The sequence below is a fragment of the Bufo gargarizans genome, unplaced genomic scaffold (genome assembly GCF_014858855.1).
Source record: "Bufo gargarizans isolate SCDJY-AF-19 unplaced genomic scaffold, ASM1485885v1 original_scaffold_2225_pilon, whole genome shotgun sequence".
NCBI lineage: Eukaryota > Metazoa > Chordata > Amphibia > Anura > Bufonidae > Bufo > Bufo gargarizans.
Window position 1 is genome coordinate 228,811 of NW_025334700.1, and position 144,179 is coordinate 372,989.

Consider the following 144,179-nt stretch of genomic DNA (forward strand, 5'->3'; position numbering starts at 1 on the left):
TTCCTGCTTCAGTGTCCCTTTAATACAGAGGTATACAAACGGGTGGGCGCATCCATTGGCTGGCCTAGGCTAGCCAACCTCTCCTATGCGGAATGGGCTTATGGAGCATTCAAAGGTTTGGGAAGAAGGGACCCATGCACAGCTTTTGTAGTTAGCATAGTGGTCAGGTACTTCACATGGAACGCACGGTGTTTAGTTTCAACCCAGCAGAAAGTCCTCCCTGTGGAAGAGGTGTGTAGGAACATTCTAGGTGACCTGGCGAAGGTTCGCTCTCTTGAGTGCGAGAAGGTGGGTACGGATGGGGTCTCTTACCTCTGGAGAGGCTTCACCTTTGATGTAACTTAGCCTCAGTAGCACTTTTCCTGGTGTTGGGCTGAGGCTTTCACATTAGGTTTTTGTTTTGTATTTAAGGTGAGTTTTTGAAGAAAGGTTTGCAAATGACTGAATTTGGGCCTTCGGGTGGATTTTAATATTGGTTTGTATAGATAGATATGGTTGTTATAAGATGTATATATTGTATGATAGGGTAAGTGGGGTGTAGTTAGGTTGGGTGGGATGGGGTGGGGGGGGTTCATATTTATTTATTTATTTTCGTGTGGGGAGGCCTGCATCCAGCCCTGGACTATGCGGACATAGGAGGACATAAGGCGAGGGGCTGGGTGTGGGTGGTGGAGGAAAGGCTGGCCTCATGGAGGGACAAGAGGCCGAGGCGGAGGTTGGCCCTGGGTGAAGGTGATGGGATAGATAGATTGGTAGGGTTAGTATAGGTTTGTGTTTGTTTTTCTCATATATGTGTGTGTATATAAAAAATATTTAAAAAAAAATACAAAAAATACAAAAAATAAAAAAAATATAATAAAAATAATAATAAAAAAATAAAAAAATATGTATATAAAAAAAAATAAATATGTTATTATTTATTGTGACAAGTTGTCATTTATTTTCTGTTAGAAACCATTTGTATAAATTTGTATATAGTCGGGGTTCAGCCGGATCGGATGTTTACATTAGGCTAGGTTTTATTTTCTCTTTTCAGCAGGAATGAATGAGATAGTATGCATGGAGCTGGGCCAGTAGGGTAAGTGTATATATATTTGTTTTATATATTGTTTGGAAATTTTATGGCAAAGTTTTTGTATTTTTGTATAAAATTAAAAAGAGTTCCTCAGTATCTGCTCTTATTCTGTATATATGGACGCTGCACAGTACCACTTCTCCTGTCCTGTATACTGGGTGTAATCCTCAGTGTCTGCTCTTATTCTGTATATATGGACACTGCACAGTACCACTTCTCCTGTCCTGTATACTGGGTGTAATTCTCAGTATCTGCTCTTATTCTGTATTTATGGACACTGCACAGTACCACTTCTCCTGTCCTGTATGTGAGGTGTGATGCTCAGTATCTTATCCTGTATATAGAGAGAGTACACTATACAATTTCCCTGATTATTTATTATTGACTTTTGTTCCTCATCAGCATCCTGAAGAGAAATCTCAATGCATAGCCACCAATGAACAGACAGATCTGTGAATTCATGAAGGTCTCAGTCAGCAGTTGATCAAGGATGTAATCCTGGAATGAAATGACAGTTGTAAATATGGGGCCTCCCTGGTGTCTACTGGGCATTTAAAAGCTTAAAACATATGTTGGTTGTACCTGGAAGCTGTGGATGAGGCAGCCATTGTTCCGATGGGAGTACCCCACAGTGTTTAGAGCTTCCCGGGCAAAGTCATCACTGGTCTTTACCATAATATTGGTCTTCATGTTGTAGTTCATGTTGGTGGACACCAAGTGCGGCATAATAGACTGAGGAGACAGAAGATAACCGTCACTTTATGTAGCTTCTTTTTTTATACACAGTATGTAAATAATGAGGGCTAGAGATGACCTTGCGGTTTGCCCAGCAGTCGTTTCGCAGCGAACTTTGCTCGTCAGCGATTCGCCGAACATGCGAACATATGGCGATGTCCCCGGTGCCATATTCTTTTGCATTGCGCCGAACTTTGACCCATGACACATCAATCAGGTAGGACAGAACAGTCAATTGAGCTGTTTCAGCACATGGACACAGCCCCACCCTATAAAAGATCCCGATCCGGCAGCCATTTTACATTCAGTGTTTTGCCAGTGTAGGGATAGGTTGCTTTGTAGAGCAGGGACAGGCTGTTAGGGACACCAAATGCTAGCTAATAGGGCCACAAAAGTCCTTTTAAGGACTGGTATAGGTGTGCTATCGATAGGTGTGATATACTGAGGGGTGTGATATACTTATAATATACTTTCTAACAGAAAGTATATTATAGTGCATTTGTATAGTGCAGCAGTTGTGCGAGGTTCTGCTGCAATACCACAGCTATATAGAGGGACAAATGCTATTGGAACAACTAATTTCAAAGTGTGTGATATACCTGTTGCCCAAAAAAAACTGATTGAGGGGTGTGATATAACTTCCTCCACAAAATACTGATCAATACCGGTTTAATACCTGTTTCCCCAAATAAAGAGGGTAGTGTGATATAACAGTTGTGGCAAAAATAATAATTGAGGGATGTGATATAAGTGCTTCCACAAAATACTGATTAAGGGGTTCAATATACCTGCTTCCACCAAATATTGATTGAGGGCTGCGATATACCTGCTTCCACAAAATACTAATTAAGGAGTTCGATATACCTGTTTCCACCAAATATTGATTGAGGGCTGCGATATACCTGCTTCCACAAAATACTGATTAAGGGGTTCGATATACCTGCTTCCACCAAATATTGATTGAGGCCTGTGAAATACCTGCTTTCACAAAATGTTGATTAAGGGTTTGATATACCTGCTTCCACAAATTACTGATTGATGGCTCCAATATAACTGCCTCCACAAAATACTGATTAAGGGGTTTGATATACCTGCTTCCACCAAATAGTTATTGAGGCCTGAAATATACCTGCTTCCACAAAATACTGATTAAGAAGCTTGATATATGTGCTTCCACAAAATACTGATTGAGGGCTGTGATATACCTGCTTCAACAAAATACTGATCATGGGGTTCGATATATCTATTTCCAACAAATAATGATTGAGGCCTGCAATATACCTTCTTCCACAAAGTACTGATTAAGGGGTTTGATATAGCTGCTTCCACGAAATACTGATTGAAGGCTGCTATATACCTGCTTCCACAAAATACTGATTAAGGGGATTTGATATAGCTGCTTCCACAAAATACTGATTGAAGGCTGCTATATACCTGCTTCCACAAAATACTGATTAAGGGGTTCGATATACCTGTTTCTACTAAATATTGATTGTGGCCTGCTATATACCTGCTTCCTCAAAATACTGATTAAGGGGTTTGATATTCCTGTTTCCACCAAATATTGATTGAGGGCTGCGATATACGTGCTTCCACAAAATACTGATTAATGGGTTTTATATACCTGCTTCCACCAAATATTGATTGAGGCCTGCGATATACCTGCTTCCACAAAATACTGATTGAGGGCTGCGATATACCTGCTTCCACAAAATACTGATTATGGGGTTTGATATACCTGTTTCCATCAAATATTGATTGAGGCCTGCAATATACCTGCTTCCACAAAATACAGATTAAGGGGTTTGATATACCTGTTTCCACAAAATACTGATTTAAGGCTGCAATATACGTGCTTCCACAAAATACTTATTAATGAGTTTTATAAATGAGTTTTATATATCAAAATACTGATTAAGGGGTTCGATATACCTGCTCCAACCAAATATTGATTGAGATTGAGGCCTGTGATAAACCTGCTTCCACAAAATACTGATTAAGGGTTTCAATATACCTGTATCTACCAAATATTGATTGAGACTTGCGATATACCTGCTTCCACAAAATAACGATTAAGGGGTTCGATATACCTGTTTCTAGATATGGCCTTGCTGGTTCGCCCAGTGGTAGTTTTGCGGCGAACTTTGCTCATTCGCAGATCGCTAAACAGGTGTACATATAGTGATGTACGCTAGCGCCAAATTCTTTGCATTGTGCAGAACTTTGACCCATGACACATCCATCATGTGGGACAGGACAGCCAATTGAAACATGTCAGCACATGGACACACCCCCTACCCCTATAAATAAACCCGATCTGGCCGCCATTTTACATTCTGTATTTTGCTAGTATAGGGACAGGTTGCTGTGTGGAGCAGGGACAGACTGTTAGAGACACCAAATGCTAGCTGATAGGGCCACAAAAGTCCTTATAGGTGTGCTATCGAAAAAGTGTGACATACTGAGGGGTGTGATTACACTTTCTAACATAGAAAGTATATTATAGTGCAGTTGTATTGTGCAGCAGTTGTGTGCAGTTCTGCTGTGATACCGCAGCTATACAGAGGGACAAACGCTATTGGAATAACTAATTGCAACTGGTGTGATATACTTGTTGCCCCCCCAAAAAAACTGATAAAGGGGTTTGATATACCAGCCTCCAGCAAACACTCATTAAGGGGTTTAATATACCTGTTGCCACAAAATACTGATAGAGGAGATTGACATACTGGCTTCCACCAATTATAGATTGAGGTCTGCGATACACCGGCTTCCACCAAATATTAATTAAGGGGTTTGAAATCCCAGCTTCCAGCAAATACTCATTAGAAACATAGAAACATAGAATGTGTTGGCAGATAGAACCATTTGGCCCATCTAGTCTGCCCAATATATCTGAATCCTATGACTAGCCCCTGGCCCTATCTTATATGAAGGATGGCCTTATGCCTATCCCATGCATGCTTAAACTCCTTCACTGTATTTGCAGCTACCACTTCTGCAGGAAGGCTATTCCATGCATCCACTACTCTCTCAGTAAAGTAATACTTACTAAAATTACTTTTAAACCTTTGCCCCTCTAATTTAAACTATGTCCTCCTGTAGCAGTTTTTCTTCTTTTAGATATTCTCTCCTCTTTTACCTTGTTGATTCCCTTTATGTATTTAAACGTTTCTCAAACACAGAAATATAGTGGCAAATCTGGGGGAGCTGCTCAACCCCTAACACTGTAGCGTGTTTTTCATTGCGGGAGCAGCCCCACCGCATGTGGACCGCAGCATGATGGGCTCCGATATTTTCCTGACAGGAATATATTGGCAAAAGTCTCAGCTTTTAATATCTGCTTGTATGACTAGCTAGTATAGTCAGTGGCATATCCGTTTGGTGCATTTTTTATGTGATTTATATGATTATATTTTCATCCGCACAATGCTCCATTTTGTGTAGGAGGCCTCTGTGGTGCATGTGGACCGTGCCGACATCCTCCACCGTATGCATTTTTTTGCTGGGGATAGTCGTTTGCTGCGGTCCACATGCGGTGGGACTGCTCCCCCAATGAGAAACACGCTACAGTGTTTGGGGTTTGAGCAGCTCCCCCAGATTTGCCACTATATTTCTGTGTTTGTGTCTTGTTTTATATGTAGTGTATGTGCCTTTACCTGACATTCAAACACTCTTTGCACCTGGTAACCTCCATCACATGGTCTGATATGGGTGTGGCTTACAGTCTTGCTTTGTTCACATTGCATTAGTTGTCCTGCTAGGCGGTTGTGTGGAAGCTTGGCTGTGAGCTGGATCTCATCACCTTCAGACCTTGTTCACACCATAGGTAGCTTAGTGGTAGGACCCCTTGCCATGCTGAGTGACCGTGACGTGGTGCATGATGGGCTCCGATATTTTCCTGACAGGAATATATTGGCAAAAGTCTTAGCTTTTAATATCTGCATTTATGACTAGCCAGTATAGTCAGTGGCATATCCGTTTGGTGCATTTTTTCTGTGGTTTATATTTAAACATTTCTATCATATCCCCTCTGTCTCGTCTTTCTTCCAAGCTATACATGTTAAGTTCCTTTAATCTTTCCTGGTAAGTTTTATCCTGCAATCCATGTACCAGTTTAGTAGCTCTTCTCTGAACTCTCTCCAAAATATCAATATCCTTCTGGAGATATGGTCTCCAGTACTGAGCACAATACTCCAGATGAGGTCTCACTAGTGCTCTGTAGAGCGGCATAAGCGCCTCCCTCTGTCTACTGGTAATGCCTCTCCCTATAAACCCAAGCATTCTGCTAGCATTTCCTGCTGCTCTGTGACATTGTCTGCCTACCTTTAAGTCTCCTGAAATAATGACCCCTAAATCCCTTTCGTCAGATACTGAGGCTAGGACTGTATCACTGATTTTATATTCTGCTCTTGGGTTTTTACGCCCCAGGTGCATTATCTTGCACTTATCAACATTACATTTTAGGTGCCAGATTTTTGACCATTCCTCTAGTTTTCCTAAGTCCTTTTCCATTTGGTGTATCCCTCCAGGAACATCAACCCTGTTACAAATCTTTGTGTCATCAGCAAAAATACACACCTTACCATCGAGGCCTTCTGCAATTTCGCTGATAAAGATATTAAACAATATGGGTCCCAGAACAGATCCCTGAGGTACCCCACTGGTAACAAGACCTTGGTCTAATTATACTCCATTGACTACAACCCTCTGTTGCCTGTCCCTCAGCCACTGCCTAATCCATTCAACAATATGGGCGTCCAAGCTCAAAGACTGCAATTTATTGATAAGCCTTCTATGTGGGACAGTATCAAATGTCTAGATAAGCGATGTCTACTGCTCCTCCGCCATCTATTATTTTAGTCACCCAATCAAAAAAATCTATAAGATTAGTTTCACATGATCTCCCTGAAGTAAACCCATGCTGTGTTTCATCTTTCAATCCATGGGATTTTAGATGTTCCACAATCCTCTCCTTAAGTATGGTTTCCATTAATTTCCCCACTATTGATGTCAGGCTTACTGGCTATAGTTCTATATACCTGTTTCCACAAAATACTGATAGTGGGGATTAATGCAGATAAAGGCATGGTTAGCACTCCAGCTCTTAACTCAAATTTCTTAACTCATTGCATTATCTTGAGACTAAAGCCATTGAAAAGCAATTGAAGGTGTTTGCTTAGATTCGATAACACAACTCAGAAATTGCAGAAAACAGGAGTGTTAACTCTACTCCATCCGTATACCAGCTTCCATCAAATATAGATTGAGGCCTGCGATACACCGGCTTCCACCAAATATTGATTAAGGGGTTTGATATCCCAGCTGTCACGCCTTGCCCTGTGAATGTGTGGAGATCTGCCAGGCTGGCTGCACATATTTGACTCGTCTCTTTGTTTTGGTTTGGGTTTGAGCTAGATCCACCTTCACTCAGGTGTACTGGGTTGATTGTTAGTGAGGCTATTTATTCCTCCTTCTCCCAGTGGCCTGTGCGGGTTAAAGTTAATTCCTGTGGGCTTTGGATGTGTTGTGGATTGTCTGCTCCAGCTCAGCTCAAGATAAGTCCTCTCTGTTTCTTCCCTTGTTGTCGTTTGTCTAGGCCTCTAGGGAGACGCTTGCCTCCTCCTGTTTGAGGAAGCAGGTCGCCTCTTCCCTGTTCCCTACTGCTCAGGGTTTTCCCAGGGTATATAGACGTAGGCACAAGGGCATGTGCATATCCACCATAAGGGTATGCACATGTGCACAGCAGTATAGGGAAAGTTTCAGGGATCGCTAGGAGGTGACCCCTTTTCCCTAGCTTTTGGGCCTAGCCTATTGTTCTGTTTGTTTTCCCTGTGTTTGGTTATTTCCCTGCTTACATACCTTCCGTGACATTATAACCCGCCATAAAAAATGTCATATCCCTGGAGGCTATGGATGCCTTGGTTGATCGCATGCAGGGATTATTGCTGGAGGTTGCTGATCTCCGCAGTTCTGTTGCACGGGGTCAGAATGCTCTGGTGTTTGGCGCTGTTGGAGGAAATCAGGTCTGCTTATAGCCTAAAGTAGCTCTCCCTGATAGGTTCTCAGGGAGTGATGATGACTTTATATGGTTCAGGGAGTCCTGCAGGTTGTATTTTCGTCTGCGGCCGATGTCATCTGGTGACGAGAGTGGGGATCATTATATCTCTGCTCAAAGGGGACGTGCAGTCCTGGCCTTTTTCTCTGCCGACCGGTTCACCATCCCTCCAGTCAGTGGATTAATTTTAGATTTTAGAGCCTTGGGCTTGATTTATGATGACCCAGACCGCGTCTCTATGGCTGAATCGAAGCTGCGCAGTTTGTTACAGGTAGAACGTACTGCGGAGTCGTATTGTGCAGAATTTAGAAGATGGACAACTGACTCAGGATGGAATGATCCTGCACTCCGGAGTCAGTTTTGTCAGGGGCTATCTGAGAGGTGGAAAGATGCCCTTGCTTTTCATGATTATCCCGATTCATTGGAGACGGCCATGTCTTTGGCAGTGCGGCTTGATAGACGTCTTAAAGAAAGGTATAAGATTCCTCTCGAGTGGGGGGTCCCGTCTGTAAGTGGATCTGTTCCACCTAGTCCCCGGGGTAATATGACTTTTGAATCTGGGGCAGGAGAGGAGTCTATGCAGTTGGGCCAGGTTTCCTTTTGCTCAGGTGATAGGGATTTTAGGAAGTTGAATAAGCTATGTTACTACTGTGGTAAAAAAGGTCATTTTGTTTATGCATGTCCTTTTGTTAAATCTCTAAACGGTAATAGAAAACTACGGAGGTATTCACATAAAGAGAAAGAAAAAAACCTCCCTGACACTTGGTTGTGTGAATGGGGAGTCTGAGCAAGCTAATATGCATTCTCGCTGCAATACCCGTTTTCTCCTGCCTGCCATGGTGGCACTAAACTCCGGAAATTTTGATTTTGAGGTATTTGTTGACAGCGTGTGGGGGTAAACCTTATTGACTTTCATTTTTTTCAAAATTTTGGTTTTAGAACTAGCACATTAGAAAAGGTAAAACCAGTGTTTTCTATTGATTCCTCCCCTCTCTCACAAAAGAGTCTTACTCATATCATTCATGACATTCAGTTAAGGGTGTGTGATTCACATGTTGAGTCCATTCCTTGTTTTGTTATGAGGGGCTTGCCTGCTCCGATGGTTCCAGGTTTACCATGGTTGGTTAAGCATAACCCTACTATTGACTGGCAAACAAGACAAATCAGTAGCTAGAGTGAATTTTGTACTGACAACTGTCTCTGTGCTTCTATCTCAGCAGTGTCAACTACGATCCTACCTCAGTTTCTCTGCAATTTTGCGGACATATACTCGGAGGGTGGAACTTAGGAGCTGCCCCCCATCGAGAATATGATTGTCCGGTCAATCTCCTCCCTGGAGCTAAACTGCCAAAATCTCGGCTATACAACCTTTCCCAACCCGAAAGAAAGGCTATGCGGAAGTATATTGCCGAGAGTTTGGCAAAGGGACATATTAGGCCATCCAAGTCCCCTGTGACCGCCGGCTTCTTTTTCGTAAAAAAGAAAGATGGATCACTTAGACCATGTTTGATTTCCGGGAATTGAATCTTATTACAGTCCGTGATCCGTATCCCCTTCCTTTGATTTCTGATCTATTTGATCAAATTGTCGGAGCCAAGGTGTTCTCCAAGTTGGATTTAAGAGGAGCCTATAATTTGATCAGAATAAAGGAAGGAGATGAGTGGAAAATGGCCTTCAATACACCAGAAGGTCATTTCGAGAATCTTGTCATGCCCTTTGGTTTAACTAATGCGCCAGCGGTCCTTCAGCGATTTGTCAATGATATTTTCCATCATTGAGTGGGAAGGTTTGTTGCTATTTATCTTGATGACATACTAATTTACTCACCCGATTTGGAGACCGATCAGGATCACATGAGACAGGTGTTGTTGATCTTTCGGGAGAATAAATTGTATGCAAAATTGGAAAAATGTGTATTTGCTGTCCAGGAGCTACCGTTTTTGGGATACTTGCTTTCTAACTCTAGTTTTCGTATGGACCCCGAAAAGGTCCAGGCAGTACTAGAATGGGACCGGCCTGAGAATCAGAAAGCTCTGATGCGGTTTTTGGGTTTTACCAATTACTACAGAAAATTCATCTTAAATTAATCCACCATTGTAAAACCTTTGACAGATTTGACTGAAAAAGGCTCCGACCTCTCTGTCTGGTCAGATGAGGCATTACAGGCCTTTTCTGCTATTAAGAAATGTTTTGCGTCTGCTCCCATTCTGATGCAACCTGATGTGTCTCAACCGTTCATCGTGAAGGTTGATGCATCAGAATTGGGGCTCGGAGCAGTTCTGTCGCAGGGTCCATCCCCTAGAAAAAGGCATCCGTGTGCTTTTTTCTCCAAAAAACTCTCCGCCGCTGAAAGAAATTATGATGTAGGAGATAGATAATTACTTGCCCTTAAATTGGCCTTTGAAGAATGGCGTCACTGGTTGGAAGGGGCTACTTATCCTATTACGGTATATACTGATCACAAGAATTTGGCTTACCTGCAGTCTGCTAAGCGCCTGAATCCTAGACAGGCTAGGTGGTCACTGTTTTTTACTAGTTTCAATTTTGTGGTCACCTTTTGCCCTGGGGTTAAAAACGTCAAGGCAGATGCGTTGTCACAAAGTTTTCCTGGGGGGAGTGATTCGGACGGATCCCGCTCTGATTTTGGCTGATGGGGTGGTGGTTTCTGCTCTGTACCCCGAGTTGGAGATGGAGGTGTTGGGGGCCCAGGAGGAGGCTCCTGATTCCTGTCCTCCAGGCAAGTTGTTTGTTCCTGCTGAACTGCGATACAAGGTGTTCAAGGAACATCATGATACGGTCCTTGCGGGACATCCTGGAAGCAAATCCACCATAGATCTTATTTCCCGGAGATTCTGGTGGCCAGAGTTGCGCAAGGGTGTGGAGGGTTATGTGGCAGCTTGTGAGACCTGTGCATGGGCGAAGGTAGCTCACAGAAGGCCTTCAGGATCCCTTCTTCCTTTGTCCATCCCGTCTCGTCCTTTGTCCATGGACTTTATTACCGATTTACCGAGTTCCTCTGGGAAAACTGTGATTTTGGTGGTAAGCGGACCGCTTCAGTAAAATGGCCCACTTTGTACTGTTACCTAGCTTGCCCAATGCCAAAACTCTTGCTCAGGTTTTTATCGATAACATTGTAAAACTACATGGCATTCCCTCTGATGTGGTGTCTGATAGGGGGACGCAATTTGTTTCCAGGTTTTGGGGAGGACGTTTTGCTCTCATCTGGGAATTCAACTGTCTTTCTCTTCGGCTTTTCATCCCCAGTCGAATAGTCAGACAGAGCGCACTAACCAAAACCTGGAGACCTATTTGAGGAGTTTTGTTGCCGAGAACCAGGATGACTGGTCCTTGTTCTTGTCTCTAGCCGAATTTGCCTCGAATAACCGTAGAAAGGAGTCCACTAATAAGTCGCCATTGATTGGCGCATATGGTTTTCACCCACAGTTTGGGTACTTTTTCTGGGACAGGATCTTCTGGAATGCCAGAAGAGGAGAGATTCTCTTCCGCCTTGTCATCTATCTGGCGGAAGATCCAAGTTAATTTGGAAAAGATGGGTGAAAGATATAAACGGATGATTGACAGGATATGTATGACTGGTCCGGACCTGTGTGTGGGTGATTCGGTGTGGTTGTCCACTAAAAACATTAAGCTCAAGCTACCATCTTGGAAACTGGGTCCAAGATTTATTGGCCCTTACAAAATCTCTGCTGTGGTCAACCCTGTGGCGTTTCGTCTGGATCTTCCGCAGACCTGGACAATCCATAATGTGTATCACAGGTCCTTACTGAAGAAATATGTGGAACCTGTGGAACCATCTTCATTGCCACCTCATCCTGTCCTGGTGGATGGCAATTTAGAGTTTGAAATCTCTAGGATTCTCGACTCGCGAGTACCTAGTGCACTGGAAGGGACACGGTCCCGAGGAAAGAATGTGGATTCCGGCTTCTGATGTTAGTGCTAGCTGCCTGGTGAGGGCCTTTCACAGGGCACACCCAGAGAAAGTTGGTCCGGGGTGTCCGGAGGTCACCCGTAGAAGGGGGGGTTACTGTCACACCTTGCCCTGTGAATGTGTGGCGATCTGCCAGGCTGGCTACACATGTTTGACTCATCTCTTTGTTTGGGTTTGAGCTGGATCCAACTTCCCTCAGGTGTACTGGGTTGATTGTTAGCAAATCTATTTATTCCTCCTTCTCCCAGTGGCCTGTGCGGGTTATAGTTCATTCCTGTGGGCTTTGGATGTGTTGTGGATTGTCTGCTCCACCTCAGCTCAAGATAAGTCCTCTCTGTTTCTTCCCTTGCTGTCTTTTGTCTAGGCCTCTAGGGAGACGCTTGCCTCCTCCTGTTTGAGGAAGCAGGTCGCCTCTTCCCTGTTCCCTACTGCTCAGGGTTTTCCCAGGGTATATAGACGTAGGCACGATTGCATGTGCATATCCACCATAAGGGTATGCACATGTGCACAGTAGTAAAGGGAAAGCTTCAGGGATCGCTAGGAGGCGACCCCTTTTCCCTAGCTTTTGGGCCCAGTCTATTCTGCTTGTTTTCCCTGTGTTTCGTTATTTCCCTGCTTACATACCTTCCGTGACACCGGCTTCCAACAAATACTCATTAATGGGCTCTATATACCTGTTTCCACAAAATACTGATAGAGGGGATTGATATACCAGTGTCCACCAAATATAATTAAGGAGTTTGATATACCAGCTTCCAGCAAATACTCATTAAAGGGTTCTATATACCTGTTTCCATAAAATCTTGATAGAATGGATTGTCAGGTGTATGCCAAATTTTTGGGGCCTGTACTCCAGTGGCATAAAATAACATTTATCTAGGCTCCAGCCGGGCACATTTTTGAGAGTTTCCTTTTAAGATGCATAAAAATGGCCCCTGATCAAAATTACATACAAACCGGATTCCAAAAAAGTTGGGACACTATACAAATCGTGAATAAAAACTGAATGCAATGATGTCGAGGTGCCAACTTCGAACATTTTATTCAGAATAGAACATAAATCACGGAATAAAAGTTTAAACTGAGAAAATGTACAATTTTAAGGGAAAAATATGTTGAATCAGAATTTCATGGTGTCAACAAATCCCCAAAAAGTTGGGACAAGGCCATTTTCACCACTGTGTGGCATCTCCCCTTCTTCTTACAACACTCAACAGACGTCTGGGGACCGAGGAGACCAGTTTCTCAAGTTTAGAAATAGGAATGCTCTCCCATTCTTGTCTAATACAGGCCTCTAACTGTTCAATCGTCTTGGGCCTTCTTTGTTGCACCTTCCTCTTTATGATGCTCCAAATGTTCTCTATAGGTGAAAGATCTGGACTGCAGACCGGCCATTTCAGTACCCGGATCCTTCTCCTACGCAGCCATGATGTTGTGATTGATGCAGAATGTGGTCTGGCATTATCTTGTTGAAAAATGCAGGGTCTTCCCTGAAAGAGATGACGTCTGGATGGGAGCAGATGTTGTTCTAGAACCTGAATCCCAGATTTCCAAAAAGAACTTCGAATCGTGACTCGTCTGACCACAGAACAGTCTTCCATTTTGCCACACTCCATTTTAAATGATCCCTGGCCCAGTGAAAACACCTGAGCTTGTGGATCTTGCTTAGAAATGGCTTCTTCTTTGCCCCGTAGAGTTTCAGCTGGCAACGGCGGATGGCACGGTGGATTGTGTTCACTGACAATGGTTTCTGGAAGTATTCCTGAGCCCATTCTGTGATTTCCTTTACAGTAGCATTCCTGTTTGTGGTGCAGTGTCGTTTAGGGGCCCGGAGATCACGGGCATCCAGTATGCTTTTACGGCCTTGACCCTTACGCACAGAGATTGTTCCAGATTCTCTGAATCTTCGGATGATGTTATGCACAGTTGATAATGATAGATGCAAAGTCTTTGCAATTTTTCGCTGGGTAACACCTTTCTGATGTTGCTCCACTATCTTTCTGCGCAACATTGTGGGAATTGGTGATCCTCTACCCATCTTGGCTTCTGAGAGACCCTGCCGCTCTGAGAAGCTCTTTTTATACCCAATCATGTTGCCAATTGACCCAATTAGTGTTAATTGGTCTTCCAGCTCTTCGTTATGCTCAAATTTACTTTTTCCAGCCTCTTATTGCTACTTGTCCCAACTTTTTGGGGATTTGTTGACACCGTGAAAATTTGAATCAACATATTTTTCCTTTAAAATGATACATTTACTCGGATTAAACGTTTGATCCGTCATCTACGTTCTATTACAAATAAAATATTGCCATTTGCCATCTCCACATCATTGCATTCAGTTTTTATTCACAATTTGTTTAGTGTCCCAACTTTTTGGGAATCCGGTTTGTATTTTTTGTGGGAATTTTTGCCAATGATCCGATGACCTGAAGGTTTTACAGGTTCGCCTGCCATTAAAGTCAATGCTGCCTGCCGCGAACATGCGGTTTGCGAACATTTGATCGCGAACGAGCATTCGCGAACTGTCCCGGCCGATGTTCGTCCATCACTAGTGAGGACTAAGTTTCCTTTGGAATATGAGTTGGGCTACTGTATCATTAGAGGGGACTATTGTTATGTCAGGCCTTTTACTCCAGTCACATCCAGAGCTGTTTTTACAATGTTTCTGTTACGTGATGTCATGTCTTATAGTAGTTTTTTCTTCATGCCATTCAAGCCATGAGAAAACAGGTGGACATAATACTGTGGGCAGTGTTGTGTAGGTAATACTGGTACCTGAACTGTAATCCCATCAGATCTGTACTCGTAGTAGAGGGAGCGGGAGAAAAAGTCCATGAAAGCCTAAAAAAGAGACAACGTGGTGGTGAGATGATGAGAGTGATAACATCACACAGGTTCTATCGACAACCGGTAACAGATAGAGTCTCCTCCTCCTATGGCTGCTCTCACTCTGGCATCCGCAGTGCTGGCAGCGCTCTCACTCTGGGATCCGCAGTGCTGGCAGCGCTCTCACTCTGGCATCCGCAGTGCTGGCAGCGCTCTCACTCTGGGATCCGCAGTGCTGGCAGCGCTCTCACTCTGGCATCTGCAGTGCCGGCAGCGCGCTCACTCTGGGATCCGCAGTGCCGGCAGCGCTCTCACTCTGGGATCCGCAGTGCCGGCAGCGCTCTCACTCTGGGATCCGCAGTGCCGGCAGCGCTCTCACTCTGGGATCCGCAGTGCCGGCAGCGCTCTCACTCTGGGATCCGCAGTGTTGGCAGCGCTCTCACTCTGGGATCCGCAGTGTTGGCAGCGCTCTCACTCTGGGATCCGCAGTGTTGGCAGCGCTCTCACTCTGGGATCCGCTGTGCTGGCAGCGCTCTCACTCTGGGATCCGCAGTGCTGGCAGCGCTCTCACTCTGGGATCCGCAGTGCTGGCAGCGCTCTCACTCTGGGATCCGCAGTGCTGGCAGCGCTCTCACTCTGGGATCCGCAGTGCTGGCAGCGCTCTCACTCTGGGATCCGCAGTGCTGGCAGCGCTCTCACTCTGGGATCCGCAGTGCAGGCAGCGCTCTCACTCTGGGATCCGCAGTGCTGGCAGCGCTCTCACTCTGGGATCCGCAGTGCCGGCAGCGCTCTCACTCTGGGATCCGCAGTGCCGGCAGCGCTCTCACTCTGGGATCCGCAGTGCCGGCAGCGCTCTCACTCTGGGATCCGCAGTGCCGGCAGCGCTCTCACTCTGGGATCCGCAGTGCCGGCAGCGCTCTCACTCTGGGATCCGCAGTGCCGGCAGCGCTCTCACTCTGGGATCCGCAGTGCCGGCAGCGCTCTCACTCTGGGATCCGCAGTGCCGGCAGCGCTCTCACTCTGGGATCCGCAGTGCCGGCAGCGCTCTCACTCTGGGATCCGCAGTGCTGGCAGCGCTCTCACTCTGGGATCCGCAGTGCTGGCAGCGCTCTCACTCTGGGATCCGCAGTGCTGGCAGCGCTCTCACTCTGGGATCCGCAGTGCTGGCAGCGCTCTCACTCTGGGATCCGCAGTGCTGGCAGCGCTCTCACTCTGGGATCCGCAGTGCTGGCAGCGCTCTCACTCTGGGATCCGCAGTGCTGGCAGCGCTCTCACTCTGGGATCCGCAGTGCTGGCAGCGCTCTCACTCTGGGATCCGCAGTGCTGGCAGCGCTCTCACTCTGGGATCCACAGTACTGGCACAACACTTGCCAGTATTACTTTTTGTTTTCTATTGGCTGGCAGCTTACTATGACATTTGCTGCCAGCCAATAGCAGAACGTCATAGGATCAAGCCCCACCCACCAACAGGAAGCTAGTGTAGAGCAGGCCGGCTGCTCCTGCCCCCGTCCTGTTCTCTGACCCCCTACAGTAGGTTACTGATTAACCCCTCCACTGCTGTCCCTGGATGGCACAGGGGGTGATGGCACCTACTTCTCCAGGCTGCCTGTGAGGACCAGACATCAGCTGTCTCAAGGAAAGGTAAGTGTTTGTGTGTAGAAATAGGTGTATAACTATGTTCATGAGTATATATATATTTATATGTGTGTATGTCCATGTATGTGGTGAGTGCATTCATATATGTGGTGAGCATGTGTACCAGTGTTTCCATGTATCTGGTGAGCATGTGTATAAGTGAGTCCATGTATGTGGTAAGTGCGTGTATGAGTGAGTCCATGTATGTGGTATGTGCGTGTATGAGTGAGTCCATGTATGTGGTAAGTGCGTGTATGAGTGTGTCCATGTATGTGGTAAGTGCGTGTATGAGTGAGTCCATGTATGTGGTATATGCGTGTATGAGTGTGTCCATGTTTGTGGTAAGTGCGTGTATGAGTGTGTCCATGTATGTGGTAAGTGCGTGTATGAGTGAGTCCATGTATGTGGTATGTGCGTGTATGAGTGTGTCCATGTTTGTGGTAAGTGCATGTATGAGTGTGTCCATGTATGTGGTAAGTGCGTGTATGAGTGCGTCCATGTATGTGGTAAGTGCGTGTATGAGTGCGTCCATGTATGTGGTAAGTGCGTGTATAAGTGCGTCCATGTATGTGGTGAGTGCGTGTATGAGTGTGTCCATGTATGTGGAGAGTGCGTGTATGAGTGTGTCCATGTATCTGGTGAGTGCGTGTATGAGTGTGTCCATGTATGTGGTAAGTGCGTGTATGAGTGTGTCCATGTATGTGGTGAGAGTGTATGAGTGTGTCCATGTATGTGGTAAGTGAGTGTATGAGTGCGTCCATGTATGTGGTGAGTGCGTGTATGAGTGTGTCCATGTATGTGGTATGTGCGTGTATGAGTGTGTCCATGTATGTGGTAAGTGCGTGTATGAGTGAGTCCATGTATGTGGTAAGTGCGTGTATGAGTGTGTCCATGTATGTGGTAAGTGCGTGTATGAGTGAGTCCATGTATGTGGTAAGTGCGTGTATGAGTGTGTCCATGTATGTGGAGAGTGCGTGTATGAGTGTGTCCATGTATGTGGTAAGTGCGTGTATAAGTGCGTCCATGTATGTGGTAAGTGCGTGTATAAGTGCGTCCATGTATGTGGTGAGAGTGTATGAGTGTGTCCATGTATGTGGTGAGAGTGTATGAGTGTGTCTATGTATGTGGTGAGAGTGTATGAGTGTGTCCATGTATGTGGTGAGAGTGTATGAGTGTGTCCATGTATGTGGTGAGAGTGTATGAGTGTGTCTATGTATGTGGTGAGAGTGTATGAGTGTGTCCATGTATGTGGTGAGAGTGTATGAGTGTGTCCATGTATGTGGTGAGAGTGTATGAGTGTGTCCATGTATGTGGTGAGAGTGTATGAGTGTGTCTATGTATGTGGTGAGAGTGTATGAGTGTGTCCATGTATGTGGTGAGAGTGTATGAGTGTGTCCATGTATGTGGTGAGAGTGTATGAGTGTGTCTATGTATGTGGTGAGAGTGTATGAGTGTGTCCATGTATGTGGTGAGAGTGTATGAGTGTGTCCATGTATGTGGTGAGAGTGTATGAGTGTGTCCATGTATGTGGTGAGAGTGTATGAGTGTGTCCATGTATGTGGTGAGAGTGTATGAGTGTGTCCATGTATGTGGTGAGAGTGTATGAGTGTGTCTATGTATGTGGTGAGAGTGTATGAGTGTGTCCATGTATGTGGTGAGAGTGTATGAGTGTGTCCATGTATGTGGTGAGAGTGTATGAGTGTGTCTATGTATGTGGTGAGAGTGTATGAGTGTGTCCATGTATGTGGTGAGAGTGTATGAGTGTGTCCATGTATGTGGTGAGAGTGTATGAGTGTGTCCATGTATGTGGTGAGAGTGTATGAGTGTGTCCATGTATGTGGTGAGAGTGTATGAGTGTGTCCATGTATGTGGTGAGAGTGTATGAGTGTGTCTATGTATGTGGTAAGTGCGTGTATGAGTGCGTCCATTAAGTTGGACCCGTAGAAAAATGTGCTGGTATATATTTATGTGTGCGAGCAGTTTATTACTATTAGCCTTTGTGAGCTACTAGTCTTACGATCTAGAAACAGTTGGCTATTATCCTTTCCTACCTTTGATTTTTAATGGGATGGGTGCGCCAATCAATTTTTTGCCTCGGGCAGCAGAAAAGCTAGAATGGGCCCTGTTCTGGGGGCATCGGCCCTGTTCTGGGGACATCGACCCTGTTCTGGGGACATCGGCCCTGTTCTGGGGGCACAATGGTTTATTAAGCTTGACCTCAGGGTTGCTCATCATCTCATTCGTTTTAAGTAGGTGGTGAGCAGAAGACAGCATTTTTAATATCTGGTCGTGCCTTTTTGTTCATGCCTCCCACTGACATGACTAAGAATGGGGCAGATCTACTTCATTGGCCACCAGAAGCAATTGCAGCCTTTGATTTATTTAAAAAACATTTTCTGAAAGCCCCTGTTGTGATCCAGCCAGAGCAATCTAATCCATCTGTGGTTGAGGTTGAAGCCTCTGAGGTGAGTGTGGGAGCGGTGTTGTTCCAGGGAACATGTTCACATACTCCTCTTAGGCTGGGTTCAGACCTGAGCGTTTTACAGCGCGTTCCTACGCGCTGTAAAACGCTCAACAGGCAAGAACCAATGATTCCCTATGGGAATGGTTCTCACCTGAGCGTTTTACAGCGCGTACGATCGCGCTGTAAAACGCCCGACGCCCCAAGAAGTACATGAGCTTCTTTGGGGCGTCTTGTCGCGCGTTCCCGTACATAGACTTTAGCAGGAACACGCGACAATGGGCGTTCGCTTGTCTCTGTATGCGCGATTGCAAACGCCCGTACAATCGCGCATACAGAGAGCTCCGTCGCGAACGCTCAGGTGTGAACCCAGCGTTAGGGTACTTTCACACTAGCCTTATTCTTTTCCAGCATTGAGTTCCATCCCAGGGGCTCAATACCGGAAAAGAACTGACCAGTTTTATCCGCATGCATTCTGAATGGAGAGTAATCCGTTCAGGATGCATCAGGATGTCTTCAGTTCAGTCTTTTTGACTTTTCAGGACGGAGATAATACCGCAGCATGCTACTGCTTCATCTCCGTCCAAAATTCCGGAACACTTGCCGGCATTAATGAAATGCATTAATGCCAGATCCGGCCCCAAGTGTTCCAGCAAAACGGATCCGGCATTGCGGTCTGCGCATGCTCAGACCGCAAAAAGTGCGAAGCAAAATAAATGCCGGATCCGTTTTTCCGGATGACACCGAAGAGACGGATCCGGCATTTCAATGCATTTGCCATACGGATCATGAACTGCCTGCCGGAATCCTCTGCCGCAGGTGTGAAAGTACCCTTAGATTATGTGCTTTTTTATCTCGTAGGTTTCTCCGACTGAAAGAAATGAGGACATTGGTGACAGAGGCTCCTTGCCATTAAGTGGGCCTTTGAAGAATAGCATCACTTTCTGGAGGGAGCTCAACATCAAGGTCCTTACTGATCACAAGAATTTAACGTTTTTACAATCGGCAAAATGTCGGAATCCTAGACCAGCTCGGTGGGCTCTATTTTTCATTACATTTAGGCTTGATTCAAAAAATATTATGGATAGTGCCTTGTCTAGGAGTTTCTGTGCCGGTCATTCCCCGGATTCCAATCCAGAATCAATCCTGCCTTGAGGGCATTCTCATTTCCACTATCTTCTCTGATTTGTCATCTGAGATCAAAAACAGAACCTACCTAAAGGTAAATAATTTTCCAGAGCCAGTTCCATCTATGCCTCCTGGGCAAGCTTCGAGATTCGGTGTTAAGTTGGCACCCAGGGATTTCTAGCACAAAAAGACGTGTATCTAGGTATAACTGGTGGTCTGCTTTGGCGGGAGACATTTCTTCATACACATGTGCTTGTGAGATTTGTGCTTGTTCAAAAAACCCCAGTACACGTCCTGCTGGTGAGCTTCGTCCTTCAATCTCATTTTAGGTTACCATATTCATATAAAATTCTGAATGTTTTTCATAGGTCTTTACCCAAGAAATATGTCACTTCTTTAATACCTCCTCGGAAACCTCCTTCTCCTGTTGAAGTACAAGGGGAGCTGAAGTATAAGGTCTCTAAAATATTAGACTCCAGGAAGGTGCGAGGCACTGTACAGTACCTGGTCCATTGAAAAGGTTATGCATGCTAATAAGCTGATCAAAACGTTTCATGGAACTCATCCTGATAATCCTGTTCCTTTGGTTAAGGGTCCAGTGATCCCTCGTAGAAGGCGGGGTACTGCCATGTACTTGCCTGTCCATGCTCCGACGGTGAGCCCAGCCTGTCTGTTGCGGCACAGCTGGGGTCATTCTGTTGCTGTGGCAAACAGCCCCTCTGACAGTCGATCTGGTTGACGTATCTGGGACACCAGGCCAATCGGGCTCGGTGTCAGCGTCACTTGCTTCCCGTCAGTGGGAGATTTAAACAGGCAGCTCGTGGCAACAGATGCCTGTGATTCATCCTCCTGCCTCGCAAACCTTGTGTAAGGGATCGATCTCTCTCAGGGGGTCGCAATCAGACTTCTCGTCTGACAACAGGGTTCAAGTCCAAATAGTGCTTTACTTTGGCACTTCAGCACCATCACACACATAAACATCGAAAATAAACCCATGCCCGTCTGGGCTCTACCTTATACACATGTTGTCTCTACCTCACCTATAGAGCTCCGTTCAGACACCGGATTAGATCCGGCTTCCTCAGCCATATACAGTCCAGCAGCCTCCAGGCTGTGACCACACCAGCACCCTTGGGGGGGAGATGGTCAAGAAGTCCTCCTGACTCTGACCGTGCAACCCTCTTTCCGTAGGCGTCGCTGGGCCCCCCAAACTTCAGCCTTTACAAAGCCGGCTCCCCGCTCTCAGACTTCCTAAGCCTTTCTCTCTCCAAGTCATACACAGAGGGTTGTTAAATGCCTCCTTGACTACAGCAGCAGGCCTCATCTGTGATCATCTCCGGCAAAAGACAATGCATGTAGTGGAAGGGTGTGGACTGGCAGATCCCACTACCAAACCTATCACCCCAGTCCACATGAAATCCAGCCCACAACAACTACACTTTGCTGAAACCACTGCAGCTTTCTGGATTTCAGTTATCTCACCCAGCTGAGGTATCTGGGTGGGATATACACACCTCCCAGCACTTATACTGTGCACATCACCACACTTGTTATACTGGTTCTCGGAATTCCTGGATTACTGACCCTCTGCTAGTTTTGAGACCTTGCTTCTGAATACTGATTTATCCTTTGACATTACCTCCTGGTTTTGACCTTGCTTCATTGTTGACTCTTCACTTGTTCAGTTGTGTCTGTCTGTGCCTTACCTGGTCAGTCTGTCTCCCCCTCTCCTCTTCGTAAGGTCCCGTGCATTTAGTCAGGGTAGGGACCGTCGACTAGTTGGGGACCATCATTTAGTGCCAATCGTCCAAGTAGGTAGGAATAGTGGTGTGGGCTACAGGGCTGTACAATTCCCTACCCAACATGACATATAGCATATTGATAGTGATGATTATATTATGGTGATAGTGATGTTGGGGATTATACTGATGACGGTAGTGACTTTGGTGATTATAGTAATCATAGTCATGTTGATGATGAAGAGAGGAATGTTGGGGATTATAGTAATAAAGATTATGTATATTATTCTGATGGTAGTGATGATGGTGGTTATAGTGATGATTATTGTAATGATTATGTTGGGGGTTATATTGATGATCATTATAATTATGATAATAGCAAAGCTGATTATCACTAAAGCCTTCTGCCTACAGCTGAATTATGAATCCATGTTCTAGGAATCCATAATACCGCCCCTATAGAAATCTATGGCACCATAATGTGCCTTCAAATGACTCTGATTTCATACAGAAACATATGCCATGTGCCATCAGATGCCATATCACGGAGGTATTCTCGTGAAGTCACCATATGGCAGCACATGCGGTGCCTGTGCCCCTGTGATTTACAGTCACTGAGATGTCGTAGATATGGTACCATCTACAGTAAGTATGATTGGTGAACAACCATTCTAATAGTTCGTGAAGATGTTTTATATGAGATCCTATAGGTACCTTAGTAGCGCAATACATTGTTAATGATGGGTAGGTACGGGCCCCGGCAGCGGAGGAGATGTTTATGATCAGGCCTTTTTTCCTATGAAGAAAGAGAGGTCAATGTCAGTCAGTCTCTCATCAGCTTCACAATTATGTCTATATATCCTCCCAGGCTTGTATGTTGGCAGTTACGTGAGGTCCGGGGACATTGATGAAGATGGTGCATTATACACTGCTCATAACAAGGGGGTTATGACCACCCTGCATTCCAGCAGTGGTGGCCGTGCTTGCACGCTATAGGAAAAGGCTTTTTCTTATAGTATGCAAGCATGACCACTGCTGGATTGCAGGGTGGTCATAACCCCTGGATACAAGCAGTGTATAATGCGATGAAAAATGAACCAAGCCAGCAAAGGAGGCAATATGGACATGGCTGGAGTTAGGAGGGGGACAAACTGGGCAATTGCCCAGGGCCCCCATCATCTAAGGGGCCCCCTGCTTCAGTGCTGCTGTTCAGCTGAATGTCCGTGGGGGACATCTGAACAGATACACTTTACAATGCAGTGTAAGGTCCCCTCTCTCACATATAAGAGAAATCATTACCCTAGGTGCTGACAGCTCCGGGCACCAGCAGCGCCTTCTACTGGAACTGTAGGACCTGCAATGATGTCATGTGCAGGAGGCGGAGCTCAGCAGTGCAGAAAAGTAATGAAGAAGAAGACCAGTGATGCATGGGAAGAAGTGAAGAAGGATGGATTCAATGTAAGTGCCAGGGAAATGCTGGGAGCTGTAGTCCTCTCCTCTTATACTTCCTGTTATGTAATATATAGTACATTACAAAAGTAGGTATGAGAAGAGGACTACAAGTCCCAGCATGTCCAAGCCACTATTATGTAATATCAGGGTATATTACAACACCCTGGATATGCTGGGAGTTATAGTCCTCTCCTCTTTTACCTCCTCTTATAATGTAATCTGATATCACATAATAACAGCTTGGACATGCTGGAAGTTATAGTCCTCTCCTGTTGTACCTCCTGCGGTAATATGCTCTGAATTAGGGCTGGGACGATGGATAGGCAAGGGTAGTTATCCTCCTATGGCGCCACTTCACTACCTATAAAGGGGGATGCAGGGGGATAGGTCATCAATATCAGATCGCCGGGGGTCCAACACCCGGCACCCCCGACGATCAGCTGTTTCTGCTGCTGTATGTCTATGGGACAGCAGCAGTGAACAGCATGCGCCGTCTCCTCAAACAGCTGATCGGCGGGGGTGTCGGACATCGGACTGTGTTGTTAGTACATTATTACAAGATTTTGATTTTTCCCAGGGCCACATTTTGTCTAAAACCGGCCCTGAATATGGACAATCACAACACATTAGTAAGTGCCTCGTATTAACTTTGTCTTCATGATAAATGCCATTTACTGAAGTGAGACAACCCCTTTTCTGCTAATTCAGCTAAACAAATTGTACTTAATGTGGCAAAAAACCTCACCAAAGCCCACCTCATACAACATATCCATACCAAACTCACTCCATCCAATGAAGGCAAAACACAGGCCAATACCACCTGCCATGTATCAGCCAGTCAATAATATAAAAGAAGGACGGATCTATTTGCTTCTGCGTGGAGTAACATAAAATCAACAACATCACACACAAAGATGTGTACCCCTTTCTGCTCAGAGAAGAATCTCTCTCAACCCTTGGATCTGCCGCTTACTTCTTGACACTGAACTTAACCAGCAGCTATTGGCAAGTGACTATGGCACCCTAAGGCAGAGAAAAGACTGCCTTCACTCTTTCTATGGGCCTGTTCGAGTTCAGTTACATACCACCTGGTACCTTCCAGAGACTAATGGAGAGATTCCTTGGACACAGAAACTTTGAGACTGTCTTGCTCTACCTAGATGATGTAATCGTCTACTCCAAGTCATATAAAGAACATCTGCAACATCTAGCGGAAGTGTTCCAGACCCTTGTCAAACATGGACTGAAGATAAAACCTTCCAAGTGTCATCTGCTCAGTACTTTAGTCAAATACTTGGGACATGTTATGGGTGAAGGAGATGTCAAACCAGATCTAGACAAAATAGCCACAGCTGAAAGCTGGCCAACTCCAACTACAGTAAAGGAAGTGAGAAGTTTTATTGGCTTTGTCAACTATTACAGATCATTTATGCCTCATTTTGCTCAAATTGCAAAGCCTCTCCAAGAACTTTTGAATGGTCCTCCTAAAGCCTATCAAAGTGCCAAAATCCCTCTTGAATGGAATATGGAACTTGAAATGGCTTTCCAACTTCTGAAAAGAAAGCCCACAGAACCACCAACCCTTAGCTATCCTGACTACAACCATTCTGTCCATATACAGACACAAGCACGAAAGGCCTAGGAGCTGTGCTATCCCAAGTCCGAATTGGAAAAGAAAGAGTCATCACCTATGCTAGCCGATCCTTGAGAGGAACAGAAAGAAATGACCAAAACTACAGCTCTTTCAAGCTGAAGTTCTATGCCTTGGTGTGACAGAAAAATTCAAGAACTACATAGCGGTCACACCTTTCACCATCTACACTGACACCAATCCACTTGCCCATATCAACTCTGCTCGACTAAGAGCCCTAGAGCAATGTTGAGTCTCCAGGCTCATGAACTATCACTTCATAATCAGGTGCCATGCTGGAAAAATCCAATGATAATGCCAAAGTCTTGTTCAGAATTCCTGAAAAAGAAAACCCTTCTTCAGCAGAAGATGTAGAAATACCATAGTTCAACTCAAGATTCACCTAACAAGATGCTAAGACCAGGGGCGTAACTACCATAGCGGCAGACCATGCGACTGCTATGAGGCCCAGGGCAGGAGGGGGCCCAGTCTTAGATGGGATTATCTCCTCTTCTACTGGAGGTGAAAACTTGGTCAGGACTCTACCCTCTAGAGGAACAACTTTTAGCAAATAAGGCAGTGGGAAAAATGGCCCAAGGGTCATTGAAAAGGGTTTAGGCAAAAAATCCTTCTGTCCGGTTTGGGGGCCTGGTTTGATACTTACTTACTTCCCTATATATGCCACTGGCTAAGACCAAAGAGCCATTAACTCTCAACAATTGCCCAATCCTGAACCACCATTACAAAAAGGACTGAGAGCAGAGTTATTAGGGAATTATTAGACTACTTCACAAGTGGGAGAATGCCTGAACGAATCCTTCAGAGGAGGAAGAGTTTATCCCAAATTGACCCACTTATGTCAGCAAGGAAAATAACTCTTTAAACAAAGGCCTACTGCTCAAAAGAACTCTTGATCCTATTACAAATGAGTGCTTACACCAAGTGGTGGTACCCCGCAGAGATACGAAACTGGTCTTGGAGATGTACCACAACCAGTCAGGACATTTCTGGACACAGTAAACTTAAAGCTACCATTAGATGTCGTTTCTATTGGACAGGAACCAGACCAGACATAGAGACTTGTTGCCAAGATTGCCCAACGTTTGCTATAAGCAGAGGTGAAAAACAAGACTAAACATCCCCTTTTCATCCAAATTGTGAGGAAACAACAACTTGAGATTGTAGCCATTAATCATATCAATCTTGAACCAAGTAGATCAAGTACACATACAAACCATATGACTATCATAGACCACTATACCAACACTGCAGTAGCACTGTGGAAAAGCTTTTGACTACTCTACAGTCTAGACAAAATCCTCACCAATTAATGGTAAGCATTTGAGTAGAGTTGAGCGAACACCTGGATGTTCGGGTTCGAGAAGTTCGGCCGAACTTCCCGGAAATGTTCGGGTTCGGGATCCGAACCCGATCCGAACTTCGTCCCGAACCCGAACCCCATTGAAGTCAATGGGGACCCGAACTTTTCGGTACTAAAAAGGCTGTAAAACAGCCCAGGAAAGGGCTAGAGGGCAAAAGGCAGCAACATGTAGGTAAATCCCCTGCAAACAAATGTGGATAGGGAAATGAATTAAAATAAAAATTAAATAAATAAAAATTAACCAAAATCAATTGGAGAGAGGTCCCATAGCAGAGAATCTGGCTTCACGTCACCCACCACTGGAACAGTCCATTCTCAGATATTTAGACCCAGGCAGAGGAGAGAGGTCCCGTAACAGAGAATCTGTCTTCATGTCAGCAGAGAATCAGTCTGCATGTCATAGCAGAGAATCAGGCTTCACGTCAGCCACCACTGCAACAGTCCATTGTCATAAATTTAGGCCCAGCACCCAGGCAGAGGAGAGAGGTCCCGTAACAGACAATCTGGCTTCATGTCAGCAGAGAATCAGTCTTCATGTCATAGCAGAGAATCAGGCTTCACGTCACCCACCACTGTAACAGTCCATTGTCATAAATTTAGGCCAAGCACCCAGGCAGAGGAGAGAGGTCCCGTAACAGACAATCAGGCTTCACGTCAGCCACCAGTGCAACAGTCCATTGGGATATATTTAGGCCCAGCACCCAGGCAGAGGAGAGAGGTCCCGTAACAGACAATCTGGCTTCATGTCAGCAGAGAATCAGTCTTCATGCCATAGCAGAGAATCAGGCTTCACGTCACCCACCACTGTAAGAGTCCATTTTCATAAATTTAGGCCCAGCACCCAGGCAGAGGAGAGAGGTCCCGTAACAGACAATCTGGCTTCATGTCAGCAGAGAATCAGTCTTCATGTCATAGCAGAGAATCAGGCTTCACGTCAGCCACCACTTCAACAGTCCATTGTCATAAATTTAGGCCCAGCACCCAGGCAGAGGAGAGAGGTCCCGTAACAGAGAATCTGTCTTCATGTCAGCAGAGAATCAGTCTTCATGTCATAGCAGAGAATCAGGCTTCACGTCAGCCACCACTGCAACAGTCCATTGTCATAAATTTAGGCCCAGCACCCAGGCAGAGGAGAGAGGTCCCGTAACAGACAATCTGGCTTCATGTCAGCAGAGAATCAGTCTGCATGTCATGTCAGAGAATCAGGCTTCACCTCAGCCACCACTGCAACAGTCCATTGTCATAAATTTAGGCCAAGCACCCAGGCAGAGGAGAGAGGTCCCGTAACAGACAATCTGGCTTCATGTCAGCAGAGAATCAGTCTTCATATCATAGCAGAGAATCAGGCTTCACGTCACCCACCACTGTAAGAGTCCATTTTCATAAATTTAGGCCCAGCACCCAGGCAGAGGAGAGAGGTCCCATAACAGAGAATCTGTCTTCATGTCAGCAGAGAATCAGTCTGCATGTCATAGCAGAGAATCAGGCTTCACGTCACCCAACATTGGAACAGTCCATTGGCATATATTTAGGCCCCGGCACCCAGACAGAGGAGAGGTTCATTCAAATTTGGGTAGCCTCGCAATATAATGGTAAAATGAAAATAAAAATAGGATTGAATGAGGAAGTGCCCTGGAGTACAATAATATATGGTTAAGGGGAGGTAGTTAATGTCTAATCTGGACAAGGGACGGACAGGTCCTGTGGGATCCATGCCTGGTTCATTTTTATGAACGTCAGCTTGTCCACATTGGCTGTAGACAGGCGGCTGCGTTTGTCTGTAATGACGCCCCCTGCCGTGCTAAATACACGTTCAGACAAAACGCTGGCCGCCGGGCAGGCCAGCACCTCCAAGGCATAAAAGGCTAGCTCTGGCCACGTGGACAATTTAGAGACCCAGTAGTTGAATGGGGCCGAACCATCAGTCAGTACGTGGAGGGGTGTGCACACGTACTGTTCCACCATGTTAGTGAAATGTTGCCTCCTGCTAACACGTTGCGTATCAGGTGGTGGTGCAGTTAGCTGTGGCGTGTTGACCACATCTCTGCCATGCTAACCCTGCCCTCAGAGGAGCTGGCCGTGACACAGCTGCCTTGGCGACCTCTTGCTCCTCCTCTGCCTTGGCCTTGGGCTTCCACTTGTTCCCCTGTGACATTTGGGAATTCTCTCAGTAGCGCGTCTACCAACGTGCGCTTGTACTCGCACATCTTCCTATCACGCTCCAGTGCAGGAAGTAAGGTGGGCACATTGTCTTTGTAGCGTGGATCCAGCAGGGTGGCAACCCAGTAGTCCGCACACGTTAAAATGTGGGCAACTCTGCTGTCATTGCGCAGGCACTGCAGCATGTAGTCGCTCATGTGTGCCAGGCTGCCCAGGGGTAAGGACAAGCTGTCCTCTGTGGGAGGCGTATCGTCATCGTCCTGCCTTTCCCCCCAGCAACGCACCAGTGATGGACCCGAGCTGCGTTGGGTGCCACCCCGCTGTGACCATGCTTCATCCTCATCCTCCTCCACCTCCTCCTCATCCTCGTCCTCCTCGTCCTCCAGTAGTGGGCCCTGGCTGGCCACATTTGTACCTGGCCTCTGCTGTTGCCAAAAACCTCCCTCTGAGTCACTTCGAAGAGACTGGCCTGACAGTGCTAAAAATGACCCCTCTTCCTCCTCCTCCTCCTCCTGGGCCACCTCCTCTTCCATCATCGCCCTAAGTGTTTTCTCAAGGAGACATAGAAGTGGTATTGTAACGCTGATAACGGTGTCATCGCCACTGGCCATGTTGGTGGAGTACTCGAAACAGCGCAACAGGGCACACAGGTCTCGCATGGAGGCCCAGTCATTGGTGGTGAAGTGGTGCTGTTCCGCAGTGCGACTGACCCGTGCGTGCTGCAGCTGAAACTCCACTATGGCCTGCTGCTGCTCGCACAGTCTGTCCAGCATGTGCAAGGTGGAGTTCCACCTGGTGGGCACGTCGCATATGAGGCGGTGAGCGGGAAGGCCGAAGTTACGCTGTAGCGCAGACAGGCGAGCAGCGGCAGGATGTGAACGCCGGAAGCGCGATCAGACGGCCTGCACTTTATGCAGCAGCTCTGACATGTCGGGGTAGTTGTGAATGAACTTCTGCACCACCAAATTCAGCACATGCGCCAAGCAAGGGATGTGCGTCAAACTGGCTAGTCCCAGAGCTGCAACGAGATTTCGCCCTATATCGCACACCACCAGGCCGGGCTTGAGGCTCACCGGCAGCAACCACTCGTCGGTCTGTTGTTCTATACCCCACCACAACTCCTGTGCGGTGTGGGGCCTGTCCCCCAAACATATGAGTTTCAGAATGGCCTGCTGACGTTTACCCCGGGCTGTGCTGAAGTTGGTGGTGAAGGTGTGTGGCTGACTAGATGAGCAGGTGGAAGAAGAGGAGGAGGAAGTCGAGTAGGAGGAGGTGGCAACAGGAGGCAAAGAATGTTGCCCTGCGATCCTTGGCGGCGGAAGGACGTGCGCCAAACAGCTCTCCGCCTGGGGCCCAGCTGCCACTACATTTACCCAGTGTGCAGTTAGGGAGATATAGCGTCCCTGGCCGTGCTTACTGGTCCACGTATCTGTGGTTAGGTGGACCTTGCCACAGATGGCGTTGCGCAGTGCACACTTGATTTTATCGGATACTTGGTTGTGCAGGGAAGGCACGGCTCTCTTGGAGAAGTAGTGGCGGCTGGGAACAACATACTGTGGGACAGCAAGCGACATGAGCTGTTTGAAGCTGTCTGTGTCCACCAGCCTAAATGACAGCATTTCATAGGCCAGTAGTTTAGAAATGCTGGCATTCAGGGCCAGGGATCGAGGGTGGCTAGGTGGGAATTTACACTTTCTCTCAAATGTTTGTGAGATGGAGAGCTGAACGCTGGCGTGTGACATGGTTGAGACGCTTGGTGACGGAGGTGGTGGTGGTGTTGGTGGTACATCCCCTGTTTGCTGGGCGGCAGGTGCCAACGTTCCTCCAGAGGTGGAGGAAGAGGCCGAGGCGGCAGCAGCAGAAGAGGCCGAGGCGGCAGCAGCAGAAGAGGTAGCAGGGGGAGCCTGAGTGACTTCCTTGGTTTTAAGGTGTTTACTCCACTGCAGTTCATGCTTTGCATGCAGGTGCCTGGTCATGCAGGTTGTGCTCAGGTTCAGAACGTTAATGCCTCGCTTCAGGCTCTGATGGCACAGCGTGCAAACCACTCGGGTCTTGTCGTCAGCACATTGTTTGAAGAAGTGCCATGCCAGGGAACTCCTTGAAGCTGCCTTTGGGGTGCTCGGTCCAAGATGGCGGCGGTCAGTAGCAGGCGGAGTCTCTTGGCGGCGGGTGTTCTGCTTTTGCCCACTGCTCCCTCTTTTGCTACGCTGTTGGCTCGGTCTCACCACTGCCTCTTCCTCTGAACTGTGAAAGTCAGTGGCACGACCTTCATTCCATGTGGGGTCTAGGACCTCATTGTCCCCTGCATCGTCTTCCACCCAGTCTTGATCCCTGACTTCCTGTTCAGTCTGCACACTGCAGAAACACGCAGCAGTTGGCACCTGTGTTTCGTCATCATCAGAGACGTGCTGAGGTGGTATTCCCATGTCCTCATCATCAGGAAACATAAGTGGTTGTGCGTCAGTGCATTCTATGTCTTTCACCGCTGGGGAAGGGCTAGGTGGATGCCCTTGGGAAACCCTGCCAGCGGAGTCTTCAAACAGCATAAGAGACTGCTGCATAACTTGAGGCTGAGACAGTTTCCCTGGTATGCATGGGGGTGATGTGAGAGACTGATGGGGTTGGTTTTCAGGCGCCATCTGTGCGCTTTCTGCAGAAGACTGGGTGGGAGATAATGTGAACGTGCTGGATCCACTGTCGGCCACCCAATTGACTAATGCCTGTACCTGCTCAGGCCTTACCATCCTTAGAACGGCATTGGGCCCCACCATATATCGCTGTAAATTCTGGCGGCTACTGGGACCTGAGGTAGTTGGTTCACTAGGACGTGTGGATGTGGCAGAACGGCCACGTCCTCTCCCAGCACCAGAGGGTCCACTAACACCACCACGACCATGTCCACGTCCGCGTCCCTTACTAGATGTTTTCCTCATTGTTATCGTTCACCACAACAACAAAAATATTATTTGGCCCAATGTATTGTATTCAAATTCAGCGGGATATAGATTTGAGGCCTAGTATTTAGGCGCTGGGTGACAGGTATGGGTTTAGTGACAGAATTAGACTTGGAAATGCACAGTAGCGTGTGTGTGAAGTTATTCTGAATGACCCTATGTGCACCTTGAATATTATATACCCTTTTAGGGATAGATTTCAAATAGCTCTGATATAGCAGAAACCACTAAATTAGGAAATTGCTAAATTGGGAATTGTATTTCAACCCAGAACAAAAAATGTGCTTTGACGGACACTAAATAACTTTCCCAGCCACAACAGGACAGCAGTAACGAGAGATTTAGCGGGATATAAATTTGAGGCCTAGTATTTAGGCGCTGGGTGACCGGTATGGATTTACTGACAGAATTAGACTGGGATATGGCCAAAAAATAACCACACTATTGCTGGTTAAATGCACTTGGTGTGACAGCTTGACCAACCACACTACTGAGGGTTAAATGCACTTGGTGTGACAGCTTCACCCTGATGTAGGATTTAGCCAAAAAACAACCACACCATTGAGGGTTAAATGCACTTGGTGACAGGCGCAGCTTGCCCCTGATTTTGTATATGGCCAAAAAATGAACAGACTATTGCTGGTTAAATGCACTTGGTGTGACAGCTTCACCCTGATGTAGGCTTTAGCCAAAAAACAACCACACCATTGACGGTTAAATGCACTTGGTCGCAGCTTGTGCTGGCGCACCACAAGACACAAAATGGCCGCCGATCACCCCAGAAAAAAGTGACTGACAAACGGTCTGGGCAGCCTAAAAACAGTGAGCAATTGAGTATCAGCAGCTCAATGATGCACAGCTGCAGATCGATCGATTAATCAAGTCCTTTGGAGGAGTTAATCTGCCTAATCTCGCCCTAACGTGGCAGCTGCAACCTCTCCCTACGCTAATCAGAGCAGAGTGACGGGCGGCGCTATGTGACTCCAGCTTAAATAGAGGCTGGGTCACATGGTGCTCTGGCCAATCACAGCCATGCCAATAGTAGGCATGGCTGTGACGGCCTCTTGGGGCAAGTAGTATGACGCTTGTTGCTTGTTGCACATGCACGTATTTTCTTTCCGTGTCCGTTCTGTTTTTTTTGCGGACCGTATGCGGAACCATTCACTTCAATGGGTTCACCAAAAAAAACAGAAGTTACTCTGTGCGCATTCCGTTTCCGTATTTCCGTTCCACAAAAAAAATAGAACATGTCCTATTATTGTCCACATTACGGACAAGCATAGTACTGTTCTATAAAGGGCCAGCTGTTCCGTTCCGCAAAATACAGAATGTACATGGATGTCATCAGTTTTTTTTGCAGATCCGTTTTTTGAGGACCGCAAAATACATACGGTCGTGTGCAAGAGGCCTTATTTGTTTCAAGAACGGTGTACAGCTGTCAAAAACTGAGGACCACTGCCTATCACCCTCAGATCAATGACCTATGCAAGATGAGTCAAACTTTGATAAAAATGCTGAAAAACCTACCACCTCACAGAAGTGACTGTCCTTTACTATCTCCAGAATACCTTTATGACAGCACCACTCATTGCTCCACTGGGTAAACCTCTTACTACATCATGTTTGAGGGTCAAGGAAGACTAAGTGCTGACATAGCTCTTGACATAGCTGTACCAGACACCAAGAATCTACTACCACAGATTGGGTGCATCCAAGAACATCAAAGACATCGAGAAGAGCAGCAGAAAATAGTTGACTCTAGAATGTTAAAGGCCCTTCAAAAACAGGACCCAATATAGTAGATCTTCATCCAACCAATAGGAATGTGAACCTATCACTGCAGTGCCATATTCTAAAGCCTATGAGATCCACTAGGAAAACAAGGGAAATCGACGTGTGTTACAAGAACCCATTTTAGATCAGCAGAAGGAAGTGGACGCGTCATCTGAGCTGTCGCTATCATCTGTTCTGTCAGAAGCGATACAAGCTTCAGTTCCAGAGCCATTACAATGGTTTCTACAGCCCTTGATCTGTTTCATCACACCAACTACCTATTCATCAGCCTTACCAGAACCGGCCACTGCACCTGATCTCTCATCAGGTCCAGACAGCCGTGATACAACAACCATGAACAATGACTCACCAATGAGAAGGTCATAGAGATACTGTAGCTAGTGCCTATGCTTTGTATTGTTTTAATTTATACATAGGCCTTATGACTTGCAGTAGATTGGGTGGGGATCCAGGATCCACCTCCAGCTCAGTTAGTTGAGAGTGAGAGTTCAGAGAGGGAGGAAGTAAGTACCTTAGGCCTCAGGCTACAGAGACTTACCAATCTCTGCAAGATCTACAGAATAAGGGCTCATGCACACGAACGTATGGGTTCCGTTTCCTTATTGCGGACTGCATATGCGGACCGCAATAAACGGACACCGTTCTGTGTGCATCCCACATCAGGGTGCGGACCCATTCACTTTAATGGGTGCGCAAATCCGGAGATGCGAAGCGGTCTGGAACGGAAGCATGCAACGGAACCCCACAGAAGCACTACCGAGTGCTTCTGTGGGGTTCAGTTCTGCAAAACATGTCCTATCTTTTAGCGGAACAGTGGAATGTGGACCCATTCCAGTTGAATGGGGCTGGATCCGTCCTGGAGGCCTCAAGAACGTTCTCTGTGCATTGGGGACCGCAAATTGCGTCCCCAATGCACAGAACGGAACACATACGTTCGTGGGAATGAGCCCTAAGAAAGACAAAGGAGAGAATTGGAGAACTTAGCATTTGCTCAGTAACCTGCTACCAAAAGCTGCTAAGACTTTGCTGCTGTGAAGGACACTGTTAAGACACCCTTCACACCTGAACAAGTCCTAGTCATATCACTAAAATCCTGTATTCCGCAGTGAATGCTGCAGCCACCATTGAAAGAGTACTATTGCTCGCCATAGATCCTACTGGAAGAGACCATCCTTGCCTAGGTCCACACATCGCTATCTGGGAAAGTTTCACTGCGTATAGTTGGAACTATTTTGTGCTACAGTAACAAAAGATGTTTATTCTGTTAAAGCTGGCCTGGTTCCTGACTCCTGCAGCAGACGCCAGCCATTGCACGCTACACGCCCATCCAAATACCGAACATTATCGGCAACCCAACTACCATCAGGCAGAAGCTTGAGCATCAGGGTGTTCCTGGAGGGAAGAAAGGGTGCGTCCTCCTTTTACTGCCCTGGTCCTAGTGAGCAACAGGGAAGCCACTGTGATAGAGCCACTACTGCTTCCATTATTCCTTTATCTGCTCTGGCTCATCAGGGGCTCGCGGAAAATGGTGAGTCATCGAAGCATAAAATATATTAGAAAACTGAAAATCTTTTCTTTTTTTTTTTTAATATAAAGATTAAAGATGATTCCTGGGATCAGAACATTAAAGACTCTATAAACACCCCCCCAACAATCAGCCGAAGCTCTGGAAATACCAAAGCGCCATATACTGCGTAGTGGCTGTTCTGAGGTACTGCAGCCCAGCTCTAACTGAAGAATACATGAGAAAAAGAAAACGGAACATACACAGAAGTTATCAATGTGTTAACCAGACACAGTCACAGTGACAGACATGTTACATTACAGCAAAATACAGCCCTCCCCTCCCACCGCTCCGTACCTCTCCACCATTCTAGGTAACACAATCCGGGTCATCTGAAAAACACAACAAACAGGAGAAATGTAAGAGCAAAACAGAGGAATATCACCCTGCAGGAGGAGGAGCAGACTCATAGCTCCTTCTATATGTATCACCCTGCAGGAGGAGGAGCAGACTCATAGCTCCTTCTATATGTATCACCCTGCAGGAGGAGGGGCAGACTCATAGCTCCTTCTATATGTATCACCCTGCAGGAGGAGGGGCAGACTCATAGCTCCTTCTATATGTATCACCCTGCAGGAGGAGGAGCAGACTCATAGCTCCTTCTATATGTATCACCCTGCAGGAGGAGGAGCAGACTCATAGCTCCTTCTATATGTATCACCCTGCAGGAGGAGGGGCAGACTCATAGCTCCTTCTATATGTATCACCCTGCAGGAGGAGGGGCAGACTCATAGCTCCTTCTATATGTATCACCCTGCAGGAGGAGGGGCAGACTCATAGCTCCTTCTATATGTATCACCCTGCAGGAGGAGGGGCAGACTCATAGCTCCTTCTATATGTATCACCCTGCAGGAGGAGGAGCAGACTCATAGCTCCTTCTATATGTATCACCCTGCAGGAGGAGGAGCAGACTCATAGCTCCTTCTATATGTATCACCCTGCAGGAGGAGGAGCAGACTCATAGCTCCTTCTATATGTATCACCCTGCAGGAGGAGGGGCAGACTCATAGCTCCTTCTATATGTATCACCCTGCAGGAGGAGGAGCAGACTCATAGCTCCTTCTATATGTATCACCCTGCAGGGGGAGGGGCAGACTCATAGCTCCTTCTATATGTATCACCCTGCAGGAGGAGGGGCAGACTCATAGCTCCTTCTATATGTATCACCCTGCAGGAGGAGGAGCAGACTCATAGCTCCTTCTATATGTATCACCCTGCAGGAGGAGGGGCAGACTCATAGCTTCTTCTATATGTATCACCCTGCAGGAGGAGGAGCAGACTCATAGCTCCTTCTATATGTATCACCCTGCAGGAGGAGGGGCAGACTTATAGCTCCTTCTATATGTATCACCCTGCAGGAGGAGGAGCAGACTCATAGCTCCTTCTATATGTATCACCCTGCAGGAGCAGACTCATAGCTCCTTCTATATGTATCACCCTGGAGGAGGAGGGGCAGACTCATAGCTCCTTCTATATGTATCACCCTGCAGGAGGAGGGGCAGACTCATAGCTCCTTCTATATGTGTCACCCTGCAGGAGGAGGAGCAGACTCATAGCTCCTTCTATATGTATCACCCTGCAGGAGGAGGAGCAGACTCATAGCTCCTTCTATATGTATCACCCTGCAGGAGGAGGGGCAGACTCATAGCTCCTTCTATATGTAACACCCTGCAGGAGGAGGAGCAGACTCCTAGCTCCTTCTATATGTATCACCCTGCAGGAGGAGGAGCAGACTCATAGCTCCTTCTATATGTATCACCCTGCAGGAGGAGGGGCAGACTCATAGCTCCTTCTATATGTATCACCCTGCAGGAGGAGGGGCAGACTCATAGCTCCTTCTATATGTATCACCCTGCAGGAGGAGGAGCAGACTAATAGCTCCTTCTATATGTATCACCCTGCAGGAGGAGGGGCAGACACATAGCTCCTTCTATATGTATCACCCTGCAGGAGGAGGAGCAGACTCATAACTCCTTCTATATGTATCACCCTGCAGGAGGAGGGGCAGACTCATAGCTCCCTTCTATATGTATCACCCTGCAGGAGGAGGAGCAGACTCATAGCTCCTTCTATATGTATCACCCTGCAGGAGGAGGGGCAGACTCATAGCTCCTTCTATATGTATCACCCTGCAGGAGGAGGAGCAGACTCATAGCTCCTTCTATATGTATCACCCTGCAGGAGGAGGGGCAGACTCATAGCTCCTTCTATATGTATCACCCTGCAGGAGGAGGGGCAGACTCATAGCTCCTTCTATATGTATCACCCTGCAGGAGGAGGAGCAGACTCATAGCTCCTTCTATATGTATCACCCTGCAGGAGGAGGAGCAGACTCATAGCTCCTTCTATATGTATCACCCTGCAGGAGGAAGGGCAGACTCATAGCTCCTTCTATATGTATCACCCTGCAGGAGGAGGAGCAGACTCATAGCTCCTTCTAGATGTATCACCCTGCAGGAGGAGGGGCAGACTCATAGCTCCTTCTATATATATCACCCTGCAGGAGGAGGAGCAGACTCATAGCTCCCTTCTATATGTATCACCCTGCAGGAGGACGAGCAGACTCATAGCTCCTTCTATATGTATCACCCTGCAGGAGGAGGAGCAGACTCATAGCTCCTTCTATATGTATCACCCTGCAGGAGGAGGGGCAGACTCATAGCTCCTTCTATATGTATCACCCTGCAGGAGGACGAGCAGACTCATAGCTCCTTCTATATGTATCACCCTGCAGGAGGACGAGCAGACTCATAGCTCCTTCTAGATGTATCACCCTGCAGGAGGAGGGGCAGACTCATAGCTCCTTCTATATATATCACCCTGCAGGAGGAGGAGCAGACTCATAGCTCCCTTCTATATGTATCACCCTGCAGGAGGACGAGCAGACTCATAGCTCCTTCTATATGTATCACCCTGCAGGAGGAGGAGCAGACTCATAGCTCCCTCTATATGTATCACCCTGCAGGAGGAGGGGCAGACTCATAGCTCCTTCTATATGTATCACCCTGCAGGAGGACGAGCAGACTCATAGCTCCTTCTATATGTATCACCCTGCAGGAGGACGAGCAGACTCATAGCTCCTTCTATATGTATCACCCTGCAGGAGGACGAGCAGACTCATAGCTCCTTCTATATGTATCACTCTGCAGGAGGAGGGGCAGACTCATAGCTCCTTCTATATGTATCACCCTGCAGGAGGAGGAGCAGACTCATAGCTCCTTCTATATGTATCACCCTGCAGGAGGAGGAGCAGACTCTTGACCTATAGTATTATGATAAGGATACTTACATGCACCATGGATAGTACGTTGCAGTTCATGATGTCGCTTATCCCCTGAAAAGTAAGCAAATGTAGAATCTCATTATTAAGGTATATGGGAGATTAAATTTCTGATTGTGATTCTTCCTCTCAGAGGTCACCGATCAGTGTTATCGAACATATGATAATCTTGTTAATATCTTATCTAACATCCCTTACAGCTTGGCTGATTCCTGGCAGTTACTGCTTCCTATTGTAGATCAGTACACAGACTGCGCAGGAATATAAATCACAGGAGCGCTGTGCAGACACTGAACAAGCAGAGAATGCTGAAGCCTGCAGAATAGTGAGTGCAGCTCTGGAGTATAATACAGGATGTAACTCAGGATCAGTACAGGATTAGTGATGAGCGGCATAAGCAATATTAGAAATTTGCGATATTTAGCTAATTTTTAGCTGAATATACGCCATAAATTCAAGATTGCAAAAATCAGCAATGTAATATGCATGTATCACTCGTGCAATTTCATTGCCTCTCACAAGCAATCACACAAAGGCTATATGGCAAAAGTCAGGTATGTGCAAACCAACAATCTATCCATGAGACAGATACAGTCAGTATACCTTACAATGGCAGCCTTGTGTACAATGAGACATTCAAAACCAGCTCATATCCTACTGAAAGCTAGTAAGCCTCAAAGTTACTTGATTTGAGTTGAATGGCTTGTAAATCCTGCGCACCTAGATCTTTATCATTAGGGTGACAAAAATGTAAATTATTATTTTTTGGATGCCAGCTCACTGCTTCGGAGGGCTGCATAAAAATTTTCAATTTTATAAATGTCCTAGCATTTATATTCAATAACTTTTTTATACTGTTTTGGTATGTAAACTCATTTACATAAACATGGGCATATGGGAAAGACATGCATAGAAAGGTTATTGAATATAAATGTTAGGATAATTAGAAAACTGAAAATTTTCATGCAGAGTTAGCTGACGTCCCAAATATTTATTTTCAATTTTTATCACCCTATTTATAATGATCTAGGTGCACAGGTCCCCTAAGCCATTCAACTCAAATCAAGCAACTTTTAGGGTTACTGGTAGAGTTGAGCGAACACCTGGATGTTCGGGTTCGAGAAGTTCGGCCGAACTTCCCGGAAATGTTCGGGTTCGGGATCCGAACCCGACCCGAACTTCGTCCGGAACCCGAACCCCATTGAAGTCAATGGGGACCCAAACTTTTCGGCAATAAAAAGGCTGTAAAACAGCCCAGGAAAGGGCTAGAGGGCTGCAAAAGGCAGCAAAATGTAGGTAAATCCCCTGCAAACAAATGTGGATAGGGAAATGAATTACAATAAAAATAAAATAAATAAAAATTAACCAATATCAATTGGAAAGAGGTCTCATGGCAGAGAATCTGGCTTCATGTCACCCACCACTGGAACAGGCCACTGTCAGATATTTAGACCCCGGCACCCAGGCAGAGGAGAGAGGTCCCATAGCAGAGAATCAGGCTTCATGTCATAGCAGAGAATCAGGCTTCATGTCACCCAACACTGGAACAGGCCACTGTCAGATATTTTTAGGCCCCGGCACCCAGACAGAGGAGAGGTTCATTCAACTTTGGGTTGCCCCGCAATATAATGGTAAAATGAAAATAAAAAGAGGATTGAATGAGGAAGTGCCCTGGAGTACAATAATTTATGGTTATGGGGAGGTAGTTAATGTCTAATCTGCACAAGGGATGGACAGGTCCTGTGGGATCCATGCCTGGTTCATTTTTATGAACGTCAGCTTGTCCACATTGGCTGTAGACAGGCGGCTGCGTTTGTCTGTAATGACGCCCCCTGCCGTGCTGAATACACGTTCAGACAAAACGCTGGCCGCCGGGCAGGCCAGCACCGCCAAGGCATAAAAGGCTAGCTCTGGCCACGTGGACAATTTAGAGACCCAGAAGTTGAATGGGGCCGAACCATCAGTCAGTACGTGGAGGGGTGTGCACACGTACTGTTCCACCATGTTAGTGAAATGTTGCCTCCTGCTAACACGTTGCGTATCAGGTGGTGGTGCAGTTAGCTGTGGCGTGTTGACAAAAGTTTTCCACATCTCTGCCATGCTAACCCTGCCCTCAGAGGAGCTGGCCGTGACACAGCTGCCTTGGCGACCTCTTGCTCCTCCTCTGCCTTGGCCTTGGGCTTCCACTTGTTCCCCTGTGACATTTGGGAATGCTCTCAGTAGCGCGTCTACCAACGTGCGCTTGTACTTGCGCATCTTCCTATCACGCTCCAGTGCAGGAAGTAAGGTGGGCACATTGTCTTTGTACCGTGGATCCAGCAGGGTGGCAACCCAGTAGTCCGCACACGTTAAAATGTGGGCAACTCTGCTGTCGTTGCGCAGGCACTGCAGCATGTAGTCGCTCATGTGTGCCAGGCTGCCCAGGGGTAAGGACAAGATGTCCTCTGTGGGTGGCGTATCGTCATCGTCCTGCGTTTCCCCCCAGCCACGCACCAGTGATGGGCCTGAGCTGCGTTGGGTGCCACCCCGCTGTGACCATGCTTCATCTTCATCCTCCTCCACCTCCTCCTCATCCTCATCCTCCTCCTTCTCCTCCTCATCCTCGTCCTCCTCGTCCTCCAGTAGTGGGCCCTGGCTGGCCACATTTGTACCTGGCCTCTGCTGTTGCAAAAAACCTCCCTCTGAGTCACTTCGAAGAGACTGGCCTGAAAGTGCTAAAAATGACCCCTCTTCCTCCTCCTCCTCCTCCTCCTGGGCCACCTCCTCTTCGATCATCGCCCTAAGTGTTTTCTCAAGGAGACATAGAAGTGGTATTGTAACGCTGATAACGGCGTCATTGCCACTGGCCATGTTGGTGGAGTACTCGAAACAGCGCAACAGGGCACACAGGTCTCGCATGGAGGCCCAGTCATTGGTGGTGAAGTGGTGCCGTTCCGCAGTGCGACTGACCCGTGCGTGCTGCAGCTGAAACTCCACTATGGCCTGCTGCTGCTCGCACAGTCTGTCCGGCATGTGCAAGGTGGAGTTCCACCTGGTGGGCAAGTCACATATAAGGCGATGAGCGGGAAAGCCGAAGTTACGCTGTAGCGCAGACAGGCGAGCAGCAGCAGGATGTGAACGCCGGAAGCGCGAACAGACGGCCCGCACTTTATGCAGCAGCTCTGACATGTCGGGGTAGTTGTGAATGAACTTCTGCACCACCAAATTCAGCACATGCGCCAGGCAAGGGATGTGCGTCAAACCGGCTAGTCCCAGAGCTGCAACGAGATTTCGCCCATTATCGAACACCACCAGGCCGGGCTTGAGGCTCACCGGCAGCAACCACTCGTCGGTCTGTTGTTCTATACCCCGCCACAACTCCTGTGCGGTGTGGGGCCTGTCCCCCAAACATATGAGTTTCAGAATGGCCTGCTGACGTTTACCCCGGGCTGTGCTGAAGTTGGTGGTGAAGATGTGTGGCTGACTGGATGAGCAGGTGGAAGAAGAGGAGGAGGAAGCCGAGTAGGAGGAGGAGGCAACAGGAGGTCCATGTATCTGTGGTTAGGTGGACCTTGCCACAGATGGCGTTGCGCAGTGCACACTTGATTTTATCGGATACTTGGTTGTGCAGGGAAGGCACGGCTCTCTTGGAGAAGTAGTGGTGGCTGGGAACAACATACTGTGGGACAGCAAGCGACATGAGCTGTTTGAAGCTGTCTGTGTCCACCAGCCTAAATGACAGCATTTCATAGGCCAGTAGTTTAGAAATGCTGGCATTCAGGGCCAGGGATCGAGGGTGGCTAGGTGGGAATTTACGCTTTCTCTCAAATGTTTGTGAGATGGAGAGCTGAACGCTGGCGTGTGACATGGTTGAGATGCTTGGTGACGGAGGTGGTGGTGTTGGTGGTACATCCCCTGTTTGCTGGGCGGCAGGTGCCAACGTTCCTCCAGAGGCGGAGGAAGAGGCCGAGGCGGCACCAGCAGAAGAGGCCGAGGCGGCAGCAGCAGAAGAGGCCGAGGCGCCAGCAGCAGAAGAGGCCGAGGCGGCAGCAGCACAAGAGGCCGAGGCGGCAGCATCAGGAGAGGTAGCAGGGGGAGCCTGAGTGACTTCCTTGATTTTAATGTGTTTACTCCACTGCAGTTCATGCTTTGCATGCAGGTGCCTGGTCATGCAGGTTGTGCTCAGGTTCAGAACGTTAATGCCTCGCTTCAGGCTCTGATGGCACAGCGTGCAAACCACTCGGGTCTTGTCGTCAGCACATTGTTTGAAGAAGTGCCATGCCAGGGAACTCCTTGAAGCTGCCTTTGGGGTGCTCGGTCCCAGATGGCGGCGGTCAGTAGCAGGCGGAGTCTCTTGGCGGCGGGTGTTCTGCTTTTGCCCACTGCTCCCTCTTTTGCTACGCTGTTGGCTCGGTCTCACCACTGCCTCTTCCTCCGAACTGTGAAAGTCAGTGGCACGACCTTCATTCCATGTGGGGTCTAGGACCTCATCGTCCCCTGCATCGTCTTCCACCCAGTCTTGATCCCTGACCTCCTGTTCAGTCTGCACACTGCAGAAAGACGCAGCAGTTGGCACCTGTGTTTCGTCATCAGAGACGTGCTGAGGTGGTATTCCCATGTCCTCATCATCAGTGCATTCTATGTCTTCCACCGCTGGGGAAGGGCTAGGTGGATGCCCTTGGGAAACCCTGCCAGCGGAGTCTTCAAACAGCATAAGAGACTGCTGCATAACTTGAGGCTCAGACAGTTTCCCTGATATGCATGGGGTGATGTGACAGACTGATGGGCTTGGTTTTCAGGCGCCATCTGTGCGCTTTCTGCAGAAGACTGGGTGGGAGATAATGTGAACGTGCTGGATCCACTGTCGGCCACCCAATTGACTAATGCCTGTACCTGCTCAGGCCTTACCATCCTTAGATCGGCATTGGGCCCCACCAAATATCGCTGTAAATTCTGGCGGCTACTGGGACCTGAGGTAGTTGGTACACTAGGACGTGTGGCTGTGGCAGAACGGCCACGTCCTCTCCCAGCACCAGAGGATCCACTAACACCACCACGACCATGTCCACGTCCTCAGCAGTGCCACAGGCTGATTGCCTCCATGCCACGCCGCATTGAAGCAGTCATTTCTGCAGAAGGATTCCCGACCAAGTATTGAGTGCATAACTGAACATAATTTTTTGAAGGTTGACTTTTTTTGTATTAAAAACACTTTTCTTTTATTGGTTGGATGAAATATGCTAATTTTTTTAGATAGGATTTTGGGGTTTTCATGAGCTGTATGCCAAAATCATCAATATTAAAACAATAAAAGGCTTGAACTACTTCAGTTGTGTGTAATGAATCTAAAATATATGAAAGTCTAATGTTTATCAGTACATTACAGAAAATAATGAACTTTATCACAATATGCAAATTTTTTTTGAAGGACCTGTATGTATATTTGTATATATTGGTATGTAGTGTGTATATATATATTGTATATTTGTATAGTGATGTATATATTTTATAATTTGAGTTGTTGGGTATTGAGTTGTTGGGACATTGGGGACTTTTGGGGTATATGAGAAAATCCTGGGCTGGTTCATGGATGTATGTTATCATGTACTGGGTGCATGGGATGCGGGACCAGCTCGGGGCCCCCCAAAAATAAAAAATTATATGTATGTTGTATTGGGGTGTTGGTGTGTGGGATTTTTGTACGTTTTTTTAAAATAAGATTTCTGTATTTAGTTTTATTTTGCTGTGTGTAGGTAGAGTGCAACCGGATCAGGAAGGTTAGTACTGTATATAGTTGGTGTTCTATGGGAGAGTGAGTGTTGGGCTGGACCGATGTTGTCTGTACCATGCTGAGGTGCATTATGTCCTGTATATTTGGCTTGGGTTTTGTGTTATGTTTTGGTGTGATTTCTGTATTTATTTCTTTATTTGTTATGTTTTTTAAATTTTTATAAAAGAAATACAGGATGTAACTCAAAATCAGTACAGGATAAGTAATGTATGTACACAGTGTAAACTGTAGAATGGAGATTAAAAGGTCTCCATTCTTCCCTATTTTCAATGTCTTAACTTGCTCTCTGTGAATGGAAATATTATTGTCGGTCTACATTTAGAAGCTGAATACCCAGTCTTTGTCACATTGCTGAGAATTTGTAAGAGAAAATCAGTGCAGTAAAAGAGCTGTGATAATGATTTTTTGCTACAATGTATCAACCAGATAAGTAGTGCACACATTGCACTGTATACAGCACTAAAATAGTACATAAAACAATGTCTACTAATAACCATCTGCTTGCTGTATATCTACTGGCATCAGTGCAAATTCATACTCTCATCTACGATACAGTTGACTGCCTGAGCTGATATTATCTTTGTAACTTTTGTCAAAGTTTTTGATCCTATAAATTTATACATGAGTCCTCTTAGGTGAAGTGTCATCGTGGCTAAGTGTCTTACTATTAAACATGGCAGTTAGACAGGGCAGTTAATGGGTATGCAAAGACTTTACTATGTTCATTGTATCTCTGCCCATTTTAAGATATGCTCTTTTCCTCTACATTTACCGCCCTATTACCTCTTCATTGCATTATCTACAAAAATTAGCCCCTCTTTCCTTACTTACCTCATATATAGCTCACATGTTTTGTTCACCTTCCTGAATCATCTTACCCCATTATGTCCCAGGGTACAATGCAAAAAAAACATTCTAACAATTCATTGAATCACAAGCTGTTTCTAACAATTTAGATTTTTTTTGCTTTGAACTTCGGGGGATATCTCTCCTAACCTTGGTCCACCTGCATCTGCTAATTTTAACTCCTTCCCCGTCTCACGTACAAACCCTGTGAACTTCATTAACATTTCTTTTACTTCCTCTCTTACTTCTTTTTACTGTGCACACTGGAATCCATGGTCAGTGTGTAACAAACTCCCCTACATTCATGGCTTCTTTCTTACTAATTCTCTTAACCTGCTGGCCTTCATCGAAACTTGGATTCAGCAGTCTGACACTGCTTCCCCTGCTGTTCTATCTTAGGGTGGCTTACATATTCCCAGACCTGAGAACAGACATGGTGGTGGAATCTGCATACTTCTTCCCCCACAATGCACCTTTCAGGTTATTCCCCCAGTATTCTTTACCACCACGCAAACCACACAATTGTGTGTTGCCCCCCACACAATATTTGCATATATGGTCTTGAATTTTCTGACACAATTCCATCAAATCAATGTTCTGGCCAAATCTCGTTTAAACATGGCCCCTATGACGTCAAACTCTGCCTCCTCAATGTAATTTGTAATCATATATTATCCAATTAGCATCTGATTGAGGCACTGCTGTGAAGGTAAGATGTTGACCATGGCTTGCAGGCTAACTTCTCATACTCCAGACCTTATATGAGGGAGAGGCAGGTGCCTTTCTGTGGGAAGAATGCAGTGGAAGAACTGTTTGTCCTTGTGGTAGAATATAAAGAGTAAGGGCAGATGTAGCAGACTGTTCAGTCACTTTCTGAAGGAGGCTTCATTAAAGTCTTCACAAGTATGAATCAGTACTAACTGTGAAGGCTCAAAGCCTCTTTCAGAAAGTAGAACATTGTAAAAAGTCTCAAATAAATCTCCTCCTTGGAGCGCTGCAGGTCCAAAATATATGGATCACACTGTTCTCTTTGAGTCCACAAACAGCTCCTCCTTCCCCAGTCGACTTTGGGCAACCGGTGCTTTAAGCATTTGATGTGTCTGATTTTAACCTATTCTTGTGAGTATAGTAAAACCTCTTTTTATATAAAATATCGATGGTGCTTCTATCTGTTCGCATTACTATGATTTCTATAGGAAGTGTGTATTGTAAAGTTATTTTTTAAGTACTGATTGGTTCTGTTCCTTTTTATTATTACCATTCAGTGTAATGATGTGCCTTGTAATCTATTACCCATCCACCATTGTGCTGATAAGACCACATTCCTGAGTGATCTCAGAGACATACGTGCTGCACACTGAAGGAGGGCAAACAGGTTTAAACTTTGTGACACACATTCACTCAGTGCACTCCATTGAAGACTCCATTCTAGGAAGGATGTAAGTATTGATTTGCCCTATCTATTTTACACCCTGGGGTGTCGTCCATGTGCTACGACATGGCGACCGTAGTGCCACCCCATGTTGCATGTTGCATATTTAGGCTAGTGATGTTTATTTACTTTTTATTATTCAGTATGTGATTTGTTTGTGTTATCGTATATTTATTCACTTAGCCTGCGTAAGCTTATTTATTCTCAAATCTTTTAAATTCACAAGCTGAATGTCGAAGCGGTACCGCATGTGATATGATTAAACATCGTTTGGCTGCACTAAAGGGGGAAGGAGGACAAGGCAGTTTTAAATCCAGATTTCTCCAGCTGTTTGTGGACTCAAAGAGAGCAGCAAAGTCCGTATATTTTACAGCACTCCTTTAGAAAGTGACTAAGCAGTGCACAGTACTGTTGCCAGGGCTCCTCCAGCCTGTTTACTTTTCAAAGTTAACCCCCCACGTCTTGATTTGATGATGAAAGCAGAATCAAGCAGATTCAATCACGTGGGAGCAATATATGTCAGCAGCAGTCTCTGACTGAGTCAGAATAGTGAGAGCAACACACCAGCAGACAGTTCCCCATGTGGTGCACTCTCACCGATACGCCTTCCTCCTGTCCTTAGATCTGCCAGAGGTCTGCCCCCTCCCTGACCACCAGCTCTGTGGAGAGCAAATCCTCCCTGCTGCATTAGTACAGCGGACTGTTGGGACAGATATGAGGTGGAGGCAGGCTCCTTCCCTGCTCTCCTCCATTTACTATATTATCGGTATCAGAGAGTTATCCCTGTTTTATCTGTGGTGCTACATAGGACTGCAGGTGAAATCTACTACAGGGTTGAGAGAATTGTCAAAAGAATTAACTTTGATCTGAATTTCAGGAAATATTCAATTTGCTGTAAAGCTGGATTTCCTCGTGCTTCATGGTAACGAATCAATTTTTCCTGAAATGGCGGTAAAAAAAAAAAAAATCATACTCACTTCATCTATCTGTGTACGAAGAGGCCGTCGCGGCCATCTTGATTGAAGATATCGCGCAAAATCTCACCTGCGATGATGTATGACATTACCACGCCAGCCAGCGTGATGACATCATCACCTCACCGTGCGAAATCAAGATGGCCACGACGGCCTCTACGCGATCAAATGGATAGGGTGAGTATTTTTTATTTTTTACCCTGATTAACCACTGAAATACTTAAATGTTAGCCTCAGATGCCACGATCAGCGATGAACATGGCATTTGAGGGGTTCAATGATGGGAGGTCATTGCGCCCGCTACATGCAAAAAATGCACTTTGTAACTAAGCGAATTTGTTTGTGAAATTCGGCCAAATCAAATTCTCCATAACCTTGCTGATCTCTAATCTACTACATTATCTGTATTCAGATAATGGCTGCAATGGCTGCCCATACAGGACTCACTGGAATTGACATAGAGTGCTGCAATCTCCTTCTTCTTCTTGACTATTGTGGGCTCTCAGGCTATGACCAAATACCACAGGCACCGCCACCTATTGGATTTAGAGACTGTTTCCAACAGGTGACGGCTCAACTTTATATCTACTCCCTTTTTTGTTAAGATATCTTGACCATTGTACAAAACAAGCACTTGTTACCTTCTGTGTCACCCTATCTCCTCATAGATTGTAAGCTCTTGTAAGCAGGGCTCTCACTCCTTTCATTTTAATTGTTGACTTGTTTGTTGCTTTGTAATGTATGATTTTGCTTGTACCTGAACCCTCTGATTGTAAAGTGCTGCAGAATATGTTGGCGCTATATAAATAAAGATTAATATTATTATTGTTAAGATTATACTTAGCCCTCAAAGGTTATACCATTGTTGGAGAGTTTCACACTTTGTCTTTAAAGAGTCACATAGTACGAAACCATGTCCACACAGGGTCATGTACATTGGCAATTATTATTCTCAACTGTACAATACGCCATCAGTGACACCCTGCCACCTCCTGTCCTCCTGACTAGGGATGAGCGAACTCGAACTGTATAGTTCGGGTTCGTACCGAATTTTGGGGTGTCCATGACACGGACCCGATCCCGGACATTTTCGTAAAAGTCCGGGTTCGGGTTCGGTGTTCGTCGCTTTCTTGGCGCTTTTGTGACGCTTTCTTGGCGCTTTTTGAAAGGCTGCAAAGCAGCCAATCAACAAGCGTCATACTACTTGCCCCAAGAGGCCGTCACAGCCATGCCTACTATTGGCATGGCTGTGATTGGCCAGTGCAGCATGTGACCCAGCCTCTATTTAAGCTGGAGTCACATAGCGCCGCCCGTCACTCTGCTCTGATTAGCGTAGGGAGAGGTTGCGGCTGCGACAGTAGGGCGAGATTAGGCAGATTAACTCCTCCAAAGGACTTGATTAATCGATCGATCTGCAGCTGTGCATCATTGAACTGCTGAAATTCAAATGCTCACTGTTTTTAGGCTGCCCAGACCGTTTGTCAGTCACTTTTTTCTGGGGTGATCAGCGGCCATTTTGTGTCTTGTGCGGTGCTGCGACCAAGTGCATCCAAGCTGCGACCAAGTGCATTTAACCCTCAATGGTGTGGTTGTTTTTTGGCTAAAGCCTACATCAGGGTGAAGCTGTCACACCAAGTGCATTTAACCAGCAATAGTCTGTTTATTTTTTGGCCATATACTGCATCAGGGGCAAGCTGCGCCCGTCACCAAGTGCATTTAACCCTCAGTAGTGTGGTTGGTCAAGCTATCACACCAAGTGCATTTAACCAGCAATAGTGTGGTTATTTTTTGGCCATATCCCAGTCTAATTCTGTCACTAAACCCATACCTGTCACCCAGCGCCTAAATACTAGGCCTCAAATTTATATCCCGCTAAATCTGTCGTTACCGCTGTCCTGTTGTGGCTGGGCAAGTTATTTAGTGTCCGTCAAAGCACATTTTTTGTTCAGGGTTGAAATACAATTCCCAATTTAGCAATTTCATAATTTAGTGGTTTCTGCTATATCAGAGCTATTTGAAATCTATCCCTAAAAGGGTATATAATATTCAAGGTGCACATAGGGTCATTCAGAATAACTTCACACACACGCTACTGTGCATTTCCAAGTCTAATTCTGTCACTAAATCCATACCGGTCACCCAGCGCCTAAATACTAGGCCTCAAATTTATATCCCGCTGAATTTGAATACAATACATTGGGCCAAATAATATTTTTGTTGTTGTGGTGAACCATAACAATGAGGAAAACATCTAGTAAGGGACGCGGACGTGGACATGGTCGTGGTGGTGTTAGTGGACCCTCTGGTGCTGGGAGAGGACGTGGCCGTTCTGCCACATCCACACGTCCTAGTGTACCAACTACCTCAGGTCCCAGTAGCCGCCAGAATTTACAGCGATATATGGTGGGGCCCAATGCCGTTCTAAGGATGGTAAGGCCTGAGCAGGTACAGGCATTAGTCAATTGGGTGGCCGACAGTGGATCCAGCACGTTCACATTATCTCCCACCCAGTCTTCTGCAGAAAGCGCACAGATGGCGCCTGAAAACCAACCCCATCAGTCTGTCACATCACCCCCATGCATACCAGGGAAACTGTCTCAGCCTCAAGTTATGCAGCAGTCTCTTATGCTGTTTGAAGACTCCGCTGGCAGGGTTTCCCAAGGGCATCCACCTAGCCCTTCCCCAGCGGTGAAAGACATAGAATGCACTGACGCACAACCACTTATGTTTCCTGATGATGAGGACATAGGAATACCACCTCAGCATGTCTCTGATGATGACGAAACACAGGTGCCAACTGCTGCGTCTTTCTGCAGTGTGCAGACCGAACAGGAGGTCAGGGAACAAGACTGGGTGGAAGACGATGCAGGGGACGATGAGGTCCTAGACCCCACATGGAATGAAGGTCGTGCCACTGACTTTCACAGTTCGGAGGAAGAGGCAGTGGTGAGACCGAGCCAACAGCGTAGCAAAAGAGGGAGCAGTGGGCAAAAGCAGAACACCCGCCGCCAAGAGACTCCGCCTGCTACTGACCGCCGCCATCTGGGACCGAGCACCCCAAAGGCAGCTTCAAGGAGTTCCCTGGCATGGCACTTCTTCAAACAATGTGCTGACGACAAGACCCGAGTGGTTTGCACGCTGTGCCATCAGAGCCTGAAGCGAGGCATTAACGTTCTGAACCTGAGCACAACCTGCATGACCAGGCACCTGCATGCAAAGCATGAACTGCAGTGGAGTAAACACCTTAAAACCAAGGAAGTCACTCAGGCTCCCCCTGCTACCTCTTCTGCTGCTGCCGCCTCGGCCTCTTCCTCTGCCTCTGGAGGAACGTTGGCACCTGCCGCCCAGCAAACAGGGGATGTACCACCAACACCACCACCACCTCCGTCACCAAGCGTCTCAACCATGTCACACGGCAGCGTTCAGCTCTCCATCTCACAAACATTTGAGAGAAAGCGTAAATTCCCACCTAGCCACCCTCGATCCCTGGCCCTGAATGCCAGCATTTCTAAACTACTGGCCTATGAAATGCTGTCATTTAGGCTGGTGGACACAGACAGCTTCAAACAGCTCATGTTGCTTGCTGTCCCACAGTATGTTGTTCCCAGCCGCCACTACTTCTCCAAGAGAGCCGTGCCTTCCCTGCACAACCAAGTATCCGATAAAATCAAGTGTGCACTGCGCAACGCCATCTGTAGCAAGGTCCACCTAACCACAGATACGTGGACCAGTAAGCACGGCCAGGGACGCTATATCTCCCTAACTGCACACTGGGTAAATGTAGTGGCAGCTGGGCCCCAGGCGGAGAGCTGTTTAGCGCACGTCCTTCCGCCGCCAAGGATCGCAGGGCAACATTCTTTGCCTCCTGTTGCCACCTCCTCCTTCTCGGCTTCCTCCTCCTCTTCTTCCACCTGCTCATCCAGTCAGCCACACACCTTCACCACCAACTTCAGCACAGCCCGGGGTAAACGTCAGCAGGCCATTCTGAAACTCATATGTTTGGGGGACAGGCCCCACACCGCACAGGAGTTGTGGCGTGGTACAGAACAACAGACCGACGAGTGGTTGCTGCCGGTGAGCCTCAAGCCCGGCCTGGTGGTGTGTGATAATGGGCGAAATCTCGTTGCAGCTCTGGGACTAGCCGGTTTGACGCACATCCCTTGCTTGGCGCATGTGCTGAATTTGGTGGTGCAGAAGTTCATATATTTAGGCCCAGCACCCAGGCAGAGGAGAGAGGTCCCGTAACAGACAATCTGGCTTCATGTCAGCAGAGAATCAGTCTTCATGTCATAGCAGAGAATCAGGCTTCACGTCACCCACCACTGCAACAGTCCATTGTCATATATTTAGGCCCAGCACCCAGGCAGAGGAGAGAGGTCCCGTAACAGACAATCTGGCTTCATGTCAGCAGAGAATTAGTCTGCATGTCATAGCAGAGAATGAGGCTTCACGTCACCCACCACTGTAAGAGTCCATTTTCATAAGTTTAGGCCCAGCACCCAGGCAGAGGAGAGAGGTCCCGTAACAGAGGATCTGGCTTCATGTCAGCAGAGAATTAGTCTGCATGTCATAGCAGAGAATCAGGCTTCACGTCAGCCACCACTGCAACAGTCCATTGTCATATATTTAGGCCCAGCACCCAGGCAGAGGAGAGAGGTCCCGTAACAGACAATCTGGCTTCATGTCAGCAGAAAATCAGTCTTCATATCATAGCAGAGAATCAGGCTTCACGTCACCCACCACTGTAAGAGTCCATTTTCATAAATTTAGGCCCAGCACCCAGGCAGAGGAGAGAGGTCCCGTAACAGAGGATCTGGCTTCATGTCAGCAGAGAATTAGTCTGCATGTCATAGCAGAGAATCAGGCTTCACGTCAGCCACCACTGCAACAGTCCATTGTCATAAATTTAGGCCCAGCACCCAGGCAGAGGAGAGAGGTCCCGTAACAGAGGATCTGGCTTCATGTCAGCAGAGAATCAGTCTGCATGTCATAGCAGAGAATCAGGCTTCACGTCACCCAACATTGGAACAGTCCATTGGCATATATTTAGGCCCCGGCACCCAGACAGAGGAGAGGTTCATTCAACTTTGGGTAGCCTCGCAATATAATGGTAAAATGAAAATAAAAATAGGATTGAATGAGGAAGTGCCCTGGAGTACAATAATATATGGTTAAGGGGAGGTAGTTAATGTCTAATCTGGACAAGGGACGGACAGATCCTGTGGGATCCATGCCTGGTTCATTTTTATGAACGTCAGCTTGTCCACATTGGCTGTAGACAGGCGGCTGCGTTTGTCTGTAATGACGCCCCCTGCCGTGCTGAATACACGTTCAGACAAAACGCTGGCTGCCGGGCAGGCCAGCACCTCCAAGGCATAAAAGGCTAGCTCTGGCCACGTGGACAATTTAGAGACCCAGAAGTTGAATGGGGCCGAACCATCAGTCAGTACGTGGAGGGGTGTGCACACGTACTGTTCCACCATGTTAGTGAAATGTTGCCTCCTGCTAACACGTTGCGTATCAGGTGGTGGTGCAGTTAGCTGTGGCGTGTTGACAAAACTTTATCACATCTCTGCCATGCTAACCCTGCCCTCAGAGGAGCTGGCCGTGACACAGCTGCCTTGGCGACCTCTTGCTCCTCCTCTGCCTTGGCCTTGGGCTTCCACTTGTTCCCCTGTGACATTTGGGAATGCTCTCAGTAGCGCGTCTACCAACGTGCGCTTGTACTCGCGCATCTTCCTATCACGCTCCAGTGCAGGAAGTAAGGTGGGCACATTGTCTTTGTAGCGTGGATCCAGCAGGGTGGCAACCCAGTAGTCCGCACAGGTTAAAATGTGGGCAACTCTGCTGTCGTTGCGCAGGCACTGCAGCATGTAGTCGCTCATGTGTGCCAGGCTGCCCAGGGGTAAGGACAAGCTGTCCTCTGTGGGAGGCGTATCGTCATTGTCCTGCCTTTCCCCCCAGCCACGCACCAGTGATGGACCCGAGCTGCGTTGGGTGCCACCCCGCTGTGACCATGCTTCATCCTCATCCTCGTCCTCCTCGTCCTCCAGTAGTGGGCCCTGGCTGGCCACATTTGTACCTGGCCTCTGCTGTTGCAAAAAACCTCCCTCTGAGTCACTTCGAAGAGACTGGCCTGAAAGTGCTAAAAATGACCCCTCTTCCTCCTCCTCCTCCTCCTGGGCCACCTCCTCTTCCATCATCGCCCTAAGTGTTTTCTCAAGGAGACATAGAAGTGGTATTGTAACGCTGATAACGGCGTCATCGCCACTGGCCATGTTGGTGGAGTACTCGAAACAGCGCAACAGGGCACACAGGTCTCGCATGGAGGCCCAGTCATTGGTGGTGAAGTGGTGCTGTTCTGTAGTGCGACTGACCCGTGCGTGCTGCAGCTGAAACTCCACTATGGCCTGCTGCTGCTCGCACAGTCTGTCCAGCATGTGCAAGGTGGAGTTCCACCTGGTGGGCACGTCGCATATGAGGCGGTGAGCGGGAAGGCCGAAGTTACGCTGTAGCGCAGACAGGCGAGCAGCAGCAGGATGTGAACGCCGGAAGCGCGAACAGACGGCCCGCACTTTATGCAGCAGCTCTGACATGTCGGGGTAGTTGTGAATGAACTTCTGCACCACCAAATTCAGCACATGCGCCAAGCAAGGGATGTGCGTCAAATTGGCTAGTCCCAGAGCTGCAACGAGATTTCGCCCATTATCACACACCACCAGGCCGGGCTTGAGGCTCACCGGCAGCAACCACTCGTCGGTCTGTTGTTCTATACCCCGCCACAACTCCTGTGCGGTGTGGGGCCTGTCCCCCAAACATATGAGTTTCAGAATGGCCTGCTGACGTTTACCCCGGGCTGTGCTGAAGTTGGTGGTGACGGTGTGTGGCTGACTGGATGAGCAGGTGGAAGAAGAGGAGGAGGAAGCCGAGAAGGAGGAGGTGGCAACAGGAGGCAAAGAATGTTGCCCTGCGATCCTTGGCGGCGGAAGGACGTGCGCCAAACAGCTCTCCGCCTGGGGCCCAGCTGCCACTACATTTACCCAGTGTGCAGTTAGGGAGATATAGCGTCCCTGGCCGTGCTTACTGGTCCACGTATCTGTGGTTAGGTGGACCTTGCTACAGATGGCGTTGCGCAGTGCACACTTGATTTTATCGGATACTTGGTTGTGCAGGGAAGGCACGGCTCTCTTGGAGAAGTAGTGCCGGCTGGGAACAACATACTGTGGGACAGCAAGCGACATGAGCTGTTTGAAGCTGTCTGTGTCCACCAGCCTAAATGACAGCATTTCATAGGCCAGTAGTTTAGAAATGCTGGCATTCAGGGCCAGGGATCGAGGGTGGCTAGGTGGGAATTTACGCTTTCTCTCAAATGTTTGTGAGATGGAGAGCTGAACGCTGCCGTGTGACATGGTTGAGACGCTTGGTGACGGAGGTGGTGTATGTGGTACATCCTCTGTTTGCTGGGCGGCAGGTGCCAACGTTCCTCCAGAGGCGGAGGAAGAGGCCGAGGCGGCAGCAGCAGAAGAGGCCGAGGCGGCAGCAGCAGAAGAGGTAGCAGGGGGAGCCTGAGTGACTTCCTTGGTTTTAAGGTGTTTACTCCACTGCAGTTCATGCTTTGCATGCAGGTGCCTGGTCATGCAGGTTGTGCTCAGGTTCAGAACGTTAATGCCTCGCTTCAGGCTCTGATGGCACAGCGTGCAAACCACTCGGGTCTTGTCGTCAGCACATTGTTTGAAGAAGTGCCATGCCAGGGAACTCCTTGAAGCTGCCTTTGGGGTGCTCGGTCCCAGATGGCGGCGGTCAGTAGCAGGCGGAGTCTCTTGGCGGCGGGTGTTCTGCTTTTGCCCACTGCTCCCTCTTTTGCTACGCTGTTGGCTCGGTCTCACCACTGCCTCTTCCTCCGAACTGTGAAAGTCAGTGGCACGACCTTCATTCCATGTGGGGTCTAGGACCTCATCGTCCCCTGCATCGTCTTCCACCCAGTCTTGATCCCTGACCTCCTGTTCGGTCTGCACACTGCAGAAAGACGCAGCAGTTGGCACCTGTGTTTCGTCATCATCAGAGACATGCTGAGGTGGTATTCCCATGTCCTCATCAGGAAACATAAGTGGTTGTGCGTCAGTGCATTCTATGTCTTTCACCGCTGGGGAAGGGCTAGGTGGATGCCCTTGGGAAACCCTGCCAGCGGAGTCTTCAAACAGCATAAGAGACTGCTGCATAACTTGAGGCTGAGACAGTTTCCCTGGTATGCATGGGGGTGATGTGACAGACTGATGGGGTTGGTTTTCAGGCGCCATCTGTGCGCTTTCTGCAGAAGACTGGGTGGGAGATAATGTGAACGTGCTGGATCCACTGTCGGCCACCCAATTGACTAATGCCTGTACCTGCTCAGGCCTTACCATCCTTAGAACGGCATTGGGCCCCACCATATATCGCTGTAAATTCTGGCGGCTACTGGGACCTGAGGTAGTTGGTACACTAGGACGTGTGGATGTGGCAGAACGGCCACGTCCTCTCCCAGCACCAGAGGGTCCACTAACACCACCACGACCATGTCCGCGTCCCTTACTAGATGTGTTCCTCATTGTTATGGTTCACCATAACAACAAAAATATTATTTGGCCCAATGTATTGTATTCAAATTCAGCGGGATATAAATTTGAGGCCTAGTATTTAGGCGCTGGGTGACAGGTATGGGTTTAGTGACAGAATTAGACTTGGAAATACACAGTAGCGTGTGTGTGAAGTTATTCTGAATGACCCTATGTGCACCTTGAATATTATATACCCTTTTAGGGATAGATTTCAAATAGCTCTGATACAGCAGAAACCACTAAATTAGGAAATTGCTAAATTGGGAATTGTACTTCAACCCAGAACAAAAAATGTGCTTTGACGGACACTAAATAACTTGCCCAGCCACAACAGTACAGCGGTAACGAGAGATTTAGCGGGATATAAATTTGAGGCCTAGTATTTAGGCGCTGGGTGACCGGTATGGATTTAGTGACAGAATTAGACTGGGATATGGCCAAAAAATAACCACACTATTGCTGGTTAAATGCACTTGGTGACGGGCGCAGCTTGCCCCTGATGTAGTATATGGCCAAAAAATGAACAGACTATTGCTGGTTAAATGCACTTGGTGACGGGCGCAGCTTGCCCCTGATTTAGTATATGGCCAAAAAATGAACAGACTATTGCTGGTTAAATGCACTTGGTGTGACAGCTTGACCAACCACACTACTGAGGGTTAAATGCACTTGGTGACGGGCGCAGCTTGCCCCTGATGTAGTATATGGCCAAAAAATAAACAGACTATTGCTGGTTAAATGCACTTGGTGTGACAGCTACACCCTGATGTAGGCTTTAGCCAAAAAACAACCACACCATTGAGGGTTAAATGCACTTGGTGACAGGCGCAGCTTGCCCCTGATGTAGTATATGGCCAAAAAATAAACAGACTATTGCTGGTTAAATGCACTTGGTGTGACAGCTTCACCCTGATGTAGGCTTTAGCCAAAAAACAACCACACCATTGAGGGTTAAATGCACTTGGTCGCAGCTTGTGCTGGCGCACCACAAGACACAAAATGGCCGCCGATCACCCCAGAAAAATGTGACTGACAAACGGTCTGGGCAGCCTAAAAACAGTGAGCAATTGAGTATCAGCAGCTCAATGACCCACAGCTGCAGATCGATCAATAATCAAGTCCTTTGGAGGAGTTAATCTGCCTAATCTCGCCCTACTGTCGCAGCCGCAACCTCTCCCTACGCTAATCAGAGCAGAGTGACGGGCGGCGCTATGTGACTCCAGCTTAAATAGAGGCTGGGTCACATGGTGCTCTGGCCAATCACAGCCATGCCAATAGTAGGCATGGCTGTGATGGCCTCTTGGGGCTAGTAGTATGACGCTTGTTGATTGGCTGCTTTGCAGCCTTTCAAAAAGCGCCAAGAAAGCGTCACAAAAGCGCCAAGAAAGCGACGAACACCGAACCCGAACCCGGACTTTTACGAAAATGTCCGGGTTCGGGTCCGTGTCACGGACACCCCAAAATTCGGTACGAACCCGAACTATACAGTTCGAGTTCGCTCATCCCTAGTTACGGGACCTCTCTCCTCTGCCTGGGTGCTGGGCCTAAATTTATGAAAATGGACTGTTGCAGTGGTGGGTGACGTGAAGCCTGATTCTCTGCTATGACATGAAGACTGATTCTCTGCTGACATGAAGCCAGATCCTCTGTTACGGGACCTCTCTCCTCTGCCTGGGTGCTGGGCCTAAATATATGCCAATGGACTGTTGCAGTGGTGGCTGACGTGAAGCCTCATTCTCTGCTATGACATGCAGACTAATTCTCTGCTGACATGAAGCCAGATTGTCTGTTACGGGACCTCCCTCCTCTGCCTGGGTGCCTGGGCCTAAATTTATGAAAATGGACTGTTGCAGTGGTGGGTGACGTGAAGCCTGATTCTCTGCTATGACATGAAGACTGATTCTCTGCTGACATGAAGCCAGATCCTCTGTTACGGGACCTCTCTCCTCTGCCTGGGTGCTGGGCCTAAATATATGCCAATGGACTGTTGCAGTGGTGGCTGACGTGAAGCCTCATTCTCTGCTATGACATGCAGACTAATTCTCTGCTGACATGAAGCCAGATTGTCTGTTACGGGACCTCCCTCCTCTGCCTGGGTGCCTGGGCCTAAATTTATGAAAATGGACTGTTGCAGTGGTGGGTGACGTGAAGCCTGATTCTCTGCTATGACATGAAGACTGATTCTCTGCTGACATGAAGCCAGATTGTCTGTTACGGGACCTCTCTCCTCTGCCTGGGTGCCGGGGCCTAAATATCTGAGAATGGACTGTTCCAGTGGTGGGTGACGGGAAGCCAGATTCTCTGCTATGGGACCTCTCTCCAATTGATTTTGGTTAATTTTTATTTATTTAATTTTTATTTTAATTCATTTCCCTATCCACATTTGTTTGCAGGGGATTTACCTACATGTTGCTGCCTTTTGCAGCCCTCTAGCCCTTTCCTGGGCTGTTTTACAGCCGTTTTAGTGCCGAAAAGTTCGGGTCCCCATTGACTTCAATGGGGTTCGGGTTCGGGACGAAGTTCGGATCGGGTTCGGATCCCGAACCCGAACATTTCCGGGAAGTTCGGCCGAACTTCTCGAACCCGAACATCCAGGTGTTCGCTCAACTCTACTCCTGACTACCTCTCAGGTTTCCTCTCCTGCTGCAGATGAACTCTAATCCCACCATTCTGATCTGTCTGCATACTTTATATAATACATTCCTATCTGTCAGAAGTATGACTGTTTCTATGTATACATCATACAGACTTTCTCAAGGGGCATTTATGGTGTATCATGGAACTCACCTTGTTAACATCAGGGACCTCAAGAAATCTTCTTGCTTCGGGGTAGTAAGATATTCCAACATTGTTCACTGTAACAAGAGAAAACACTGGTGAAGCTCTGTCCAGTGTGGACAGCTTTGCAGTCACAGTTTCCATCAACTATTTCAGAAATTTCTAATGGTAAGAAAAGTGCAGTCGGAAGAAATTCTGTTGCCGACAAAAATTCCAGAATTACAAAGGAACCAGTTATTTTCAATGGGTTCTGATTAGGGTCAGGTACTGTAGGTAGACATGTTATGAAAACTAGATACAATAGATGGATGTATAGTGCTCAGATAACAAAATGTGTATAGGGCAGGCTTATTGTCTTTGGATCGAACAAAGATCAGGTATAGTGGATTTTCATCAGTTCTGGTCCTTTTGTTCCAGTAGTCAATCCACCCAGGAGTGGACATCAACTACAACAATGACCCCTGGGGCCTAGAATTCACAAAACAACTCAGTACACCCAAAAACTTGCAGCCTCTCCAGCCTCGGGTAACAACAGTGTCCATGACCCCATAATAAGGATAAGGCTGGACAAACACATTTATACTTGTCATGTATAGCAAGAAAATTTCTAGACAATTCCTGGGTGCTGTGGGATAATGTTATGTGACGGACGCTGTAGAAGTGGAGCTCTTTGAACTTAAGTTTGGTTTTAGAACATTGGTACTGTAGGAACTAGAAATTAGAGAAGTTTAGAAAAATTACTTTGTCACGAAGCGCACTTCTTGAGAGTAGCGATCGCGCTGCCCCCGGTTATTGAATTCCTCAGATTCCGCGCTCATCGCTGATCGCGGTATCTGAGATAAAAAATTAGGGCTTTTATGGTTTAATCTTGATTGAAGATCCAGCATGAAATCTCCAGCCTCATATGTCACTACGCACAAGATTTTGCACGGGATCTTCAAGCAAGATGGCCACGGCAGCCTCTTCTCGCTCAAATAGATGAGGTGAGTAGTATGATTTTATTTATTTTTTACCGCCATTTCAGGGAAAATTGATTTGTTACCACGAAGCACAAGGAAATTCGGCCTGAAATTCGTATCGAAGTCCACTTGTTAACTGCGATTCTCTCAACACTAGTAGGAACATTGGATTTTGTCCCCTTTTATTTCTAAGGTTATACCTAAAATTCCGATATCCAAGTCCTTCAAAGCCTTCTCCACTTTTGGATAAATCTCAGTCCCTTCTGTGAAGTCTACCTCGATGATCTTGGTTTTTTGTCGACTCTCTTTTTCTATGGATATAAGATACATATGAAGATTAGGTTTTGCTTGTCAATGTTCTATGTCATGAGTAAAAATGTATCTTGTATCTACTGGAGATGTTGACTTGGAATCATGGATAAGACCTTCGTAACCCTCACCTATCTCATCTGCAACATTTTGTAGCTTATCCACACTGCGACTGATGAGGACGACATCGAAGCCTCTCCTGGCCAACTACAGGGAAGACTTAGAAGTATGAGAAAGATATAAGAGATAGATATAAGAAATAGACTGATAGACTACAGGCTACTGACCTCCTTTGCATAGGCCTTCCCGATTCCATCTGACGCTCCAGTTACCACTGCGGGAGAAGTGAGAAGACCATAGTTATATGGAACATACTTTGTGTTTCAGTTACTGTATTTTAGGATCTCTGCTTAAAATTAGTGAATAGAATTTATTTTGTCTTTATTGCCCACTTGAATTTGGACACTCCAAACTACTGCCATAGTTGGAAGGTTTTACCATCCAGATTATGATTGTCACATGACTAGTGTTTTATGGGTAAACAGGGTGTTACTTGTCCACAGTTGACCTTTGGCTCGTACAACTGTAAAAGTGCACAAACTTGTTCTAAAAACATCTAGAGAAACAACACACAGTGCAGATATTATATTACCACTGAGTTTGTGATACTTGTGAATTAAGTTTAAAAATCTGCACCTATTCCACCAAGACATACGAGACAGGATAATAGAGGATGACATGTTTTTAGGCTTGTGTGATATGAAATTATATTGATAACGTTGGTCCTTGGACACTTTTTTTTTTGTTCAGGCACAAACACTATTTTCAATTACGTGGAACTGCAATGGGGGTAGCATACACCCCATCATACACAAAACTGTTTTTGGAAAAGGGAGTTGGTTCAGACATTGTGTGATTCATTTAGATGCACTGTATGGATGACTTCCTGTTCATATGGTCAAGATTTGGATATCTTCATTCAACAATTAAATTTAAATTACGAAATATCTGACTTGGTCTACATAGCATTGACTACCTTGATAGTAAAATGAAAGCCCTGACTAATGTCAGGATTAACACTAATATTTTTCACAAAACAACATCCATGAGTACATTATTCGGGGAATACAATATCTCCTTATGGAGAGGGTCTTAAATGTTGTCAGGAGTCTTACAGGCCAGGCAACGCTACACTGGAATTATAGGATAGCTTCCTTACATCTGGTAGCATTAGAGGCAGAGCTTGTTAATAGCTCATTTGAATGCATTATTGCCCATTCCCTCTTTCCATCCTCCACATACTATTTACTCTAACACTACAGGGCAATTGTTAAGGGCCAGACACATTAGTGACGCCATGTATGAGGATAAAACATCCTTGTTGATGTAGTGATTAAAGCCATATGATTATACGGATCAAGTGGAATTGACTTATGACCAAACATATCTACATTTTCTGATAACTTCATTTGAAGTATCCTCACAATGGTGAAACATAAATGTTATCTTTCAAAAATATTGCCCTCTTTTCAAATGGACCCTGATTTCAAGACTTAAATCTCTTGTGAGCCTTAGTTTGCTGTACAAAGAAACAAAACCATCAGAAATGTATTAGTTAAGAGCCATTATGTTCCTCCATGTTCTAAATTTCTGTTTGAATCAGTTGACCTGAAATGGTGATATCCTTGTGGCCATTGCTCGTGTGACAATGTTGTACGTACTGAAACTTTCTCTACTGTCCCCGGAGGCGCATTGGAGGCACTCTCTAACTAATACGGCAAAAGACATTGGCTGAGGAAGGCTTTGCAAACATGTGCACTGGCCCTTTAAGAGGCTGGAGGTAAGTGTCCTAAGGTGACTGGAGCTCTGGGCAGCAGATTGCAGAGAATGCCAGAAGCCAGAATGTCGGGTTGCATGGTGAGTAGCATGGCATCCGTGCTCACAGGGTACCGCAGGAATGTGGCAGGCAAGGGCCGTGGGCCTAAAACTATGTCGGAGAGACTGTATATTAGAGTGGATTCTGTCCATTGCTACATTTTTTGTAAAAAATAACTCTTGCACTTGCTAGCCTTTTTAACCAGTGAATGTAAAAAACCTGACCGGACGTACTTTGCCGCTTCAGAGCTACCATATATTCAAATGTACAATTGGGTATTTCATTCTCAAAAACTGGGGTATTTCATTCTCAAAGTTTCTTAAATGGAAACGTGTACCAATCCTGACTGGATGTATCTTGCGGCATCAGAGTGACCGTATATTGGAAATTGTAGCCCAAAAATTCCATTTATCGAAAACTACTATAGAATACTTGATGTGAGTTTTTGGGTCTCTTGCTATTAAATTGTACTGGGTTCTGTCCAAAGTTGCATTTTTGAAAATGTTTTCTATTTTGTGTGTTTTACATTTTTGTTCATTTTTCACGCACTGTAAAATTTTAATAGTGCACTCTATTCAATTGTGCATGTTGTTCAAAAATCATAGACTTGTGTACCTGACCTGATGGGTTGATCTGCATCTCTCACTGTCATACTGTGTTGGACTCTGTCCAACCATACTGTTCTGACTGTTTAAATTGCCTTAAAAATAAAACGTCTGGTTCAAAGTAGTTATGCCCAGATGTGCGCCCTTCACAGTAGTTATGCCCAGATGTGATCCCCTTCACAGTAGTTATGCCCAGATGTGCGCCCTTCACAGTAGTTATGCCCAGATGTGATCCCCTTCACAGTAGTTATGCTCAGATGTGCTCCCCTTCACGGTAGTTATCCCCAGATGTGATTCCTTCACAGTAGTTATGCCCAGATGTGCTTCCCTTCACAGTAGTTATGCCCAGATGTGATCCCCTTCACAGTAGTTATGCCCAGATGTGCCCCCTTTACAGTAGTTATGCCCAGATGTGCTCCATTCACGGTGGTTATGCCCAGGTGTGCGCCCTTCACAGTAGTTATGCCCAGATGTGATCCCCTTCACAGTAGTTATGCCCAGATGTGCGCCCTTCACAGTAGTTATGCCCAGATGTGATCCCCTTCACAGTAGTTATGCCCAGATGTGCCCCCTTTACAGTAGTTATGCCCAGATGTGCTCCCTTCACGGTAGCTATTCCCAGATGTGCCCCCTTCATGGTAGTTATGCCCACGTGTGCCCCCTTCACGGTAGTTATGTTCACATGTGCCCTTCACAGGAAGTAAAAAACTAATAAACAGTAAATACTCACCTGGTTCCTTCAATGATCATCACAGCTCATCCTGCACTCCCCAGCAGGCAGGATACTCTTACACATTGCGCTGTTGGGCTGTGTAGGAGGAGCAGCACAGGTTGATTCCCGGCCTGCACCGGCAGCACCGCCCCTCTTCCAGCAGTGCAATGTGTGACAGCATATCAAGCCTGCTGGGGAGTGCCGGCAGCTGAGCTGAATGTTGAAGTGGGGAACGCATGGCTGTCTGCTTCATCATTGCAATCAACTGTCTCTGCATCTTATAGACGTAGAGACAGCTAAGAGGAGGACATACCTCAGCTGTTTCGGGACCGTGGGACAGCCACCGAAATCCGGGAATGCTTGGACTGCCATGAGGGGGAGGTTCAGGGGGAGGTTCAGGGGGAGGTTCAGGAGGAGGTGGAGGACATGTTTGTAATGCATAGCTGTGTTAGTTATGGTACCAGTGGCATCTCTAGCCGTGGTGGTGGTGGTAGAAGAGGCACTCAGGCCAAATATTGAGGTGGGAATAATAATGGGGCCATAATGACATTTCACAGTGTGAGAGAAGTGGCGGAGATGATAATGATTGTGTGCTGGAAAAGACCTGTGAACAGGATCTGGGTGATGAGGAGGTGGTGACATCAGAGGAGGAGAATGGTGGCGGCAATAAAGACCATAGGCAACATATGGCCAAAACATCCACTATGCTTACAGTAGGTGATGCAGCTGCTGCAGGGTCGTACCTAGAAATCACTGGGTCCCATAGCAATAATCTAAATTGGGCCCCCCTGCCCCATTAATGCCCACTCCCACTACCCATTCCTGGCCTCTTCCCTTGCTCAATGAACTGTGCTTGCTGCTGCATAATATATATTCATCAAGGCCGGACAGAGATTACAATACAGCCCTGGCACAGAAACCGCACCAGCCACATATGCATGAAAATAATGATGTGAATTGCACACTGCGGAGGTGAATATTGCTTTACTTGGTCATGCCACTATGTAAACCATCAATAAAAGAAAGTAAATAAAAGTAGAGCACAAAAATGCCTAATCATTTGGTCATGGAATGGTGGCCCGAAAAAAGGTGAAGAAGCCTTGACTTCAATCTCGTAAAAGAAGTTTGCAAAAAAGTACGAACAGTGGACAGTAGAAGATTGGAAACGGGTGATTTGGAGCGATGAGACGAAAGTCAATAGACTGGGCTCTGATGGACAATTTTTGTGGGGGTATATCCACCACTGTTGTTGGCTTTTGTTTAAATAAATAGTTTGAGATGAGGAAATCACCATTGCATGCTTTTACTTAAATGCCCTACTTTCATGCTATAATATCACTGTAGCGTCAACTTTTTACGTTTTCCATAAATTTCACCGAAAGCCAAATATCCCTAACTTTTTGTGAATAGTGTATGTTGTCAGTTATACACTATGATCCCTGTGTGAGGTACATGAGGTAGTGGTGGTTGTACCTGTCTGCAGTACTATATATGAGTGAGGTATGAGTAAAAACAGGGAATGGGGGGCAAATGAAGACAAGGGGAGGCCCTCTTTTTACCACTCCATTGTAGTCTCAATGGAGAGCTTATTATGTAGTTCTTCTCCATGGTGTTGGGGTTGAAAGGACCTGTGATGATGTCATCACAGGTCCTGGTAGTTGTACCTTTCTAACCTGGGAACTACAGCATTCTCTGAGTGTAGTTCCTTTACTAGATGGTGTAGGACCCGAGATGATGATGATGATGATGTCATCACAGGTCCTGGCAGATGCACTTTTCTAACCTGGGAACTGCACTAGTCCTCTCTGTAGTTCCCTTGATATGCAGGTCTTGTGATGACATCATCACAAGTCCTTTCGCTTTATCCACTGATTATAGGGATTCTAGACTGAAGCTGGACAGGAGCCTATATTGGATGTAATTAGGGGGTAGAACATTTGGTTCCCTGCCAGGCCCCCCTTCCCTATGAGCCCCATAGTAGCTGCGTGATCTGCCTCCATTGGAGGTACAACACTAAGCTGCTGCTGTTGTATAGACACAAGAGCTGTCAGAATTAGTCCAAGCTTGGGTGGTTCCAGAAGTATTGCTGGTTATGGCTCAGGTGCAGGTATGTCCTGTGTGGGAATTTTTCTCCACTATGCAAATATCATCACAGTTTGCAAGCTGTGTGGGCAAAAAATAAGACATGACTGTTTAAGCACAAATGTAGAAACTACAATTCTCCTTCAGCACATGGCGCGGCATCACCAGCTTACATGGAAAAAGCCAACTGGCCAACAGTGTGAGCAAAACTACCCTCCTTCTCCCCATCGTCATTGCAGTAGCCAGGGCATATCCACAAGCTTTACAGTGTGGTTGTCATCATCATCAGCTGCCATTTCTTCTGTTCCTCCCCTTCTTTTGATCAATCATTAGTCATCCATAAAGTAATGCGTGGACAGGTATAAAACATTACGTTTTATGTGTGCAAAATGAACTCCCAACTGGCCAAGTTGCTGGTGGTGCAGTCGCTGCCATACCACTGCATTTAGGGAACTGATAACATGTGCTCAACCTCGATGGAAGATGCCTTGCTGCCATTATTTCTCAACCAAAGCCATCCCTGCCTTGTACTCTCATCTGGTGGACAACATGGGATGCTCCTTCGAATTTTTGCTGTGCGGCAAGGTGCATGCCACCATTGACATATGGAACAGCTGTTATGGCCAGGGACAAATGGGCAGCAGGGTGGCTCAGTGGTTAACACTGGTGCCTTGCAGCACTGGAGTCCCAGGTTAAAATACAATATCTGCATGGAGCTTGTACGTTTTTCTCATTGTTTGCCTGGGCTTTCTCTCACACTCCATAGACCTTCTAATCTAGATTATGAGCCCCACTGGGGACAGCAGATGAGTCTGTAAAGCACTGCAGAATATGTCAGCGCTATATGAGAATAATAAATGCATATCTTTCATGGTCCACTGGGTCAATGTTTTGCATGTCATCAAAGCAAGAAGGTCAGGTCCCACTGACACCTCCATGATAGTGCTAGTTTGGTTCTCACACCAGGCGTTTATCCACCTCCTCAATGGACATCCTCCTGTTCACAACATAAACAGGGCAGCCTCCAGTATACAGACAGAGACGGTGTTGTCACTCTGATGCAGACACAATTGTCCTTCACAAGTGTGGAAAATATCACAATTGCAATAATTGAATCAGACATAAATTTGTGAGGAATTTCACACACCTCCAGTTGATGCCAATTGAATGCCATTACTGACAGGGGTTCTGACACCAGTCCAATGATGCCACTGCCGCTGTCTGCCTGTCCTCCATAGTCCATACTGTACTGCTGCCACTGAGGCTCCTTGTCGCACATCTCCTGCCTTGTCTGTCAGGTTGTATACTGTGCTCCTGTTGCTGCTATTACTCCTTCTACTCCAACTACTACACAGGAAAAAAAACTATGTAGCAGCACTCTGCAAACACAAATAAAGGTCAATAATGCCATAATTACAGAAAACATTCTGGTGCTAATACTACGCTTATTTTGCAAAATAATTTTTGTGCAAAATTATTTGGGCCCGTCTGCCAAACGTCAAGGCGATCTCTATAAGACGGGAACCTAACACTAAATCCTGCCTGTTATGTGCCATAACATTTGTATTTATTGGAAGCCATTTGGCACCAGGAGAGGTATAGAGTGGGCTCAGCATGCATGTTGGTCCCAAAAATAGTAAAAAGCAGAGTGGACCCAGCATGCATGTGGAACCTGCACTCCCTGAATTTTATGGTGGCCATTATGGCACATAACAGGTAGGATTTAGTGTTAGGTTTCCGTAGTATTAGCACCAGAATGTTTTCTATAATTAAGGCATTATTGTACTTTATTTGTGTTTGCAGAATGCTGTTGCATTGTCTTTTTTCCCTGTATGTTTCTAGCCATGGCAGCGTGCACCTGCGGATTGGGATATGCTGACTGACCCCCTTTTTGCAGTTGTACTACCCCTACATAGCCGCACATCTCTGGCCTTGTCCGTCAAATTTCATACTATATAGATACGGCCTGGCTACTACTATCCCTACTGTTTACTACTACTACCCCTACACAGCCGCACATCTCTGACCTTGTCCGTCAGGTTTCATACTATATACAGCCTGGCTACTACTATCCCTACTGTTACTACTACTACTACCCTACACAGCCGCACATCTCTGACCTTGTCCATCAGGTTTCATACTATATAGATATGGTCTGGCTACTACTATCCCTACTGTTACTACTACTACTCTACACAGCTGCACATCTCTGACCTTGTCCGTCAGGTTTCATACTATATACAGCCTGGCTACTACTATAGAAACATAGAATGTGTCGGCAGATAAGAACCATTTGGCCCATCTAGTCTGCCCAATATACTGAATACTATGGATAGCCCCTGGCCCTATCTTATATGAAGGATGGCCTTATGCCTATCCCATGCATGCTTAAACTCCTCCACTGGATTTGCAGCTACCACTTCTGCAGGAAGGCTATTCCATGCATCCACTACTCTCTCAGTAAAGTAATACTTCCCGATATTACTTTTAAACCTTTGCCCCTCTAATTTAAAACTATGTCGTCTTGTAGCAGTTTTTCTTCTTTTAACTATTCTCTCCTCTTTTACCTTGTTGATTACCTTTATGTATTTAGCAGTTTCTATCATATCCCCTCTGTCTCGTCTTTCTTCCAAGCTATACATGTTAAGGTCCTTTAATCTTTCCTGGTAAGTTTTATCCTGCAATCCATGTACCAGTTTAGTAGCTCTTCTCTGAACTCTCTCCAAAGTATCAATATCCTTCTGGAGATATGGTCTCCAGTACTGCGCACAATACTCCAGATGAGGTCTCACTAGTGCTCTGTAGAGCGGCATGAGCGCCTCCCTCTTTCTACTGGTAATGCCTCTTCCTATACACCCAAGCATTCTGCTAGCATTTCCTGCTGCTCTATGACATTGTCTGCCTACCTTTTAAGTCTTCTGAAATAATGACCCCTAAATCCCTTTCCTCAGATACTGAGGTTAGGACTGTATCACTGATTGTATATTCTGCTCTTGGGTTTTTACGTCCCAGGTGCATTATCTTGCACTTATCAACATTACATTTTAGTTGCCAGATTTTTGACCATTCCTCTAGTTTTCCTAAGTCCTTTTCCATTCGGTGTATCCCTCCAGGAACATCAACCCTGTTACAAATCTTTGTGTCATCAGCAAAAAGACACCTTACCATCGAGGCCGTCTGCAATTTCGCTGATAAAGATATTAAACAATATGGGTCCCAGAACAGATCCCTGAGGTACCCCACTGGTAACAAGACCATGGTCTGAATATACTCCATTGACTACAACCCTCTGTTGCCTGTCCCTCAGCCACTGCCTAATCCATTCAACAAAATGGGAGTCCAAGCCCAAAGACTGCACTTTATTGATAAGCCTTCTATGTGGGACAGTATCAAAAGCCTTACTAAAGTCTAGATAAGCAATGTCTACTGCACCTCCGCCATCTATTATTTTAGTCACCCAGTCAAAAAAATCTATAAGATTAGTTTGACATGATCTCCCTGAAGTGAACCCATGCTGTTTTTCATCTTTCATTCCATGGGATTTTAGATGTTCCACAATCCTCTCCTTAAGTATGGTTTCCATTAATTTCCCCACTATTGATGTCAGGCTTACTGGCCTATAGTTGCCTGATTCCTCCCTACTACCTTTCTTGTGAATGGGCACAACATTTGCTAATTTCCAATCTTTTGGGACGACTCCTGTTGCCAGTGATTGGTTAATAAATCTGTTAATGGTTTTGCCAGTTCACCGCTGAGCTCTTTTAATAGCTTTGGGTGTATCCCATCAGGCCCCTGTGACCTATTTGTATTAATTTTAGACAGCTGACTTAGAACCTCTTCCTCTGTAAAGAGACATGCATCAAAAGATTCATTAGTCTTCTTTCCTAACTGAGGTCCTTTTCCTTCATTTTCCTTCGTAAAGACTGAACAGAAGTATTCATTGAGGCAGTCAGCTAGTTCTTTATCTTCTTCCATATACCTTCCTTCTTTTGTTTTTAATTTGGTAATTCCTTGTTTTAGTTTCCTTTTTTCATTTATGTATCTGAAGAATGCCTTATCGCCTTTTTTCCCTGACTGAGATAATTTTTCTTCTGCTTGTGCTTTAGAAGCTCTTATAACTTGTTTGGCCTCTCTCTGCCTAATCTTGTAAATTTGCCTGTCATCCTCGTTTTTTTTTTTTTTATAATTACTAAATGCTATCTTTTTGTTTTTAATGATTTTGGCCACTTCTGCTGAGTACCACAGTGGTCTCTTCCTTTTTTTGCTTTTACTGACAAGCCTAATGCAATTATCTGTTGCCTTCAATAGTGCCACTTTTAAGTAGTCCCATTTCTCCTGGACTCCAATGAAACAGTTACAATCTGATAGGGACTCGTGTACCACTAATCTGATTTTAGAAAAGTCAGTTTTTCTAAAATCTAAAACTTTTGTTTTTGTGTGGTGTGACTCAGTCACTGTACTTATAGTAAACCACACTGACTGGTGATCACTAGATCCCAAGCTTTCCCCTACAGTAATATCAGATACCAAATTCCCATTTGTGAATACTAAATCTAAAATGGCCTCTAAACTATCCCTACTGTTACTACTACTACCCTACACAGCCGCACATCTCTGGCCTTGTCCATCAGGTTTCATACTATATACAGCCTGGCTACTACGATCCCTACTGTTACTACTACTATCCTACACAGCCGCACATCTCTGACCTTGTGCATCAGGTGCAATACTGTACTACTGCCTCTACTACTACCCTACATTGTGGCATAGATGTATTGAAAAGCTGGAGAAAAAAAAACGAAATGGGGTGAAATTGGAAAACAATTCCGCCACAGTTTTATGGGTTTAGTTTTTAGAGTGTTCCCTAATGGTAAAACTGACCTATTCCTTTCATTCTCTGGGTCAGTTTGATTAAAGCTATCCCAATTTATACGTTTTTTCTTGTGTTTTAATACAAAAAAAAAAGAACAACTTTGGGAAAAAATTGATTTTTTTCTTTTCTTCGCCATATTCTGACCCCCTGACTTTATTATGGTTATGTCTACAGAGCTGTGCGAGGACTCATTTCTTGCAGGACGATCTGTAGTTTTTATTGATATTTTAAAGTGTTTGTGACTTTTTTATCACTTTTTTTATTAAATATTTTGGAAGGTGAAGTGACGAAAAAATGGGGAATGAACCATTTTAAGTATTTTCCTGTGATCTTATTCACCACATGTGATAAATACATTTTGATTTTTAAAGTTCAGCCACTTTGGGACACGGCGATGCCTATGATATATATTATTTTTATTGTTCATTTTTAAGAGTGGGGGGCGGGGGGTTATTTGAATTTTTATATTTAAAAAAATATATATTTTAACTTTTTTATTTTATTTAGCCTAGATGACTATAACAAGAAATCATTCGATTGCTTCTATAATACATTTACCTGAAGGGCTAATGCGATTCTTTGCAGATTTGCTATGTTTTCCTGGAGCCCTGCAGGTGCTACTGCTCTAAGAGCCCTGGTTTCCTCAGAGAGACCAGGGCTCGTACGTAAAATTAAAGGCTCCCACAATTGCCTTGAGGGGGAGCTGTTGAGGACCCGGGAGCGCAGTGTTTTTCCACTCTCAGGTGCCAAGGTCGCATTTGACCACACCTCCTAACGGGTTAAATGTCTGCGATCGGTGTTTTTGCCGAAAGCAGACATTAGGCTTAGGTGTCTGCTATGTGAAACAGCTGGCACCCAGCAACTATGGCTCTTGTTCCACTCCGGAGAGGGCTCCATCTTTATAGAGGAAACTTTATGTATGGCAGTGGTCAACAAGGGGTTAATGGACAACAAATAGAAGGGACAAAACTGATGTTGTTAATGGGGGGTACAATGGAGACATAATGAGGCACACTGTTAATAGGGACATAATTGGGCATTCCCTGGTGCCCTCATCTGCCCCCCTGAGTCACAATGTCCCCAACAGTTGGGAAGACCTTAAGGACAGTGGCGGACCTACCATACTGTGGGACCAGGCAACTGCTATGGGGCTCAGGAAAGGAATGGGCCCAGCATTGAGCTGCTTCTCTAGTATCCGACATACGGCATCTTTACAGTGCTTTGAAAAAGTATTCACACCCCTTAAACTTTTCCAAATTTTTTTACGTTACACCCACAATGGGTCCGTGAACCACATTTTGCAGCCAAGTGTAGGACATTTTTTTTGCAGAATGGACAGGATAGGACTGTTTTATAGAGGGCAGGAAGTTCCATTCCACAAAATGCGGAATGCACACGGCCAGTATCCGTGTTTTACAGATCCGCAATTTACGGACCACAAAAACAGATACGGCCGTGTACAAGAGCCTTAGCGTAATGATCTTTAGCTGTTTGGTTTATAAAGCCCCTGGGGGAGGTGTGCATTATTTAAGTCATGTTAGGCTGCATTCACATGAGGGTATGTATAACACCGATGATGTCCACGTTGCATCCATTTTTTTGGGCGGACCCATTGACTTTTATGGGTCTGCTGTCCGCATTTGTTGCCTAGAATAGCAGAAGTTCTATCGTTTGCGGAATGGACATACATCATTTGTGTGTTTTCCGCATCCGTATGTCCATTCTGCAGAATGATAGAACATGTCGGCAAAATGTGGTTCACAAAAAAAAAGGATGCAACACGGATGTCACACAGACGTCGTGCATGTTTTGCGGACCACAAAATCCATGTGGCCATGTGAATGTAGCGTGATTTTTTTCACCTTGATGGAGGCGCTGTTACACATTTGTCCACAAGGTGTCCCCACTATTTCAAATTTCCATCTTTTTGTGTGGTACTTTTTATTGTGTTTTAGAAGTTTGTGTTTCGTGTGCATTTTATATTTAGATGTGGTTTACATGATGTCTGTGTTTGTGCTCAGATGTATCCAGCTATTCTAGGTCTGGGTCTGTGATTTTTAGTTCTATGCAAACCCTAAAGCATTTAGGGAAAGTATGAAATGTCTGCGTTACTTCAGTCTTTTATATACTTTGCCCGGGCAATACATCGAAGGACCAGCACTCTTTAGGCAAAACATAAAATGTTACACAAAGAGTTTATTGCACATATCAACCAATACTTACCAACATTTGAGTTTGTAAAATCGGGTGGTAATATCAGCCCCGCCCACGGAAACTCCCCGATTCCCCGAACCTGACTGGAAACACCGACTAATGGGCGGAGTTTGTGACAGCCCCACCCATTTTAAGCATGGGAAAGGGCAAATTTGCTAAAACTGTCTCTGAAAATCGGGGACAGTCCCGGCAAACTTGGGACAGTTGGCGACTATGTAACAAGCGATCACAGCGCAGCTCTCATTATACTACAGCACTTCGTACAACACTGTAGACCTGTAATTACCAACCTGTCGGTGGCCAGCTGTTGCCAAACTACAACTCCCATCATGACCCGACAGTGTGCTACCATGATCTCTCTAAACAAGGTAAAATACTAGTGTAATATTGCTGTGGAATTGATTTTATGCCCCCGGATCCTTTTTTACCAGTTGGGCAATTCCTTGTACTAAAACGTTTGCCCCTTATGACGTCATGCGTGGGATGTTACAGCAATCTCACTGATCTCCGAGAGGGAAAATGTGTGAAATATTAAGCGTTTTCCTATTTTAAATACTTTGGGCAGTTCCTGTAATATACACTATTCGCAATTATTTGGATTGTGGGTAAAATTTCAAGATGAACACAAAATGTCCTCTAACTTAATGTGACCTTCTGAACGCACATGTCCAACCGTTCCATGTTTCTTTACTTTCTGCACAACTTGCTGTTCTCTAACAAGGAGCTTAACGGCAAAATTCATGAATCGCCCAATAAATTTCCTGGTTAAATTAAAATTAGTATTTAAACAGTCCTCCTCATCATGCTGTTCACATTTTGACATCATGAGACCAAGACGACAGCTAAAAGTTAATCAACGGTACCTCGCCATTGTGAGGCTTCAAGCAGGATCTTCTCAGACGGAAGTGGCCACTGAGCTTAGAGTGTCACAGAGTGTCATCAGCAGGTTGTAGCAGAGATACAGAGAATAGAAGAGTCACAGAAAGGCAGAGAAGTGGACGTCCTTTGGCCACATCCCTCACTGATGACCTCTTCATTGTGAACAATGCCCTCATCCGAAACCGGATGATGAATGCCACACGGCTCCAGGCACATTTAGGGGAAGCGAGAGGCATCCAAGTGTCACGTCAGACCATTTAAAACCAATAACATCGGTGTGGTGTGGCTCTGGACTGTGTGTGTGTGTGTATATATATATATATATATATATATATATACACAGGGCTTTTTTTCTGGTGGAACGCACCAGAATGGCGTTCCGCCACCTTTTGACATCGCAGCCTGCCATGCTCCACCACCGCAGGCTGCGATGTATCAGCGGGGAGGCACTGGGAGGAGGAGCTGGGGGCCGGTGCGTTCACTGTGCTCCGGCCCCGCCGCTCCAGTACAGTTATAAAATGTGTAATTCAATTACCAATGATTCATGCTGCCCCCTCTGTAGCATAATATTCAATATATCCTACTCACAGGGCTACTGTTATATCGTAATGCAGGCCGGCCAGGCAGACGAGTGGCAGCGTGACTGACTGACGTCACGTGCCTGCGCCGCCTGCTTCATTCATAAAGTAGGCTGGGCAGGCACGTGACGTCAGTGAGTGACGCTGCCGCTCGTCTGCCCGGACGGCCTGCATTACGATATAACAGTAGCCCTGTGAGTAGGATATATTGAATGTTATATTACAGAGGGGGCAGCATGAATCATTATTAATTGAATTACACATTTTATAACTGTACTGGAGCGGCAATGGGGGGTCAGTGGGTGACACTGTTAAGGGTTGGGGGGGTCTGTGGATGGCACTGTTATGGGGTGGGGGGGTCTGTGGATGGCACTGTTATGGGGTGGGGGGGTCTGTGGATGGCACTGTTATGGGGTGGGGGGGTCTGTGGATGGCACTGTTAAGGGGTGGGGGGGGGGTCTGTGGATGGCACTGTTATGGGGTGGGGGGGTCTGTGGATGGCACTGTTAAGGGGTGGGGTCTGTGGATGGCACTGTTATGGGGTGGGGGGGTCTGTGGATGGCACTGTTAAGGGGTGGGGGGGTCTGTGGATGGCACAGTTATAGGATGGGGGATCTGTGGATGCCATCCCCAGATCCCCCATTAACAGTGCCATCCCCATCTGGGGGGTTTCTTTGCTGGGCTGGACTTTTATAGCCCCCAAATTTTACTTGCATCCCTGTTCTCTAAAGGGGCGGTTTTAGGGGGCGGTCCTAGGGGTGGTAGGGGCGTGGCCAGGGGAGGGGGGTGAGTTCAACCACCTTTTCTCTGAGAAAAAAAGCCCTGTGTGTGTATATATATATATATATATATATATATACATGTCTTGGTGTAGTAGTGTATATACCGGATCTGGACTGTGTGTATATACATGTCATGGTGTAGTAGTGTATATACTGGATCTGGACTGTGTGTATATACAGGTCATTGTGTAGTAGTGTATATACTGGATCTGTGCTGTGTGTATATACAGGTCATGGTGTAGTAGTGTATATACTGGATCTGGACTGTGTGTATATACATGTCATGGTGTAGTAGTGTATATACTGGATCTGTGCTGTGTGTATATACATGTCATGGTGTAGTAGTGTATATACTGGATCTGGGCTGTGTGTATATACATGTCTTGGTGTAGTAGTGTATATACCGGATCTGGACTGTGTGTATATACATGTCATGGTGTAGTAGTGTATATACTGGATCTGGACTGTGTGTATATACAGGTCATTGTGTAGTAGTGTATATACTGGATCTGTGCTGTGTGTATATACAGGTCATGGTGTAGTAGTGTATATACTGGTGGCCACCCGACAGCTTAGGGAGGGTGGGCAGGGACTGGTGGTCCCCCCCCCCCCCTTTTTCTCTTATCCCCCTTTGTTTGGTCTCCTGCTGGCACCCCCTTTTTCGTGTGGGCAGATAGGGGTTAATGTGAGGATCCGTTTTGGAGAGGAGGCGGGCGCCTAGGAGGGCTTATATGCCACTGTCCCGCCTCCCCTCTTCCTCTTTGAGCGGAAGCGATTTGTGCTCTGTCCGCATGAAGATGTCCGCCTCTGACGTTCCCCTGATGGAGGCTCTGAGGGCGAGAATGGCGGAGGGGGGTGAGGGATGGCTGCGCTCATTCTTGAGCAGCCTCGGTTCCCCTCAGCCCTCCTCCTCCCCTGGCTTGGCGTGTCACCCTGGGGAGGTAATGGCTATGGATCCCGGTTCTGTGGTGGGGGGCAGGCGGTCTGCTCGGCTCACCCGCCCCCCCGCTCGGTTCAGGCACAGTCCCCCCCCTCCAGTTCCCCGTACCTTGTCTGCTGCCACCGGCGCTGCTGCTTCTCAGGCTGGCCGGCATGTCCCCTGTGCTGCCGAGGCTTTGGTGGCTCCGCCCCTTCCTGTTCCCTCTCACCTCGTGTCCCGTCCTGCTGCCGCTTGTGTTACTGCGGCGTGGAGCGGCGGATCAGCGATGGGTGCCCAGGCCAGCAGCTCCTCCTCCCATAGTCTCCCTCCCACTCCTCCAGCTTCCCAGCAAATGGCCCCTCCGGTCCCCCATGAGCAGCTGCAGGTGGATGGGGCTCTGCCATCTGCGGCAGTTGTGGAGGTGCCCCCCCCTCCTGCTCACACTAATGATGGGGCGCGGGTGGATCCTCCTCCTGCCCCTGCTGTCGATTCTTTCTCCCTGCCTCCCCCCCCTCCCCCTCCCCCGGGGTCACGCCGGCGCAGGGTTCAAGTCCAGCTCGTCGTCCTCCTCTCCGGAGAGCAGGAGACGTGGTCGGCGCGGTTCCCGCAGTCGTCGCTCCCGCCGCAGGTCAGGCGGCTCGGCGTGGAGCAGGCGCTCCAGATCCTCCAGATGGCGCTCGCCGTCCTCCTCTGAGGGGTCGCTGGCTGCGTCGGAGGAGTCTGGTCGTGCAGCACGTTCGCGTCGCGGTGGACGGTCGCGGCGTCACTCATCCAGGGTCCGTTGCCTGGCTCCTGCGGCGATTGTTCAGCCTGCGGTTCCGATGCCTGTTCCTCCAGTGGTTCCTGTTTCTGCGTCCGGTGAGTACCATTCTGTGGGTGTGTTGGGGGCGGGTGCGGGGGATGCGAGCGCGGCCGATGTGTCTAAGAGGGCGGGTGATGCGAACACGGCGGAGTTATTGCAGATGTTGTTGGACCGTTTGCAACCGCCTGCCCAGGTTCCGGATCCCCCTCCTCCCAGCGTTAAACAAGCGCCTGTTCTGGCGGGGGTGCACAAGGATTCGTGCTATTGTGGGGTTAGCCTCCTTGGTTCCCACCTGGACGAGGCTGTTAGGGAAAAGGTGTGGGCTAACCAGTATGTGGATGTTTGGTCCCTCATATCGGTTGACCAACACACGGTTGACAAGGAACGGCGTTTCTCGGATAGACCTTCTGAGCGTAGGCCCCGGGTGGCCAAGACCATGAATAATTGGTTGCAGGCCTTTTCGGTTTTGGGTTGCGTTATGGGTCAGCGCCACCCTGAGCGTTGTTCTGAGCTGTTTGTCTATCAGGATATTATTTATAGTGCTTATAAGTCGCACGGGGGCAGCGCCTGGTGGCGGTATGATGAGGAGTTTCGTCGTCGGTTGGCGTTACATCCGGAGATGGGGTGGGGGGTGAAGGCGACGGACGTGTGGTTGAGGTTAATGGTTGCGCAGAGGCCCTCTCCCTTTCCAGCGGCGGCCGCTGGTTCAGGGGGATCACCTTCCCATGGACCGGTGGCCGTCCGCCGCCCAGGGTCTTGTTGGTTGTTCAACGAGGGGAACTGCAGGTTTGCCGGATTGTGTAGATTCAAACATGAGTGCTCCGCCTGTGGCGGCCCTCACCCGGCTGGTAAGTGCTCCCGCCCCGCGATTAGGCCTTCCAGGCAGTTTGACCAAGGGGGAGTTAAGGACCCCGGTGAGCGTGGCAGAGATGGGCCCCTGGTTAGACAGGTACCCCAATAAACAAGCTTCTGCCCAGCTCCGTTTTGGCTTTTCCTATGGGTTTTTTATCCCTTTTGTGCTTAACCGCTTACCGGTTTATTCTGATAACTTGAAATCCGCCCGGGAGTTGCCGGAGGTTCTTCGGGAAAAGGTCTCTAAGGAAGTTGCGTTGGGTAGGATTAGGGGGCCGTTTGAGGTGTTGCCGTTTCCTAATTTACGGGTTTCCCCGCTTGGCGTTGTCCCTAAGAAAGAACCGGGTAAGTTCAGGTTGATTCATCATTTGTCCCACCCGAAGGGTTCGTCTGTTAATGATGCCATTAGCCCAGAGGATGCCTCGGTGTCTTACGTCTCCTTTGACCGTGCGGTCGCGTTGGTTAGGGAGGCGGGCCAAGGGGCTCTCTTGGCCAAATCAGATATTGAGTCTGCTTTCCGTCTGCTTCCTGTTCACCCGGATTGTTTTCATTTGCTAGGTTGTTGTGTGGACGGTAAGTTTTACTATGATACCTGTCTTCCTATGGGTTGCTCCATTTCGTGTCACTATTTTGAGTTGTTTGCTTCTTTTTTGGAATGGGTCATCCGTTATGAGTCGGGCTCTACGTCAGTTTTGCATTATTTGGACGACTTTCTTTTTGTTTCTCCAGGGTCCGGTGAGGGTTGCTTGGTATTGCTGAATCTGTTTTTGGAGAGGATGGCTCGGTTTGGGGTACCGATTTCTATGGAGAAGACGGAGGGCCCGGTTACGTGTTTGTCCTTTTTGGGCATTGAAATTGACACAGTCAGCATGGTTTTCCGGTTGCCGCGTGATAAGCTTCAGAAGCTTATGGGTTTGATTGATGGGTTCCTGGCGGTCAAGAAGGTTACCCTCCTGCAGATGCAGTCTCTTTTGGGTCTCTTGTGCTTTGCTTGTAGGGTGATGCCCATGGGCCGGGTTTTTGCCCGGCGTTTGTCTCTCGCTACCAGGGGTGCGCGGTCTCCCCATCATCGCATTAGGATCACTGCGTCTCTGAAGGAGGATTTGCGGGTCTGGAAGGCTTTTCTGCGCTCTTTCAATGGTCATACTTGCTACATGTCTGAGGTGACCCCTAATTCTGAGCTGTCTCTGTTTTCGGATGCTTCCGGTTCGTGTGGTTTTGGTACGATTTTGGGTTTCGAGTGGTGTGCCGGTGAATGGCCTGACACTTGGCGATCCTCTGGTTTGTGCAAGAACCTCACGTTGTTGGAATTGTTTCCGATTATTGTGTCGGTGGAGTTATGGGGGGACCGGTTGGCCAATAAGCATGTTTCGTTTTGGACTGACAATTTGAGTGTGGTTTATGCTGTCAACAGCTTGTCTTCCTCTTCCCTCCCGGTTCTAGCTTTGCTTCGTCATCTTGTACTTCGGTGCCTCGAATGTAACATCTATTTTAGGGCTCGTCATGTTCCAGGAGTGGATAATAAGATTGCTGATGCTCTCTCCCGTTTTCGTTGGCAGGATTTCAGGTCCTTTCTTCCGGGGGCGGATTTGGAGGGCAGGACGTGCCCGTCGTACCTGTGGGACCTGGTGGACAGGAGCTGATGTCGTTGGTCCGATCATCGATTACACCGGCTACTTGGCAGGCGCATGGTAAGGCGTGGGGTGAGTGGTTGGAAATGGTGGATGGCAGAGACGTGGTTTCCCGGGTTGACCTGCGCTTGGAAGTCACGACGGAATGGCTATTGCGCTTGCGAGCTGCGCGCGTTTCTGCGGCGGTCGCGCAGCGGCGTTTGGCAGGTATTGCCTTTCATTTCAAGTTGCGCGGTTGGGTAGATGTAACCAAGCAGTTTATTATCCGTCAGGCTCTGAGGGGTTGGAGGAGGGAGTTTGTCTCTCGTGAGAGCCGGAGGCCGATCTCGTTTGCTTTGCTAGGTAGGCTTATTGCCGGGCTTCCTGCGGTTTGCGCTTCGCCCTTTGAGACTGCGTTGTTCTCGTGTTGTTTTAGCGTAGCCTTCTTTGCGGCACTGCGGTTGGGCGAGTTAGTTTCCCCCTCTTGTAGCAAACCGGGGGGCCTTTCGTGTCAGGACGTGGTGTTAGGCAGTGATTCGTTGAGGATTAGGGTCCGGCGGTCTAAGACTGACCAGTTCGGCAGGGGTGCCTGGATTCCTCTGTATCCGGTGGCGGGTATTTCTTGCCCTGTCCGGTTGGTGGGTAGCTATAGTGCGGTGCGCCCGGTGAGCGGTAATTTCTTTGCGCATGCGGATGGTTCTCCCTTGACCAAGTTCCAGTTCACCAGGGTCTTGCGGTCTTGTTTGGAGTTGGTTGGGGTGAATCCCAGGGAATTCGGTACTCATTCGTTCCGGATTGGGGCGGCCACGGAAGCAGCCAGGGCAGGTTTACCCGAATCGGAGGTTATGAGGATTGGCAGGTGGAAGTCCGCTTGCTTTGCTAGGTATATTAGACCGGACCTTCTGTTATGTTAAAAAAATAAATAAAAAATAAATAAAAAAAAAAATAAAATAAAAAAAATTTTTATGCTGCTTATTTGTTTCTAGGTGCTGTACTTATGCGATGTTTTGTTGACATGTCTTTTTGTTTGCAGGAATCTCTTGGTTTTGTGTGGTATTTGCTTGGTGCTAATTCTATTCTCTTGCAGGTCCTGGGCGTCCGGCTGTGTGGATTCTAGGCCATTCATATGTGTTCTGGGCGGCTCAGAGAGCCGATTGCCGGCCCGGTGGGAGGTCCCTCGGCTTCCGGGAGGTGGACGTGTCCTGGAGAGGAATCCGTGGGTTGCGATGGACTCAGCTCTTGTCCCAAGTGGTCGACATTGGTTTGCAGGCCAGTGGCCCGGTGATTCTGGTTTTGCATGCGGGGGGGAACGATATAGGTTCTGTTCCCCTGGTGGAATTGTTGGCCCTCATTAGGTCTGATTTGGAGCGTTTCCCTTCATTCTTTCGTGAGGTGGTACTGGTGTGGTCCGAGGTTGTCCCTCGGGTGGTATGGCAGGGTGGGGAGGCGGTGGAGAGATGTAGGAGGACGATTAATGCCCGTATCTCCCGTTTTGTTCGGTCCCGGGGTGGTGTGGTGGTCAGACACCGACAGCTGGAGGGCGATAATCGCTCGTTGATGAGACCTGACGGGGTGCATCTGACGGATATCGGCTTGGATATTTTCCTTTCCGGTCTTCAGGATGGGGTGGAGCAGGCCATGTTTTTGTTGGGTGGTGGTCGGAGCCCCGTTTGAGGGCGGTTCTCCTCCGTGGCGGCAAGTTATTACAGCTTAAAGGTGTTGGAGAAAAAATGGGCGAATCCGCCCGCTGGGAGACCAGCGGCTGGCGGAGAGCACGGTTCAAAAGTTATGGTTTGCCGTTGGAATAAAGCTGTGGCCGATTACCACCCAACAAAATAAAAGGTTGAAAGTTGAACGGTGTCAGTCTCGTTATTAAAAGGTTTAGATGGGGTTGGTATGCGGGGCCAGAGGTAGGGTTGGAGTACCCCTTCCCCATTCCTGATGGTGCCAACAGTCTGGTGGCCACCCGACAGCTTAGGGAGGGTGGGCAGGGACTGGTGGTCCCCCCCCCCTTTTCTCTTATCCCCCTTTGTTTGGTCTCCTGCTGGCACCCCCTTTTTCGTGTGGGCAGTTAGGGGTTAATGTGAGGATCCGTTTTGGAGAGGAGGCGGGCGCCTAGGAGGGCTTATATGCCACTGTCCCGCCTCCCCTCTTCCTCTTTGAGCGGAAGCGATTTGTCCCTCCCTCCCTCCCCTTTTGAGTTGGTAGTGTGGGGCCTCTTTCGAGGGGGTTTTTCTACGTGGTTCGTGGAAGTGGTTTTCTGGGCGGTGTGCCTCGTTGGAATTTTCTTAAAGTCACAGCTGGCGGCAAGTTATTACAGCTTAAAGGTGTTGGAGAAAAAATGGGCGAATCCGCCCGCTGGGAGACCAGCGGCTGGCGGAGAGCACGGTTCAAAAGTTATGGTTTGCCGTTGGAATAAAGCTGTGGCCGATTACCACCCAACAAAATAAAAGGTTGAAAGTTGAACGGTGTCAGTCTCGTTATTAAAAGGTTTAGATGGGGTTGGTATGCGGGGCCAGAGGTAGGGTTGGAGTACCCCTTCCCCATTCCTGATGGTGCCAACAGTCTGGATCTGGACTGTGTGTATATACATGTCATGGTGTAGTAGTGTATATACTGGATCTGTGCTGTGTGTATATACATGTCATGGTGTAGTAGTGTATATACTGGATCTGGGCTGTGTGTATATACAGGTCATGGTGTAGTAGTGTATATACTGGATCTGGGCTGTGTGTATATACATGTAGTGGTGTAGTAGTGTATATACCGGATCTGGGCTGTGTGTATATACAGGTCATGGTGTAGTAGTGTATATACTGGATCTGGGCTGTGTGTATATACATGTCATGGTGTAGTAGTGTATATACTGGATCTGTGCTGTGTGTATATACAGGTCATGGTGTAGTAGTGTATATACTGGATCTGGGCTGTGTGTATATATACATGTCATGGTGTAGTAGTGTATATACTGGATCTGGGCTGTGTGTATATACAGGTCATGGTGTAGTAGTGTATATACTGGATCTGGGCTGTGTGTATATACATGTCATGGTGTAGTAGTGTATATACTGGGTCTGTGCTGTGTGTATATACATGTCATGGTGTAGTAGTGTATATACTGGATCTGTGCTGTGTGTATATACAGGTCATGGTGTAGTAGTGTATATACTGGATCTGTGCTGTGTGTATATACATGTCATGGTGTAGTAGTGTATATACTGGATCCGGGCTGTGAGTATATACATGTCGTCATGGTGTAGTAGTGTATATACTGGATCTGGGCTGTGTGTATATACATGTCATGGTGTAGTAGTGTATATACTGGATCTGGGCTGTGTGTATATACATGTCATGGTGTAGTAGTGTATATACTGGATCTGGGCTGTGTGTATACATGTCATGGTGTAGTAGTGTATATACTGGATCTGGGCTGTGTGTATATACATGTCATGGTGTAGTAGTGTATATACCGGATCTGGGCTGTGTGTATATACATGTCATGGTGTAGTAGTGTATATACTGGATCTGGGCTGTGTGTATATACATGTCATGGTGTAGTAGTGTATATACTGGATCTGGGCTGTGTGTATATACATGTCATGGTGTAGTAGTGTATATACTGGATCTGGGCTGTGTGTATATACATGTCATGGTGTAGTAGTGTATATACCGGATCTGGGATGTGTGTATATACAGTCATGGTGTAGTAGTGTATATACCGGATCTGCGCTGTGTGTATATACATGTCATGGTGTAGTAGTGTATATACTGGATCTGGGCTGTGTGTATATACATGTCATGGTGCAGTAGTGTATATAGTGGATCTGGGCTGTGTGTATATACAGGTCATGGTGTAGTAGTGTATATAGTGGATCTGGGCTGTGTGTATATACATGTCATGGTGTAGTAGTGTATATACCGGATCTGGGCTGTGTGTATATACATGTCATGGTGTAGTAGTGTATATACTGGATCTGGGCTGTGTGTATACATGTCATGGTGTAGTAGTGTATATACTGGATCTGGACTGTGTGTATATACATGTCATGGTGTAGTAGTGTATATACTGGATCTGGGCTGTGTGTATATACATCTCATAGTGTAGTAGTGTATACACTGGATCTGGGCTGTGTGTATATACTGGATCTGGGCTGTGTGTATATACAGGTCATGGTGTAGTAGTGTATATACTGGATCTGGGTTGTGTGTATACATGTCATGGTGTAGTAGTGTATATACCGGATCTGGGCTGTGTGTATATACAGGTCATGGTGTAGTAGTGTATATACTGGATCTGGGCTGTGTGTATATACATGTCATGGTGTAGTAGTGTATATACTGGATCTGGGCTGTGTGTATATACATCTCATAGTGTAGTAGTGTATACACTGGATCTGGGCTGTGTGTATATACTGGATCTGGGCTGTGTGTATATACATGTCATGGTGTAGTAGTGTATATACTGGATCTGGACTGTGTGTATATACAGGTCATGGTGTAGTAGTGTATATACTGGATCTGGGCTGTGTGTATATACTGGATCTGGGCTGTGTGTATATACATGCAGTGGTGTAGTAGTGTATATACCGGATCTGGGCTGTGTGTATATACATCTCATGCGCACCCCGTCCCCTCTTACCTGCCCATCCTCCATACTTCTTCTTGAGGTTAGTCCTCCACCACCGGGAGAGTATATGGGTTTTGATCCCGATCAGCAGGGTCCACACCTGTTTCAGGACCAGATATGATAGAGCCAGGAGACCCAACAGTTGAAGCCATCGGTAGAACTGAGACTCCTCCATCTGATCTTCTCTGTTGTCCTCTGTGCTGTCACCTCTGCTGATCCTGCTATGTGACTGAAGCTCTTCTCTGGATTACAACCAGTGACTACAGAAGACTCCTCCTTTATTTAACACTAAGATCTTTCCAGTGGGAAGGCTTTATGTTTAAGATATTTGCCCTTTAATTATATCTTGGGTCCTTAGCAGGTGTCAGTACAGGCAAGGGCGTCCTTTAGTTTATTATGTCATTACCGGTGATTATGAGCCTTTCCTATTTTCCTCACCTTCTTAGGTTTTTCCTCTTGGAGTTGGCACTGGGCGGGTGTAATTCTCCGCGGTTTTCCCTCTTCTTGGTATCCTGCTTGAAGACAACTTGTGTGAACAAACCCTTATTATTCACATCCCCTAGTAAAATGACACCATGAATGTCCACAAGTCAGCAATAAGGTTACTAAACAGTGAGAGGCAGTAACTTGGAGTTCAGAGTAGAACATGGGACGGGTGAGTGACCCGGGACGCTGTCTGTCAGAGGGAGTTTCTGGGGGGAAAAAATGTATTATAGGGGAGTAAACCATTTGGAACTACCTGGATGTCTGCATTGATTATCAATAAAATATGATTCGATTGTTGTATGTCACAGTTATAAAAAGCCATATTCTGACCAAACTTAAAAACACACAGTATTTCAGCCAATCCTGTCCTTTATTTAGCACATTGCATAGAGTAAAAGTGAATGAATTCTTGAATTTAAAACCCGTAAATACCATAGATTGCACAGTGCTGAGGACGAATTGTGGACCATTCCTCCCTGCAAATGTGTTTCACTTCTTCAATATTTCTCGGAAGTCTTGTACAGTACACACAGCCCTCTAAATATCATGGTACACCATCTCCATAGGGGGAAAGGTCAGGTCACTGACATGGCTAGTCGAAAATATTCCAAATAGTGTCTGTTCACGACTCCATGTTTTTAGGGAAAAGATCACCAAACAGCGACAACAAAACTTTATTCCAACTGTGAAGCACAGTGGAGGGAGCATCAAGGTTTGTGTTTTGGAAAGGCAAGTCAGAATCCTCCAGAGCTTAACCCCATAGAGATGAAGTGGCGGGAGCTGACGAGGGCATGGAAGAGATCCCAGAAACATTTATGAAGTGAAGAATGGTCCGAAATCCCCACCAGCACCATGTTATGTAAATCGGATATGCAGCTACTGGAAATGACTAGTGGAGGTACTAGCTGCTAAAGGGAAAGCTACAGGTTATTTCATTCAAGGGTTCACTTTTTATTTTTGTTCCTTGTGCCCAAGATATGTTAGGATTAAAGGGGTATTCTAGTGGTATCAAAATATACTTAATCAACAGGACACTGCACAGTACCACTTCTCCTGTCCTGTATATTGAGTTTAATCCTCAGTATACTGGGGCCAGTCGACGGGTGTGGTTGTGTTTGGAGGAGCTCCTGTTGATTGCAAGCAGACTTCCAGGGATTTTTTCCATCTCTCCCAGCCCAGGCTCTACCTCTCCCTAGGGAGGTGGTAGGGTCCTGGGCCATGAAGCAACTGAAGACCCAGGATTCTACTTTCCGGGGTAGGCCGGCGGGAGGTAGAGGAGGTGAACTACCGGCCTCAGTTCCATCTTCCGCCCCGAGGATCAGAAGATCTATCAGGAGTCGTGGTGTAGTGGCCCCTGCAATCCCAGGAGGTGAAGCCGTGACCATCGCCGGCAGTTCCAGAAGGGTGGACGGTAGCCCTCTAATAGGTACGCAAAGTGCTCCTGGAGGGGAGTCGGGCTCGGTTGAGGATGACTGGGGCAGCATGAAGTCCCAGGAACTAATCACCGCTTACAGCTCCCGGATCATGGCCTGCCTCCGGGAGTATGAGGAAGCGAGTAAGACCCTGAAGAAGCTTAGAGAGCGCTTAAAGCTTGAGAGGGTGAAGGTGGACAAAGCGACAAGAAGAAACAGGCCAGAAATATCAAATAAAATAAAAGGCCTAAAAGAAATTATTAAAGAGCAGGAAGGAAGAATGGTAGCCATTTTGGAAAATAGTGGTCCTTTTAAGGAAAAGCTCAAGAACGATGAAAGGTTCAATGAAATAGCTGGAAGCCAAAAACAGAAAGAAGATGACTCCACTAGTGAGAAGGAAGAGTCGGACATGGGGGTATCACCACAGGTATCACCGCAGAGCAGGTATGCCTGTCCCCCACTAGTTCCGATGAGGAAGGCGAATACAGCGAGAACAGCAGAGTTGGGTGGCAGCTTATGGCCGAAATACGCCACCTGGAGTCCCCCAAAATTCGTGAGGACATTAGCATTGGTAATGAATTACCTGAAGATAAGCCGATGGAAAAGAGCAGAAAGAAAAAGTAAAAGACAGTAAAACCAGAGGTGAGGTACGTCTATGTGACCCACCCTGCGTGCCTTGGGCCGGCTGCAAAGCCAGCTCTGGGCACGAACCCCATTATCCTCCCTAGCCCGTTCTCTGCTGCGGGACCTGAGCATAGGAGTGGGCAGAAACACATGGCAAAGATGTCGCAGGGCGCCGTCCCTGTTTGTGGTAACAAGGGCGGTGAGGAGAAACAGGAAGGGCCAGACAGGAAGGCTCCCGGGGCGGGGCAGCGAGGGGGACATGGCTGGTGGTGAGGTGGCTCCGTCCGCCTCTGCTGGGGCAGTGGACAAGTGCCAGGTGGAGGTGCGGCGGGGCCATGTGGCTGCCAACGCCCCCTTTGCAGAGGTTGTTGCCGGGATCCATGTTCTTGGGTCTGCCTCCTCTGCCCCGGTCTGCTTCGCCTCTCCCATGCGCCCTGCAGTCCCCCCTGCCGGTTTAGGGAATGGAGGTGGTGAGGGTGGCTGTGAGTGGAGGGGGCGGGGCCACGGGTACAACGGCATCCCGATCCGAAGTTGAGGGGGGAGGGTGTGAGTTGGCTGCCCCCGCCGTCTTTAGGGCTTCAGAAGGAGGCTCAAAGCAGTGTGTCTGCAGGCAAGGAGAAAGAGGGCGGTTCTGATGTGAGTTTGGTGCATACCGCCCCTCCCTCCTGCACTATCCATCAAGTGGATAAGGCCAGCGTGGCTGGGATCAGTGGTTCTACAGCCCGCCGGCCAGAAAAAACAGAAAAGACTGTTAAAAATGTGTCCAGCAAGATGATGCTAGAGACAACTAATAAAGTGACCTCTGTCCCCTCTGGCCCAGCAGTGTGTGTGGGGGAGGTAAGAGTGTGATAGTGGCCACTAAAGAAGATGGGCCCGGTCTGGCTGCCCCTCCTGTGTCGGTTACGCCTGGCAGAAGTTATGCTGGTGTGGTCGCCAACTGCGGGGGGGAGGGGAGGTCCCCATTGTCCTCCTCATTACCAATGTCTAGTGACGGTAACTTGAAGCAGCAACTTCTAGAGGCTCTTAGGAGAGGAGAGAATTCCATTACAGTAAGGGGGCAGCATCCTTCTGGATAGACAGGCATGGCTTGCGTGCCTTCCGAGAGCAAGGTGGGGGCGATACCACCTGGTCCTCACCCACAACCGGCCCTGGGTCAACCAGACGGAATGTTGTCTGTCTGAAATGGAGAGGCAATGAAGCGTGTCCTACTAGGAAGAGGGTGGCAGAGCTTCTCTTTCAGATTGGCATCAGGGCATGTGACACCTTTGCCCTGATACATCCGTATGGCACCTGGGAGTTTGATGTCAGTTTTGCCCGGCCAGAGGGTCTTGAACATTTCTGGTCTGGGTATAAACTGACAAAAGACCAGCCAGACTAGCAGGGGTTTTTCGTACAAGTGATAACCCGCCAGAAGGAGGTCAAGAAGCTGACCGTTCTGACCTGCAACTAGTGACTTTCTTGTGTTGCCTTCTTGACCTGGTTGAGCAGGTACGGGCACGTCCAGTGTCTTCCTAGCAAGAACCTGGATGAGTTTGGCATCTGGTCGGGTGCCTGGACATTTCTGATTAAGTTGAAACATTCAGGGGGTTCGGTTTCCCACATACCATCATCTGCTTTCCTTGGTTGGGATAGGATCATGGTGTTCTACAGGGGGCAGCCTAAGCTGTGTTACAAGTGCAGCAGCCCTTCGCACTTCAGTGCCAGCTGCCAAGTGCAGAGGTGCGCGTTGTGAAGGTCATCTAGCTGCATCTTGTGGGCAGATTAGATGCAACCTGTGTGGTGAGCTAGGGCACCCGTTCAGTCGTTGCCCTCGCTCTGTCGCCAACGTGGCTCGTGCACACGCGGAGGTGAGCCGACAGGGCAGTGGGGTCGATGAAGAGAAAAGACGGCCCGTCCCAGCAAAGACAGAGGGAGAGGCGTCAAATGGAGAGGGGGCAGGTGAAACCCCGCCCTGGGGTGATGCCTGTGCCCTCCCAAGAGAATGCCTCTCTTAGAGCTGAGACCCTGGGGGATAACGAGGTGAATGAGTAACTCAGGAGACTAAAGCGTTCCTGAGGTGACTCTGTCCTCTTGCTTCCAGAGTGCAAGCAACAAAGGGGAGAGTGACAAAAAAGATCTAGCCCGATCAGAATGTCCCCAGTATTAAATCGGATGCGGCTAGGTTTAAAGCCTTTGATTTTCTCAGCCGGGTTGAAGCTGACATTTTATTTTTGCAAGTAGACCAGGCTACCAGATTTGGCAGCTGTACAGTATATAAAGCAAAAAAGGAGTGCAGATGTGGTCCATCATATTGGTCTCTTGCGGCTGAGCCGTGTAGCGGAGTGGGGGTTCTTTTTTCCGCACTAGTAGAAAGCCGACGAGTGATTGAGTTAGAAACGGGGAGGTGTTTGATTTTAGATGTCCTCATGAAGGGTCAAGAGCTTCGCCCGATAAACATCTATAGTCCCCAAACCAGGTAGGATCGGAAGCGTCTCTTTATGAGTAGTCGGCAGGTGGTCTTTGGCGGGGACTTTAATACAGTCACAAGGTCCCAAGACCTGGGGAGGCGCCAGAGACCTGCTGGATCCCTGAATAGCATAGCTAGCGAGGCTCGCCTGGTGGATGTCCACATTAGGCACACCCCGGACCACGGGGGTTTCACTTATTATAGACTTATTATAGAGGTAGTCAGATTAGGTGCCGAATAGACAGGTTTTATTTAAAGGAGGAGACTACTTTTTCACCTTTAGAGGTGGAATTCTCCGATCACTGTATAATCATGTTCTCTTTGAATGTTGCAGAATCTCCCCAAATGGGTAAAGGCTATTGGAAACTAAATTCGGCCCTCCTGGAGGAAGCAGAGGTGAGACAATACTTTGAGGACTTCCTTCAACGTCAGGTAGAGTTGATGGATCTTTGTGACACTAAGTCTGAGTGGTGGGAGATATTCAAAGATCGGGTGGCAAAGTTCTTCCGCCAGCTCTCGAGCCTCAGGTCCCTGGACAGGTACCGCTTGTATCAGGGTCTGAGGAGGAAACTTGAACAACTGGTCTTGACTGGAGGTAGCCGAGAGGATATCTCCAGGGTGAAATCTTTGCTTAGGAGGTGCCAGTATGATAGGCACACATCTTTGGCTTTTGAGAGGGATTTCGGGAAGTACCGCTCGCCCGATCCTTACAGAAACTGTAAGATGTCAGTGAAAAGTAAGTTGGTGACAGGACTGGTAGATGGTACGGGATGTCTGGATAGGTCCAGATCAGATATCTTGGAAATCAACAAGTCCTTCTACTCGTGCCTCTTGAGGAAGAAGGATCTGAATCGGGACAGGTTTACGGCTTTCCTGGCTAAAACCATCAAGAGTAGACCGCTCTCTTGGCGTTTTGATAGAAGAAATTAGAGAAGAGGAAGTCAGCCTGGCGATCGAAGGGCTTGCCCTAAAGAAGTCGCCAGTTCCGGATGGCTTAACATCCGAGTTTGATAAGACCTTTAAGGACTCCTTGGTTCCCCTCTTGACTAAGGTATTCAATGAGTGCCTATCCTCGGGTACTCTGCTGAGGTCAATGAGGAGGTCAGCTCTGATCCTTATATCAAAGGGTAAATATCCGAGCCATATTGAGAATTGGCGTCCCATAGTGCTTCTTAATACGGACAGGAAGATTCTGGCCAAGATACTGTTAAATAGGTTGGTGCAGTTTGTGCCCCGGCTCCTTTCGGAGACCCAACATTTCTCAGTTCCAGGCCGAAGCACATTTAGTGCTGTGCTCGGTGTCCGAGAGGCAGTGGAACAGGGTAGGGCTGGTAACTGGAAGGGGTACATGCTGGCCTTAGATCAGGCAAAGGCTTTTGATCGGGTTAACCATAAGTACCTCTGGGCAGTCCTTCTGAAATATGGCCTGCCGGGAGGGTTTGTCGATTGGTTAAAGATCTTGTATGCAGGGACAGAGAGTTTCCCGCTGGTGAACGGTTGGTCTGGCAGCCCTTTTGAGGTCGGGTCTGGAGTCCGCCAAGGGTTGTCCATTGAGCCCGCTCTTATACGTGTTTGCGATTGATCCTTTTATTAGGAGGATTGATCATGGACCATCAGCGGGAGTCAGGATGAGCCTGGAGGAGCCAGAAGCCACTTTGAGGGTGGTGGCGTATGCCGATGACGTCACTGTTTTTGTGTCCTCGGGAGGGGAGGCGCAATACGTGATGTCGGAGGTAGAACGCTACTCGGAAGTCTCCGGGTACCGTGATTAACCAGTAGGTATGAATGAGATAGTATGCATGTAGCTGGGCTACATATATATATAATAATACATGCCTAAGTCAATGCCAGGAAAATCCAATCTAATGCCAAATCAGAAACTGGAAAACAGAAATGTACCAAGACAGGAGGTCAAAACCAGGAAGTCTTGTCAGGTCCAAGTAGTCGGGTAAAGGGGTAGTAGTGAGAAACACCCGAGGTCCAAAATTCCAGAGGTCAGAGAAGCAATATAGCAGGGTATATACGATAGGTAATACCTGAATCCCAGGCTGTGGGCAGCACAGATCGCATGGAACATCTCAGTCACATGACCTGTTATTTCATGATGCTGTATGTCCCAGCGTCACTCCTGTGTGGTCGGCTCCAGCGCACAGAGGCTGGCCAGGTTACCAGAGCACGAGACACCGGCAACGGTGGAGAGAGCGCCTGCCAGCGAAAACAGAGAAGGAGCGGAGAAGGCATGGAAATGGCAAGCTGAGTCTGAAAGTACTAAGTTTGCCCCTGTGTCTTACAGTTTCCAGTGGGTGAGACGTCGGTGTCACGGTCCCTCAAGTGACAGATGTCAGGAAATCAAGCAGATTGGCTGAGCGTGGAGGAATCTAACAGCCTCCTTGATTTCTCTTGATTTAGTGTTGATAGGGTTAATGACCACTTCCCTTTTGTCAGCTGTTGCTTAGTGGTCATCACTTCTACCCTTTATAGTCTGACCCCATCCTTCTGACTATGTGGTAGATAGCTTTATTTGGGTTTGGCTGAGCTTGTGTGAGTTTGTCTCTGGTGTTCCTGTTCGTCCGTCTCTACAGAAGTTAAGTGTCCGTGTTGTTTGTGCTTGTTATATTCCCTGTTGTTTGTGTCTGGGCCTGAGACAGAGACTTCCATTCGTTCATCTGGGGAGGAATGGGTTGTCTCTGGTCCCTAACCTCATTCCAGGGTCTTATAGGGATATAAAGGACTAGGTATCCTGCATATGAATATTTCTACCTTCAGGGTCTATTCATATTGATAGATAGTTAAGGGCCCAGATTAGGGTTGGTTAGGAGGTGACCTGTTTCTTCCCTAGTTTCCAGGCCCAGTTACTGGTCCCCTTCCCTCCTGTGTTAGTGTGGAGTTTCCCCCACACACTGATCATGACAGTCGGCCAGGGGGTCCCTTTAAGATGTTATAAAAGTATGTTGTTATGCCAGTTGCATTTCAGCAACGAGGGACTGGATCCCCCTAAGTGGATGATGTTTGGTGGTACCCAGGTGTAGGAATGCCAGAGTGGTGTAAGGGTTGCCTATAATGTCCCTTGAGGTGTGGCTGTGCACATGTCACGGTGCTCCTACCTGGATATGCTGGAACCCCAGGCGTAGTCATCTGCAGTGGCGCAAATAAAGGGTGGTTAGTTGAGGGATTTGTAGAAATGATGGAGGCCAGTACTTTGTATTAAGGTTAAAAACAGCTTTAACTAAATAAACTTGCATCAGGAAACAATCTTCGGGCTTTTTCTTGGTTACCAACAGGTTTTGGCTTAAGTTCTGGCAGGCAAACACATTCAGCTGTGCTACATCTGTCACTTTACTTTAGCTCTGCTGTACTATCAGGATTAAATAGAAACTTTTCCTTTCTGCAGAACTTTACTTTCTATAGCCTGGTCTGTCTTTATCTTGATCTGTATCTTTTATCTTTAGCTTTATCCCGGGAACCTTTCTTCTTGGCTTCTGAGGCTCTTTACTTCTTTTATCCATGTTCCAGCAGAGTTGAAGGTACTCTGGCTGGCTTTGGCAGGGCCCGTCCAACAGGGACGAGGTCCTGCTTCTTCCCCTTACAGGGGGGAGGCTAGACTGACCCTCACTAAATAAACACCTCCCTCTTTAGAGAGGGCTGTAATGGATAGAAGGTTCCATTCCAGGCAAACTAGCTCTGCCAATATTGTCGCCATCTGCTGGTGAACCAGGTACATTACACTTTAAAAATCAGAAATGCAGATATACATTATGCAGGACCTGCCAATAAATACACATGATGACACTGGGTTAACCATAGCTGATAGTAGAGGGGCAAAAAAGGTTGTAATGCCAATCTGGGGCGTTACAATATAATCTGTCACCTCCTATCTTCAAATAGGACTTACGCTGCATTAAGTGGTGTAGCTATAGACCGGGCCCCTAAGCCAGGAAGGCCCACAGGGCCCCCCTTGCCAGTGGTGCACCGCCAATTACTGTATTTTTTGCTTTATAAGATGCAGCAAATACAAGTGAGCACTTCTATTGTTGAAGCCCTCACTGGTATGCAGGAGAGCGGTGAGTGAAGCGCAGTACTCACCTCTCCTCCCTGGTCTTCCTCTGTGCGCCTTGCTGTCCTGATTGCTTACAACGTAAGTTTTAGATAGGTAATTGAACATATGTTAAAAGGAGGCAACTAGCAGTCTCTGACTAATTGTAAAAATGAACTCTGCAGAGAGGAGAAGGCTGAAAGAAATCATCATGGCGGTCTGGTCTGAATGGAGAAGATGAGGAAAAAGAACATCTACATCAGAGGAGATATCACTGAATGTAGGAGGTAAATATGTGGTGCTGTATTACCTTGTATGTTTTGTATCACTTTATGTAATGTTTTTCACGTAGGACGGAAGGGAAGGGGTCAGGTTGAGGTGATTGAGGTGTCCACACCGCCCATTACTTCACTCAATGAATGAGCGTTTCACTCATTCATCAGGTGATCTGTGCCACCATTAGACAGGCCAATTATCGGGAACAAGCATTCTTAGAAATGTTCATTCCCGGTAATTGGACCGATATTCGGGCCACGTACATCGGCCTTTAGGTTTCTGTTTTATCAACGTATGCCTGCTTATTCCCTTTCTTTGGAACAGTATACAATGCATTTAGAAAGTCTTCAGGCCCTTTCACTTTTTTCACATTTTGTTATGTAGAAGCAGTCTGCTAAAATAAAAAAAAAATTAAAAAGTTTTCCCCATAAATTTGCACTCAATCTCCCATAATAAGAAAGTAAAAACGGAAGTTCAGAAATTTCCATTTCTTTTGATCATCTCTGAGATGTTTCTACACCTTGATTGGAGTCACCTGTGGTAAATTCAGGTGATTGGACAGGATTTGGAAAGATCTCACAGCGGACAACACATATCAGAGCAACAACCAAGACATGAGGAGGAAAGAACTGCCTGTAGAGCTCAGACACAGGATTGTGTGGAGGCACAGACCTGGAGAAGGTGACAAAAACACTTCTGCTGCCCTGAAAGTTCCCAGGAGCACAATGGCCTCCAGAATTCTTAAATGGAAGAAGTTTGCAACAACCAGAACTCTTCCGAGAGCTGGGCGCGCCACCAAACTAAGGCTACTTTCATATCTGCGCTTTTAATTCCAGTTTTGAGATGAGGATGGGGACAAAACTGATCAGGATACACCAGTATGCTTCAGTTCAGTTCAGTTGCGTTTTTGGGCCGGACACAAAACCGCTGCAAGCAGCGTTTTTGTGTCTGGTTTTCAAAACTGAATAAACCTGATCAGGCATGAAAATCTATTTAAGGCTACTTTCACACTAGCGTTTTTATTTTCCGGTATTGAGATCCGTCATCAGGGTCTCAATACTGGAAAAAAACGCTGGTGATTGTCAATGGGGACAAAACGTAACTGAACAGAACAGAGTGCTTCAAAATGCATTCCGTTCTGTTCTCATACCAGAGAGCAAACCGCAGCACGGTGGACTTGAGGTAGCACGTAACTGGCAGGCTGTTCCCCCGCCTGAACAGCCTGCTGGAAAGTTCACTGCCAGTGTGAAAGTAGCCTAAGTCAATGCTGCCTGATCCGTTTTTGGGTTCACTGCCAGTGTGAAAGTTGGCACAGGCGCACTGAGAGGAGGACCTCGCTCGGCTGCTCCTTCCTGAGTGCGCCTGCGCCAATGACATCACATCTACACCCGGCGCAGGCGCACTGAGGAAAGAGCGGCCGAGCAAGCATCCTCCTCTCAGTGCGCCTGCGCCGACTGAAGACCCAGGCGCGCGCGCTCACAGGAACGGAAGGTAAGCGAGTGGATCTCCAGCCTGCCAGCGGCGATCGCTCGCTGGCAGGCTGGAGATCAGATTTTTTTAACCCCTAACAGGTATATTAGACGCTGTTTTGATAACAGCGTCTAATATACCTGCTACCTGGTCCTCTGGTGGTCCCTTTTGTTAGGATCGACCACCAGAGGACACAGGTAGGTCAGTAAAGTCGCACCAAACACCACACTACACTACACCCCCCCCCCGTCACTTATTAACCCCTTATGAACCCCTTATGAACCCCTGATCACCCATGATCACCCCATATAAACTCCCTGATCACCCCCCTGTCATTGATCACCCCCCTGTCATTGATCACCCCCCTGTCAGGCTCCGTTCAGACGTCCGTATGATTTTTACGGATCCACGGATACATGGATCGGATCCGCAAAACACATGCGGACGTCTGAATGGAGCCTTACAGGGGGGTGATCAATGACAGGCGGGTGATCACCCATATACACTCCCTGATCACCCCCTGTCATTGATCACCCCCTGTAAGGCTCCATTCAGACGTCCGCATGTGTTTTGCGGATCCGATCCATGTATCCATGGATCCGTAAAAATCATACGGACGTCTGAATGGAGCCTTACCAGGGGGGTGATCAATGACAGGCGGGTGATCACCCATATACACTCCCTGATCACCCCCTGTCATTGATCACCCCCCTGTCATTGATCACCCCCCTGTAAGGCTCCATTCAGACGTCCGCATGTGTTTTGCTGATCCGATCCATGTATCCATGGATCCGTAAAAATCATACGGACGTCTGAATGGAGCCTTACCAGGGGGGTGATCAATTACAGGGGGGTGATCAGGGAGTCTATATGGGTGATCACCCCCCTGTAATTGATCACCCCCCTGTAATTGATCACCCCCCTGTCATTGATCACCCCCCCCTGTAACGCTCCATTCAGACTTTTTTTGGCCCAAGTTAGCGGAAATATATATATTTTTTTGTTTGTTTTTTCGTACAAAGTCTCATATTCCACTAACTTGTGTCAAAAAATAAAATCTCACATGAACTCACCATACCCCTCACGGAATCCAAATGCGTAAACATTTTTAGACATTTATATTCCAGACTTCTTCTCACGCTTTAGGGCCCCTAAAATGCCAGGGCAGTATAAATACCCCACATGTGACCCCATTTCGGAAAGAAGACACCCCAAGGTATTCCGTGAGGGGCATATTGAGTCCATGAAAGATTGAAATTTTTGTCCTAAGTTAGCGGAAAGTGAGACTTTGTGAGAAAAAAACTAAAAAAATCAATTTCCGCTAACTTCTGCAAAAAAAAAAAAATTTCTATGAACTCGCCATGCCCCTTATTGAATACCTTGGGGTGTCTTCTTTCCAAAGTGGGGTCACATGTGGGGTATTTATACTGCCCTGGCTTTTTAGGGGCCCGAAAGTGTGAGAAGAAGTCTGGGATCCAAATGTCTAAAAATGCCCTCCTAAAAGGAATTTGGGCACCTTTGCGCATCTAGGCTGCAAAAAAGTGTCACACATGTGGTATCGCCGTACTCAGGAGAAGTTGGGCAATGTGTTTTGGGGTGTCATTTTACATATACCCATGCTGGGTGAGAAAAATATCTTGGTCAAATGCCAACTTTGTATAAAAAAATGGGAAAAGTTATCTTTTGCCAAGATATTTCTCTCACCCAGCATGGTTATATGTAAAATGACACCCCAAAACACATTCCCCAACTTCTCCTGAGTACGGCGATACCAGATGTGTGACACTTTATTGCAGCCAAGGTGGGCAAAGGGGCGCATATTCCAAAGAGCACCTTTCGGATTTCACCGGTCATTTTTTACAGATTTTGATTGCAAAGTACTTCTCACACATTTGGGCCCCTAAATTGCCAGGGCAGTATAACTACCCCACAAGTGACCCAATTTTGGAAAGAAGACACCCCAAGGTATTCCGTGAGGGGCATGGCGAGTTCCTAGAATTTTTTATTTTTTGTCACAAGTTAGCGGAAAATGATGATTTTTCTTTTTTTTTCTTTTTTCCTTACAAAGTCTCATATTCCACTAACTTGCGACAAAAAATAAAAAATTCTAGGAACTCGCCATGCCCCTCACGGAATACCTTGGGGTGTCTTCTTTCCAAAATGGGGTCACTTGTGGGGTAGTTATACTGCCCTGGCAATTTAGGGGCCCAAATGTGTGAGAAGTACTTTGCAATCAAAATCTGTAAAAAATGGCCTGCGAAATCCGAAAGGTGCACTTTGGAATATGTGCCCCTTTGCCCACCTTGGCTGCAAAAAAGTGTCACACATCTGGTATCGCCGTACTCAGGAGAAGTTGGGGAATGTGTTTTGGGGTGTCATTTTACATATACCCATGCTGGGTGAGAAAAATATCTTGGTCAAATGCCAACTTTGTATAATAAAATTGGAAAAGTTGTCTTTTGCCAAGATATTTCTCTCACCCAGCATGGGTATATGTAAAATGACACCCCAAAACACATTCCCCAACTTCTCCTGAGTACGGCGATACCAGATGTGTGACACTTTTTTGCAGCCAAGGTGGGCAAAGGGGCACATATTCCAAAGAGCACCTTTCGGATTTCGCAGGCCATTTTTTACACATTTTGATTGCAAAGTTCTTCTCACACATTTGGGCCCCTAAATTGCCAGGGCAGTATAACTACGCCACAAGTGACCCCATTTTGGAAAGAAGACACCCCAAGGTATTCCGTGAGGGGCATGGCGAGTTCCTAGAATTTTTTATTTTTTGTTGCAAGTTAGTGGAATATGAGACTTTGTAAGAAAATTTTTTTTTTTTATAAAATCATCATTTTCCGCTAACTTGTGACAAAAAATAAAAAGTTCTATGAACTCACTATGCCCATCAGCGAATACCTTAGGGTGTCTACTTTCCGAAATGGGGTCATTTGTGGGGTGTTTGTACTGTCTGGGCATTGTAGAACCTCAGGAAACATGACAGGTGCTCAGAAAGTCAGAGCTGCTTCAAAAAGCGGAAATTCACATTTTTGTACCATAGTTTGTAAACGCTATAACTTTTACCCAAACCATTTTTTTTTTTTGCCCAAACATTTTTTTTTTTATTAAAGACATGTAGAACAATAAATTTAGCGAAAATTTTTTATATGGATGTCGTTTTTTTTGCTAAATTTTACAGCTGAAAGTGAAAAATGTCATTTTTTTGCAAAAAAAATCGTTAAATTTCGATTAATAACAAAAAAAGTTAAAATGTCAGCAGCAATGAAATACCACCAAATGAAAGCTCTATTAGTGAGAAGAAAAGGAGGTAAAATTCATTTGGGTGGTAAGTTGCATGACCGAGCGATAAACGGTGAAAGTAGTATAGTGCAGAAGTGTAAAAAGTGGCCTGGTCATGAAGGGGGTTTTAGCTAGCGGGGCTGAAGTGGTTAAACTGAAACAGTCTGTTTTTTAGCTGATACAAATTTTAGGACCACATGCCTTTAAAAGGCCAAATCTGTGCAAAGATGTGGATTAATTGTCATTTTCTGTCAGGTAGTCACACGTTGTGATGGCGATGGCAAAGGCAAAAAAACTCTCCATTTTGAATGTGGTCGGGTTGTTGAACTGCATAAGCAGGGTCTCTCACAGCGCGCCATCGCTGCTGAGGTGGGACGCAGTAAGACAGTCATTTGGAATTTCTTAAATGATCCTGAGGGTTATGGAACAAAAAAGTCAAGTGGAAGACCCAAAAAAATGTCATCAGCACTGAGCCGGAGGATCCAATTGGCTGTCCGTCAAGACACTGGACGATCCTCGACCCAAATTAAGGCCCTTACTGGTGCTGATGCAGCCCCATAACCATCAGACGGCATCTGAGACTGAAGGGCTTCAAAAACAAAAAAGTCTTCAAAGACCTCGTCTCCTTGAACGCCACAGAACTGCTCGTTTGGACTTTGCAAGAGAGCACCAAACATGGGACATTCAAAGGTGGAAGAAAGTTTTATTCTCTGATGAGAAAAAATGTAACCTTGATGGTCCTGATGGTTTCCAATTTTACTGGCATGACAAGCAGATCCCACCTGAGATGTTTTCTATGCGCCACAGTGGAGGGGGCGCCATAATGGTCTGGGGTGCTTTTTCCTTCAGTGGAACAATGGAGCTTCAGGAAGTGCAGGGGTGTCAGACGGCCGCTGGCTATGTCCAGATGTTGCAGAGAGCATTCCTCATGACTGAGGGCCCTCATCTGTGTGGTAACGACTGGGTTTTTCAACAGGACAACACTACAGTACACAATGCCCGCAGGACAAGGGACTTCTTCCAGGAGAATAACATCACTCTTTTGGCCCATCCTGCGTGTTCCCCTGATCTAAATCCAATTGAGAACCTTTGAGGATGGATGGCAAGGGAAGTTTACATAAATGGACAACCGTTCTAGACAGTAGATGGCCTTCATGCGGCCGTCTTCACCACTTGGAGAAATGTTCCCACTCACCTCATGGAAACGCTTGCATCAAGCATGCCGAAACAAATTTTTGAAGTGATAAATAATGGCGGAGCTACTCATTACTGAGTTCATGTTTAGAAGTTGGATTTCTGTTTTGGGGGGTTTAATTTTTTTTGGGGAGGTGTGGTCCTAAACTTTTGATCAGCTGAAAAGCAGCCTGTTTCAGTTTATTCATTGTTTTCATTAAATTGAATGCTCAAAAAATGTTTAGTCTCACTCCCATTTCTTCTTGTTGCATGTTGAAGCTCTACTTGGAACCTTGTTAAGATCCAGCCATGCTAAATAGGATTTTTTGGCCATTTTTCAAGTGATCAGGACTGTATGAAAGTACCCTAAGAGACACATAAAAACCCACTTGGAGTTTGCAAAAAAGCACTTAAAGGAGAAAACAGGATATGCTATTTAGCAGCACTATATAAACACATGATCTGAGAGTCCTTTAACCCCTTAGTGACCAAGCCTGTTTGGGCCTTAAAGGGAACCTGTATTAATTCACTAGGTAATGTTGTAAGAAGTAGGCGACCACAAAAATTACGTTTAACTATTAAAGGGCTGTTGCTAGAATATAACTTTTATTCCGATGGTAAAAAGAAAAGAAAATGGGTATTTTCAACTTAGCGTGTAAGTAAAAACACATACACAGTTCAAGGTAAGGTACTCACTGGGTAGGGGTATATTATTAACCCCTCAGACCAAAACCCAGGGCTGTGTACATACAAAGGGAGCAGGCTGGTAACTGGAAATCAGGGGGGTGGAAACCTAGCGATGAGCGCTCCCCCACCTGGTATTCCCCCATTGTATAACCAGTTACTTAACTACAGCATATAAGTATGGATCTGCTGCCCTTTGACCATGGCTACCTAAATGTGTCACTATTTACATTGAAGCTATCCCCTATCTCTTCAGGGTGGACAGACTGGCTCGACGCGTTTCTTAAGCTGCTATTGATTATGCAGCCAAGTCATCAGGAGCAATTATAAAGTTAAACAGACACAAACAGAAAGTGCTGCAGGCTCTGGTACATAGCGTGCAGACACGTAGCCTGCGGCACTAAGGGCAGCATAAAATAGTGACAGAAATTCTGATTCCAGCGGTGTGTTACTCATCAGCTAATAGTCAGTGGTTGCAGAGAACCAGCATCATAATCATTACAGCCCAGGCCTGGAAAAGAGTCAAGTCTACCTGAGAAGAGTCCTGTTTATTCCTAATCTCCTGCTCTCTCGCCCATCTGCTGATGATTGGCAGTTCTCTCCTAGAGAGAAAGCGAGAAAACTAGGTAGAAGACTGTCAGCCATCAGCAGGTGGGCAGGAGAGCAGGAATTCATGAATAACCATGACTCTTCTCAGGTGGTCGTGACTCTTTGCCAGGCCCAGTATGCCATGATTTTGATGTTGGTTCTCAGCAACCACTTACTTTTAATTTTTAAATGACAGATCGCTGAAATCAACTCACCTGCCTCTCCTTTATACTGCCGTTAGTATGGGCAGCATAAAGATGATGACAGGTTCCCGTTAATGACCAAGCCAGATTTGTGAAATCTGGCATGTGGCACTTTAGCAGAGAATAACTTCTTAAAGGTTTTGCACGCCAAAGTAACTCCGACATGGTTTTCTTGTCACATATTGTACTTTACTTAGGTGGTAAAATTTTACCGATACAATATGCGTATCTTTATTAAAAAACTTGGCATATTTTCCTATTTTCAACTGCAATATTTCACATACATACATAACGTATTTTTCTCCCTATAAGACGCACCTAGGTTTTAGAGGAGAACAATAAAAAAAATATATTTTCCATTACACCTCAGGTCAGACCAGCAATCAGACCCCCCAAGTCAGACCTCAGCTTACAGCCCCAATCAGACCCCCAATGTCAATCAGACCTCAGATAAGACCCCCAATGTCTCAGATCAACCCCCCTAACCATCAGCCAGCAGCCCCCCATATGTCAGCCATCTATCACCCCCATATGTCAGCTATCAGCCCCCATATGTCAGCCAGCAGCCCCCATATGTCAGCCAGCAGCCCCCATATGTCAGCCAGCAGCCCCCCATATGTCAGCCATCAGCCCCCATATGTCAGCTATCAGCCCCCATATGTCAGCCAGCAGCCCCCATATGTCAGCCAGCAGCCCCCATATGTCAGCCAGCAGCCCCCATATGTCAGCCAGCAGCCCCCATATGTCAGCCATCAGCCCCTATATGTCAGCCATCAGCCCCCAGTGCAAATAAAATAAAAAAACTTACTCACCTCTCTTGCTCCCGGACGCCATTGTCCTCACCATTCCAATCCTCTTTATCCTGCTGTCGGCTGTGTATCGCGGCGCACAGTGTGAAGTCACAGAGCGCCCTCACGCTGTGCGCAGCCCAGGACAGCCACTAGTCGAGCCGAGGAGCAGGAAGCGGTGAGTACACAGCCTTCACCGCTTCCTGGTCCTCTGGTAATAATAAAGCGCTTCATTAGTAGTCACCCCATAAGACACAGGGGCACTTTAACTTTTTTATTTTATTTAGGAGAGTTACTATTTTACATCAATTTAATTTTTTTTAGTACATGAAAAAAAGCAAAAAAAAACTGAACTGTAATGAAAGGCAACAAGTCCAAAAAAACGGACCAAAATGTCTCCAACTATGTTGCAAATTCAAATTTGTTCACAAGATACAAGAACACGGATAGGGCTATAATGACAAGCTGGCATTCAAGGACAGCGACTGGTCGTACAACGTCTCTTTAGCCCCATCAATCCCTATATGAGAGATGAACGTCCTAATTGGCGCGGTGCACCATAACAGGCCCCTTCCCGGCAAGGTAGAAACCGTTATGCACAGAGTCAACCAGTCACCTACAGAATAGGAACAGTAATGGATCACTAATTCCCAAAATGATGTCAGGATTTCTAGACGCGTTGTTGGGTGTAAGAGGGCCACAAAAATAATTCTTAAGAAAGCCCTTAGTGTACTAGTGAAGAACAACTCAATCATTAGAGATCCTCCAAATAAAAAATAATATCATGCCAATATCATGATACAGCAATGTGAATGGAATTAACAGCTTTGTGTGGCAGGACATAGTCATAAAAAAAAATGAAATAATGAAAATTAAGAAAACAAATCAGAAAAGGGAAAATTTGTTCCAATGTCTAAAAAAGAAATTAGCTCCACAACCCATCCCAAAAGGATCCCTCCCTCCCTGGAAAGTCCACAAACTAAACAGAAAATTAGAATAAATTGACTTCCTGAAAAGACCCCCCACCCACCCTTTTTAGTATTAAATAAAATGAATTATTAGCAACCATATGGTACGTCACAAAACAGGGGTAATTGAAGAGGCCTACTTGTGATGGGCAACTAGGGCAGTAAAATTGGGTGTCCCTCCTCCTTCCGTGTTTTCTACACACTCGGCATCGGGTGAGGGAAGTGGCAGTCTGAAAGCCTTTGAACATCCTCAGGATTCAAAGGCTTGCCCAGGTGCGAGGGACTCAAACAGGAGACTCTCAACCACCTTCTCCTGGAACTCGAGGAAGTTGAGGGTCCCTTGGGCCTTTTTTAAATACAACAAACCTTTTTATACCAGGCCCTGTTTTTTCGCTTCACCAGGTAGGGTTGAAGCGCCCGGTCCGAGAGGTCTACACCTCCCATAAATTTATCATAATCTGCCACACAGACCGGTTTGTGTTTGTCAGCAGTAGCCCCCCTCTCCCTAACTGCCACTGTGGTGTCTGCGTGCACGGTGGTCGTCACGTAGACATCCTTCCTGTCCTTCCACTTCACTGCAGCGGCTGGTCACTTGCAAGAACGAAGGATGCTCCTTTCTCTAAACGCTTGGACACCACGGACTGTCCCACAAGCCCCTGTGTTTGCAGCATCGAGGGATTTAGAAAGGGGTATGCTGGTATTGTAGTGTCCCACCAGGTAAAGGTGGGCACTGCACAGGTTAATGTGTTGCATTGCATTAAATGTCATGTGCATGTTTTTCCCTGTATTATCTGGGTGTCAGGCCTGTCAGGGTGTAGTTTAGCCTCCCAGACGTTAGAGGGAGCTGGAGAGCCCTAGTTACATATAGGAAGGCCCAGACAGGGAAGTGTTAGTTCATTCCAGGGGACTAGAGGAGTCACCTCGTCCACCTGAAGCTCCTGAAGCTAGGATCAGCTCAGTAGAGATACCCCAGTTGCAGGATCCAACCTCCTGGGAGAAAACCCACAGTTATTCCCCTCACAGGAGAAGGCGACCCAGGGTAAGCTGAGTAACCCTGATGGACAGTGCAGCAAGCAGTATAATACCTGAGGAAGAAAGTAACCAAGGATTTAAGCCACCCAGTTAGGCATCCGGGCCTTGGGAGATATAAAGCCGGAGCAGGAGTTCTAGAAAGGACACTGTACATTGATTCTGAGGAAAGGTACAACCTGCTGCTGAGTGCTTGTGGAATTTACCCTCAGTGTATCTTGCATGACTATTGCCTGCCATATTGTGAATAAGCCCCTTTGTGGAACTGTAATATAGAGACTGTGCTACACCTGCTGTACAAAGTTGGATTGTCCAGTAAAGTTTACGTTTGGTTCACTGCATGCTTGTGTACCTTCGTCATTCCAACCACCAACCGGCGTGCCACCGTCCAAAGGCACTGGCGTCACGAATACCACAGGGACCTTGCCCCAGGCACACAAAATACCTGTAACATCCAGGGCACCTCAACTACCATCAGGCCTGGTCCCTATCTACAGAGCGTGCCCCAGAGGAACTGTGTCTACCTCTCCTTCACTGCCACGCGCCTGCCCAGGGTTCTTCAAATATAGTGAGTACCCTCGATTGCCCATAACTGTGACCTCACTTCGTCATACCCTGCAGGTCTGGCGTGTTGCATAAATTGGCGTCACGAACAGGATCCGAATATTCCTGCGCCATTGCGGATACAAAAACTGTGTGCTGAAAATTGTCTTAAAGTGACATGCCCCAATTGTTTTATTGAAAATTGCTGGGCCAAAGTGAACTGTAATAACTGCGGTGTGAAGATTGTGCTATATGGACTGTTTTCTGCTTATTTGAGTCACCGCTTGCTGTCAGTGAATAGACAGCCATATTGCCCATTTAACCTGATTGGATTACAAGTGCGCCTCGTGGAGCTGTTTGGCGCGAAAAAGAGGACTTTGGCGCGAAAAGAATCAGGCGGAGCCATCGCCCAGCCAACCAGGAAGAAGAACCCCGCCTACCTGAGTCCCGGAGCTACGAGAGGCCGCGCCTACCTGCTGACGCGGTACGCAAGACGTCCGACACCCGTAGCTGCGTATCTTGCGAGACTTGGAGCGAGCACCACCGGAGTGAGTACCAACTTTAATAATTTTTGCCGGTTTCTCCGCTTACCTGTCCGGAAGCTTCCCGACCCCTGCCAAGGTACCGGAGGGATCCCCGCTAGTAGTAAAGACTTGTCTGAAAAAAAAATTAAAGTTACTGCCATAGCCCGGTCCGCTCCGCTCCATTTAAAGGGCCATACCCACCTAGCAACGCCATGTCCGCGGTTGAGGAAATCGCACAGGCAGCCCCAGTCGTGCCTGCCGAAGTACCCGCAGCCGACTCTGGGGCCCCTGTCACCGCGGCACCGCCAAGCCTGATGCCGCTAACCATGCCGTACTATTTCGGGGCCCCCTGGTTCCCACGTTATTCAGGGGAAGCCCACAAGTTAAAAGACTTTAGGGAACAAATACTGGCTCTGTTCCGGCTTTATCCCATAAATGCTGAGCAGCAAATGGAGATCCTCTTAGCTCAATTAGAAGGGGCCGCCCGCAGGGAAGTAATGTCATGGCCCCGTTCTGAGAAAAATAGCCTGGAACAGATCTTTGAACGTTTGGGCACCACGTTTGAAGCCAGAACGGTGTCAGAAGTTAAAATGCGTTTCTTCAGCAGAAAGCAGCAGCCTGGAGAGTCGCTCCGTGATTTTGCCCTGTCCTTACAGGAGACGCTGAGAGCTGTAGTCCAAGTGGATCCTAAAGAAGCTGAGGACCAGGACCGGACTCTTAGAGAGCAATTCATTGCAGGCATAAGTACTGAACATTTAAAGGGCCAGCTACGGATGTTGTCAGCTCAACACCCTCACTGTACATTCTTGGATTTTAAAGAATTGGCCATCAGCATACTAGGCCAGAACCCTGCTCCAGGGCCAGCAACCTTCCCTGAACCCCAGGCTTGTCAGCCAAAGACTGTTAATGTGGGGTCTGCAGGAGTCTGTCAAGCCACCCAAGCTCCGGTCACGGATGTGGTGGCCGCATTAATGGAGCAGGTGAGCCATCTTACTCTAAGCTTAGAGAAGGTGTGCAAGAAAATAGAGGAGTGGGAGAGACCATTGTTACTAGAAGATGAAGGTCCTTTTCCTCCAAGGCTCCCACCTGCATATGGAGATGTATATCCAAAAGAGCCTGATGGGCGACCGAAGTACCGGCCCAGAAGCAGGAAACAGCCTGTCTGCCACCACTGCAAGAAATATGGACATACTGAATCAATGTGCTGGCAGTTACAACGGGCAACCCCTGAGGCAGAGGACCGCCCCTCGGGAGGTAGGACAGTAGGTCCAAAGGATCCAAGCTGGATGCCTAAGTATGTAGGATCCCGTCCGAAAATTAATATATGTATCAACGGGATACCCTTTGAAGCCCTGTTGGACACTGGGTCACAGGTCACCACCATTCAACGGCCTGCCTTCGACAAGTTCTGGGATCCAAGTCTCCTCACCCAGCCACCAGAGTCCTGGCTAGATATCATCGCTAGCAACGGTAAGCCAGTGAAAGTGCATGGGTATTGGGAACCTACTCTTCAGGTGGGAGAAGCCACCCTGCCACAGCAAGGCGTGATTGTGGTACAAGCCGGAGGTAAAGGAGGACACCCTGTGATCTTAGGGACTAATGTTCTTAAAAATTGTTACTCCGAAGTGCTTGAAGCCTTGAATCAAACCATATCATCCGCCTCACCTGCTTCCAGAAGAGTTATTCAGAAAACTATTAGTGTGCTGTGCGCTCAACAAAGGTTCGCCAACAAGAAAGGAGAAATTTGCACTGTCCGGATCCGGGATAACCGGCCGGTGATTTTGCCTCCAAATTCCCAGATCATCCTGTGGTGCCGTGCTGTATTAGGGATCCAGGGCCAGGACTACCAAGCCCTAGTGGAACCTATTCCTATTAAGGATCATCCTTTCGTACGGACAGCCAAGAGCATGGTGACCGTGTCTCAAGGTAAAGTGCCTGTTCGTTTAATTAACTTTGGTGATCATCCCGTTACTCTCCTTAAGCATTGCCCCGTTGCTCAGCTTTTCCAAGTGTCTTTCCAGGATGTGATCCGTCTGCCTGCCACGGAGGCGTTCCAGACCACACAGAGCAGCAGCACCCCAACGGCATCCTGGTGGGAAGAACTACATGTGGGGAACGAATCCACCCCAAAGGAGCAAATAGAGGGAGTCCTGAAGCTGGTGAAGGAGCACCACCAGGCTTTCAGCAAACACTCCACAGACTATGGAGAGGTCAGTGTGATCAAACACACCATACCCACTGGCTCTCATCCTCCTATTAAGGAGAGGCACAGACCCATACCACCTACTACCTATCAGTCTGTGAAAGAGATGATACAAGAGATGAAAAACTCTAATATAATCCGGGACAGCCATAGTCCCTGGGCTGCGCCCCTAGTACTTGTTCGAAAGAAAGATGGCAGCATAAGGTTCTGCGTGGATTACAGGAAAATTAATCAAATCACCCACAAAGATGCATATCCATTGCCACGCATTGAGGAGTCCTTGACTGCCCTGGGGTCATCAGCCTATTTCTCCACCTTGGACTTAACCAGCGGGTACTGGCAGGTACCCATGGCCCCAGAAGATCGAGAAAAGACTGCTTTCACTACACCTATGGGCCTGTTTGAATTTAATTATATGCCATTTGGACTGTGTAATGCTCCAGGAACGTTCCAGAGGCTGATGGAACGTTGTTTAGGCCATAGGAATTTTGAGACGGTGTTATTATACCTGGATGACGTCATTATATACTCCAAGACGTATGAGGACCATCTAAAGCACCTGGGTGAGGTGTTTCAAGTTCTTTCTAAATATGGCCTCAAGATCAAGCCGTCCAAGTGCCACCTGCTGAAACCAGCCGTCAGATATCTCGGGCACATTGTCAGTGCCGAAGGAGTGCAGCCCGACCCTGACAAACTTGCTGCTGTCCGTAACTGGCCTACTCCTACGACCGTGAAAGAGGTGAGAAGCTTCCTCAGTTTTGCAGGGTATTACAGGCGTTTCATCCCACATTTCGCACAAATTGCGGATCCCATCCAGGAACTCTTGAGGGGGCATCCAAAAAAGAGCCCAAAGACTCCTATTCCTGTTGAATGGAATGAAGAGCGGGAAATTGCCTTCCAACTCCTAAAGAAGAAGTTGACTGAACCCCCTGTTCTGGGTTACCCAGATTATCAGAAGCCATTCCACCTCTACACAGATGCCAGTAAAAGAGGCCTGGGGGCCGTGTTGGCTCAAGTGCAAGATAACAAAGAAAGGGTGATTGCCTATGCCAGCAGATCCCTGAAGGGAGCTGAGAAGAACGATCAGAATTACAGTTCTTTCAAGCTGGAGTTTCTTGCCTTAGTGTGGGCTGTGACCGAAAAGTTTAAGGACTATCTCGCTGCCACACCGTTTGTTGCCTTCACAGATAATAATCCCCTGGCACATCTGAATACGGCCAAATTAGGGGCACTGGAGCAAAGATGGGCCTCCCGCCTGGCCAACTATGATTTCACTGTGAAGTACCGGGCAGGCTGCTCCAATGATAATGCTGATGCTCTGTCACGACTCCCCACTACAGAAGCCCCAGATGAACCGAAAGATGCCTGGGAAGAGGTGGAGATGCCAGCGTTTTATAACAAATTTACCCAGCAGGATAATATACGTACTAAAGATTCCCCTGCTGCTGATCCTTCCTCATCAGATGGTCCTGAGTCCAGAGGCGACCAAGAAAGATGGATTAAGCTCCAGTCCGAAAGTAGAGTCCTCGGTGAACTGCTCGACTTCCTTACTAGTGGAAAAGTCCCTGAGAGGATCCGCAGGAAGAGTGCAGACCCAGAGCTAGTGAGACTGTGGAGACATCGCCATCAACTATTCCTTCAAAAGGGCCTGTTGCTCAGAAGGAGTCTGGATCCAGTGTCCTATGATAGAGTGTATCAAATTCTCCTGCCACGTCGGGATGCCAGCCTGGTGCTGGATATGTACCACAACCAGTCCGGACACTTCGGTGTGCAAAAGACTGAGGCCACCATTCGCAGAAGATTCTATTGGATCGGGATGAGAGAAGATATCGAGAAATGGTGCCGAGAATGCACTGCCTGTGCTGTGGGGCGAACTGAATGCCATGACCAGAGGGCGCCTCTCCATCCCATCGTAAGTAAGGCTCCTTTAGAACTTGTTGCCATTGATCATGTAAAGTTAGAGCCGAGTCGCTCAGGGTATACATATGCCATGACTATAATTGATCACTTCACTAAGTTTGTCGTAGCAGTGCCTGTGAAAGACCTGACAGCAAAGACCACAGCGGAGGCGTTCTGGAAGCATTTCCTGCTGCCCTACGGTTGCCCAGAAAGGATCCTCACCGATCAAGTGTCCGCATTTGAGTCACAGCTGTTCCATGAGATGTGCCTGCTACACAACTGCCAGAAGGTCCGGACCACCGCCTATCATCCGCAAGGTAACGGACTCTGTGAGAAAATGAATAAGACTCTCATTGAAATGCTGAGAGCAGTACCCCCTGAGACGAGGGGAGATTGGCCTACTTTGTTGCCGCAGCTTATGTACACTTACAACAACACCATCCACTGTTCCACCGGTTACACCCCGTTCTATTTGATGTTCGGCCGACAAGGGAGATTGCCTGCCGACCACTCCCTAGGGGTACAAGTGCCGGATGAGATCAACCCACTGCCCAAGACTGACTGGGTAGTGGAGCACCAAAGGCGTCTTCTTAATGCTAAGGAGATTGTCCAGGAACGGATGGAGATTGTCCGAGAAAGGCAGCAGAAGGACTTTGACCAGACTGCCCATGCGGGACCCCTGGCTCTAGGAGACAAGGTATGGTTGAAAAACAACCACCGGACCAGCAAGTTGGACAGCAAATGGGAAAGGATTCCCTATCTTATCACTGCCATACCTAATGCTGCGGCCCACATTTACCAGATCTCCAGGGAAGGAAGAAGTCCCCAAGTTGTTCACAGGAACCGCGCTCAAGCCCTGTATAGAAGGAGAACCAGCGGCGGAGGAGATGGAACCGGAGCCTACGGAGGAAGAGTTGCCGGCTCCACCTATGGACCCCATGCAGGCTGTGGAGAACTTAATCCATGATAAAGAGCCGCTCCACTGGGCCCTCACGCCTTGGTTGAATCTATTGGTTCCTGCTCCTGTTCCTGTTAGCCCTCAGCCTCCTGAAGAAGCTCCAGAGGCAATGGGCTCCTCTGACATTCCTGAAGCCAGGCAGGAAGAATCCCTGCCAGTAAGGAGGTCTACCCGTTCTACCAGGGGGCACCGACCTGTGAGGTTTGTGGACTACGTTATGGGCCCAGGTAGCCCCTCACGGGAAACCCCTGTTTAACCATTACAAGCCTGGGTACGGACTCATGTTGTTCTTTGAGCCTCCAAGGACTTATGTTTATTTATTTTCATACGGACTATCCTGGTTTATTGATACGCTGTGCCTGGTCAGCGCCCCTGTTCCCTCACCTTATCCTGAGAGAAGAGAACGACGCCCCTTGTCATCACTCCTTTCAGTGCATTTAATAACTGTTACATTGTTAATGTGGTGAAGATTGCATATGTATGTTCTCTGCTATCTTTTAGGTTGCCGTTCCAGATGGGCGGACCCTCCATGTTGCGCCGAGGACGGGCAACGTTATAGCGTGGGGGTATGTAGTGTCCCACCAGGTAAAGGTGGGCACTGCACAGGTTAATGTGTTGCATTGCATTAAATGTCATGTGCATGTTTTTCCCTGTATTATCTGGGTGTCAGGCCTGTCAGGGTGTAGTTTAGCCTCCCAGACGTTAGAGGGAGCTGGAGAGCCCTAGTTACATATAGGAAGGCCCAGACAGGGAAGTGTTAGTTCATTCCAGGGGACTAGAGGAGTCACCTCGTCCACCTGAAGCTCCTGAATCTAGGATCAGCTCAGTAGAGATACCCCAGTTGCAGGATCCAACCTCCTGGGAGAAAACCCACAGTTATTCCCCTCACAGGAGAAGGCGACCCAGGGTAAGCTGAGTAACCCTGATGGACAGTGCAGCAAGCAGTATAATGCCTGAGGAAGAAAGTAACCAAGGATTTAAGCCACCCAGTTAGGCATCCGGGCCTTGGGAGATATAAAGCCAGAGCAGGAGTTCTAGAAAGGACACTGTACATTGATTCTGAGGAAAGGTACAACCTGCTGCTGAGTGCTTGTGGAATTTACCCTCAGTGTATCTTGCATGACTATTGCCTGCCATATTGTGAATAAGCCCCTTTGTGGAACTGTAATCTGAAGACTGTGCTACACCTGCTGTACAAAGTTGGATTGTTCAGTAAAGTTGCGTTTTGGTTCACTATATACTTGTGTACCTTCGTCATTCCAACCACCAACCGGCGTGCCACCGTCCAAAGGCACTGGCGTCACGAATACCACAGGGACCTTGCCCCAGGCACACAAAATACCTGTAACATCCAGGGCACCTCAACTACCATCAGGCCTGGTCCCTATCTACAGAGCGTGCCCCAGAGGAACTGTGTCTACCTCTCCTTCACTGCCACGCGCCTGCCCAGGGTTCTTCAAATATAGTGAGTACCCTCGATTGCCCATAACTGTGACCTCACTTCGTCATACCCTGCAGGTCTGGCGTGTTGCAGTATAAAAATGATCAGTGTACACGTGTGCCCTTTGTGCAGGAATGGCGCCAATAGATCCCACACAATTTTTCCTGATGTCCCAATAATTTCAGGGCAGCCTGTGGGGTTAAGTTGGAAGTCTCTGCCCCCATATCTGGCACGCTTGGAAGGAATAAACTGACGGAAGGAAAGGCGGCTTTTAAAACCAAAAATGGGATTCATCAACTGACAGATTTTTATCAGGGGTACCGTATATAATTTTAAAGGGTAACTGTCATATTTTTTTTATTTGCCAGTTTATTAGAACTAGGCATGTATACCTGAGTTAGTCTGTCAATGATTGTCAAAAAATCTGTAATTACCTTATAATAACAGCTTTCAATAATGTCCGCTGTCCCTTTCCACTGTTCCCTTAAAATATTGTTGCTAGGGCTTGTCTGTCTTCCTTTTAGTATAAACAGAAGACAGAGGGGCGGTCCTTCACACTGCATGCCTGTTTAAGGCTTCAGAGTGAGGGGGCGTGTCTCTCAGTAATCTAATCTGATTGGCTGGCAGGGAGCTGCTGGCTGCAGCAAGTGTGTATGGGAAGTGAGGAAGGCAGTTTTGGCCTCAGAGAACTGGCAGAGGAGCCATCTTGAGCAGGTCCTCAAATTGTAAATGTTTAACCCTTTCAAGATCAAGCCATTTTTGACCTTCGTGACCATGTCTAATTTTGCTAATCTGTCAGTTTATGTGCTAGTAACTTTGGAACGCTTTTACTTATCCAAACCATTCTGAGATTGTTTTCTCATGACGCATTGTACTTCATGATAGACATAAATTTTTGTCAATATATTTAACCTTTATCTATGAAAAAATCCCCAATTTGCAATTTTCAAAATTTACATTTCTCTGCTTTTAAAACAGAGAGTGATACCTCATAAAATATGTATTACTTAACATTCCCCATATGTCTACTTTATGTTGGCATCATTTTGTAAATGTCATTTAATTTTTTTAGGTCGTTTGAAGGCTTAGAATTTTAGAAGCAATTCTTAAAATTTTTAAGAAAATTTCCAAAACCCACTTTTTAAGAACCAGTTCAGGTCTGAAGTCACTTTGTGGGGCCTACATAGTGGAAACCCCCCATAAATGAAATTGTAGAAACTGCACCCCTCAAGTTACTCATAAACAGATTTTACAAACTTTGTTAACCCTATAAGTGTTCCACAAGAATTAAAGGAAAATGGAGAGGACATTTCTAAATTTCACTTTTTTTACAGACTTTCCATTTTAATCCTTTTTTTTATTTAACACATCGAGGGTTAACAGCCAAACAAAACTTAATATTAATTACCCTGATTCTGCGGTTTACAGAAACACCACACTGATGTAAGGGCACACGGCAGGGCGCAGAAGAAAAGGAGTGCCGTATGGTTTTTGGAAGGCAGATTTTGCTGGACTGGTTTTTAGATGCCATGTCCCATTTGAAACCCCCCTGATGCACCCTTACAGTAGAAAATCCCAAAAAGTGACCCCATTTTGAAAAATAGGGGATAAGGTGCCAGTTTTATTGGTACTATTTTAGGGTACATACGATTTTTAATTGCTCTATCGCGTTTTTGTGAGGCAAGGTAACCAAAACATGGCTGTTTTGGCACCATTTAAATTTTTCTGAACGCCTTTTTTTTTTTTTTTTTTGCCGATCGTCTTGTGCAGGGGCTCGTTTTTTGCAGAAAGAGTTGACGTTTTTATTAGTACCATTTTTGAATAATATGATTTTTTGATCAGTCATTATTATACTTTATGGGGCAAGGTGATCCAAAAAAATGGTTGTTTTGGAACAGTTTTTATTTATAAAATTTTACAGCGTTCACCTGAGGGGTTAGGTCATGTGACATATAGAGCAGATCATTACGGACGTGGTAATACCTAATATGTACACTTTTTCTTATTTATTTAAGTTTTACACAATAATAGCATTTTTGAAACAAAAAAAATGATGTTTTAGGCCTCTTTCACATGGGCGTCATATTTTTGGCCCGGATAAGAGGCGGGTGCGTTGCGGGAAAATGCACGATTTTTCTGCGCAAGTTCAAAACATTGTAATGCGTTTTGCACTCGCGTGAGAAAAATCGCGCGTGTTTGGTACCCAAACCTGAACTTCTTCACAGAAGTTCGGGCTTGGTATTGATGTTCTGAAGATTGTATTATTTTCCCTTATAACATGGTTATAAGGGAAAATAATAGCATTCTGAATACAGAATGCATAGTATAACAGTGCTGGAGGAGTTAAAAAAAAAAAAAAAAAAAGTTAACTCCCCTTCTCCTCTTGATCGCGTAGTTCCCGGTCTCTTTACTTCTTGAATGATGAGCTGTGGGCTAAATGACCTGTGGTGACGTCAGATCACATGCTCCAATCACATGGTCCATCACCGTGGTGATGGAGCATGTGATCTGACGTCAACCATGTTATAAGAGAAAATAATACAGTGAATAGACTGTCACCTAGCAACCATGCGTGAAAATCGCACCGCATCCGCACTTGCTTGCGGATGCTATGCGATTTTCACGCACCCCATTCACTTCTATGGGGCCTGCGTTGCGTGAAAATCGCACAATATAGAACATGCTGCGATTTTCACTCAACGCACAAGTGATGCGTGAAAATCACTGCTCATGTGCACAGCCCCATAGAAATGAATGGGTCCGGATTCAGTGCGGGTGCAATACGTTCACCTCACGCATCGCACCCGCACGGAAAACTCGCCTGTGTGAAAGGGGCCTTAGTGTCTCCATGTTCTGAGAGCCATATTTTTATTTATTTTTTGAGCGATTTTCTTATATAGGAACTAATTTGTTGCGGGATGAGATGACTGTTTTATTGGTACCATTTTGTGGGACATATGCTTTTTTGATCACTTGGTGTTGCACTTTTTGTGATGTAAGGTGACAAAAATAGCTTTTTTTGACACCGTTTTATTTTTTTTATGTTTATCGGACGGGGTGGATCATGTGATATATTTATAGAGCCGATCGTTACGGCTGCGGAAATACCTAATATGTGTAGTTTATTTTTATTTTTTAATTTTTTTATCTCTTATAAATGAGTGGATATAGGAAAGGGCAATTTATTTTAATTTTAAGTTACATTTTAATTTATTGAATTTTACACTTTTTTTTTTATCAAGTCCCACTTGGATCTTGAAAATCCAGTGGGGCTGATGGCTGTGCTATACTTTGCAATGCTCTTGCATTGCAAAGTATAAGACTATCAGTTTTGCACTGATAGATGGCAACACTGGACGCCTTTGCAAGGTGTCAGGCCGCTGCCATCGCAGAAACGGAGACGCCGCCATTAAATACAGCAGGGGGACCGCATCAGGGGCAGGGGGCACAAATGGGGGCAGGCCCAGCATGAAGGGGCACAGATGGGGCACGGCCAGCACATAAGGGGCACGGCCAGCACAGAAGAGGCACGGCACAGAAGTGGCTCGGCAGGACACATCAGGGGGCACAAATGGGGGGCACAGATTGGGGCACAAATCAGCTGATGCCTGATTTCAGAGTGCAGATCAGAGCCTGAAACCGGCATTTTTACACTGCCGCGATCAGATTGGTTAGTCTGCGCAGACTAGCCAATTGGAGCGATCACCGACAAAGGACCACTCTGATTGGTCCCTTACCGGCATTACTGGACTGTACACTGTCCGTGACAGCAGCAGGGCAGGGGCAGAAGCTTTAATCCAAGCGTTTATATAGGTGCTATCTGCACGGGGTATGTGCAAATAGCGGACAGATGGCTTTTTTACAATGCCCATGTCCAGGGTAAGCCCCAAATTTATTTTTATTTCAGGGACACTTGTGGGGGTCCACCGTCTTATATAAATAGACGTGGGCTTTTGTACAGCAAACTGTGTGGAGTACAGATTAATCTGCTGCATAATTAATTCCAGGACTTTATCGTCCATAAATAAATGAAAAAAATCATAAGGGGCAAAATTGGTGACGTTAATTTGGGGAGTAAATAAAAATTGGGGTACTTGGGGGGAAAATGATGAAGCAGGAACCTACGTAGTAGAAGGGATGGGACCTCTGGGTGGAGAATGCGATGAGGTGGCGACATCTACCACCATAGGGCTATGGGGTCTGGGGATAGAAGCGGAGTCCCTGCTATCGGAAAATATTTCCGCCTCTGAATCGGTGTCAGATTCATAGAAATTCATATGCCTTCACTGAATAATCTTTGAGCCATTTTATTTACTAAAAAGCTCAGAAAGAAGAAAAAAATAATTCTATATATATATCCCAGCCTAAAAATTAAAAGTAAGTCTTCGCTAGCGTCAGTAGCAGTACGTCCACTGACCGACAATTATGGATGGACCCTAACAGATGCCCACTGACCGACTAACACAGTGGTCCCCAACCTTTTTTGCACCAAGGACCAGTTTCACGGACGACAATTTTCCCAGGGAGCGGGTAGGGGGTTATGGGGCGGGGCTTAGTGGGTGGGCGGGGCTTAGGGGTGCTGGTCAGCCCATTATTTTTTAGGTGCTTGGGGCCACTTACTTTAAATGTGAGGTACATGGGGGGTACTAATGTAATAGCACCATGTACCTCAGATTAATAATAGGTGACCTTATGGCAGGGCTTGACAAATTTCCTTGGAATCTAGGAGCCAGCTAAAAAAGTTAGGAGCCATTTTTTTTTTACTTTATAAAGCCTTATTTTCAGCTACAAAAATAACACGTGACACTGTGATGTCACTGTATGTATAATCCCTGCGCTGTGACGTCACTATGTATAATCCCTACGCTGTGTCGTCACTGTATGTATAATCCCTGCGCTGTGCTGTCACTGTATGTCTAATCCCTGCGCTGTGACGTCACTGTGTGTATAATCCCTGCGCTGTGTCGTCACTGTGTGTATTATCCCTGCGCTGTGTCGTCAATGTGTGTATAATCCCTGCGCTGTGTCTTCACTGTGTGTATAATCCCTGCGCTGTGATGTCACTGTATGTCTAATCCCTGTGCTTTGACGTCACTATGTATAATCCCTGCGCTGTGTCGTCACTGTGTGTATAATCCCTGCGCTGTGTCGTCACTGTATGTATAATCCCTGCGCTGTGACGTCACTATGTATAATCCCTGCGCTGTGTCGTCACTGTATGTATAATCCCTGTGCTGTGTCGTCACTGTGTGTATAATCCCTGCGCTGTGTCGTCACTGTATGTATAATCCTTGCGCTGTGACGTCACTATGTATAATCCCTGCGCTGTGTCGTCACTGTATGTATAATCCCTGCGCTGTGACGTCACTGTATGTATAATCCCTGCGCTGTGTCGTCACTGTATGTATAATCCCTGCGCTGTGACGTCACTGTGTGTATAATCCCTGCGCTGTGTCGTCACTGTATGTATAAACCCTGCGCTGTGATGTCACTGTCTGTATAATCCCTGCGCTGTGTCGTCACTGTGTGTATAATCCCTGTGCTGTGACGTCACTGTGTGTATAATCCCTGCGCTGTGACGTCACTATGTATAATCCCTGCGCTGTGACGTCACTATGTATAATCCCTGCGCTGTGTCGTCACTGTATGTATAATCCCTGCGCTGTGACGTCACTGTATGTATAATCCCTGCGCTGTGTCGTCACTGTATGTATAATCCCTGCGCTGTGACGTCACTGTGTGTATAATCCCTGCGCTGTGACGTCACTGTGTGTATAATCCCTGCGCTGTGTCGTCACTGTATGTATAATCCCTGCGCTGTGATGTCACTGTGTGTATAATCCCTGCGCTGTGTCGTCACTGTGTGTATAATCCCTGCGCTGTGACGTCACTATGTATAATCCCTGCGCTGTGTCGTCACTGTATGTATAATCCCTGCGTTGTGACGTCACTGTGTGTATAATCCCTGCGCTGTGTCGTCACTGTGTGTATAATCCCTGCGCTGTGACGTCACTGTGTGTATAATCCCTGCGCTGTGTCGTCACTGTATGTATAATCCCTGCGCTGTGACGTCACTATGTATAATCCCTGCGCTAAGTCGTCACTGTATGTATAATCCCTGCGCTGTGACGTCACTATGTATAATCCCTGCGCTGTGACGTCACTGTGTGTATAATCCCTGCGCTGTGACGTCACTGTATGTATAATCCCTGCGCTGTGACGTCACTGTGTGTATAATCCCTGCGCTGTGTCGTCACTGTGTGTATAATCCCTGCGCTGTGATGTCACTGTATGTCTAATCCCTGCGCTGTGACGTCACTGTATGTATAATCCCTGCGCTGTGTCGTCACTGTGTGTATAATCCCTGCGCTGTGATGTCACTGTATGTCTAATCCCTGCGCTGTGACGTCACTGTATGTATAATCCCTGCGCTGTGTCGTCACTGTGTGTATAATCCCTGCGCTGTGTCGTCACTGTATGTATAATCCCTGCGCTGTGACGTCACTATGTATAATCCCTGCGCTGTGTCGTCACTGTATGTATAATCCCTGCGCTGTGTCGTCACTGTGTGTATAATCCCTGCGCTGTGTCGTCACTGTATGTATAATCCCTGCGCTGTGACGTCACTGTGTATAATCCCTGCGCTGTGTCGTCACTGTATGTATAATCCCTGCGCTGTGATGTCACTGTGTGTATAATCCCTGCGCTGTGTCGTCACTGTATGTATAATCCCTGCGCTGTGTCGTCACTGTGTGTATAATCCCTGCGCTGTGTCGTCACTGTGTGTATAATCCCTGCGCTGTGATGTCACTGTATGTCTAATCCCTGCGCTGTGACGTCACTGTATGTATAATCCCTGCGCTGTGTCGTCACTGTGTGTATAATCCCTGCGCTGTGTCGTCACTGTATGTATAATCCCTGCGCTGTGACGTCACTATGTATAATCCCTGCGCTGTGTCGTCACTGTATGTATAATCCCTGCGCTGTGTCGTCACTGTGTGTATAATCCCTGCGCTGTGTCGTCACTGTATGTATAATCCCTGCGCTGTGACGTCACTTTGTATAATCCCTGCGCTGTGTCGTCACTGTATGTATAATCCCTGCGCTGTGATGTCACTGTGTGTATAATCCCTGTGCTGTGACGTCACTGTGTGTATAATCCCTGCGCTGTGACGTCACTGTATGTATAATCCCTGCGCTGTGACGTCACTATGTATAATCCCTGCGCTGTGTCGTCACTGTATGTATAATCCCTGCGCTGTGTCGTCACTGTGTGTATAATCCCTGCGCTGTGTCGTCACTGTATGTATAATCCCTGCGCTGTGACGTCACTATGTATAATCCCTGCGCTGTGTCGTCACTGTGTGTATAATCCCTGCGCTGTGACGTCACTGTATGTATAATCCCTGCGCTGTGTCGTCACTGTATGTATAATCCCTGCGCTGTGATGTCACTGTGTGTATAATCCCTGCGCTGTGTCGTCACTGTGTGTATAATCCCTGCGCTGTGACGTCACTGTGTGTATAATCCCTGCGCTGTGACGTCACTGTGTGTATAATCCCTGCGCTGTGACGTCACTATGTATAATCACTGCGCTGTGTCGTCACTGTGTGTATAATCCCTGTGCTGTGTCGTCACTGTATGTATAATCCCTGCGCTGTGACGTCACTGTGTGTATAATCCCTGCGCTGTGTCGTCACTGTGTGTATAATCCCTGCGCTGTGACGTCACTGTGTGTATAATCCCTGCGCTGTGTCGTCACTGTATGTATAATCCCTGCGCTGTGACGTCACTGTGTGTATAATCCCTGCGCTGTGTCGTCACTGTATGTATAATCCCTGCGCTGTGATGTAACTGTGTGTATAATCCCTGCGCTGTGTCGTCACTGTGTGTATAATCCCTGCGCTGTGACGTCACTGTGTGTATAATCCCTGCGCTGTGACGTCACTGTATGTATAATCCCTGCGCTGTGATGTCACTATGTATAATCCCTCCGCTGTGTCGACACTGTATGTATAATCCCTGCGCTGTGACGTCACTGTGTGTATAATCCCTGCGCTGTGTCGTCACTGTGTGTATAATCCCTGCGCTGTGACGTCACTGTGTGTATAATCCCTGCGCTGTGTCGTCACTGTATGTATAATCCCTGCGCTGTGACGTCACTATGTATAATCCCTGCGCTAAATCGTCACTGTATGTATAATCCCTGCGCTGTGACGTCACTATGTATAATCCCTGCGCTGTGACGTCACTGTGTGTATAATCCCTGCGCTGTGTCGTCACTGTGTGTATAATCCCTGCGCTGTGTCGTCACTGTGTGTATAATCCCTGCGCTGTGTCGTCACTGTATGTATAATCCCTGCGCTGTGACGTCACTATGTATAATCCCTGCGCTGTGTCGTCACTGTATGTATAATCCCTGCGCTGTGTCGTCACTGTGTGTATAATCCCTGCGCTGTCGTCACTGTATGTATAATCCCTGCGCTGTGACGTCACTATGTATAATCCCTGCGCTGTGGCGTCACTGTATGTATAATCCCTGCGCTGTGACGTCACTGTATGTATAATCCCTGCGCTGTGTCGTCACTGTATGTATAATCCCTGCGCTGTGACGTCACTGTGTGTATAATCCCTGCGCTGTGTCGTCACTGTATGTATAATCCCTGCGCTGTGATGTCACTGTGTGTATAATCCCTGCACTGTGTCGTCACTGTGTGTATAATCCCTGTGCTGTGACGTCACTGTGTGTATAATCCCTGCGCTGTGATGTCACCGTATGTATAATCCCTGCGCTGTGACGTCACTATGTATAATCCCTGCGCTGTGTCGTCACTGTATGTATAATCCCTGCGCTGTGACGTCACTGTGTGTATAATCCCTGCGCTGTGTCGTCACTGTATGTATAATCCCTGCGCTGTGACGTCACTGTGTATATAATCCCTGCGCTGTGTCGTCACTGTATGTATAATCCCTGCGCTGTGACGTCACTATGTATAATCCCTGCGCTAAGTCGTCACTGTATGTATAATCCCTGCGCTGTGACGTCACTATGTATAATCCCTGCGCTGTGACGTCACTGTGTGTATAATCCCTGCGCTGTGTCGTCACTGTGTGTATAATCCCTGCGCTGTGACGTCACTGTGTGTATAATCCCTGCGCTGTGACGTCACTGTGTGTATAATCCCTGCGCTGTGACGTCACTGTGTGTATAATCCCTGCGCTGTGACGTCACTGTGTGTATAATCCCTGCGCTGTGTCGTCACTGTGTGTATAATCCCTGCGCTGTGACTTCACTGTGTGTATAATCCCTGCGCTGTGACGTCACTGTGTGTATAATCCCTGCGCTGTGTCGTCACTGTGTGTATAATCCCTGCGCTGTGACGTCACTGTGTGTATAATCCCTGCGCTGTGTCGTCACTGTATGTATAATCCCTGCGCTGTGACGTCACTGTGTGTATAATCCCTGCGCTGTGTCGTCACTGTGTGTATAATCCCTGTGCTGTGACGTCACTGTGTGTATAATCCCTGCGCTGTGACGTCACTGTATGTATAATCCCTGCGCTGTGACGTCACTATGTATAATCCCTGCGCTGTGTCGTCACTGTTTGTATAATCCCTGCGCTGTGACGTCACTGTGTGTATAATCCCTGCGCTGTGTCGTCACTGTATGTATAATCCCTGCGCTGTGACGTCACTATGTATAATCCCTGCGCTGTGACGTCACTATGTATAATCCCTGCGCTAAATCGTCACTGTATGTATAATCCCTGCGCTGTGACGTCACTATGTATAATCCCTGCGCTGTGACGTCACTGTGTGTATAATCCCTGCGCTGTGTCGTCACTGTGTGTATAATCCCTGCGCTGTGTCGTCACTGTGTGTATAATCCCTGCGCTGTGTTGTCACTGTATGTATAATCCCTGCGCTGTGACGTCACTATGTATAATCCCTGCGCTGTGTCGTCACTGTATGTATAATCCCTGCGCTGTGTCGTCACTGTGTGTATAATCCCTGCGCTGTGTCGTCACTGTATGTATAATCCCTGCGCTGTGACGTCACTATGTATAATCCCTGCGCTGTGTCGTCACTGTATGTATAATCCCTGCGCTGTGACGTCACTGTATGTATAATCCCTGCGCTGTCGTCACTGTATGTATAATCCCTGCGCTGTGACGTCACTGTGTGTATAATCCCTTCGCTGTGTCGTCACTGTATGTATAATCCCTGCGCTGTGATGTCACTGTGTGTATAATCCCTGCGCTGTGTCGTCACTGTGTGTATAATCCCTGTGCTGTGACGTCACTGTGTGTATAATCCCTGCGCTGTGACGTCACTGTATGTATAATCCCTGCGCTGTGACGTCACTATGTATAATCCCTGCGCTGTGTCGTCACTGTATGTATAATCCCTGCGCTGTGACGTCACTGTGTGTATAATCCCTGCGCTGTGTCGTCACTGTGTGTATAATCCCTGCGCTGTGACGTCACTGTGTGTATAATCCCTGCGCTGTGTCGTCACTGTATGTATAATCCCTGCGCTGTGACGTCACTATGTATAATCCCTGCGCTAAATCGTCACTGTATGTATAATCCCTGCGCTGTGACGTCACTATGTATAATCCCTGCGCTGTGACGTCACTGTGTGTATAATCCCTGCGCTGTGTCGTCACTGTGTGTATAATCCCTGCGCTGTGTCGTCACTGTGTGTATAATCCCTGCGCTGTGTCGTCACTGTATGTATAATCCCTGCGCTGTGACGTCACTATGTATAATCCCTGCGCTGTGTCGTCATTGTATGTATAATCCCTGCGCTGTGTCGTCACTGTGTGTATAATCCCTGCGCTGTGTCGTCACTGTATGTATAATCCCTGCGCTGTGACGTCACTATGTATAATCCCTGCGCTGTGTCGTCACTGTATGTATAATCCCTGCGCTGTGACGTCACTGTATGTATAATCCCTGCGCTGTGTCGTCACTGTATGTATAATCCCTGCGCTGTGACGTCACTGTGTGTATAATCCCTTCGCTGTGTCGTCACTGTATGTATAATCCCTGCGCTGTGATGTCACTGTGTGTATAATCCCTGCGCTGTGTCGTCACTGTGTGTATAATCCCTGTGCTGTGACGTCACTGTGTGTATAATCCCTGCGCTGTGACGTCACTGTATGTATAATCCCTGCGCTGTGACGTCACTATGTATAATCCCTGCGCTGTGTCGTCACTGTATGTATAATCCCTGCGCTGTGACGTCACTGTGTGTATAATCCCTGCGCTGTGTCGTCACTGTGTGTATAATCCCTGCGCTGTGACGTCACTGTGTGTATAATCCCTGCGCTGTGTCGTCACTGTATGTATAATCCCTGCGCTGTGACGTCACTATGTATAATCCCTGCGCTAAATCGTCACTGTATGTATAATCCCTGCGCTGTGACGTCACTATGTATAATCCCTGCGCTGTGACGTCACTGTGTGTATAATCCCTGCGCTGTGACGTCACTGTGTGTATAATCCCTGCGCTGTGTCGTCACTGTGTGTATAATCCCTGCGCTGTGACGTCACTGTGTGTATAATCCCTGCGCTGGGTCGTCACTGTGTGTATAATCCCTGCGCTGTGTCGTTACTGTGTGTATAATCCCTGCGCTGTGACGTCACTGTGTGTATAATCCCTGCGCTGTGACGTCAATGTGTGTATAATCCCTGCGCTGTGACGTCACTGTGTGTATAATCCCTGCGCTGTGTCGTCATTGTGTGTATAATCCCTGCGCTGTGACGTCACTGTGTGTATAATCCCTGCGCTGTGACGTCAATGTGTGTATAATCCCTGCGCTGTGACGTCACTGTGTGTATAATCCCTGCGCTGTGTCGTCACTGTATGTATAATCCCTGCGCTGTGACGTCACTATGTGTATAATCCCTTCGCTGTGTCGTCACTGTATGTATAATCCCTGCGCTGTGATGTCACTGTGTGTATAATCCCTGCGCTGTGTCGTCACTGTGTGTATAATCCCTGTGCTGTGACGTCACTGTGTGTATAATCCCTGCGCTGTGACGTCACTGTATGTATAATCCCTGCGCTGTGACGTCACTATGTATAATCCCTGCGCTGTGTCGTCACTGTATGTATAATCCCTGCGCTGTGACGTCACTGTGTGTATAATCCCTGCGCTGTGTCGTCACTGTGTGTATAATCCCTGCGCTGTGACGTCACTGTGTGTATAATCCCTGCGCTGTGTCGTCACTGTATGTATAATCCCTGCGCTGTGACGTCACTATGTATAATCCCTGCGCTAAATCGTCACTGTATGTATAATCCCTGCGCTGTGACGTCACTATGTATAATCCCTGCGCTGTGACGTCACTGTGTGTATAATCCCTGCGCTGTGACGTCACTGTGTGTATAATCCCTGCGCTGTGTCGTCACTGTGTGTATAATCCCTGCGCTGTGACGTCACTGTGTGTATAATCCCTGCGCTGGGTCGTCACTGTGTGTATAATCCCTGCGCTGGGTCGTTACTGTGTGTATAATCCCTGCGCTGTGACGTCACTGTGTGTATAATCCCTGCGCTGTGACGTCACTGTGTGTATAATCCCTGCGCTGTGACGTCACTGTGTGTATAATCCCTGCGCTGTGTCGTCATTGTGTGTATAATCCCTGCGCTGTGACGTCACTGTGTGTATAATCCCTGCGCTGTGACGTCAATGTGTGTATAATCCCTGCGCTGTGACGTCACTGTGTGTATAATCCCTGCGCTGTGACGTCACTGTGTGTATAATCCCTGCGCTGTGACGTCACTGTGTCTATAATCCCTGCGCTGTGACGTCACTATGTATAATCTCTGCGCTGTGTCGTCACTGTATGTATAATCCCTGCGCTAAATCGTCACTGTATGTATAATCCCTGCGCTGTGACGTCACTATGTATAATCCCTGCGCTGTGTCCTCACTGTATGTATAATCCCTGCGCTGTGACGTCACTGTGTGTATAATCCCTGCGCTTTGTCGTCACTGTGTGTATAATCCCTGCGCTGTGACGTCACTGTGTGTATAATCCCTGCGCTGTGTCGTCACTGTGTGTATATATCCCTGCGCTGTGACGTCACTGTGTGTATAATCCCTGCGCTGTGACGTCACTGTGTGTATAATCCCTGCGCTGTGACGTCACTGTGTCTATAATCCCTGCGCTGTGACGTCACTATGTATAATCTCTGCGCTGTGTCGTCACTGTATGTATAATCCCTGCGCTGTGACGTCACTATGTATAATCCCTGCGCTGTGACGTCACTGTGTGTATAATCCCTGCGCTTTGTCGTCACTGTGTGTATAATATCTGCGCTGTGACGTCACTGTGTGTATAATCCCTGCGCTGTGTCGTCACTGTGTGTATAATCCCTGCGCTGTGACGTCACTGTGTGTATAATCCCTGCGCTGTGACGTCACTGTGTGTATAATCCCTGCGCTGTGACGTCACTGTGTGTATAATCCCTGCGCTGTGACGTCACTGTGTGTATAATCCCTGCGCTGTGACGTCACTATGTATAATCCCTGCGCTGTGTCGTCACTGTATGTATAATCCCTGCGCTGTGACGTCAATGTGTGTATAATCCCTGCGCTGTGTCGTCACTGTGTGTATAATCCCTGCGCTGTGATGTCACTGTGTGTATAATCCCTGCGCTGTGTCATCACTGTGTGTATAATCCCTGCGCTGTGACGTCACTGTGTGTATAATCCCTGCGCTGTGACGTCACTGTGTGTATAATCCCTGCGCTGTGACGTCACTGTGTCTATAATCCCTGCGCTGTGACGTCACTATGTATAATCTCTGCGCTGTGTCGTCACTGTATGTATAATCCCTGCGCTAAATCGTCACTGTATGTATAATCCCTGCGCTGTGACGTCACTATGTATAATCCCTGCGCTGTGTCCTCACTGTATGTATAATCCCTGCGCTGTGACGTCACTGTGTGTATAATCCCTGCGCTTTGTCGTCACTGTGTGTATAATCCCTGCGCTGTGACGTCACTGTGTGTATAATCCCTGCGCTGTGTCGTCACTGTGTGTATATATCCCTGCGCTGTGACGTCACTGTGTGTATAATCCCTGCGCTGTGACGTCACTGTGTGTATAATCCCTGCGCTGTGACGTCACTGTGTCTATAATCCCTGCGCTGTGACGTCACTATGTATAATCTCTGCGCTGTGTCGTCACTGTATGTATAATCCCTGCGCTGTGACGTCACTATGTATAATCCCTGCGCTGTGACGTCACTGTGTGTATAATCCCTGCGCTTTGTCGTCACTGTGTGTATAATATCTGCGCTGTGACGTCACTGTGTGTATAATCCCTGCGCTGTGTCGTCACTGTGTGTATAATCCCTGCGCTGTGACGTCACTGTGTGTATAATCCCTGCGCTGTGACGTCACTGTGTGTATAATCCCTGCGCTGTGACGTCACTGTGTGTATAATCCCTGCGCTGTGACGTCACTGTGTGTATAATCCCTGCGCTGTGACGTCACTATGTATAATCCCTGCGCTGTGTCGTCACTGTATGTATAATCCCTGCGCTGTGACGTCAATGTGTGTATAATCCCTGCGCTGTGTCGTCACTGTGTGTATAATCCCTGCGCTGTGATGTCACTGTGTGTATAATCCCTGCGCTGTGTCATCACTGTGTGTATAATCCCTGCGCTGTGACGTCACTGTGTGTATAATCCCTGCGCTGTGACGTCACTGAGTGTATAATCCCTGCGCTGTGACGTCACTGTGTGTATAATCCCTGCGCTGTGACGTCACTATGTATAATCCCTGCGCTGTGTCGTCACTGTCTGTATAATCCCTGCGCTGTGACGTCACTGTCTGTATAATCCCTGCGCTGTGACGTCACTGAGTGTATAATCCCTGCGCTGTGATATCACTGTGTGTATAATCCCTGCGCTGTGACGTCACTGAGGAGAATATATCTCAGTATGGGAACATATAGAGAAGTCATCAGATGATTTGGCCATTCAGTAGTCTTAGTTCTTATAGGAGCTGCAACCCGGCTTTCCAAGACTCCTGAATGGGTAAATCATATGATAACGTATCTAAATGTTCCTATACTGAGATATATTCTCTTCAGGAGACCAGGAAAGCTGGGTGACAGACAGCCTGTATACCACACAGCTCTCCTAGGAGCTGCCACCCGGCTTTCTGTGTGGTATACAGGCTGTCACCCAGCTTTCCTAGAAAGGGACAGAACTAAGAAATGGCCGAATGGTAACTGCAGGGATGGAGCACGGTGCAGGAATGGCCACCAGTTGTCGCTAGCAGGAGCTCCGGCCTAATGACGGCAGCAGGTATGCAGCTCCCCCCTTGGTTCATGGCCGTGCTCGAGGCCAACTTGGCTGCAGCAGGCAGACATTACAAACTTTGCAGAGCGCATCATTTACCTCCGCAGAGCCGGCAGTGCAGGGACCTGGCAGCACTTGGTGCCCCGGGATGTTACGCTGCCCGCAGCCCCATCATGTCCCCAGCTGTGTACAGCAGGAGGATGATGGGCTGATTGTCCTCCCTCCACTTGTCAGCGACTGCAGCGCCGCTACCTGTGCTCCCGATCTGCCTCCCCTGCACTAACTCCTCTCCCCCCGCCGAGGCTCTCTCACCGGGACACGTGCTCTGATGTCTGCCGGACAGCTAGCACATAAGTACCGGCCGGGCTCTGGTAAAGACCTCCACATGTCGACTCGACTAGAGTTGAGCGAACACCTGGATGTTCGGGTTCGAGAAGTTTGGCCGAACTTCCCGGAAATGTTCGGGTTCGGGATCCGAACTTCGTCCCGAACCCGAACCCCATTGAAGTCAATGGGGACCCGAACTTTTCGGTACTAAAAAGGCTGTAAAACAGCCCAGGAAAGAGCTAGAGGGCTGCAAAAGGCAGCAACATGTAGGTAAATCCCCTGCAAACAAATGTGGATAGGGAAATGAATTAAAATTAAAATTAAATAAATAAAAATTAACCAAAATCAATTGGAGAGAGGTCCCATAGCAGAGAATCTGGCTTCACGTCACCCACCACTGGAACAGTCCATTCTCAGATATTTAGGCCCCGGCACCCAGGCAGAGGAGAGAGGTCCCGTAACAGAGAATCTGGCTTCATGTCAGCAGAGAATCTGGCTTCACGTCAGCCACCACTGCAACAGTCCATTGTCATAAATTTAGGCCAAGCACCCAGGCAGAGGAGAGAGGTCCCGTAACGGACAATCTGGCTTCATGTCAGCAGAGAATCAGTCTGCATGTCATAGCAGAGAATCAGGCTTCACGTCAGCCACCACTGCAACAGTCCATTGTCAGATATTTAGGCCCAGCACCCAGGCAGAGGAGAGAGGTCCCGTAACAGAGAATCTGGCTTCATGTCAGCAGAGAATCAGTCTTCATATCATAGCAGAGAATCAGGCTTCACGTCAGCCACCAATGCAACAGTCCATTGTCAGATATTTAGGCCCAGCACCCAGGCAGAGGAGAGAGGTCCCGTAACAGAGAATCTGGCTTCATGTCAGCAGAGAATCAGTCTTCATATCATAGCAGAGAATCAGGCTTCACGTCAGCCACCAATGCAACAGTCCATTGTCAGATATTTAGGCCCAGCACCCAGGCAGAGGAGAGAGGTCCCGTAACAGACAATCAGGCTTCACGTCAGCCACCACTGCAACAGTCCATTGTCAGATATTTAGGCCCAGCACCCAGGCAGAGGAGAGAGGTCCTGTAACAGAGGATCTGGCTTCATGTCAGCAGAGAATCAGTCTGCATGTCATAGCAGAGAATCAGGCTTCACGTCACCCAACATTGGAACAGTCCATTGGCATATATTTAGGCCCCGGCACCCAGACACAGGAGAGGTTCATTCAAATTTGGGTAGCCTCGCAATATAATGGTAAAATGAAAATAAAAATAGGATTGAATGAGGAAGTGCCCTGGAGTCCAATAATATATGGTTATGGGGAGGTAGTTAATGTCTAATCTGGACAAGGGACGGACAGGTCCTGTGGGATCCATGCCTGGTTCATTTTTATGAACGTCAGCTTGTCCACATTGGCTGTAGACAGGCGGCTGCGTTTGTCTGTAATGACGCCCCCTGCCGTGCTGAATACACGTTCAGACAAAACGCTGGCCGCCGGGCAGGCCAGCACCTCCAAGGCATAAAAGGCTAGCTCTGGCCACGTGGACAATTTAGAGACCCAGAAGTTGAATGGGGCCGAACCATCAGTCAGTACGTGGAGGGGTGTGCACACGTACTGTTCCACCATGTTAGTGAAATGTTGCCTCCTGCTAACACGTTGCGTATCAGGTGGTGGTGCAGTTAGCTGTGGCGTGTTGACAAAAGTTTTCCACATCTCTGCCATGCTAACCCTGCCCTCAGAGGAGCTGGCCGTGACACAGCTGCCTTGGCGACCTCTTGCTCCTCCTCTGCCTTGTCCTTGGCCTTCCACTTGTTCCCCTGTGACATTTGGGAATGCTCTCAGTAGCGCGTCTACCAACGTGCGCTTGTACTCGCGCATCTTCCTATCACGCTCCAGTGCAGGAAGTAAGGTGGGCACATTGTCTTTGTACCGTGGATTCAGCAGGGTGGCAACCCAGTAGTCTGCACACGTTAAAATGTGGGCAACTCTGCTGTCGTTGCGCAGGCACTGCAGCATGTAGTCGCTCATGTGTGCCAGGCTGCCCAGGGGTAAGGACAAGCTGTCCTCTGTGGGAGGCGTATCGTCATCGTCCTGCCTTTCCCCCCAGCCACGCACCAGTGATGGGCCAGAGCTGCGTTGGGTGCCACCCCGCTGTGACCATGCTTCATCCTCATCCTCATCCTCCTCCACCTCCTCCTCATCCTCATCCTCCTCCACCTCCTCCTCATCCTCGTTCTCCTCGTCCTCCAGTAGTGGGCCCTGGCTGGCCACATTTGTACCTGGCCTCTGCTGTTGCCAAAAACCTCCCTCTGAGTCACTTCGAAGAGACTGGCCTGAAAGTGCTAAAAATGACCCCTCTTCCTCCTCCTCCTCCTCCTGGGCCACCTCCTCTTCCATCATCGCCCTAAGTGTTTTCTCAAGGAGACATAGAAGTGGTATTGTAACGCTGATAACGGCGTCATCGCCACTGGCCATGTTGGTGGAGTACTCGAAACAGCGCAACAGGGCACACAGGTCTCGCATGGAGGCCCAGTCATTGGTGGTGAAGTGGTGCTGTTCTGTAGTGCGACTGACCCGTGCGTGCTGCAGCTGAAACTCCACTATGGCCTGCTGCTGCTCGCACATTCTGTACAGCATGTGCAAGGTGGAGTTCCACCTGGTGGGTACGTCGCATATGAGGCAGTGAGCGGGAAGGCCGAAGTTACGCTGTAGCGCAGACAGGCGAGCAGCAGCAGGATGTGAACGCCGGAAGCGCGAACAGATGGCCCGCACTTTATGCAGCAGCTCTGACATGTCGGGGTAGTTGTGAATGAACTTCTGCACCACCAAATTCAGCACATGCGCCAAGCAAGGGATGTGCGTCAAACCGGCTAGTCCCAGAGCTGCAACGAGATTTCGCCCATTATCGCACACCACCAGGCCGGGCTTGAGGCTCACCGGCAGCAACCACTCGTCGGTCTGTTGTTCTATACCCCGCCACAACTCCTGTGCGGTGTGGAGCCTGTCCCCCAAACATACGAGTTTCAGAATGGCCTGCTGACGTTTACCCCGGGCTGTGCTGAGGTTGGTGGTGAAGGTGTGTGGCTAACTGGATGAGCAGGTGGAAGAAGAGAAGGAGGAAGCCGAGTAGGAGGAGGTGGCAACAGGAGGCAAAGAATGTTGCCCTGCGATCCTTGGCGGCGGAAGGACGTGCGCTAAACAGCTCTCCGCCTGGGGCCCAGCTGCCACTACATTTACCCAGTGTGCAGTTAGGGAGATATAGCGTCCTTGGCCGTGCTTACTGGTCCACGTATCTGTGGTTAGGTGGACCTTGCCACAGATGGCGTTGCGCAGTGCACACTTGATTTTATCGGATACTTGGTTGTGCAGGGAAGGCACGGCTCTCTTGGAAGTAGTGGCGGCTGGGAACAACATACTGTGGGACAGCAAGCGACATGAGCTGTTTGAAGCTGTCTGTGTCCACCAGCCTAAATGACAGCATTTCATAGGCCAGTAGTTTAGAAATGCTGGCATTCAGAGCCAGGGATCGGGGGTGGCTAGGTGGGAATTTACGCTTTCTCTCAAATGTTTGTGAGATGGAGAGCTGAACGCTGCCGTGTGACATGGTTGAGACGCTTGGTGACGGAGGTGGTGGTGGTGGTGTTGGTGGTACATCCCCTGTTTGCTGGGCGGCAGGTGCCAACGTTCCTCCAGAGGCGGAGGAAGAGGCCGAGGCGGCAGCGGCAGAAGAGGCCGAGGCGGCAGCAGCAGAAGAGGCCGAGGCGGCAGCAGCAGAAGAGGCCGAGGCGGCAGCAGCAGAAGAGGCCGAGGCGGCAGCAGCAGAAGAGGTAGCAGGGGGAGCCTGAGTGACTTCCTTGGTTTTAAGGTGTTTACTCCACTGCAGTTCATGCTTTGCATGCAGGTGCCTGGTCATGCAGGTTGTGCTAAGGTTCAGAACGTTAATGCCTCGCTTCAGGCTCTGATGGCACAGCGTGCAAACCACTCGGGTCTTGTCGTCAGCACATTGTTTGAAGAAGTGCCATGCCAGGGAACTCCTTGAAGCTGCCTTTGGGGTGCTCGGTCCCAGATGGCGGCGGTCAGTAGCAGGCGGAGTCTCTTGGCGGCGGGTGTTCTGCTTTTGCCCACTGCTCCCTCTTTTGCTACGCTGTTGGCTCGGTCTCACCACTGCCTCTTCCTCCGAACTGTGAAAGTCAGTGGCACGACCTTCATTCCATGTGGGGTCTAGGACCTCATCGTCCCCTGCATCGTCTTCCACCCAGTCTTGATCCCTGACCTCCTGTTCAGTCTGCACACTGCAGAAAGACGCAGCAGTTGGCACCTGTGTTTCGTCATCATCAGAGACGTGCTGAGGTGGTATTCCCATGTCCTCATCATCAGGAAACATAAGTGGTTGTGCGTCAGTGCATTCTATGTCTTTCCACCGCTGGGGAAGGGCTAGGTGGATGCCCTTGAGAAACCCTGCCAGCGGAGTCTTCAAACAGCATAAGAGACTGCTGCATAACTTGAGGCTGAGACAGTTTCCCTGGTATGCATGGGGGTGATGTGACAGACTGATGGGGTTGGTTTTCAGGCGCCATCTGTGCGCTTTCTGCAGAAGACTGGGTGGGAGATAATGTGAACGTGCTGGATCCACTGTCGGCCACCCAATTGACTAATGCCTGTACCTGCTCAGGCCTTACCATCCTTAGAACGGCATTGAGCCCCACCATATATCGCTGTAAATTCTGGCGGCTACTGGGACCTGAGGTAGTTGGTACACTAGGACGTGTGGATGTGGCAGAACGGCCACGTCCTCTCCCAGCACCAGAGGGTCCACTAACACCACCATGACCATGTCCATGTCCGCGTCCCTTACTAGATGTTTTCCTCATTGTTATCGTTCACCACAACAACAAAAATATTATTTGGCCCAATGTATTGTATTCAAGTTCAGCTGAATATAAATTTGAGGCCTAGTATTTAGGCGCTGGGTGACCGGTATGGATTTACTGACAGAATTAGACTTGGAAATGCACAGTAGCGGTGTGTGTGAAGTTATTCTGAATGACCCTATGTGCACCTTGAATATTATATACCCTTTTAGGGATAGATTTCAAATAGCTCTGATACAGCAGAAACCACTAAATTAGGAAAATGCTAAATTGGGAATTGTATTTCAACCCAGAACAAAAAATGTGCTTTGACGGACACTAAATAACTTTCCCAGCCACAACAGTACAGCGGTAACGACAGATTTAGCGGGATATAAATTTGAGGCCTAGTATTTAGGCGCTGGGTGACCGGTATAGATTTACTGACAGAATTAGACTGAGATATGGCCAAAAAATAACCACACTATTGCTGGTTAAATGCACTTGGTGTGACAGCTTGACCAACCACACTACTGAGGGTTAAATGCACTTGGTGACAGGCGCAGCTTGCCCCTGATGTAGTATATGGCCAAAAAATGAACAGACTATTGCTGGTTAAATGCACTTGGTGTGACAGCTTCACCCTGATGTAGGCTTTAGCCAAAAAACAACCACACCATTGAGGGTTAAATGCACTTGGTCGCAGCTTGTGCTGGCGCACCACAAGACACAAAATGGCCGCCTATCACCCCAGAAAAAAGTGACTGACAAACGGTCTGGGCAGCCTAAAAACAGTGAGCAATTGAGTATCAGCAGCTCAATGATCCCCAGCTGCAGATCGATCAGATAATCAAGTCCTTTGGAGGAGTTAATCTGCCTAATCTCGCCCTACTGTCGCAGCCGCAACCTCTCCCTACGCTAATCAGAGCAGAGTGACGGGCGGCGCTATGTGACTCCAGCTTAAATAGAGGCTGGGTCACATGGTGCTCTGGCCAATCACAGCCATGCCAATAGTAGGCATGGCTGTGACGGCCTCTTGGGGCAAGTAGTATGACGCTTGTTGATTGGCTGTTTTGCAGCCTTTCAAAAAGCGCCAAGAAAGCGTCAAAAAGCGCCAAGAAAGCGACGAACACCGAACCTGAACCCGGACTTTTACGAAAATGTCCGGGTTCGAGTCAGTGTCACGGACACCCCAAAATTCGGTACGAACCCGAACTATACAGTTCGAGTTCGCTCATCCCTAGACTCGACACTATCACCATGCCGGCTGCTCGCACATATCCCCATCCCCCCCCCATCACCCGTGTAATGGATGGATCACAGATGTGAGGCGCGACATTGGCAGGGCAGATCGCGGAACGACACTCAGTGATGCACAGGAGATAGGAACCTGTTATGTGTCACCCTCGCCGTCTGCCCCCTGTCCAACTCACCACAGTCTGACTGGTTACCTGCTGCCCGTAGCCGCCTCATACTCCCGCTGAGGGCACCGGACAGAGCTCTTTGAATTTTACCGGAACATGAGCCCTAAGTCTGCGCGCTCTCTGGTACCAGCCAGTCCACCAGGGCTACAGTCTCTAGGGCCGCCCCTGGCAACAGTGCGTCATAGAGCATTAACCTATCACGGACGTCTCCGCTCCTCTGTACTGCCGCGGCCCGGAAAACAATCTTACAGGGCCCGGTCCTGGGCCGCGGCCCGGCGGTTGGGGACCGCTGGACTAACAGATGGACAGTGACAGTTGACCTCTGACCGTCAGTGACAGACGGACAGTAACAGATGGCCTCTGACCGTCAGTGACAGACGGACATTAACAGATGGCCTCTGACCGTCAGTGACAGACGGACAGTGACAGGTGGCCTCTGACCGCAAGTGACAGACAGACACACGGGGTCCCTAATGAAAGTAACTGAGCGTCCCTAATAGACGCCTAATGACGGACGCCCACTACCCGCCAGTTATGGACAGTCTATGAACAGATTTTCTTTTTTTCACAGAAAGACCTCCTGCACATGAACGTGTGCGCCCCGTGGTCGTGCTGCGGGCCGCAATGCACGAACACCGTCCATGGGGCAGCCTCAGTGGATCGCGGACCCATTCACTTTAATGGGTCCGCGATCCGGCCATTCCGCAAAAAGATAGCACATGTTCTATCTTTTTGCGGAACGGAAGTACGGGACCAAACCCCAGGGAAGCACTACGTAGTGCTCCCGTAGGGTTACGTTCCGTGCTTTCGTCCCACATCTCCGGATTTGCGGACCCATTGAAGTGAATGGGTCTGCATCCGTGATGCGGAATACCCACGAAACAGAACCCGTGTTTTGCGGATCCGCAAATACGGCCCGCAATACGGCAACGGGGCGCACACGTTCGTGTGCGGGAGGCCTATATCGCACAGCCAGGACAGAAGCCTGATCTCTCTCTCTCCTTACAGAACAACTGCACTGCGGGGTGAGAGAAGCACGGCCCTATGTCCTGGCTGTGTTTAGTAAATATAATGGATGTGATCTCCATGATAGGGTTATCATGGAGACCACATTATCAAGGACCAATAGTAATGGTCCCTGATGGTTACTGTGCTGAAGGCAGATTTTTATTTTACAGCGGGTAGGGGGCTCCTGCCCTTTATTAAACTTATTGGAGCCACATTGCCCGATCGGGATGCTGGGGGACCTGATTGGGGCATAATCATTTACACTCTCTCCACTCCTGAGGAGAGAGATCAGCTGTAAGGGCGGCCGCCGGCATATAGTCTGCGAATGCGTCTGGCCGCCATCTTTGTTGAGGTACTGGGGAAGGGGGGGGGGGATCGCGACCCAGATTTCCCTTATGGAGAAGCTAGGGGACCCGATCTTTGCCCCTGAGACTTTCTCCTCTCTTACATGAGAGGAGGGAGAAAGTTTACCGCCGGCAGCGGAGTTTACTGCCGGCAGCTTGTCACATTCTCTGATCACTGCCCCAGCCCTCAGCTACCTCCAGTGAGCTCCTGCACTTTTTTGTAGCGCTAGCTTGGGCTGAAGTGCTGTATGGGTGATCACTAAGGGGTTAAGTACTTAGAATTATTCAGCTCTTCCCGCAGGATAAAGTAAATACACAGGTGAGCATAACCAAAGGGGAAAACAGATAATGTATACCGTACATCAGTACTCTATAGATGTAAAACATGAGGTGCCCTCTCGCTCATTAGAGGTCCACAGCCATGAAGCCATGCAACATGTTGTGGACCACTGACCTGAGAAGTAACAATTATAGTAGACACAGCATATATGGGTGGGTTCTGATCCCCATGAACAGCACAGTGATAGGTATTTAACCTAGTTAGGTTCCCATCCAAATCAAGGTCACCTTGCCGTGGTGGATAGGCACAGATATTTTTGATCCAAACTTATTTGCTAAGCACCTCATGTTTATATGTATAGTAAAAGAGGCCTTAGTGTATATAAAGATCATGTGTTTTACCTTTATAGAGTGCTGATGTACGGTATACATTATCCTGTTTTCCCCTTTGGTTATGTGCTACTGCGTGTTTACTTTATCCCTGCAGGAGGTGCTGAATAATTCTGTTTAAGCGCCTAAAGGGCTCTCAGACTGTGAGAAACAAGATTTTCTGATCTTATGAAACCAAGAGAGAACTTTTTGGCCTCAATTCTATGTGTCATGTCATAAGGAAACCAGGCACTGCTCTTCACCTGCCTAATACTATGCCTACAGTGAAGCATGGTGGTGGCAGCATCTCGCTGTGGGGGTGTTTTTCAGTGGCTGGGACAGAGAGACTGGTCAGGCTTGAGGGTTAAATGGAGCAAAGTACAGAAATATTTTTAATGTAAGCCTGAACCAGACTGGGCTGAAGGTTCACTTTCCAACAAGACAATGACCCTAAGCACACAGCCAAGACAACACAGGAGTGGCCGAGGGACAACTCTGTGAATGTCCTTGTGTGGCCCAGCCAGAACCCTGAACTGAACCCAATCTAACAGCTCTGGAGAGACCTAAAAATGGCTGCGCACCAACAGTCCCCATCCAACCTGACAAAGCTGGAGAAGATCTTCAAAGAAGAATGACAGAACATCCTCAAATCTAGGTGTGCAAGTCTTAAGTAAAGGGTTTGAGTACTTAATTAATACCTATGCCAATGCAAGACTTTCGTTTTTCCTTTTCCATAAATTAGTAAAGATTTCTGCATTTACTTTCTTATTAATAAGTGCAGAAAAATGGGGGAAAAAACTAGATTTTTATTTTTTATTTTAGCACAAGGCTACAACATAACGAAATGTGAAAAAAGTCAAAGGATCTGAAGACTTTCTGAATGCACTGTATCATCTACAGTATCAAAGCCCTCATTTGGCTTCTCTCCAGTTCCTAATTGACGATGGATTGTCCCATCAGCAACTCAAACTCTCTCTCTACCTTCACGTTAAGATGATTACCATCTACTAGTAAACTGATTTTACTCTTGCCATAAATGCCTGCCCCTGGCCACTTTAGAGATCTTCAGAGAAACATATCTTCAGATCCCGGTATCAGATCTCTTCTATCTTTGGGTTCAATATACTCAGTCATGGTTCCTCAGAAGGGCTTTTCTGTGTTTGATGGAGATGTTCACAGATCAGCCACTCATCAGCAGATTCCTAAAGTCATCAAGTACTTTAGACCAGATGTGAGACATCCTCTCCTTCTTGAAATCCTGTCTCTAGGACTTGCTGTAAGTGATACCAAAGGTCTCTTCTGTAGAAGAGATTAATGGAAAAACCTGTCTACCTGCTGTCTTTCTTATCCAGAATATAATCTTAGAATAAATCTTTATTCTGGAGATGTTGACAGACTGATTAAGTTATATTGTCCAGAAATAAGAGGCCTCTCCTTCTTTTCCTGGAAGGGTCTATTCTGCCTGCTGAGCTTCACCCCGTGCCCGAAAGGGACAAAATCATTCTTCAAGCATCTGCAGAGCAGTCTACTGACCAAACTATCATTCCATGTATAGCCATTCAGACTCTATGTAAAGGTCTTAAGGTTCGGCCTGTGGCTAAGATATTGTAAGGACTGTTCTGCAAGATGAACCCTTCCTTTCACTATAAGATATTTTGGTCACGGCTACGGAAGAACTAGTACAGTGAAGAGCCGGGACCTAACTGACGGTATGCTGACCTTACTAAATGGCTGGCCGGGTGCCCTTAGCCATGCCGTGGGTAGGCCTATAAGGGGGCATACCCTGAGAAATATGGAAAGAAAAGGGGAGGGAGGGTGGGGCACCGGAATGCACGCAAGCAGGTGAGGGTGTGTCCCCGTTTTATAGGTGCCTGCGCCCCTCCCACAAATGCAGGCTGACTTGTCAGCCTTACCTATTTGTGGTCACAGCTACAGAAGAACTAGTACAGTGAAGAGCCGGGACCTGACTACTGGCTTGCTGACCTAACTAAATGGCTGGCGCTGGCGGGGTGCCTTTAGTCATGCCATGGGTAGGCTTATAAGGGGACAAAAAACAAACCAAGTAGAGTAGAAAGTAACTTTATTAAACCTGTACCGAATCATAAAGCCAAACTGCGAAAGGCCTTGGATATCTCGGCCTGGGATTTGGTATATAACACGCAAAACACGAGGAGTGCCAGCGGCCCATTTTACGAATAACATGGCCGGGGACATTATGCTTTGAAGCCACAGATGCCGCCCCAATGTGGAAGTAGTGCCCTAAAATTGCCTTGGGGGTCGAAGTCCAAACCAGATGCCAAGGTACGAATCTGTGCGATGAACTGAGTAGGCCCTGACCTTGAACGGGAGCAAAGGACTGTCCGGGGCGGAGTCTCCCAAAACTGACAGCAATTTCCTAAGAACTTGAACTGGGCACCATGCGTTGAAGGTCTGAAAGTACTTCACCTCAAATGGTGACCCTACCTGAGAGGTCTTGGAGGCCACAAGGTATAGGGAGAAATGGTCGCTATGCCATACCAGCTGACCCCTAGTTAAGCCCTTTGCCTTGGCCGAAATGCTGGTGAATTCGCCGGGTCTTAAGAACCCATAGAAGCTAAGGTACATGGCCGCTTTGATGACTGTGCTGGAATGGAGCCCAAAAGGAAGACCATCTAGGGAGGTGGAAAGCTTCCTGAAGAGTTCCCCTGACACCGGCTGACTGCTCGGAACGGCCCCTTCGCTACTCTTCTGAACGCCTCTGAGTGTTCGCTTTAATTGCCTGGGACAAGAAAACCGACCTACTTTCTGGATCCTCCAACATAGAAGAATGCTGGACACCGGCCAAGTACAACTTGATACTGCTGTAGGACAGTTTGAGGTCAGTATGACAGTAAGCTATGAAGGCTGTGATGTATGTGGTCCGGTCGGTGTCCTTTCTTGGATGAAGGAGTGTGAACCTATTAAACGTGTTCCAAGCGGTTTTATCATTCCTGGCCGTGTTAACAGACAGAGACTTCTGCATCAGAGACTTGGCTGAAGAAATGAATGATTTTAATCCATTATTAGTGTTTGATAAACCAGAGGGGGGAGCCCCACTCGTTCTGACTCCGGCATGATCTGGAAAAAAGCATCGAAATTAAAACGTGATAATGCGTCTGCGGCGACGTTACGTATGCCCTGAATGTGCCTGCATGAAACGTGGAAATTATACTGCAGGGAGAGCCAAACCAGCCTTGCGGACAAAGGACATGATCTGGGGTGACTGGGATCTGCCCCTAGCGATGATTTCTACCACTAGTCTGGTTGTCGGTGATGAAAGCCACTGGAAAAATTGGCCCATTGCCTGCCCCAGACTTGGACAGCCGCCACAATCGGGTAGAATTCTAACAACGGAGAAGATTTCAAAGCGACTTTAGCTGATGAAATCTCTGATGGCCAGGCGCCCGCAAACCACTGATTCCCACAGATTGCCGCGAAACCCCTGGAAGCGGCGGCGTCCGAGAAAATCAAAGTGGAAGCGGGTCCCAGTTGCGGAACGAACAGGGAGACTCTGTTCCATTCGGCCAAAATGTCCCTCGACATAGCCAGGTTGGCCACGGCTTGAGCATCTAAACGAATGAGGCTGTCTTGCTCGGGAGCCGAGGGGAGCAACTGCAGGAGCCTGGACATGAAGGCTCTACCTTGGGGAATCACTCTAGTGGCGAAATTTTGCATGCCTAGCAGGGATTGCAACTCTACTTTGGCACAGGTCTTGTTGCCTACTGACTTGTAGATGGCCTCCTTGATTTTCTTGAGCTTCTCTGCTGGTAACCTGGCCTCCATTTTGACTGTATCCAAGACTATGCCCAGAAAGGTGATTACCGTCGCGGGCCCTTCTATTTTTGAGGGTGCCACCGGGACATTAAAGGGGTTCTGCACTTTCAATTAACTGATGATGATCTATCCTCTGGATAGATCATCAGCTTCTGATCGGCCGGGGTCCGACACCCGGGACCCCCGCCGATCAGCTGTTTGAGAAGACAGCAGCGCCGCGGCCTTCTCACTGTTTACCGCCGGGCCGCCCGCCCACTGACGTCACGACTTGTATCAACTAGAGTGGGCGCGGCTAAGCTCTGTTCACTTGAATGGTTCACTCTAGTTGATACAAGTCGTGACGTCAGTGGGCGGGCGGCCCGGCGGTAAACAGTGAGAAGGCCGCGGCGCTGCTGGAGCGCCGCTGCCTTCTCAAACAGCTGATCGGCGGGGGTCCCGGGTGTCGGACCCCCGCCGATCAGAAGCTGATGATCTATCCAGAGGATAGATCATCAGTTAATTGAAAGTGCAGAACCCCTTTAAGTCTTGAAAAAAGTTGGAGAAGAGCCTGGAGCTTGCTTGGCTTGCAGTCTGGCCTTTCTATCAAAAGGAAATTGTCCAGGTAATGGATGACCAGCGGACAGTCGCAGTGGTTGACCAAGATCTAGTGCAAAGCCTGCGAAAAATGGTCAAAAAGCCAGGGGCTACTCTTAGACCCAAAAGTCAGGCGGTTCGTAAAGAAGTATTGGTCTTGCCACTTGATGCCATAGAACTTCCAAAGCTGCGGCTGAATGGGCAGCAGCTTGAAAGAGTCAGCGATGTCCGCCTTGGCCAACCATGCCCCCCTGCCTACCTGGAGGATGAGCTGAATGGCCTCGTCTATTGAGGAGTAGCACATGGAAAACTCCTCAGAGGGAACTAAGGAATTTAAGCTGGGTATACTAGAGCCATGAGGTGCAGAAAGGTCATAAATCTAATGTTTTTTATTGGTAGATTTTTTCGACACAATGCCTATGAGGTTGATTCTCCAATGGTCGAAGGGGACAACGGAAAATAGACCAATGAGGAACCCCTTTTCTAATTCTGACTTGATTAGTGTTCCCACTGACTCGAGATCCCTGGCTGCTGACAAGAGGTTGGGACCCTCCCAAGTGGACGGGAAGATCTACTAGGCCTGTGTGAAAGCCTGTGGTGAACCCAGAAACCAGAAACTGGACAAACTGCGGATTGTGGTGGCCTTGCATAAGTCCACATTGACCCCGGTTAGTCATGATGGTCTGGAGGATCTTTGAGGACAAGCCATTTGGGGGTGTGCCCTGAAACATACGGAACATACATGAAGGGCCCTACATTTATTGTAGTAACAGGCATTCTGGTTGTAATTGTTGCAGACCTGGCTGTTACACAAAAAAAATATGTGATGTCCCAATTTGTCTGTGGTTGGGCCAGACCTTTCTTGGGACCCGGAGCTACTGGGAAGAGATCTGCCCTGGGACATGGGGGATCCTACATTGGGGCACCAATCTGAGGAGTGGGCGATTGACTGGCAGGAGGCAGACGTCGGGGGCTTGAGCCCTGCGAAGTGCCGGCAAAAAAGCTCCATGTACATGGAAGCCCAATTTGTGGCGTGCTGGAACCTGGGCCAGCGCGGCGGCAGCTTTGGCTGAAAACGAGCAGGTGGTAGTCATAGAAAGCATGCCCACCGTACTTTTGGTCCAAGTCCGTGACCCCGTAAAGATAGGTGTCCAACTCCTCCTGCCTCTCAGGGTGGACTTGAGGACGATGGCCACGCACCGCACGCGATCGTTTTACTCTCTACTGTGTCGTGCGTGGCTATCTGGATGGATGCTAGGTTGACGTATTTGCCCAACTAGGATGTCTTTTTTTATATTGCTGGGGATGAAATGTGAGGGAGCTACTTCGGGCGCGCTTAGGACCCTACCTGGGGGAAAGGGCCTTGAAGTGGAGGCTACTGGCATGGGTGGAGCAGACTGGCTAGCTGCTGATCCTTGGTAGGATTCTACAGCCAGGAGCCTGGTCTGCACATCCGAGACTGTGGAGGCAATGTTATTCATCATTGAATGAAGTTGAGTCAGTGATAGCTGGAGAGTAGACATGGAGACTTGCTCCAAATCTGGGGCTGCCATCAGAAGTCTGTATAATTCCTGAAGCGTAACAGGCAACATACATGGTGATTAATAAACGTAAGCCTGAAGCGTAACAGGCAACAGATATGGTAGTTAATAACGTAAGCCTGACGCGTAACAGGCAACATATATGGTAGTTAATTAACGTAAGCCTGAAACGTAACAGGCAACATACATAGTAATTGATAAACGTAAGTCTGAAGCGTAACAGGCAACAGATATGGTAGTTAATAACGTAAGCCTGAAGCGTAACAGGCAACATACATGGTGATTAATAAACGTAAGCCTGAAACGTAACAGGCAACAGACATGGTAATTGCTAAGCGTAAGCCTGAAGCGTAACAGGCAGCAGATATGGTGATTAATAAACGTAAGCCTGAAACGTAACAGGCAATAGACATGGTAATTGCTAAGCGTAAGCCTCAAGCGTAACAGGCAACAGATATGGGAATTAATGAACGTAAACCTGAAACGTAACAGGCGACGGACATGGTAATTTAAGTGTGAGGCTGAAGTGTAACAGGCCACAGATATGGTAACTAATGAACGTAAGCCTAAAACGCAACAGGCAACAAGATGGTGATTTGAAAACGTGAGCCTGCAACGTGACAGGCGACAGACATGGTGACTGAAAAGTGAGCCTGAAACGGCAGGCGAAAACATGGTAACTACTGAACCCTAGGGAGGCCAACTATGACTGATAGCGACTTGCATAATTTACGTGGGACTGAAAGTGACGGAATGAATACAGTATGTGGTGGGAAAAGAACGTAGTTACCAAAACATCCGCAGATGTAGAGGAGTGGAATAGGCGGCGGTCGGGTCAGATGGAACGACTGATTGACTATTAGAGAGAACCTCGGGTGACTGTAATGGAGAGGTCAGGGGAGCACCCAGAGCCTGAGATGGCGCGCTGTGGCGGAGGGCGTGACGCTCGTGGTGGGAGATTGCACCGGAACGCACGCAAGCAGCTGAGGGCGTGCCCCCGTTTTATCAGTGCCTGCGCTCCTCCCACAAATGCAGGCTGCCTTAACTCTAATTTTGCTTTCCTTATGTCTGAAGGAAGCACATATGTAACCTCCCAATAGTCTTTCACCTATTTATCTCTATTTATTACATTTGTGAGCTATGAAAGAGGGTTCATATAGCATCAGATAGTATAGCGTTCAATGTAGTTTTTTGCTTGCATATACATTTTCTCTGAAAACACATTTCTTTTACAGAAAGCAGCAGGTTTTCCTTCAGGATTTCAGGTTTTCTAGTGTGGATGACATGAATCATATAAAATTCTTAGAGGATAGCCTGCATAACATAGCATATTTATGGCTGGACATAAATTCTGAGCTTGAGGTTAGAATATAGACATATTCAGACGATGAAGTTTGCAGGCTGCAGCAGGTTTTCCTGCATGATTTCTAAGGGTTTCCATAGTGGATAGTTATTCTGCTTGTATTCTGTATATATGGACACTGCACAGTACCACTTCTCCTGTCCTGTATACTGGGTGTAATTCTAAGTATCTGCTCTTATTCTGTATATACGGACACTGCACAGTACCACTTCTCCTGTCCTGTATACTGGGTGTAATTCTAAGTATCTGCTCTTATTCTGTATATACGGACACTGCACAGTACCACTTCTCCTGTCCTGTATACTGGGTGTAATTCTAAGTATCTGCTCTTATTCTGTATATTTGGACCCTGCACGGTGCCACTTCTCCTGTCCTGTATACTGGGTGTAATCCTTAGTATCTGCTCTTATTATGTATATACAGACACTGCACAGTACCACTTCTCCTGTCCTGTATACTGGGTGTAATTCTCAGTATCTGCTCTTATTCTGTATATATGGACACTGCACAGTACCACTTCTCCTGTCCTGTATACTGGGTGTAATCCTCAGTATCTGCTCTTATTCTGTATATATGGACACTGCACAGTACCACTTCTCCTGTCCTGTATACTGGGTGTAATCCTCAGTATCTGCTCTTATTCTGTATATATGGACACTGCACAGTACCACTTCGCCTGTCCTGTATACTGGGTGTAATGCTCAGTATCTGCTCTTATTCTGTGTACTGGGTGTAATCCTCAGTGTGCAGGAGCCAGTGGACGGGTGTGGTTGTGTGTGGAGGAGCTCCTGCTGATTGCAATTAGACTTCCAGGGATTTTTCCATCTATCCCAGCCCAGGCCCTGCCTCTCTCTCCCCAGGGAGGTGGTGGGGTCCTGGGCTATGAAGCGACTCAAGACCCAGGATCCTGCTTCCCGGGGTAGGCCGGCGGGAGGTAGGGGAGGTGAGCTACCGGCCTCAGTTCCATCTTCCGCCCCGGGGGTCAGAAGATCCAGCAGGAGTCGTGGTGCAGCGGCCCCTGCAGCCCCCGGAGGTGAAGCCGTGTCCATCGCCGGCGGTTCCAGGAGGGCGGACAGTAGCCCTCCAAGAGGTACGCGGAGTGCTCCTGGGGATGGGCCGGTTCCGGTTGAGGCTGACTGGGGCAACATGAAGCCCCGGGAACTAATCGCCGTTTACAGCTCCCGGATCGCGGCCTACCTCCGGGAGTTCGAGGAGGCGAATAGGACCCTCAAGAAGGTGAGAGAGCAACTAAGGCTTGAGAGGGGGAAGGTGGACAAAGCGGTCAGAAAAAACTGTCCGGAAATATCAAGAAAAATAAAAGGCTTGAAAGAAATTGTTAAAGAGCTGCAGGAAAGAATGGGGGCCATTCTGGAAAACAGTGGCCCCTTTAAGGAAAAGCTCATGAACGATCAAAGGTTCAATGAATTGGCTGGAAACCAGAAACAGCAGGAAGATGACTCCTCTAGTGAGGAGGAAGAGTCGGACATGGGGGGGCAACCTGCGGAAACTGGCATCACTGCAGAGCAGGTGTGCCTGCCCCCCACTAGTTCCGATGAAGAAATAGACTTCAGTGAGAGCAGCGGAGTTGGGGGGCAGCTTATGGCCGAGATACGCCACCTGGAGTCCCCCAAAATTTGTGACGACATTTGTTTTGGTAATGAATTACCGGAGGATGAGCCGATGGGAAAGAAAAGAAAAACAAAGACATTAAAGCCAGAGGTGAGGTATGTCTATGTGACCCACCCTGCGTGCCCTGGGCCAGCTGCAAAGCCAGCTCAGGGCATGAACCCCACCATCCTCCCTGGCCCGGTCTCTGCTGTGGGACCGGTGCGTAGGAGTGGGGAGACAGACGTGGCAAAGATGGCGCAGGACGCCGTCCCTGTTTGCGGTAACAGGGGCGGTGAGGAGAAGCAGCAGGGGCCAGACAGGAAGGCTCCCGGGGCGAGTGGCGAGGGGGGCATGGTTGGTGGTCGGGTGGCTCCGCCCGCCTCTGCTGGGGCACTGGACAGGTGCCGGGTGGAGGTGCGGCGGGGCGATGTGGCTGCCACTGCCCCCCTTGCAGAGGTCGTTGCCGGGATCCCTGTCCTGGGGTCTGCGTCCTCTGCCCCGGTCTGCTTCGCCGCTCCCGTGCGCCCTGCAGTCCCCCCTGCCGGTTTTGGCATGGCGGCGGGGGACGGGGGGGGCAGGGGTGGTGGGGGTGGCTGTGGGTGGAGGGGGTGCGGCCGCGGGTACAGCGGTGTCCCGATCCGGAGTTGCAGGGGGAGGATGCGAGGTGGCTGCCTCCGCCCCTCCCAAGTTGTGTGCCCAAGTCCTTGCCGGTCCGGTTGCCCCTCCTGCGTCGGTTACGCCTGGCAGAAGTTATGCTGGTGTGGTCGCCGGCGCGGGGGGGGAGGGGCGGTCCCCATTGTCCTCCCCATTACCAATGTCTGGTGACGGTAACTTGCAGCGGCAACTTCTAGAGGCTCTTAGGAGAGGGGAGAATTCCATCACAGTAGGGGGGCAGCAGGTGGATCTATCCTTCTGGATAGACAGGCATGGCCTGCGTGCCTTCCGAGAGCAAGGCGGGGGCGAGACCACCTGGTCCTCACCCACAACCGGCCCCGGGTCAGCCAGACGGAATGTCGTCTGTCTGAAATGGAGAGGCAATGAAGCGTGCCCTACCAGGAAGAGGGTGGCAGAGCTTCTATTTCAGATGGGCATCAGGGCATGTGACATCTTTGCCCTGATACATCCGTATGGCACCCGGGAGTTTGATGTCAGTTTTGCCCGGCCAGAGGGTCTTGAACTTTTCTGGTCTGGGTATGAACTGGCAAAAGACCAGCCGGACTGGCAGGGGTTTTTTGTGCAAGCGATAACCCGCCAGAATGAGGTCAAGAAAGTGACCGTTCTGACCCGTAATGAGTCACTTTCTTGTGTTGACATCTTGACCTGGTTGAGCAGGTACGGGACGTCCAGGGTCTTCCTAGCAAGAACCTGGATGAGTTTGGCATCTGGTCGGGTGCCTGGACGTTTCAGATTAAGTTGAAACATTCAGGGGGGTCGGTTTCC

At 47.7% G+C, this 144,179-nt stretch overlaps 1 protein-coding gene across 1 annotated transcript; it reads right to left on the reverse strand.

Moving 5' to 3' along the window:
• Positions 1-1,434: 1,434 nt before the first annotated feature.
• LOC122924095 (very-long-chain 3-oxoacyl-CoA reductase-like) lies at positions 1,435-83,135 on the reverse strand. The gene is made up of 11 exons (XM_044275019.1): positions 82,907-83,135; positions 59,771-59,817; positions 59,615-59,690; positions 59,375-59,485; positions 58,225-58,292; positions 37,831-37,875; positions 34,839-34,873; positions 22,321-22,402; positions 14,593-14,658; positions 1,658-1,807; positions 1,435-1,573 (listed from the first exon to the last, which is right to left on the reverse strand). The coding sequence occupies exons 1-11, from the start codon at positions 83,067-83,069 to the stop codon at positions 1,454-1,456; spliced, it is 963 nt and encodes a 320-aa protein (XP_044130954.1). The 5' UTR covers positions 83,070-83,135; the 3' UTR covers positions 1,435-1,453.
• Between the last annotated feature and the right edge of the window lie 61,044 nt (positions 83,136-144,179).

Bases quoted from the DNA above. Each gene is read 5' to 3' on its own strand.
- LOC122924095 (XM_044275019.1), bottom strand. From the start codon at position 83,069: ATGGAGGAGTCTCAGTTCTACCGATGGCTTCAACTGTTGGGTCTCCTG. The intron at 59,691-59,770 runs GTCAGTAGCCTG...TCTTCCCTGTAG, and splicing joins GGAAGGCCTATGCAAAGGAG to TTGGCCAGGAGAGGCTTCGA. The intron at 58,293-59,374 runs GTATAACCTTAG...CTCTTGTTACAG, and splicing joins CTTGGATATCGGAATTTTAG to TGAACAATGTTGGAATATCT.